The sequence below is a fragment of the Micromys minutus genome, assembly GCF_963924665.1.
Source record: "Micromys minutus genome assembly, chromosome: 5".
Classification (NCBI taxonomy): Eukaryota; Metazoa; Chordata; class Mammalia; order Rodentia; family Muridae; genus Micromys; species Micromys minutus.
The window spans coordinates 82,267,899-82,393,918 of NC_137974.1; the positions used below are offsets into that span (position 1 = coordinate 82,267,899).

At 43.8% G+C, this 126,020-nt stretch overlaps 2 protein-coding genes across 2 annotated transcripts; one reads left to right on the plus strand and one right to left on the minus strand.

The window, feature by feature from the left end:
• Nucleotides 1-10,907: 10,907 nt before the first annotated feature.
• SLC9A2 (solute carrier family 9 member A2) lies at nt 10,908-88,498 on the plus strand. Its single transcript, XM_080917363.1, has 12 exons — nt 10,908-11,461; nt 41,653-42,116; nt 49,063-49,313; nt 63,123-63,340; nt 64,849-65,051; nt 74,968-75,057; nt 75,498-75,568; nt 80,650-80,811; nt 82,740-82,836; nt 84,796-84,927; nt 85,459-85,549; nt 86,846-88,498. The coding sequence occupies exons 1-12, from the start codon at nt 11,170-11,172 to the stop codon at nt 87,217-87,219; spliced, it is 2,445 nt and encodes an 814-aa protein (XP_080773489.1). The 5' UTR covers nt 10,908-11,169; the 3' UTR covers nt 87,220-88,498.
• Nucleotides 88,499-96,320: 7,822 nt separating this feature from the next.
• MFSD9 (major facilitator superfamily domain containing 9) lies at nt 96,321-109,248 on the minus strand (the record flags this gene model as incomplete). Its single annotated transcript, XM_080917193.1, has 6 exons — nt 96,321-97,114; nt 100,926-101,135; nt 102,978-103,107; nt 104,960-105,003; nt 106,371-106,458; nt 109,114-109,248. 6 exons carry the CDS (start codon nt 109,246-109,248, stop codon nt 96,321-96,323), a joined length of 1,401 nt encoding a protein of 466 aa, XP_080773319.1.
• Between the last annotated feature and the right edge of the window lie 16,772 nt (nt 109,249-126,020).

Sequence of the window (126,020 nt, forward strand, 5' to 3'; positions counted from 1 at the left end):
GATGATGTGGCCTGTGCAGAGCAAGTGCTTTCAGAGAGAAAGAGAATTATTCCCTGGCCTTCAGACAATTTTTATGATATATTGGCAAAGAATGTAGCTTCCTTTCATCCTTGTCCTAAAACTTTGCTGAAGGATAAATTGGAGAGTTTTTGGATTAATATTACTGGCAGAGGACACTTCAAGACAACCTAGTATTGAGTCTGTCAGGTCATTACAAGTAACAGTGCTTATAGAGATCTACCATGAAAAAAGCAAGCAGGAAAACATTCAAAACAAAATGTATGGTTTTAGGGAAAGGCAGCACCAGGAAATGTAATGCTGGAGTCAAGTTCTGTGATCAAGGGGATAAAACATTTTTTAAAAGTCCTGATACATGATGGAACAAAGAGAGTAGTAAGTTCTGGGCAAAGCTCCATCCAGATAACCCTGTAGTCAATAAAAGAAAAGGGGCTGAGGGATTGACTAGGGAAAAACAAACAAAACAAGCAAACAAAACACATCAACAACAGAAAGTTTTTACAAAAGCAATTAAAGGAGAAGGCCAGCAAGCAGAAGGACTTGGCAGCCAACTTCCTGGCCCAGCAAGCAGAAGGACCTGGCAACTCCAGCCACATGGTTCTAATAGACAGTCAAGAAGAATACAGGAGTAAAAAAAAATTAGAATCTCCCCCCACTGTCAAGGGAAGTCACTGAAGCCAGAAGTATCTCGGGGTATTGGCTGCAAGGGGCCCAGAGAGGTCACTGTCTGAAGCTATGGATGTAAAGCCTGGATTTCATTGGAGACCCCAAGATGTTGTAGATGCTTGAGTCATAGGATACCTGCTTAGGGGAGCTGCAGATAGGATGTGAAACCAACCCAAGAGAGAGAAGTGTATTGCAGTCAGAAAATCTGGAAGGGAAGAGCCATCTAATGAACTCTTTCACATCAGACACGAAATCACAAGATTTTGGAGTTTGCCCTATTCAGTTTTAGACTTGCTTTGGTCCATAATTTTCTCACTTTGCCTAGTTTCTTTTTTTGTGGGCTAATAATGCATAGTCTGTGCCACAATATGTTGAAAAAATGTGATCTCCTTTTGCATTTTGATTTTGCAGGGATTATAGTTAAGAGATTGTCTTGAGTCTCAGAAGAGACTTTGAACTTTGAACTTGTAAACAGCATTGAGACTGAAGAACTGTGGGGATTCCTGAAGTTATACCAAATGCATATGCATTATGATAGAGTTACAAGATCTTGGAGGCCAGGAAATAGAATATGGTGGTTTGAATGGGAATAGCTCGCATAGGCTCCTATAAATTTCATGCTTAGTCCCCAGCTAGTGAACTGTTTAGTAAGGATTGGCAGGTATGGCCTGTTTGGAAGGGGGTGTGCCCTTGCAGGGAATGTGTTACTGGGGATAGGCTTTGAGGTTTCAAAAGTCTCTGTTAGGCTTAGTCTCTAGCCTCTGTCTCTCTCCCTCCCTCTCTCCCCCTTCCCTTCCCACTCCTAGCTCCTTCTTCTCTTCCCCTTCCCCCTCCCCCTTCTAATTTCCCTCCCCTTCCCACTCTCTTCTCCTCCCTCTCTCCTTTCCTCTCTTCCCCTCACCCTCTCTCTCTCTCTCACCCCTCCCTCTCTTCCCCTTCTCCCTCCCCCTTCCCATCTCCCTTCCCCTTCATATCATTTTCCCTCCCTCTCTTCCTTCCTCCCTCTCTCGCCCCTCCCTCTCTTTCTCTCCCTCTGCCTGCTGCCTGCATGAACAAGATCTAAAGCTCTCAGGTGTCTGCTTCTCACCATGTTGATCATGGACTAATCCTCTAAAACTGTAAGCAAGGCCCCAGTTAAAAGCTTTCTCTTATAAGAGTTGCTTTGGCCATGGTGCCTCTCCACAGCCACTGAACAATAACTGATACAGCCCCTGAATGACTATGTGAATCACAATGTATTTCTACCATCGTGGGTTGGACTTTAAAGGGATGAGACTCTCTACTCATTAAAGGCATGAAAGTTGAATTTTAACTCCCAGCTTGTCACTGGGGCCTAGGTTCCTTCGTCACCACACTGGCATTTTCTCCATACTTATTAATACACCAGGCTGCAGGCTGATGATGTAGAAACTCCTTAAACTCACCTGGACTCCAACCCTGACTATTCAATTGTTTTTGATACTTCTCCTTAGAGGTAGCAAACATCTTTACATACAAAACACATTATATCTTATAATTAATACCTCAAAGATTTCTCACAAGAATCTACATGACCTGCACCTGCCTTTCTACAGGAGATTGAAAGGAAGTTCCACTCTTTCAGTGAATGAGAGAAAAATCACAGTTGACCTGTCAGATGCTTGGGGGGATGGGGTAGAGAGGAGGTTCACCAGCTAAACACATCAACTGCTCTCAATTTGGTTCCCAGAACCCACATCAGGTGATGCATGTCCATCTGCAACTCCAGCTCAAACATCCAATACTCTCTTCAGGTCCCTACAACCCCCTCCCTAAACATCTAAACACGAGTAAACATAAAAATGTTTAAAAACTAAAAGAAAAAAAGAAAGAAAGAAAACAGATGAGATTAATTTCTCAGTCTGAAACTGACGTGTCTAGTAACACTATGAAACATTGTCTTCTAAATACACATAGAATTTAAATATCTCCCACGTCCAACCACTTCCTCGGGTCCTGATTACTTCACGTTCAGTCACTGGTGCCATTCCCGCCTGCATCACACAAGGCTGTAAGTGCATTTCTACCTTGGTTCTTGTTGCCTCTAGCACCCCCTATGTGAGAGAGTGGGAGGGATTCGTTTAAAACAGAAGACACATGATTATACTCCTCAAGTTTTCTGAATGTTTCCCTTGGTGTGGATGGATTCCTTGCTAGGGCCTCCAGGGTCCTTTGTGCTGAGGTATTTATTTCTTCCCGAGCTTTCTTTGATACACTTTGATGTGTTTGTATGTGTGTGGTGTGTGTCTGTATGTCTGTATCTGAATGTGTGTGTATGCAGTGTGTGTCTTTGTATGTGTGGTATGTGTGTGTGTATGTAGGCTGCATGTGTATTGTGTGGTATGTGTGTGTCTGTATGTATGTATGTGTGTGTGTGTGTGTGTGTGTGTGTCTTTGATCACATTAGATTCTAAGTGTTGTCACAGTCTTCTGTGTGTAGCTAGGAAGAGTAGAGTGGAACCTATCACTTGACCTATCAACTGATAGGAATTAAGCAACTTAGCCTTTTTGAGTCTCAGTTTTCTTATTTCCCAAGGCTCTGGAAATAATGCTTATCACATGGATGTCATGGGTAGATCGTCAATGTCCTACCAAAGGTGCATATTCTTTCTGATGTGAGTCTAGTGGGGGCTCACTGCAGGAGGAGAGGCCTTTGGTCCAGGGAGGACATGGTTTTCCAATGTAGGAGAGTGCCAAGGCACTGTGGTGGAGAGGGGGATTAGGAGAGAGTCCACCTTCTTGAAGACAAGTGGAGGGGGAGGGGGATGGGAATGGGTAAGGGGTTGGGAATGGGATGGGGGAAGGGGATAACATTTCAAATATAAATACAGAGGGTATCTAATGAAAACAAAGACTCCTGGGGCCTTGGCTGTTCTTCATTCCTTCTTTGCTTCATCTACTCATTCATTAATTCACTTCTTTTCTTCCCTCATTCTTCATTTCTTTTCTTTATCCACTTGTTCATTCATTCATTCTTCATCCCCTCTTTGCTTCTCACCCTCCTTCAGTCAATCCTATTTGTCTAGACAGATTTTCACAATGCCATGTCCCCATGGCAGACCCACTTCCCCCCAAAGCAGACTGAAGTCCCAGAAGCTGTGAGCTCAACAAACCTTTCCAATTTATAAGCTAAGAACAGGAAGCTCCAAATCCATGTCACCTTCATTTCCTTCTTCACCCCCATCACCACCACCATTACCACCATCATCATTACAGCCATTTGCCCACCATTTCTAAATCATTGTCATTTAATAGAAACATAGTATTAAAAAATAATTCTAGGCTCAAGTCACTGATTTAAGAGTTTGTCTACTTGTGTGGACTTGTGCAATGTATTTATAGTATTAAGGTAATGTATCTATAGTACTGATGTGTAAGCATCTAATGAGCTGGAAGAGACAATGCTTGAAAATTAGTCCACCTCAGGGTGTACACTCCTTAGATGTTAACTTTTCCTAGAATTCAATCATGTTTTGTAGTTGTCAAAGGCACGGTGCACCTGACACATCTTTATATTTCATACAGGAATGAATACTTTCAACACAGCAGGTCCTAAAAGTGTTAGATTTGGAGTTATATGACTAACTTGAGGGAAGGGTGGACAGATGCAAAGCACAGACAAATGGCAAACAAAACCCAGTGTGAAACATGGTAAGTTATGAATCAATACTGTTATTCTTTAAGCTTTAATGCTGATTATACGAAGAGTGTAAGTTCAGGTTTTATGCAGTCTCTCCTCTTCTCTAACCAGGAGCCATCAGAAACCTTCTTGTCTGAGCCATCTCAAGGTGATCTTTACTCAGTGTGATCAGCACAAAGTCATACTCAGAATGAACTTAAAGGACTCAAAATCATTTGAAGTTTAAGTTGAGGAGCAAGCAAGGAATCTAGAGAGTTAAAAAACAAATGAAGACTGGTCTGTGTGTGTGTGTGTACATATATGTGAGTGTGTGTAAATTTGTGTGTGCAGGTGCATTTGTTTTTATATTTGTGAGTATGTGTGTGAATGTGTGTATGTGTGTGTTTGTTTCTATGTGTGTGTGAATGTGTGTATATGTGTGTTTGCTTTTGTGTGTGTGCTTTTGTTTCTTTATATGTGTGTGTGAATGTGTGTGTACTTTTGTTTCTTTATGTGTGTGAATGTGTGTGTGAGAGTGTGCATGTGAATGTATGTATATGAGTCTATGTGTTTGTTCCTGAGGATTCAAAGATTGAACCCCAGCCTTGCTTGCACTAGGCAAGCATTCTGTCATTTACATCTCTAACACTCCCTTGTCCTTGCTCGCATTAGGCAAGCATTCTGTCATTGAGCTACATCTCTAACACTCCCTTGTAACTTTTTATTTCCAGACACCATCTCACTACATTGCTTAGAGTGGCCTTCAACTTGTCAACCCCCTGTCTCAGCCTCCCACAGCAGCAATTACTGTCTTCATCACCAGGACTGGCTTTAAAAACTGGTGTATTTTAAATTTTATAGTCTCTGTACTCTCTATTCGATTTCTAGGATTGTGTTTGTAAGGATCTTTGTTTTTGTTTTTGTTTTTTGTTTTTGGGTTTGGTTTGGTTGCTATAACACAAGGGCTCAGACAAGAATTGATAAAGAATGGGTTATTATTCTTGCAGCTTCAAAATATGGCACAGAGCAGCAATGATGACACAGAAGAATTGTGCCAGAAAATGCTCATTTCCCACAATGCCCACTCCTGAGCTAACCCGATGGTATCTTATTCTATGCACGGAAGAGCCTGTTAATGACAATGGGGCTTCTTGAGCTAATCACCTGCCCAGCCTCTCAGAGCTTCCCACCTGAGTCTGGAGTGTCTAAACCAGGAACTTCCAAGCGACACAAACCACAGCAGCTTGACCATGGTTCTGATGTGGTCACAGTTAGTTAAATTGTAGACCAGCAGGCAGGGTACCTATTTGTAAAGAAACACTTTTTTTTTTTCCCACTGCCTTTTCAGAAACATGTTTATCACGAGCCACGGAGGCTTCCTCATTTGTCCAGAGACATGGCGTGTTTTAATTGCACGTGACAGCCAAATAGAGAGAGACTAAATATTTGGTGAGTAGGTGAGGGGTGTGCCTTCATGTACTCACGTGGTACAGTCTGAAGACCCTCCGTGGTGCAGTCTCAAGACCCTATGTTGCATCTCTGAGTTCAGATGATGCATGCAGAGATAAGGAGCAGGAAGCATCCATTCTGTCACAGGGAACAAACACCTGGGAGATGAGGCACCGTGAACCTGTGTTTGCCTTTACATTGGTACTTTGTATATGCACATAGTTACAATGTAACATAGTTTACGGGTTACAGTCTTTCTCCAAGTTTCCCATCTTAGGAAGGATAAGTAACATTCTTACTTGTGAACTCAAGTCTGCAGAAAGCAGTTTCCATTAAGAAGTCATGTCTCTGTTGAGGGAAATACATAGCTTTGGACAAAAAGAGAGGTGTGCAGTTAATTTTATTCACGTTAATTAAAAGTTCACACAATGGGAAAACTTTAGATAAGGCTGAGTTTCTGCTGAATTGTTCTCCATCTATTTATTTATTGGCTGTTTTGTTATGTATTTCTTTGTTGACACAGGGTCTTACTGTGTAAATAAAGTTAGCCTGGACTTGACTTCCTTGTGCCTCAGTTTATAGGTATGCCCCAACATTCCTCAAACTAAGTTTCTTCCTGGAGGCCAAATGTGGTACTGCAAGCCTATTATTCCACCAGTCCTGAGCATGAGGGAACAAGTTCAAAGCCAGCCTAGGGTACATAGAACATACTGTCTTCAAAAACTAAAAAGGGATCACACACACACACACACACACACACACACACACACACCTGTTTATCGTTCAATTATGACCACAAAATCATCACCAGCCACAATTTGGGTATCAGCTTTTTGCAGATAAAGATTTTGAATTGAAAGCTCATTACACCTAAGGGTTACTAGTTAGATTATGTACATCTGAAAGAAAGGAGACTTTAAAATGTGACCATTTCACAAACGTGAATATTATGGTATCTTAATATGTCAAGATCATTTGGTTTTCTGGTGAGCATGATGGGACAGGTTGAACATCTGTTTAAAAATCAAAAAATGACAAAATCCGCAGTCTTTTGATTGCCAGCAAGAGCGTACAAATGGAAAACTGGCCTAGTGTCAAGGATCATAGTCTTCATAGTGACAGCACACATGTACTAAACAGCATATGCAAGTATGCCCAAATATTATGGAACGCAGACCCAGAGCCAGCATTGTCTAGTGTAGAGTCATTCTCAGGTCCCTGCCCAATAATCTCTCTCAGGCTGGGCTGGTTTGCTAGACTTACACTAGGCACCCTGCTGTAAGGAGAGCACTGGCGCCCTGCTGTGGCACCAGGGGGTCACTGCCACACACAAGTAATCTGTATCCCCTTCTTCTCAGTGGTAGTGATGACATACTCAGCCCTCTGGAATTCTTGCAAAGCCGGTAGGATATGGAGTCCTGTTATGGTGGTTAATCCTCCAGGGGTTGCTGAGGTAGAGGCTGGGGTATAAAACTAGTTTTTTGATTGTGTGTGTGTGTGCATGTGTGTGTGTGTGTGTGTGTGTGTGTGTGTGTGTGTGTCCAATAATGGCTCCAGAATTATCTCTTTTATTTAGATGGGTATCTTTTCTCGTGCTAATTTAGGATTATTTTCCTAGCTGCTTTCTCATGCATCTAGAAACAGTGCAAAATGCTTTGCCATTCTTCATCATAAAAGAGTCCTGGGACCCTGGCCCGCGTGAAGGCTGTGTTCAGGACTGATGCTTGTTGATGGCCTTTACTAACTGCTCTGAGGTTCTAACAGACCACTAGAGGGGAAAGGCTGATGGAGCCCGAGTATCCCGGAGAAGAACCGTAAGCACTTTGGTGTTATTTGAGGGAAAGAGTGTCAAACCTGTAATAATAATTCCTGGAAACGTCTAGTGCGATTGGATCCTCACAGCATCTCAGTCTGGAAGGATAGAGACACAAAGCCCTTCGTATGAGTCAGAAAGCATGAGATAGAAATGTGTCCTGGGGAACCAGAGGGGCCTTGTGTCTATCTGGTGTGTGAGGATGTCCGAGATGAGGAAGGACTGAGGCCCCCTGGCTTCTTGTCAAAACATACTTGTATTGATCCGGCATGGTCTTGGTAATCTCGTGTTCCTCGTGCTGTGGTTGGAGTCAAGAGTAAAGTGAATCCAACAGATTAGCCACCTGTCAACACTTTCACCAGAGCTGTGTAGTGTGGGCAAGTACAGTCATCAATCGCTGAGAAGTTACAAGAGATATATCTTAGGGCGTTAAAGCAGGTGCGAAGTGAGACTGCCAGGAGTTAGTTACCTTTGAGCTGGGTCCTCCAAAAAAGACTCAGCAAAGCGCAGGCGATGGTGTGCAGAAGCTCCTTTGTACGAGTCACAGAATGAGCAAAAGCCCTGTGGTAGGAGCCGTGAGACTATTCATAGGGCGGAGGTTAGAGAACGGGGGGGGGGGGGAGTGAAAGGAAGACCCTTTGAAGAAATGGCCAAGCCAATGATAACAAAGGTGACATGTTAACTTTCCTCTGTGTGGCAAACATCATAGCAAGAAAAGGATAAAGGTCAAACGACTTGTTTTAATCTTCCTTGAAGAGCATTCAGTCCATGGTTAGTTGATGCCATTGCTTTGTGGCCTGTGGGAAACAAAGCAACAGGGTGCAAGACAGAGAAAACTACATATCTCATGGTGGCCAGGAAGCACCAGGGAGATCTGCCAGGGTCCCAAAATGCCCTTCAAGGCTTTGCCCTCAATGACCTAACTTCCTATCCTTAGGCCTCACCTCCTAAGGGTCCACAACTTTATAACACCGTTCCACTTAGTGACCACACGTAATATGTGTGATGTGTGCGCGTGCACGCATAATGCATGATCGGAGTTCATAGGACAATCTCAGGGGTTTGCTGGTCCTCGCCTTGTCCCTTGTTTGAAAGGGGTCTCCTCTTCTCCACTGGTGTAGATGGCAGTCTCTCAGGCCTGGAAAAGCCTGGGGATTCTTCTCAGTTCTTTCTCTGTGGGAGCACAGGACTCACTGGTGCAATACTTAAGGTACCTGGCTCCACATGGATTCCAGGATTCAAACTCAGGTCTGCATGCAGGCTCTGCACGGGCTGAGCCATTTCCCCAGCCCCAGAAGGTAACCTGTTAACTCTCCGCCTTTCACCCACAGGACTGAATAAAAAGATTTGCCCAAGTTTTACAAAAGCCAATTAGTCTTTGGAGTAGCAGAGATTGATACAGTATAGTGACTCCAGTGTATCTGTGACCCATGTAGATACTCTAGACCGTGACATGGAATGTCATTCATCCAATGGTGCACCATTGTTCTCAACATCTCATGCCTAGGAATAGATGTCTGACTGTGTGCGTGCCCTCCTGTGATGTCACAGCATTTAAGAATAACTGTCTGACTGTGTGCTTGGTTCCTGTGGCATCACCACATCACAGAAACTGCTTACCCTCCGCAGAACTCCATTCTATTAAGAGATATACTTTTGAACAACCCCTAGAATATTCTTTATTGTTCTATTTGATAAATAATCTAGAATTGGTAGCGTGGGGGTGGAACCAGCTTTGGTAAGGTCAGGCTTAGAAGGGTGTGTGTGTGTGTGTGTGTGTGTGTGTGTGTGTGTGTGTGTGTGTGTGTGTGTCCCTCCCAACTTTGGTATTTGTAATAACAAAACAAAACAAACAAACAAACAAAAAAATCAAGTGAAAGTGCTTTCCCAGTGCCTCTTCTGGAGAGACAAGCAACCCTGAAAGGAAAGCTGGTTACTTTACAAAAGGGGGTGGGGGGGGAATGGTCTCTGATATGCAAATGCCCAGCAGGGAGGAAAAGGGTTGAGCTCTGCCTGTTTTGGTGAATCTTCACAGGAAAATAGAAATATCTCCTCAGCCAGCTCCACTTCAACTGAAAAACGGATACATCAACAGCGACATTCTGTGTCGATTCTGTATCCATTTCAGGCTAGAATGGACCCTGCCTTTCCGAGGCTTAACCACTCCCGGCTTGCCTCTACTCAGATGGCCTCTGCTGAGGGGACACCTCACAGATTCTGTTAGAACTATCTGTGTCCAACTGAAAGGTGTGTGAACAAGAGCAGGAGGCGTGTGGAAAAGATAAAAATTTTATTTCATACATTTAGGGGAAACCGTGTGGGTTAACTGGGACGCAGGTGGTTTGCTTTCGGTTCCTTTCTGTTTCTCACCGTGAGGACACCAGGACCGTGAGTGGGACCGCAGGCAGGGCACCTGGCAAGGCCCCTGCGGAAGGCTGGGCTCCGGAGAAGGGCCAGTTGGCGCTGGGAGAATCCCGCTTTTCCAAACCGCAGCCCGTCCTGCCTGTAATTAGCCAAACAAGTCTGTCTAAGCTAGGCAAATCACCGGTTTTCCATGAAATAGTTATGTTTCTGATGGCCTCGGACAGATTCACCTCGAAGCCTAAAAACAGAGCACTTTTTTTTTTTTTAAATCTTCCCCAAAGCTGGGGGAGGCAAGAAAAGTGGAGTCCACACTGTTACAAAGAGTGGAAAAGCGGAAAGACAAGGGTTCCGGGGGGAGCGTGGGAGCGCCGAGTTCTCAGCCGGGAGTTTCGCTGCGCAGGGAACAGGCTGTGTTCAATGTGCTTGTCTCCCGAAGGGAGCGAAGCGCAGCTCTTGTCATCTTCCCGAGGACCCAAGCGGCTCGGTGAGTCGGTCGCTGCTACACGGGGCAGTGGCGAAGGCTCCCCAGTTCCGCCGCGCCTGGCGTCGCCTCCCTGCCTGAGCCCGCGGCGCCTTCTCGCGTGCCAGCGCCCCGGGGTGTCTCCTTGCAGGAGCCTGCGGGGGGAGGGGGCAGGGCGCGACGCGTGGGTCGCGTCGGTCCCAGCCCTGATGGACGGCCGACGCTGCCTCCGGGGCGGGGACAGCTCAGGCCACCGTGCGCACCGCGCACCTAGTGCACCCACAGCTCCCGGGCTCCCGGGGGCAAGGCTCTTGGTCCGCGGTGCGCTCTAGAGAGCGGCGCGACCTTCGCCCCCGCGTTGACAGTGGGCTGCGGCAGGTGCGCGTCGCACCGGGTCCCCGCGTCCTCCCGCCCCGCCACCGGGGCGCCGCGCCCGCCCCGCCCCCGTCCCCGCCCGCCCTAGGGCCGCCCCGGGCAGGGCCTGTAGCTGCCAGGCATGGGAGGGCGGCCGGCGGCGGAGGGCGGCTGAGCGCGGCCGAGGGACCTCGCGGTGGCCTTCTGTCGCTGAGCGCTCCCCTCTGGGCCCTGCGAGTTTCATAGCCACTGAGCTTGCAAGCGGCAGGGCCCGGGCCCCGTGGAGGTGGTGGCGGCGCGGTACTCTCGCCGTCCCGTTGAGTTGGTAGCGCTGTCCCCCCGCGATGCGCTGAGGGTGCCCAGATCCCTACACTGGCGTCTTCTGCTGCGCCCAGAGCAGCCGACCCCATGGGCCCCTCGGGCCCCGCGCACAGCGTGCGGGCGCCACTGTCTTGGCTGCTGCTTCTGCTGCTGTCTCTGCAGGTGGCAGTGCCTGCGGGCGCGCTGGCCGAGACCCTGCTGGACTCACCCAGGGCCAGGGGTGCCAGCTCCAACCCGCCAAGCCCCGCCAGTGTGATGGCCCCAGGAACGACGCCGTTCGAGGAAAGTCGGTTGCCAGTGTTCACCCTGGATTACCCCCATGTGCAAATCCCTTTCGAGATCACTTTGTGGATCCTACTGGCCTCCTTGGCCAAGATTGGTAAGGATCGGCACCCGTGGGTGGGGGCGGGGACGATCGGGCTGGGGATCCTGGTGGGTAATCGGCCAAGTAGGCAAGTAGTTGGTCTCAGATAGTGGCCAGCTCCTCCTGCACCAAGGCAGCCTTGGACAGACAGATTAGCTCCCAGTGGTTGAAAGATTTCCTGTTCTTGATCCGACACTGGCCTTGGAAAGCCTGGGAAGACTGGCCCCATAGCATAGAGACCCACTGCAGACTTGTGCTTTGAAACGTCAAGTTTGACAGCTCTGTGCCAAAACTGAGGGAGACCTGTGTGCTGTGCACAGCTGGATTGCATTTCCGTCTACAAGTAGAGAGTGGAAATGGGCAAGATCTTGGATGGGAGAGTGTACATTGTGGGCGACACAGACCTCCTCATGTCCCTGACTGATGAGGTGCTTAGGCTGGGACCGTGGACACCTGAGTGCTTGCCACTACAATATCAGTGCCCTGTTCCTTCTCTCCGGCTCCTCACTCCCTAGAAAGCCTTTCCTTTAGAGGTAACTGGAGCCAGGGAGACCAGCTATTCACAAATAATTAAGCCATTTGCCCTACCATCCCCAAGCTCAGCCCGTTTTCTCCTGTTAGCCTGGCTGCTCCATCATAACGCTCGCTCACAGTTTTCCTCTATACGTAGTATTAAAGTACATTCACTATCGCTGTGCTGTTCAAAATGCATGAGGTCAGAAGAGCACGGTGTTTTCTATGTTTTATGCATTCACCTTGTGGGATGCAGATTTCTATACATCTCAGCCATTCTAAGGAACCTTTCTGAGGAGGAGGAAGAGGCGCCGGTGGCTACAACACAGGGAATACTCCTTGGACGGAGGAGTATAGCAAATGCAGTATGGCTGTGGAGAATGCAGGGGTTGCATCCTGGCCGGACATATACAGGCTGTTTTCAAGGATGCATGGAGTCTGGTCAGTGTGAGATGCTCACCAGAAACAGCATTCTAGAGAGAAACGAAAAGGATGACTGGAAAAGGGGTGGGTCTGAGCATGTGGCAGGGATGGTTTGTAGGAGTGCGAACTTGTAAGCTAAGCCTGGAATTGGCTTCCTAGGTTACGTTAAATCCATTAGCCTATAATGGCCGTAAGCAAAGGTGTCTTATGCTACCTAATGACTCTGCAGTCTGAAATTGCTGGCTTTGGTGTGACTGACTAGCTGTGTGCTTTAATTCCATCTGAGCAATGGTAGAAGGGACGTGGACCTCCCTATCAAGCAAACAGCCACATAAGCTCATGGCCTCTAATAATAGCCTGAGATGCTTTCTCTTCACATGTCCCTCACAGCATCCCTGCCCTGTGGGGATGTGCAGGTGTGAACACTCTCACCCGACAGAGGCGGAAGCAGAGCTGGAAAGTTCACACAATGACCGACAGGGTCCGGCCCACCAAATGTACACAGGTAGCTTGCTTGCCTCTGGGTCCCTCCCTATGCCCATGTCAGAGCCCCAGGAGGGCTGCATTTATAACCTTTTCCATGACTGCTTTCCTGCTCCAACACCCTCTTCTGTTCCTCACCCCTGATTATTTTAATCAGATTAATTACACTAATAACAGCCGCTAGTGGGCACTTAAGTTCATTATCCCTCATTTTCACAGCCTTCATCCTGCGGAGATGTGATGACCCTGCTTTGGGGAAGAGGAGGAAGCTTTGTTGGTGGGTGGAGAGACCCAGTTCCAGGCAGGAGGGCCTGGTGCCTCATCTTTGGTCCTCCCTGAAGGCTTGTTCCGGAGGAGGACTAGAGAAGAGTGGAGTGTCCATGAATCCAAACTGTCCAGGCAGGTGTGCTGCTGGTGACATGTTTAAGACAGGCTCTGTGTTAGCTGACACTCGTCTTGCCTTTTCGCTGCCTTATGCTGTCTCTGTGCTCCTTGCTTTCTGTCTTAATCCCTAAGTTCTAGTTCTCTTGGGTGGCCTTTGGGCATCCTCTCAACCCAGCTGTGGTATTCCATTCATCTTAATGGACATTGGCATCCTAACTGTGTGGAACTTGGTTAAGTGTCCGTGCTTGTGTGAGTCAAAGTCCACATGCAGGCACCTTCAGGTCTCGGGTAACCAGCTCTTAGCTCAGTGTCCTGAACTCTCTGGCCCTCTTCCATTTCACATGCCACTATGTCCCCACAGAGCCCTCACAGTTAACTACTGACCACAGTTACAATACCTGGCATGCACATCCTCCTGGTCCATCTGCCTTCCTTGGATTCTGGACTTCTCTGGCCACTGGGGCAGGGCAGAGATGACAACACACCGTTCTTGTCTCTTTCTCAGACAGAGGTTCAGGTGGTCAGGGGCTGGCTCCCTGGTAGAAAGGGAAAGAAACAGATCTCAGAACAGGAAGCAGAGTTTTCAAGTTAAAAAGGAAATCTGTCATTTGGAGCCTTTTTCTATTTTCTTCCTATTTTGCAACCCAGCCTTCTCTTGCCTCCTTTGCAAGTACCCAGATCTACTGAAGTCTCCTTTCCACATACCCTCAAGTCTTTCTCCAGCATCACCTCCACCTCACAAGACCCTCCACTCTCTAGCTTGGAGTAAGACAGGCACAGGTATTTCAGAACATTTTCAAGGGCCAGAAAAATAAGTTCTGAAACAGAAACCGTGGTGCTTTGTGTTAAATGTTTAAATTTTTTGTATCAAATATAGGTTATGCACTTACCTATCTGTGAGACCAGACTATTAGTGCAGAATTAGAACTAAAAAAACAAATCACGTTATAACTGCTCAGCTTCACCATCCAATGCCAATTCTCACTGCGTATAAGTTTATTAGGCTGTGTAGACTTTGGGTCTGTTTAATGTCAGCGAATGAAGTTTTTGTTTACTTGCAGAATTTGATTTTTAGTAGCAAGGTTTATTTTTAGAATTAAACAGGTTATGTTTTGAGCTTTTGTAGTTGGAAAACTCTTCTTTGGGGGTGGTTCACTTAAGTAGCTTAGGGTTGTGTACATTTGGGAAAGGTGATGGAGTTCAACACACATGGAGATATGAGGTTATAGGGAGACACAAATGCCAGCTCATATAGGAACCGTGGTTTCTGTTTGCGGCATTTTAATGGAAGTACCTGGTGTGCAGGATTACCTGCTCAGAGAACAGGGAGAAACATTCCCAGTGATTGATCTAAACAAGGATGAACAGGTTGCACCTAAGAACATTTGTAGGAGGTTTAAGTACCAGTGGTGAACTTCGCATAACTATCTAGACCGCAGGGCTTCTAGTCTTGGAAGTATTCTTAGAAATCAAAAAGCACGCTTGCTTGTCTTGTTTTACAAAAGCCATAAGTCAGCTTATCTTCTCCCCGCTATATCTGGCTATTGGGGGAAAAGTCAACGCCCTCATTATTTGGCTGGAGATGTGGTTCTGTGGTTATAAAATGCCCTGTAAGCCTGATCAGAGAACTGGTGAGAAGGGTGTGTAGAACACTTTAGGTGAAGGAAAAACAAAAAGAGTGCAGTGACTTTAGGCCACTAAAGCACTTCCTTGCTTTTCCCTCAGGACCTCATGTCTGTGCACTTTAGAATCTCCATGTGCACATGTTTCTGACCATGGGTTGATTCTTTTCCTTTTGCACAAAACACTCCACACAGGCTGCCCACGAAATCTTATGTGCAAGGATATAGTTAAGCTGACAGTAAGGGATCCGGAGGAAGAGACTGAGCACAGATCCTTCCCATGCTCACTGTATTTGCTCTAACCTCACTGAATATGGCTGTGCATTCTACTTCTGCTCAAGCTTCAGGGACAAAGCAGTGACTCTCCTCTTTAAAGTAACTGAATTCTGGTCTTTGTCCCAGGATTCTCTGTACACCCCTGTACAGCACTGGGGTGTTGCCAGGGTTGCTCTATTTGCTTTTCCTACCTGAGGTGGGGGTGTAGTTGGCACTGGCTACCCTTGTCTTTTTTTATTTTTTGGCCCCACAATTTGGGGTTAGGACATAGTATTTCTACTGCTCTTGATCTTGTTGACTGGAAAATACATCGTGTTTCTGTTGTTGTTGTTGTTGTTGTTGTTATTTGAAGGCAAATTGTTGTTGTTGTTATTGAAAGGCAAAACATTTGGCCCATAAAGATGTCCGTTCTGGGCTTCGGGCTACCTTGAGTCTAAAACATGAGTCTCAAAAGTTGTGTATGTTCCTGGCTTTAGAGATCTTCATCTCTGAAAAATGCCTCCTTGAACTTACTTGCCTTATTTTTTGTGTGGCTTGTCTCAAGCTTGTGTGCCACCTGGAGAGGGGTACGGGATGAAGTTCGTGTTCTTCGAATGTCATTTTGTGCATCCTGCGTGCCACCATGTGCCCTGACCTAAGAAAGCCAACAGAACAGGCCAGCTTCTTTTCTCTTCCAAGCACATATGTTCAGGGTCGTCCATACATTTCCAGTCTGAAAAAGGAAGGCGGTAGATTTTTTGTTTCTTTCTAAGATGAATTCCGGCATCATAAATATGATGTCAGGACATTGCTGTCACAGTGTTCTCATCTCTACAAGAGCAGCAGTGGTTTCTGTTTGTTTGTTTTCTGTTTATCAACTTTAACAAGAATAACTTTATTTACCATTAGTGTGGGCACTTAGTTTTTGTAGAATTTGTATGTGCTTTAAAACCCCCAAAACGTGTGCTCGACTGCACACACACACACACACACACACACACACACACAAATACACCACAAAAACTTTGTACGGCTATAAAAACTTACCTGTAAGTTTGGTGGTTTTGGTACAGATTAGATTTGGGATGATGGTTCCATTATTTTAGCATCTATAGTCATAGTGCTATTTGGTGTCTCTGTGTATTTTTTGAGTCGGTTTTGAGTCACTTTATGTTTATATCATTTGAACTTTTACTACTGCTTAAAGAAAGATTTTTGTTAGAGAACTTAAAGTTCTTCTGTATTCCTATATGCCTTTTATTCTTACTACTTTTATTCTTGCCTCTCACCATCTTGATCAAAATTACTTTTTCTCTTGTATTTAAAAAAAAAAAACATTCTTGCCTATTGGACTCCAGTTTAAAAGCCTTTGTTTATGCTATGGTGGCTTTTCTTACTCCTGTTTCCTTGGCTTATTTATTTACTTACTAGACTGAAAGCTTGGACCATTGGTTGTTTGGTTTATTTTTCAATATTATGGCAGTTTTCACCTCACTAGGGTAATGAATTCCCCCAAACCACTAGTAATGCTACGCACAATTACTGTTGTCTTAACTATGTATAAAACACATGCATTTTGTGACCATCCGATCTCCAGAATTATCACAGACTTGTGTTAAAATGATCCAATAAAGCAGACAAAATATTTTTTTTACTTTAGTTATTGGAACTCCTGAGTAGACCTTTTTTGTCTTCATTCTCTCTAAAATATGAGAGTTTTCTTGTGCTCGTCGAAGCTAGGACATGCTGTCCCTTTAAAACAATATCACAAGCAAGACTGATTCATGGTACTTTACGTTTATATGAACTAATCTTCATTACAAATAAAACATAGTACATAACATATTATGTCGCTGGATCATATCGCAGCATGCTTAGCCTCTAGAGTAAAAAAAAAAAAAAAAAAACCTTATAAAGTTAAATTATTAAATGCCAATCTCCCTGCCAACTGTTGTGATTCAGAGGGGTGTTTCCTAGCATGGCGGTGGTACCCCACATAAAGAGAAACGCTCCTTTCTGACCTACTTCAGGCTCACTATCATCTTTGATATACAGACATTTACTGTCCTCTTCCTACATTTAAAAAAAATCATATTGATAAACACATTGAGACTGTTTGATTTCCAAGATTTATTTCATCTTTATATTAGATCTGTTCATTTTATTTTCTGTGTGTCTTGTCTGCACCTATACACATATGCTAAATGAATACTTGGTGCCTGTGGAGGCCAGAAGAGGGGATTGGACCTCCTGGAACTCGGACCTCCTGGAATAGTCTGGCTGCTAATCTCTATGTGCATGCTTAGAATCAAACCCAGATCCTCTTCAAAAACAAAAACAAACAGCCAGCAAGCCCTCTCAACCACTGAGCCATCCCTCCAGCCCCACAACTGTGTTTTGTTTTGCCTTTTAATTTATACAGCACTGATGACCTTTCAATTGGAAAGGTGCGCTGATGACTTCTACCATAGTTTCTACTGTTGTGTTCTGTGTGAGTTAGTGTGGAGCTATTGGAAAGTCAGATTTTTCTATGTGCACCTGAGAAGAACATAGAAAGTAAAAGTATTGGTGCCAGATGCACATATCCAGGCATGTATGTGTACACGCATACACACACACAGTGCACCACATATACACACACTATATCAAGATTGTACTGTAGTATTAAGCACTTCAGTACTGTTACTGTGTTTTGGCTATGTTTTTAGTTCTGGCCTGTGTAGAAATGACCATTAAGAAGGGTATTTGTAATCCTGCTAAGCTTTACTATATCTGGCTTAACCCAGTATCTTAGGTGTACACTGATGTCGTATTGTTACATTTGGGTTTCTCCTTTATAGCTAAATTTGATTTTCTTTTATTTACTTTTTTTTTTTTTTTTTGGTATCATTGTTGTTACTCAGAATAGAATCAGTTTGGTAATCCTTTCCCCATAGTGGTGTTGACACATCCATATTGCTCACACGCATCTCCTATATGTTACTAGGAAATTAGCCACATGTGTTTTATTTAAACCCCTTGTAACTGGGCACCTCATTAAACCCCTCATAACTGGGTTTTCTGCAGTTGAAAACAGGAATGATCCTATGCGTATCGCAGCGACTTATTGGGGCCCTTTTTATTCTGTGCCTTCTACTTAATGTCTTTCTTCTCTTTTTGTTTTTATTGTTCCTATATTTTGACTTTTTATCGTCTTTCTTATTCATCAAATGCATTGCTGCCCTGGGCTTCCCCTCTTCTCCCCCCTCTGTCAAACACAGCATTTGACATTTTCATGGCTGTCATTAGCCTGTTCCCTAAGATGTTTGAGCTTCATATGTTTTTAAAATACTATCTCAAAGTTCAAATTATTTCAGAAGGGCTTCCTATAGGTAACATTTATTTAAATAGATAAATGTGTTCAGCATGTTTTCTTTATGGTCGCGTCTACCTCTTTCTTCTGTATAATTTCACTTGTCCATGTATGATTTTAAGTGAATACGCCATGGACAGCCTTGGTCTTTAGCCTGTTTAACCCATTTCTCATGGTGGCACAGGTTTAAGGCACAGTTTCATAGGTTCTAGACAAGTTCTCTGCCACTGAGCTCTGCCCTAGCCCTTTGAAAATGTCCTTAGTTTGGTTATAGTCTGCAGTGAAAATTAAAGTGAACACACGATTTTGAGTTATTTTCATCAGAAAAATATGATGTCATTGTTTTCTGCCTTCTCTCCTTTGGCCCATTGTGTTATCTGAACTTCTGCCTTTTGTGTGTCTATATGTGTGTGGGTGTGTATTTGAACATGTGCATTTTGTGTGTGTATGTGTGTGTGCATGAATGCATGTGTGTATGTGTGTGTGCATGCATGTATGTGTGTATGTGCATGTATGTATGTGTATATGTAGTGTGTGTGTGTGTATTTCTGATATTCAGCTGCTATCTCAATGTGGCCAGCAGGGTTTATGTGATATTTTTTTCCCATAGAATTTATTACATGCTTTAAAATTTTTTGTTTTCTGTTTTCCTTTCCCAGTCATTTAGTTTTGTATTTCATTCATCTATCTGTTTCTACTTTGCCACATGGCCTGAAGTACACTTCTAATTATTAGCTAGCCTACTCACTGGGCTTTTAATCTTAATTGCGTGTTCACTCCAACATTTCTGTGCCCTTTTCATGTCAGCCTGCCTGTGGTTCATGCTGGTTTAAAATCACTTGATTTTTATTCTTCCTGTTGATTTTATTTGTTTACATTCATGTTATAGTTCCCTTTAGCATTCAGGTTTTTTCATCCTGGTTTTGGGGTGCAAATCTAACATTGACCACATCTCCAGGCATTCCCTTTTGGATATTTATGTCTTACATTGGCTGTAGTTTTTTACTGTGAGTATTTCAGTGTGTGTTTCCCAACTGGCACTTTTGTACGAATGAAGTCTGTTCTCTGTCACAGCTAAAGTTCTTCCTGAGTCAGAGCCACAGAGAATTGTCTAGTTTCCTTTCCCTTTTCCCTGGCTACAGGCATTTTTTTTTTTTTTTTTTTACTTAGGACAAAGTAGTTCTTTGAGAGTCAGGAATCTATGCAAGAGCCCTTCCTCTACCTGTCTAAAGTCATATTATCTATTTTCATATAGGTGTTAAAATATCAGGTCCCAGGCAAGAAGACATGGATACAGCTCTGTCTGGAACTCCCCTGGCTCACTGTGGCATAAACACCCACTGACATCTCCTGCTTTGATTTCTGTCCTTTTTTTCTGGTCTCCTAGGCATTATCTTCTGTGTTGACCCAGGCATCAAGGAGGAGATATATCTTATGGATATATATATATAGGATAATATATAATATTATATATAGGATAATATATAATATATACATTATCCTATATATATATAATGATGATTGTGTGAGGTTTTTAAAAGAAGTAGTTTCTAAAAATGTAATTAACTGATTCACTAATGTGTGTGCTTAGTTTGTATGTGTTGTAACAAGGTGCATGGTACATGTGTGAGCTCAGAAGATGAGTTTGCGCAGTCTCTTCTCTCCACCCAAGTTTAGATAAGTTCCAAGCACACAAGGTAATTAGATTTCCATCTTCGGGGAGCAAGGGCCTTCACCCCTGAGACATTTTGCCTCCCCAGAGTGATTTTCATGCATAGTTTAAAGTTGAGGTCTAGACTGTGATGGCTCCTCTCTTTTAAGATTCCTGTTCTTTCCTCGATTAAAACACCTGGGCCTGCACAGTGTGGCCTGTTGCCTTGGTTTTAGTATCGTATGTCCTTGTTTGTGTTAGCTCAAGAGCTGAAGAGGGATGGGAGGAAAATGTACCCTGAAGTACATTAGAAATAGGGCTATTTCCGTGTTCCCGTTCTGGTCTTGGATCTCTGGTGAGTTTTTACCTCCTTGGGTCTCCCATTAGATTGGTCAAAGTTAGTCCATCTGTCTATCCCTCATGCTTACTAGGTCTATTTGGACAATGGGAAGATACTGTGGGTAACAAAGCTTTCACTTTTTAACAAATAGGAACTGAAGCCCAGAGAAGCGTGTGTGTCTGTTTTCTGAATGCGATGTGTGGCCATGGGTGGGTTGTCCTCCTGAATGGTGCCTGCTCATTTGCAGCTTACTCACTTGCCATTAAGTCTTTTCAAAGCAATGAGTCATAATTGAGGCACTTCCTGAAATAATTCCTCACGCTGTCCGTCACCTGTCACGGGCTTTCTCATCTCCGTATGAAGTTCACTCCTTGTTTGAAGGTGTCTTTATCTTCTTCCACCTCTCTACTCATCCTCCAGACAGAGACGGTGACTCTACCCAAGGTCTCCACATGACTGGGCCTGACTCACTTGACAGGTGGAGGCCATATTATTTCTTCATGTCAGCATAAAAATGTTTACATGAAAAAGAGAAGAAAGTAAAGAAAGGCAGGATTGTATTTGGAAACTTACACTGAAGGGTTCAGGGTATGTGGCTTGTTGGTAAATACTTTATTTACTCATTCATTCATTCATTCATTCATTCATTCATTCACTTACTCATTTGTCTAGCCATTAATAAGGACCAGGGTTGGATCTCTATAGAAAACAACTTTAGAGGTGTGTACAGGTTTTCTTTTGTTGTTGCTTTCAGGCCGCCCTTGACTTTTCTATAAAGACAAAGAACTCTCTCTTCTCCTGCCTCTGCCTCCAGCTGGGATTACAGACATGAGCTACCACACCTTGACAAGATTTACTTACCCATGTAAAGTACCTCAGGCAACCTCGGGGCCATGAAATGGCTCCATTTCCACATTTCTGTGTCTCAGTGACTGATAATTCTGCTACTCCCAGTTCCTGAACTGGTTTCCCAGGATCCCGAGTCTGGAAACCTGAGCACTACAGTGAGATCAGCCCTCTCTTTTCTTGCCCCATTGCAGGGAAGACATGGATGAGGTCTCGTAGTTTCTTTCATAAGATAATAATAGCTAATCAGGCTACAACGTTAGTTCCACCGGCTATTGGCTGCATGCTTACTTGAATGGTCACCATGTTACTCAGTTCTCATAATAATGCAAAAAAAAAAAAAAAAGGCATCCTAAGTTTTTAAAACACAGAAGAAACTCAGGGAGCTTAACTACATTGGCACAGACAGCCCAGCTGGCAAGTGTTGACCTGGGGCCACGATTAGTTCACCATCATCTGCCTACTTCTTGGAAGAAAAAGCATATTGAATACAAGTAGGGCTGTGTCTGCGGGTCCGGCTTCTGTGCAGACAGTGGACCAGAATCACTGCAGAAGAGTTAGATCTATATTAAACACTTGAAGATGAATGTTTTTTTTTCTTGTTATCATGACATGATGATATGATATAGTTTAAATAGCATTTACATTGCTCATGGGTTGTAAGTCATCTCCAGATCACTTCAAGTGTATAGGGAGGATATACCCATGGTCATGCATAGTTAGGGATGAATCATCGCTTTAATTTTAATGGTCTTATTTCTTTCAAGAGAGAATAACTGCATCAAACTAACTATTTAAGGAAATTTCTAGAGCTATTCTATTTCTCAGTAGCAGTTGTTGTTGGAATTATACATTGTTTAACTTAAAAGCCCACACTCATCATCAGCATAAATGTGCATGTGAAATATAATACACATATTGTGTTTTGTACTATTTCTGATTTCAGACATATCTGGGAATATGTCCCCATGGATCAGGGGGAGAATGCTGAACAAATGTAATACGTTAAGGAGTCAAAGTGAGAGGAACATGGGCTACTTACTATCTGGATTCTAATGGATATTTAATGTGGACAATTCTAAATGTTTATTTGTTGTTGCATGCATGCATCTGTGTGACAGACCATCACGCACATTCGGGCACATAAGCACATACAAGTGATGTGCATTAGAAGATGTGGTCATGATATAGAAAGGGACAGTGTCTATTTAACTCATAGTCTGGAACTGCATATGGTACATATTAAAGAGTCAATAAATAATTGTTAAGTAGGTGAATAATAATGAGAAAACCTTTCTGTTTCTCCACATGCACATTGTACAATAATTAAGGTAATAGTACACCCTGTATGACACCTGTGGTTTAAATTTATTGTCCTGCCACATATATTATTCATTTGGCCTTTCACTCTCGAATATCCACTTGCTCATGATGGACATCCTATTCTTAACTGTACCTGACTGGTCCTCTAACTCTGGTGTCCAGAGCCCCAGCCTTGCCACTCACTTAGCCATGAATCCGTCGTCACAGGATGACCCTCACTGCCTCTCTTATGTCACCTGTGAAGTGGGATGCTGATGATGACTGTTTCTTCACTCATCTGTGGTTACAGCAGAGTCACTACGCTTCGAACTTGCTGTCTTAGGGACCTCAGACACATGGCCAGCCTCGGGGAGAAGAGATGCTTTCCTTCCTTCCCAAAGCATAACAACACTCGTCAGAAATCTATCCTGTCCTCTCATTCCACGGGAAGCTGTTCGCTTATTTGGATGTTCTGGCCTCCTGCTGTTGGTGCTATGAATAAGGCTTCTATCCAAGTTAGACATGTTTCAGGTTCCAACGCTGCGTAAGAGAAAATACGGAAAATCATCTGTCTGCTTTTGCTTAGTTTGCCATGCAAAGGAACGGCAGAGAACACCTATCTGTGTCACTAGATTGTCCTTGGAAACTGAAGGCTGAGCAGCTGGGCTCTGCAAGTGAGGGCTATCACTGGCAAAGTGTGCCCTTTCCTGTGAGAGCAAGCTAGCTCTCTGACAGTGCTCTGGCACCTCCCTGGCAGCTCAGAGATGTCATGATATCCATGGATAAGTCAATAATGCATAGGAAGTACAAATACAACTATAACTATATAACTATATATATTATATATGAAACATAAATAACATATATATTCCATATGTGTGTGTTCTATATGCAATAATTTAAGAATTTCATGCATTTTACATATATATGTATGCATGTGTACACACACCTATATATATATATATATATATACACACACATACATATGTGTGTGTGTGTGTGTGTGTGTGTGTGTGTGTACTTTCACCATCCTATCTCTCACTGTCTTCTCTGATGCTCTCCACACCTCTGAGAGCTCATTCTGCTTCTCATTGTGTGTGCTTCACTGCATATGATTAGAGCTGCCAAGATGAGCAAGAACGGAGGATTGTTTCCTTAGAAAGAACAATTGCTATGCCACAAGTAATATAACCTGCCCCCTCTCAGCAGCTATTGGCTGCCAATAGGATGTGAGGGAGGGGCGGGGCCTCTTCATAAGCAAGATAGAATATTGATAGTCCCATGGGGGTGGGGAATATTCAGGCGAGAAGACTGAGTTTTAATGACTTTTTTAAGACAGGGTTTTGTATCTTAGGATAGTCTAGAACTCATAATCTTCCTGCTTCCGACTCCCAGTAGATGAGGCACCTGCTGTCCATCAGTGAACTCAGCTGTATCTTTCCCATGTGATTTTCACTCCTAGTCTTCATGGTTGGCAGGAAGGCATTGTTGTTACTAACCTTGGGCTATTACTTAGTAGAATAGCACCCACCTTCCAGTCTGGAAGGTGATGCTCACTGGAGTTCAAGGCACTCACGGTTTCCAACAAAATCAGAAAGCATCCTGCCTGTGTGGAGCAGCTCTGCCCCTTCCCCCCATAGCTGTATTCCTCTGCCCAGGCCAACCTTCTCAGCTTTTGGCACCCTTTCGTTGGTCATCTGTGTGTGACCGAGAGATAGTCGGCTGTCTCTGCGGAGCCTCCGCACACAGGCCTCTTGTTTTATTCTGGTTACAGTGTTACAGTTAAGACCAGAACTTCCTTTTTTGCTCCATTATTTTACAGCTGCAATCTTGTCTTGTGTTCCTGCTGATACTCATTCATGTACAAACACTCAAAGGCAAGGCTTCCCAACCCTTCCTAATGCCGTGGCCCTTTAATACAGTTCCTCATGTCGTGGTGACCCCAATCAGAAAACTATTTTCTTGCTTCTTCATTGCTGTTGTGTTGCTACTGCTACACATCATAATGTAAATATCTGATATGCAACCCCTGCAAAAGGGTGGTCCAACATTTCCAGTTTCACCAACTGGAGACCTAGAGTTCAAACATACTGTTCGCTGGGGCCATTCTCAAACCACTGCCTTCCACTCCCTAGCCTCCAAAGAGCCACTGGAGTACAAATATCTCCCCTACCCATGTGGTGGTTGCTGTCGAGTGCTTGCAACCACTTAATTGAGAAGTGAGATTCAACGGCAATTACTGGCAATTGCGGATTCCTTTCTGATCCTTCTTCCATCTATTTATTTTAAGTAACTGGTCACTTTGCTTAGCAGCCAGCCTCCTGGAGGAATAAAATCAACCATAAAATAAAGTTTCCACCCAGGGTGGTTGCAGGGGTGGGGTGGCCTCCTTGGGAAAACTTGTTTAACTCACAGGGACCTCAGGATACAAACATCAATCCTTTAGTTACACATGGTCTGAAAGAAAGGCAAGTCCTAGGTTTAACCCCAGAGCAGTAGCTTAAGAACTACTTTGAGCTGTTGGCCTGTGTGGAAGGTTTTGAATTCAGCTTAAAGCACACCCAAGTCGTTATCCCTACTGGTTGAGCTCCTTCCCTTGGCTAAACTGTGCCAAGGGTGGATTCAGAAAGAGTAGCTGAAACTGAAAGACATCAAAACTCCATCCAAAAAAAAAAAAAAAAAAAAAAAAAAAAGCCTCTGCACTGGCAAGTGTCACCTGGGAAGAATCTTCTCAGGTCAAACTGTCTTCTATTAAGCTCCTTTGTCAAAAGGCATTTCTAAAACCTGTGGAGTTAGGACGGGGATGCAAAATGCTCTGGGGGGGGGGTAGAATGGGGGGGGACTTTAGAGAATATAAAATGTCTCAACAGGTTCCCCACAAGTTAAGTGACCTCTATTCGGACTTCTCCCATGAAACACGAGACCGGTACTTTTCTAAGTAAGAATACTTAGCATGTCCAAAGGCAACACTCTTCGTTTTAACAACAGGATCTCATTTCCCACCTGGCTATATAAGAAATTCCCATGGCATCCACGGATTACTTCTCTCCCCTTGAAGAGGTGGTGCACATTTCACACCCAGAGAGGATATGTACAGAAAACTGCAAACTGTCTAGGGTCATTACTGTTCATTTCTGGATCCGAATTAGAGTATGACAGCACCCGGCCGGTTTTGAATTACCAGACTTTCTTAAAGGTGTCTCTCGTGTATTTCCCTTTCACTTTGGCTGTGTCCCCAGACAACTGTGCATACTTCCCAGGAAGGTAACAGAATCGGTGTTCTTCTGCTGAATGCTGAGGTCTGAGTATGCTAGTGGAAAATAAATTGGCCAACTTCCAAAGCAGAGGATGGACTTTAAATCCTTCCTCATCCCTGGCTCACAAGTAGATTAATTTGAGACAATGCCCATCAGCAGGAAGTGGCCACCCTGTCTAGGCACATAATTGGTTTGCATTTCATATAAAGTTCAGAACTATTAATTACCTTCGATCAAAAGTGAGTCCCATGGTGGAGGGAGAAGCCCAGTGCTCCTGTGTTTATAGGTTTCTGTGTGATACCTCCTCTGTCCTTCCGCAGAAAGCTAAGCTAGCTTTCTTATGTTTAACGGTAAGAAATCAGTTTGCTTTGTACAAGATCGAGATACAAAATAAATCAGTACCTGCGGAGAAATGTTTGTTAGCTGTTCCTTTAGATGTCTTCCTGAGAGCTGGGACAGACTCTTGACAAGAGGAACTTGATGAGGGAAACGCTTCTTTGGGCTCATTGTTTGGAGCAGAGGGCATAGCCTATGCTGGTGGCAAAAGGGAAGCAAAGCCATGGGATGGAGGTGGCCCGTCACAGTGTCCCCACTCTCAGGAAGGTTGGGCCGTGAACACACCTATGCAGCTAGCTTATTCCTTCTGCCTTCCACATTTTTACTTAGTTCGTGCCCCCAGCCCAGGAGATAGATGGTGTCACTCCTCTCCAGGGCGGGGTTTCCGCTTTGACTGATACCTCTCTGGAAATGTCCTCAAAGACATGCCTAGAACTGTGTCATCTAGGTGACTCCAAATCTGGCCTGTTTGGCAATAAAGATTTAATGCCAGATGTCTACTCTTTCTCAGCTTCACACACAAGCATGCCACTTCAAATCCCCAAACTCTCCAGCCAGTTCCTAAAGTCACATTATTTATCCTGTAATCCAAAATATGTTCAGTATACCTCTAAAAGTTCCCATAACCATGAACAACCCTGTTCAAAACCCCAGAGTCTATAATATAGTCTTGCCTGAAACTCAAGACAATCTCTTAACTGTAAGCCTCCACAAAACAAAACATCTAAGTATGCAATGGTACAAGGCTTATTTGGGGCCATGGTTTGTGGGCCTTGAAAGAGATAGAGAAGGTTTGGTAGCAAGATGGTTGGCCATAAAATGTCCACAGGAAGCAGAAAGAGATGAGTGGTCCTGAACTTGACTTCTCCCTTCTTTTTATTATCCTAAGACCTCAGCCCATGGGATACTGTTACCCCCATTCAGGATGGCTCTTTGCTTCCTGAGCTAATCTTCTTAAGTACTCGAATGCATCTCCTAGGTGATTTCAAACCCAGTCAAATTGATAATAAAGATTAACCATCATTCCTTCTCTCTCTCTCCCTGTCTCTCTGTCTGTCTCTGTCTCTGTCTCTGTCTCTCTCTCTCTCTCTCTCTCTCTCTCTCTCTCTCTCTCTCATGCCTAGAAATCAGCACTGTTGCTGCCTGGGAAAACTATAGTTGTCACCTCAGTGAAACATATTTAGGCTCGTACTTCAGGGCGATGCCTTGCCATTGTGATATACGAGAACTGTTCCTTGTATAGTGTGCTTTGTGTGGTCTCAGCACCCTTAACCCATAGGGAAGCTTCATCTGGAACTTCTTACCCAGAACTGACTGGGGCCGTAGGAGCCAGAAGGTGCCCTGTCCCTGGGGGCTCCTGCTTATGTTCCCTGTGAGCTGATATGTTCAGTATTAGGCATTGTACCCAGACCCCCTCTCGTGTTAATACTTAAAGCATAGTATTTTGAGAACATCTCAGTGTGTGAACAAGAGTTTCCTTTTATTTGAGGGCAAATGGAACATGTTTTTAATTTTTGTACATATCGAATCGTTGAAAGCAACATCTTTGCTTCCATGTATGTATGTGTATGTATAAGTACACATATGTATGTGTAAAACTGTGCATAGTTATCTTTATATGTTCCATATTCAAAAGATTTTGTGTCTGTGAAGAGAATTACCAAGTGTCTGTTTAAAACACTACATATAAAATTTCTATTTATAGATATTGGAGGAATCTACTGAAAAAAATTTTTCTGACTCATTTTATAGATGTTTAATCTATTGAACCAAGCTCTTTATAAATAAAAATATATCCTTCTAAGATTCGATCTAATTTTTTCTAATTACCTTGACTGCAAATACTAGTGAGGTTGAGGAAAGGATTAAATGCAGCCAATAATTAAACCGGGATATGAGTCAAACTGTTTGCAGCTCTGACTCTCTGTGATCAGATTAGGATTCTGCTTTTGTACATGGGGCAGGGGTTGCCAGGACGGCTTATCTCATGGATGTGAACTTCAGCAGCTCGGTGCTGTGCCCTGGACTTGCGATGGCCTTATCCATTGACAGAGGACAGTCAGCTAAGCATCCGACACGAGTCTGGGGAGAGGCACCTGGGCTTCTGAGCAGCAAACCTTCCCTTACATGTTCAAGGTGCTGAGGTGGAAGTCGTCAGATAAGACACCGAATGGCAGAGACTAAGCTTCCTTCCTGTTGAAATGAAGATTAGGATTCTATAAGGAAAGGAGAGGGAAAATGGAAGGATTTGCCCAACTCCTGTCATAGCAGTTTATGATGCTTGGCTTTTCTCAGACTTTAGTTTAGATACAAATCAGCCGTCAGGAGGCTCCTAGGTGTCGCTTTGTTCTCTTCAGGATGGGAGAGGGGAGAAAGAAGTGGGAGCGGATGACCTGTAAAACCAACTGAACCTAACATGGCTAAAGGGTTCCATTGCTCAGCTCTCAGAGGTTGGCATCCTGAGCATTGGGCGTGTGATAGAAGACAGGCCCAGTTCTGCCGTTTCTTCCCTCCTCCTTCCTTTTCCCTCTCCCTCTCCACCTCCTCTCCCCCTCCCCCTCTTCCTCCCTCTTCCCCTCTCCTCCTTCCACTTCCTCCCTCCCTCCTATCCCCTCCCCATCCCATTTCCTCCCTCCCCCTCCCACTTCCTTTTCCCCCTCCCCACCCCATCCCCTCCCACTTCCTCCCTTTCTCCCCCACCCCTCCCCATCCCCCTCCCACTTCCTTTCCCCCTCCCCTCCCCATCCCCCTCCCACTTCCTCCCTCCCTCCCCCCTACTTCCTTTTTTTTTCCTCCCCCTCCCTCCCTTTTTTTCCTCCTCCTCCTGCTCTCCCTTCTCCCCCTCTCTCTGCAGGGAAACATGTAGGAAATCCTCAGTAACAAATCTCTCCATCTCTAAAGATGAGTGCATTTGTGGAACTGCTTCGTAGACTAAGTAATGAGATCGAGCAGTCGGCTGTGGCATGTCAGGTTAGAAACTGGCCTAAGATGTGTCAAGTGACTTGAAATGTTGTTTTGATTGCAGATGCCCAACTTATAATGGATCAGTCCCCAATAAGTTAATGTTAAATTGAAAATATCATTAATTCAAAACACAATTAATAAACCTAACCTATGAACCAGCAGAGCTTAAGAACATAGCGACCAGAGCTGCGGCTCTCAACCTTCCTGATGCTGTGACCTTTAGATACAGTTCCTCATGTTGTGGTGACCCACAACCACAAAATTATTTCATCGCTACTTCATAACTGTAATTCTGATACTGCTATGAATCCGAATGTAAATATCTTTAGAGACAGAGTTTTCATGACCCACAGGTTGAGAACAATGAAGCTGGTGTCTTGGTTGTTCCCCCTGTGACCACACACCTGAGTACGAGCTGAACATCGGAGACTCAGAGAAAACTGGTCCATAGCGCGCAGAAAAAGATCAATATTTAAAGTCTGATTTCCATTGAATGTATAGCCTTTCATGGCCCCCTGAAGTGAAAATCCAAAACACAAGAACTTCATCGATTCTGCGGCTTTGCACACGGTTATATTTGAGGGGTCTAAGCCTGTTCTGTGGGATGTGGGTACCCTCAAAACGAGTGGGAATTTGACAGCCAAGTTAACACTAACTAAATATAGGGAATTTTCCTACATGCAATTAAAAAAATAAATATATTCAAAGGCTCTGGGTACAGGCTAAGCAAGAGTTCTAACACGGAGCCACATCCGCAGACCTCTGGCAGGAATTAATCACCTAAATGAAGCTGTTCCTTTACTTTTGCTACAAAGAGGAGGTTGCCTTTAGCTAGGGATAGACACCAATGAATTTTGTATTTATAAAATTTTGTATTTGTAAATATTTTTGTGTTTTTTCTCATTGAGCATTTTTATGAATTTAAGGAAGAGCGAGAGAATAAACATTCATGCTGTGGGAGGCGGGGCTATCATGGCAGCCTATCATGCTGTGGGAGGCGGGGCTATCATGGCAGCCTATCATGCTGTGGGAGGTGGGGCTATCGTGGCACTATATTATATTACAGGAGGCTGGGCTTTTAGGGCTTTATATTGCAATCTACTCAAACATTTCACCGTTTCTTCCCATTTTGTTCTGTGCATTTTTATGAAGTGTGTTTTCCTTTGAATTGCCAACGATTCTTATGTTTACTTTTTCCTTTTAAATAGCCCACGCAGCACACATTTCAAAACGGACTCCCAAGTGCCTTCAAGCGGCTCAGCTCACGCTCTTTGTCAGTAGATCAGTCAGAGTGACATTTTTTTTTTCAGTTTGCTGCTTACCTGCAAATACCCATCAGAGCAAAGCATTCTCTCTCCCATCTGCTTGTTTAGCAGTGTTTAAGCAATTAAATCAATATTTAATGTTGCGTTTACAACATTATTTTAAAACAATGGGACGGAAGGATACAAATGCACGTGAATATTATTTTCTTCACAACGATATACCATATGAAACTGGCTATCTTGATTTTAATGAAATAATTTGAGAGGAGGGTTAGCAGTGATACTACCATCTCTCCCAGGTGGGGGGTGGCGGTGTATCTTCCTTCCTTTTCTCTAGCAGGGGCTGAGAGTGGAGTATAATCGTGAAATTAATGTTCTCAGAATTGGCTTTTCTGACGGGGGAGGGTTCATTGCCCTGCAGGAGAATCGCATAGCCTGATTTTCTGATGCCACATTAACAGCTAGGCAGTCATTTCCAGAACTCCTGTGATGGTGAAGTGTAGATGACATGCTCAGACCTTGCTGGGTAAGACCACCACTTCTTCTGAGGTGTTTGGCTGGAGGAAAGCCGGTGTTATGTGAAACTTTTCTTTCCTGCTAAGCGGATTCTTTGTAGGTCTCTTGCCCAGACAAAGCAGATCTGTGTTAGGTCTTTGGCTGTTTCTATCCACTGGGATTTCCTGGCTGCTGGCTTCTTTAAATTTCTATTAAAATATCTATTTAAAAATTCTATAAGTGTAAAGGTATTAGAAGGGAAAAATAATAATACCAAAAATTCCACAAACAAACGTGAACTGGACTGGTCGCTCAGTAGGTAAGAACGCTGACGCTCTACAGGGAAGCCAGGTTCAGTTCACCAGGTTGGGAAGCACCTACAAAACCCCACAGTGGTCCACCTTGTCTAGACCTGGAGTTGGAGGCAGGATTCTTCTCATTATCCCCCCCGACACTCAGTTTTGCTTCGTGGTAAAGGTCTGAAGCGTTCAAGAGCGACAAAAGAGAGAGGAGAGATATGTATTCCATCTTACTGAGGATAGAAATCTGTTCATCTTCGTTTAACCCTAATTTTCTTACCCTTTATTTTCTTCAGACTTTTAGTAAGATGACTTTAAACATTACCATCATTTAAATTTTTTTATTTCCACGAATGTTTTTGTTTGTATTTATTTTAATTCTATTAGAGTTACATGAAGTTGTCTTCATGCACGTATGTAACGTACTTTGAATGTAGTCCTCAGGTACATTGACCTCCTTCCCCATCTCCCACGAATGCCCATTACTCCCTCTGTTCCCTTGTCATGGTTCTCCAACCTTCTGGGTTCTTTGGTATGTAGTCATCTGCAATGTCCATGAACACACGTCTGATTTACAAAAAAATAAACCTGGTAGTGTTTTAAATAACTTGAAGAATCCATCAGCCAAGGAATTCCAGTGGGTACAGACAGTGAAAGGGGCTGCTTTATCTGAACATGATAATTGTAAAGAGTCGGTCTAGCATATGTCCCATAAGTTAGTGTGGATCCTGACATATGATGCAAGAACACCCATGTGTACCTATAATGTGTTGACTTGAAATGCTTCAGGTACATGCATGGAAGTGGCATAAGCTGGGTCACATGAGACAGGTTTTGTCTTAGTGCTCTGAGGAACTTCCTTGCTGATTTTCATAGCGGCTGGGCTAGTTTACACCACTTCTGGTAGGATGTAGGGGTTTCTGTCAGTCATCCTCCTTGCCAGGCCAACATTGGAATATTATTTGTTCTCATGGTGACTGCCATTCTGACTGGGTGAGATTCAATCCTAATGCAGTTTTCCCTTGCATTCCTTTGATCGTTCAAGGACAGTCTATCCCGCTCCTTAGCCTATTTGTTGTGTTATCTGCTTCTTGGGTATTTAGAGTTTTCGGTTCTTCATGTGCTTCAGTTCTGCATCCTCTGTGAGAGGCTACCTCTTTGCTGGATTGCTTCCTTGTGTGAAGTTCCACCTCGCTCCTATTGGTTGTTGCTTGAGCAGCTGCCGCCCTGCTCAGACTATGATTGCCCATACCTGGGTGCTGAAGTGTTCTTCCTATGCTTCCTTAGCAGTTTGAGAGTATCAGGTCTTACATTAAGGTCTTTGACCCATTTTATGTGCAGGTCCATGAAGGGAGAGAGAGAGAGACTTGGACCTACTTCTATTCTTCAGTGTACAAATCTTCAGTTCCAGCATCATTTGTCAAGGAGGTTTTATTTTCTTCGTTATATAATTTCCATATCCTTGTCAAAAATGAGGTGGTTGGAACTGTGAAATGCTTACATCTGGGCCTCCAGTTCTAGTCTGCTGATCTACATATGTGCTGTGGAGCTAGTGCAAAGACCTAAACATCTACCTTAATATTTTTTTTTATTTTCTTCACGATGACAGTCTTCTTCCTCGTAAATTATGACCACTTGGGAGTTTTGTCATTTGCTATTTTGAGATCAATCTCATGTAGCCTAGGAGAGCCTTGAACTTTCTATGTGGCTGAGGTTGACCTGAAGATCCTGTTCCTCCTGCCTCCTCCTCCCAAGTGCTGTGATTACAGGTGTGGATAGCTGCACTCCACCCAGAGTCTTTCTTTTTACAGTTGAACTATAAAAGAAACGTCCCTGTGTATTTTTGTTAAGTCTTGCTATCTACACAATTCTGTAACACCAATTAAGTTATGCCATCTGTCCTCATTGGTATCTGGCCTCTTTCATTATGAGACATTCTTCTGTCTTTATGTACTACTATCTGGGTTTATGGTTTCGTTCTTATGATTCATTCACAGTGCAATAAAACCAGATGGCGGTGTGTATGGCAGTGATTCAGAACAAGTGTGACATCACATCTTTAAGAAGCCATGGCTCTTCCATAGCATTCTATACATTCTGCCTGTTATTTATTCTAGGTAACACTTTAAGCAGACTGAAGTTGTTCAAGGACGTTCTGGTTGGCATTTTCTGTCTCTCTTCCTGTTGTTCTCCATCTCAAGCATGACCCACTCAATATCCACTTGGTTGAACTAAAACCGTGGAGACCTCCTTGACCATCGCCCTCCCATTTGAGAACTCTACAGGCTGACATCATATGTTGGAGCAACAGTATCTAAACTTGTTGGTCTGACCCTCTTTCATGTGCATCTTTCCTTCTCATGAGAGCTGATTCCCAACTGTTCAAAAACATGCTGATGGCAGCTGGACAACCTTCTACAATCATGAATCCAGTCACAACTGCCTCGGTTCATGAGCCTCCTAGGTCTCCACATTATTCTCTGAACATATCCAAAGTCATTTCCTTTCCCCAGAATTGGCATGTTCAGGCATTTGCTTGTTCTTTTCTTTCTATTGTTTTCTCCTTCACTCTTTGAGCTCCTGCCAAATTGGCCTGGTTGACCAGAAGTCTCCCAGTCCGATGCTTCTGTTCTTGTTCTTTTCATTCATGTTTTGGAAAGAATTTGTTCCATGTTTAGACACCCTTACTTCATCTGGGGTTTTTGTCTCTCCCAGACCACACAGATGTGAAATATCCATGAAAAGAACACCCCCACCTTTCTCTTCCTTCCCTCATGTCCCCATTATCACTGGCTTTTGTGGATTCATTTAACTTTTGTGTCTTAACATTGGATGGCTACTATTTCCCTCATACCTGCTGTACTGACTAGTGTGTGGTCTCAAGAAATGCAGATTTGATGAAACAAAAAAAAAATTATGGGAAAATAATTTCTACTTCCTCCAGTTTCTTTCCATTACACACAAAACCATAGTAAATATCCCCTGTACAATGTTCTGTTGGTTTTCAATCCTATGGGCACAGTATATGAAGAAATAGAAATCTTTATTATCTGAAAGTTCCTTCTCATTACTAAATGCCCATTCTGTCATTAACTCCTTTTTGTGCTGAGACCATCTTCCACATGATTGTGGACAGGGCTGTATATGGTCCAGTCTATACTAAAGATCTCAGTATTGTGTTTATAGATCACTTTTTTCTTTATACTGGTGTTTGATCAGATTCATTTTTACTTCTTTGCATGTTTTGTCTTCTTATTTTTAAATTCTAATCTCTGGTTTCTTGAAAGTGACTTCTTTCTGGTTTTTCCATGTATGAACACAAGGCAATGCCAAGATCTCTTCGATGGTTTCCTCTGGCTGTGCTAGGGAGGTGGGTCAAGAGGTGTTGCTTATATTCTGAGCAGTGTGGATTCTTGCTGCTGGATTCCAGTTCCACTTCCCTCCAAACAGGTCGCAGCACATCTTTTTGGACCCAGTCTTTCCCTGAGCCTTCCTTTTTGCTTCATTTCTAGAAGAATTTAAAAAGTCTTCATTAATCTTAATGTCACCTTCAAACATGAAGTTTTCTTGCATGTCCTCAGCTGAGATTCTTCCCCCTCCTATTTCTCTGGCACTAGATCTCCTCTATGATGGCATTGATTATTGTCTTTCTTCCATTGTCAATTATTATGAGCACATTTTGTCTATGGGACTAGAGACAAGTTCACTGAATACAAGGTGTATTTGTGATCTAACACATCCAGCCCTCACTGACAGAGGATGCCCAATAAATCTATGATTAAGGGCCAGTTCTTGTCTTTGTACCTTTCCAAAGTCCATCCTGGGTAGGAATTCATTAGCTTTCCCTCTTCTTTAAGTGGCCAAGTCATCTGGAAAAGTTAAGTAGCATCTGAATTATTCTCTAGGTGATTTCAAAAATATTTGATGATTCATTTCTATTTTCAAAGTTTGCAATAATTTTATTAAGATCAGTGATTTTTAAACCCAATAGGTTTAACATTTAATAAGAAGAAAGTCTGTGTACATAGAGATAAAATATGTTTGAGGGTGATTGTTAAATTAATCTTTCAACCTTAGTTTATGACTAAGTGTTATGACAAGTCTATATGCCTAGTAGTAATTTTTAATGTATCTTTAATTAATTTTTATTACCTTTAATAAAAGTATCTTTATCTTAAATAAAAATATACATTTTAATAAAAATATATCTTTAATATATTTTAATTAATTCTTCATTTACTGAATTCTATTATTTTGTATATTAAGTATTTGTTTCATGTCTTACCTATTTGAATTAGTAGTTTACTTTATATATTTTACTTTCAGAAATACATTCTACTCAGCTTTTATTTGAATTATATTATAAGAATTCAATGGAATATCTGATTAAAAATAGCACTACTATTTTCTGTCTGTTGTATCTGGCCAATTTGCTTACTGCATTTCTGTTTCTGGAGGTATGCATTTAGTTTCTATGTAAGTGGAAATATTTCAAAAATAAACATGTTAGGTTTAGACAGCCTTGCTTATTCCTTTCAATACCCGAGAACAACCTTCCATAGCACTTACTCCATATTCTTCTCTTGCTTCGCCAGTCAGGCAGGTGTGACTTACACAGACCACTACTGAGTCTATGGATAGCCAGTCCCAGGCCTCAGCAATGAGCCAGGCAGCCATGATCACTGCAGAGTGCCACTTTGGTGCCCACATGTGATTGTGCTGTGCTTCTCTCAAGCTTGGTAAATATCTGTTCATCTTTAGATACTGTTGTATAGTTCTTCCAACTGCTTTAAAACATAGAACAAACATAAAATGGAATCAGGACATTTACATCTGTCTTTAGCTCATGCCAATATAGCTCCCCAAAGAGTCTCTAGTAGTCCTTTCCGCTAACCCCTGTCTCCCGTGAGCTGTGTGTGTGAGTGTGTATGTGTGTGTGTCCCATCTCTGCCTGCCTTGCCTGGTTGGTTGGTTTTTATTTTGTTGTTTTTAGGTTTATTTTCTATGGTTTTCTCTGATTTTGACTTTTACAATGTTGCCCTTTGCCCAATCCTGCTATCTGAAGCTTCCTGTATTTATTTCTGTGTTTTCTCCCTTCCCAGAATTTGAGAAAACAGGCTATTGTAGCTACTGTGAGAAAGTATAGTAAATTAATCTTAGCGATTTTATTTTTTATGCAGATGTTTAGTTTTAAAGCTGTTTATTTCTAGACTTGTCTGTCACTCTTGGCGAGCAGTATTGTACATTGTATTTTTATGTGAGTGCACTCTTGTTCTCCCACTGAGATTTGTTACAATAAAAATAAAACAATGAAAATTTAAAGCACTATCATTGCAGAGTTTTATATGCTGGTAATAAAAGTTGAATGAAAAGAAATACGATATCCCTCAAACAATAAACAGAAGTTTCTAGGAACTACAAATAGCTTCCACCTGGGTAGGTTAGCACACAGCAGCCTGCATCCCAAATATGATCCTTGCATTGGCTTTTGAAGGTCCATGGGCTGAAGATCATTTCTAAATGATCACAGCCAAACTTAAATAAGAACATGGTGGCATGTGGACCTGTACTGGAGTCTAGTTTCAAAGTTCTTAAATAAAGCTTCATTAAAACATGGGCACAGGCATTTACTCTGCTGCTACCCATAATGCATTGCTGCGTTAGCGCTATGAGGACAAACTAAAAGACAGTCTGCGCACTAAAACTGTTTATTCTCTGGCACTGTGCTGAAAATCTTGGTCACTCTCGGAACTTCACAGCATTTTCTCTGTAGTCGCTCATATCGGCCTCATAAAAAACCAGCCACAATTTCGTTTGGTTTTCCTCTCCAATGCCTGCTACGTTTCTTACTAATAGTAGGAGGGTTGAACATCCAGGCACCGTGACTTCTGTCTACTGAAGTTAACTTCACCTTCACAATATACCCAGAGAAACAAACATATGTGCATCGTGAATGTGATTATATGTGTGTGTGAGTGACTGATATTTAAGAAATCAGTTTTTAAAAAAAAACCCAAAACTGTAAAAACTCCCCATTTTGATGATCAGCTGATTCCAGATGCTCAGTGAAGCATGGACGTGGGAGCACAGGGTCTTGTGCACCAGGTTGTCACAGCAAGCCCTCCATGCCTCTGCTTCAGTTCCCTGAAGGGTACTAAGTTGAGGGTGCGACCGCCTTTCACTTAATCCCATCTTGGTCATGGAACAGTAGAGCAGATACAGTAGCTACTGTCCTATTTCAGGAAACAGTCTCTCAATCCATCTTGACAGACGGAGCATTTATGTAAAGTCCCAACTGACTTGCAGGTCTTTCCACCTGATGCTGCCCGCTCCTGATTTCACCTTTGGTTGATTTTCTTCTTGTGCATATATTTGCATATGCCCGCCCTCCTCCTTGGGCCTTCATCCATTGGTCTGGTGTTCTGATTGCCTCCTTCTTTTCTCTGCTCTGTTTGCTTTCCCCCTGTCCCCCCCCCCCCCGCTGTTTCCTATTTGCTGAGGTTTTGATGAGAACTTGGCACTTGTGTGGACTGGCAGGCATGCTTATCTGGGATACACACACACCATCTCTGTCTCTCTTGTCCCTTGCTTCAGCCCATGTGCCATTTCCCATCCTCCGCTCAGAGGCCTTAGGAGATGCTTTCCACACTAGGAGAACTGCCGTCCTGAGTGTGAGAGAGCGCTCTGTCCCCTAGAGGCTAAGTTAGGGATGGGAAAGGAAACCTAGGGAACAGGAGTGGGTGTCTTTGAAAGCAGGCCTTTTGCCTCCAGGGCTCAAGATGTTCATCTGCATATCATTACAAGTGTTTTCTCCAGCTTTGTCCTATGAAGTGACCACTACATAGTGTCCTATGAAGGCCGCTACAATTCTGGGCACTGGGGATGTTGCCTGGACAGTTGCCGTGCTGTGGGGTCTGTAACCCGCTTGTTGCTGAGGATTTTTACTTGGGTGGTGTATATTTCACTATCTCGCAGATTGAGAAGAGCCTGGGACACTAGTCACCTAACAACAGTCCTACATGAGAAAGTGGGGGAGCTGTGTCCCTAACTGGCACGGTAGTCCCCGTGTGCCAACTCGAAGGCCCATGGCTCTGCTCAGGGCTGAGTTCCAGGAGGCAATGGATTGTGTGTTTGGATCCTGGGTTCCCCAGGAGGCTGGTGCTGGCATGTTCTTATCATACAGGAAATACTGGCCGACAGAGGAGGCAGCGCGTGGGGACATGGGATTTTGGAGGACTTCTTATTCCGTTTCACAATGAGGTCAGTGGGCCAGAGGCCATGAGCAGGGGACAGCTGCACCCACTGGCTACATTAATTTCACTTAGTACTCTAGCCTGCAGGGCCCCAGTAAGCAAACAACCCACAGTAAGTTATTTGAATACCCCACATACAGATGTTCACTTTATTGTGTAGAAATTACTATTTTATTTTTATTTATTTTATTTTTAATTGGATTTTTTAAAATTTACATTTCAAACGTCATCCCCTTTCCTGGGTGCTCCTCCACCCACCCACCCACTCCCTCCCACTACTATTTTATATTCTTCCAGATTAAGTTGCTTCAGTTCACAGAGTCTCACGGCACAGTATGTCATGCTGTTTGTAAGAGAGTTTCTCTTATTAAAACCACATGGCAGTGGGGCTCTGGGATGTATTCCGGCACGCCCATACACCTTTCCTATAATTTTGATACCTTTCTGTCTTAGACCGTTCCTGGCTCTGCAATTCATACCATAGACTGGGCAATTAAAAAGAAAAGACATTTATTTTCTCATGGTTTCGAAAGCTGGGGGTCTAAGACCAAGGTTCCAAACCTTGGCCCCTAGTAGTAACAGTTTCATGTGGCAGAAAGGCACGGGAGGAAGCATGGCGTCTCCCAAACACTGAAAAAAGGCTTTTTTAAAATTTTTTAGCTCAGAGTGAGCACAGATCTGTAAGTCTGTCTCCAAACGGCTTGCTGTCTTATCCTTTTCTCCAATAAAATAAGCGGGTGAAGCGTGAGCAGAAGAGAGCCTTCTTTACATGAGGAAAGCAACTCGAGCGAGGTAGAGGTCACTGTGTGGGAGTGAGGATCTAAACAAAACACAACCAAGCAAAACTCTCAGATACGTGCAGGTCGGCATCTCAAAGACAAGAGATGTCTTCCTGTTTGAACAATTCTCGCTATGGAAGACACTGTAAGATATGGATGCAGGCAGACCATATTGACCGGGTGCGTGGAGTGGAATGAGGTACAGAGATGAGAATACTGAGGAAAGGAACGTCAGGCCTGAGAAGTGGTGCCGAAGTGCGGTGTTCTCATCACCTTGCCTGTCACTGCAGTGGCAGAGAGGCACACATGTGGTCCTCTGGAAGGCGCCTCAGATGTGCCTGACGTAGATACGTGCTCCTCCTCCCGAGTGCACCTCCGATTCACCTGACACATGTGGTCCTCAGGAGGGCACCTCAGTTGGGCGCCTGACAAACTTGGTCCTCGGGAGGGCGCCTCAGATGGACCTGTCATCTGGACCCCTTTTTCACTACTATGGTGACTTTCTGGTCATCTTTGCACCAGCACAGCCTTTGCCACAGTGTCTTGAAGTTCCCCGTTGTTGCCATGCTGGCTTCAACTGAGCATCATTGCTGAGACTGCGCAGTGTGTCTGGGTCCCAATCATCTATCAAAGCCCCCTCCTCTGCAGTCTGTTATGTTAAAATGGGTTCGGCTAGAGCTGCAGCCTTTTTGCATTCTGCTTTGATTCTAAAACACGAAGTGTTTGGGCGATGCATTGTTACCTTGCAATCATAGGATCTCTGGAAGCCCCTTCGACTGATCTCCAAGGGATAAGCCATGCTCAGTCCTCACAAGCTTTCACAGCAATCAGCATGCCCCTTCCATTTATTCGGTGACAGCCACTTCTCATGTGTTCGCTATGTCAAAGACACACTGGGCACCTGCATGGAGTAGGAGAGAGCTATTTCCTTCCCTTCTTTTCTAGCAAGACTCTTATGCCTGTCTAGGAGCTTCCACACAGCTCTGGCTCCTCGTGGGTGTTTTCCTTAGCTGATCCCTATATTCAGCTGGATTGCTTGTACTAGAATGGAATACTTCAGAGGTTTACGTGTGTCTCCACTTGTCCGGGAGCTCTTCTAGAGGTGGAGCTCACAGTGTGTGTATATTCTTCATAAAACAGTTACTTAACATACTTTAGGTGGGGGTTCCCAACAGTGTTTCTCTGTGTAACAGTCCTGGCTCTCCTGAGCGCAACTGTAGACCAGGCTGGTCTTGAACTCACAGAGCTCTGCTTGCCTCTGCCTCTCAAGTGCTGGGATTGAAGGTGTGTGCCACCATTCACACTTGGTTTTCTCTTAGGGATCACACATCTCAAAAACTAAACACATTCTCTATTAAAATGAGAGGACCTGAAATGAAGGATAAAGCAAACACTAACCTTTATCGATAGCAGAGAATGAAACCAGAACTCATCTCTAAGATAACTGCTGACACAACCACCATGGTGAGAAGCTGGAGGGCTTGGCACCTTGGTTGTCACTTCTGTTTTTAAAAGCACAAGAACAACTGGCTTGTCTACCTACTGGGGTTAAGGTAGGATGGAGGAAAATGTTATATCCGGAGATGTTCTGAATGGAATTGAATTGTTTTAAGTATAAAATTGCAACGTGGGGGCTGGGGACATAGCACCACTAAGAAAGTGGTTGCCGTCCAAACATGAGATTTGATGGAACCCAGGAAAACAAGCTGGGTGTGTTGGCAGGTGCTTGTAATCTCAGAGCTGGGGAAGCTGATTGGTCCCTGGTCAACTTAACAAGTCCTTGCTAGTTCAAGTCCCTGTCTCAGCCAAGCAAACAAACAAACATATTAAAACAACAACAGCAATGCCAACAAAATAAATGTGAACAGTTCACTCCTGAGAACCAACACCAGAGATGTCCTTGGGCCTTCTTCAGAGCCTCCCAGAAATGGGAAACAAATAGCTTCCTCCTTCTCCTGGTGTGCTTCTAACACAGAGGACACCTGAGCAAGAGGGCCGTGGTGAAGAGGGAGGGAAATGCTGAGTGCACACACATGGGCAAAGATGTACTGGTATTCTCACAAACAGGAGCACATGCACACACAGGGACACACACAACACATACACACAAACCGAGTTGCTGCAGTAATTTAGAAACACGTAATAAAGGTATAGAGACCCCCACATGGTGCCATGGAAACAACATGTGTTTGTAGAATTTGATTTATGGCTTAAAATTCAGATTGTGCCTCAGTAGTATATCCTGCATGTATGTAAACAGGTAAGTGTAACCTAGGTGGGCCATTTGCAATGTGGAAGCCAAGTATAGTGATCTTGGAAATTCTGAATTCTAATATTCCTTCTCTTTGAGTCCTGAATAACCCTGGCTCCGTGTTTCTCTTAACCAGGTTTTCATCTCTATCACAAGTTGCCCACGATTGTGCCAGAGAGCTGCCTTCTCATAATGGTTGGGCTTCTGCTGGGTGGGATTATCTTCGGTGTTGATGAGAAGTCTCCTCCGGCAATGAAGACAGATGTGTTTTTCCTATACCTCTTGCCACCCATTGTTCTGGATGCTGGCTACTTCATGCCCACTCGACCCTTCTTTGAGAACTTCGGCACCATTTTCTGGTATGCTGTGGTGGGTACACTGTGGAATTCCATTGGCATTGGGGTGTCTTTGTTTGGCATCTGCCAGATTGAAGCATTTGGCCTCAGCGACATTACCCTGCTCCAGAACCTTCTCTTCGGCAGCCTGATCTCGGCTGTGGACCCTGTGGCTGTGCTGGCTGTCTTTGAGAACATTCATGTCAACGAACAGCTCTACATCCTGGTTTTTGGCGAGTCTCTGCTCAACGATGCAGTCACAGTGGTGAGTGAACAGATCACAGAGTACATGGGAAACACCTACCACTTGCACCATAGAAGGCTCTCCAAGGATATAGAGGGAATAACCAACCACTGTCATTATCTCTGGCTGTATGCCTAGAATAGGGAAGTATCTCCCCACATGACAATGGAGCAATAGATTCTATAGCAGACATCAGCTGACTTCCCTCCAAATCAAATCATTTTTGAGATTACCTAGAGATGGCATCAGACACACAGGCTAAGAGCTTCGTCCCCCAGACTGTGTTTTGCTCATCCTCAGAGGGTAATTGCACCAATGGGCTCTACATTAGAGTTCCTGCATCTTCTTTCTGGAGTAGCTCTCAGAACTCACATATGTTGGCTTAATGTATCACTACTGCAAAAGATACAGATGAAGGGGTGTATCAGGCAAGACATGGGGGAAAAGACATGAAGCTTCCACACTTCCTCCAAACGTCAACCTCCCACATGCAAGCTATCTAAAAGGCCTCTGAACCTGCCTGTTTAGGTTCCTTTTACACAGGCATGGTTGATAACATCATTGGCCATAGGTGGATTACATCATTGGACATAGGTTATTAATTTCATCTTCCACCCTTACCCTTCCGTGAGTTGGAAGATGAGGAGGAAAGATTCAGCTGTTGAACTTTGCCTTGGTCTTTTCCGTGAGCAGATCCCATCTTGCTGAATCTGCAGCCACCAACCAATCACTGTCACTCAAAGATGCTGGCCACCGAGAAGAGTCTACAGACGGGATGTCGGGGAAGGGGTGGGAACACTGAGTACATATTTGATAATATTAGAGCCCTTTACTCTGGTTAATGAATGACCTTATGTCTTGAAACTCTTAACACACGTTTTAATTACCTATAGTTTATTTAGTAGGGTACTATTGACTCCCTGTTTTCATTTTGCTATGAGCCCCCCAAAGAGTGTGCAGCCGGCATCTTCATAAAACACAGAGCACAAGCCCCAAGTGACAGATCATAAACATGTTTGTGACCATTTTATCTCTGATGGCTTAGCACTGTGATTTTTTTTTTTATTAAGTAATGGTCTTTGGCAATAATCTAAGAGACCTCAAATCTCATACACACACACACACACACACACACACACACACACACACACACACACACACAAAGTGTTTGATACTTTTGAAGTGATGTTTACAAGGGAATGTCCTCTCCAGGAACACTTTGTCTGTCTGCTGTTGATGACTGTAGAGAAATCTTTTTTCACGTGTTCTTTCTTCTATTAAACCAGCTCGTCCCCAACCCTCATCACATTCCTTTAGGCAAAGAATACCCCTGGCTCTCATCATGTTTCCATAAGCAGATTTAAATATACATATATATATATGTGTGTGTGTGTGTGTGTGTGTGTGTGTAGAACTAATTATTTTAATTATCTCCTAATTGTCACACTCTGAGTCAAGAGTTGCCATTAACTTTCACAGAACTCACTTTTGCCTTGCCTTTGAACTCAGGCAGAGTGGGGTAGAGGAAGCAGACCCTTCCCTGATCCCAGGACCTTCAGAGAGCTCTCCCTTCAGTACTTACAGTCACATGACCCTGAACTGGGGGACTGGTTAGTCTGTACTAGTGATGTGAGAGGGAGGTCATTCTGAAAACGCAGCCATTGATTCCCAGTGAACAGTTCTCTCATGCCCAACTCCTTAGACAACCTAGGAAGGAAGTCTTACCACCTTGTCGATGAAACTGAGGTGGGCAGATTAAAGTGTGTGCACCTCAGATAACCTCTGTCCTCTCCTCAATACCTCTGCCTTTCACACCCACGACTCATTTGATGGTGCACATAGAAACAAGTACAGTTTCCTCTTAGTGATCTTTTACTGCAAAAGCCAATCCCTGAAATAAGGAAAAGCAATTTTTTTTTAAAATCTGAAAGGATGTGCATTAACTTTAGGTAAGCATTATTATGGAGAAAATAATTTGACAGTTAATAAGTCATATAATTTTAGAGTAGCTCCTAAGATGGATATTTTTTCTCAGACAGCCTGTTAACTTACTCAAATAACCGAACTCAATTCATACATTCTATTATTTATTAACAGTGATTGGTCATTAACTTTCCGTATTAAATTTTAACTAGGAACTGCCATAACAATAAAGACTTTTTATAACTCATTCTAATTTCCTCAGGCTCCAGGTTTTCCCCTAGGACTTATATTTATATGTAAATTTTACCCTTGCTAGAGGAGATTGTGGACCTGTGAATGTGGAATTGTTGGAGTGAGTCTGCTAAAGGCAAGAGAAAACATGCAAAAAAATAAGTACACCTTGCTGGCTTCCTTCGTAGGGAGAGCTGGGTGGTTTTCAGAATGATAGGCAGCTTATGTGGTCTCTCTACCACCCCGAAAATTTCTCATCAAGTTAGTTCTGTGGTCTACTCTTGAGTTTTTCCTGAGTCAGATTTCATGGCGGATCTGGATAACTCACAGTTCCAAGTGTGCAAGTGCACTGGGAGACACGGGGCGCCTCCTGTACTTGCTCTCAAGGAGGCACAGCCACGAGCTGTTTTGTGAGTGGACATGGATGGCGGCCCCAGGGAAGGCAAGAAGGGACAAAGAGAGCACGTAGGTATGTGTTAATGTGGACGCTCTTATCCATGGTCAGCACAACCTAATGGTTTTCCGTGGTAAACCATGTGTGGTTATTGCAAGCTCTCTCAAAACATACGCCAATGGAATATGAGAATAGTCTCCCAGGCTTGCTACCAGATGATGGTAAAGATAAAGACCCTGATATTTCTCTCACAGAACCGATTACATACGACACTGAACTGGATCCATGTTAGGAACAAGTCAAGTAAGAGTATAAACAGCTGTTTGTCTTCTTCCCAGAGGCCTTCAGAGAACAGAGGTGGAGACATTTTACTGATGACCCTTGGCTCAATTCCAGAGTTGTGCCACCAGGGAAGGTTTTACTAACCTGTGGAATATGAAAAGCTGTGAAAATCTGGGTTGTGATGCTCAGAGCCAAACATGTAGCATCGCCAGGAGTTGAAGATTGAGGAGTATCACTGAAACAGGGCAGAGCTGTGTTGCATCAAGCAACCCCTTCCTTGCCGTGACAAGCACATCCAGAAAGCTTAAAGAAATTCTAGCACCAAAGTATCCCAAAGCTCAAGCAATATTGAGTCTAAAAGATGCAGAACAAATTTACCATGCTATTATCAAAGGCTAAGGTAGACTAGAATCATGTAGAGGGATAGCACACAATTGGAAAATTAAAATTGCTTTCAGCTAGTATTTTTATATTAACCCTTTATGTTATATTTATGACAAATCCAAAGCTGGTCCTGATTCCCAGATATCAGACACATCCTCCTGTTTCCATGTAGCCTGTGACAAACTGACTTACTCTCACACAGTAATGCATCCCGTCACGCTGAGCATTCAGAGGGACCACTGAGTGTTCTGGTTTTCTACGAAGATTCATGGAACTTCCTAGAGTGTTGCTTTGTTATCTACCTGTAGCTAGGCTTGCTGTCTTTGAAGACAGAAGTTAGTGAAGCATCCTGCTGGTACCTTATTATGGGCTTTAGGTGGAATTTCACCGGAGGATGGGAAACAGGGAACACCGTACGATTGTACACTCAGTCTAGACCTCGCAAATCACGGAATTATCTGGAATTCATGATATGAAGTAATGATGCTTCGTGTTTCTTAACAAAATGATTTGCATGCTAGTTTCTGGAATAAACAACGGTATTTGCATAATTTGTTCTCTACACCTTCACTGAATCAGTGCACATTTAAGATCTGAGTGTCAATTGTTTGACTCACAATCTCACATACACATATATGCAGATAATTGTGACAAATGGGCCTTAGATCGTAGGACAAGCTGGGGAGCCCTCAGCCATCACATTGGCCTATTAGTAATTTATTGCAGAGGAGTCACTGGAATTTTAATTTCTTGAAATACATGTCAACTTTGGGTCAACGCCTGGGGTACTTATGTCACCCCCCCACACACAACATTATGATACACACATGCATTCATATGTGAATTAGAACTCCAAATGTTTCCAGTATATAGATAACCTCAGATAAAATTAGAGACTTTAACTGAAATCAACCATCTGTCCAGATATAATTAGTACCAAGAGATTTAATATAAAGCAAGCTGGAGCCTATAAAGGCTCTCTGATCGTAGATTATATTATCTTGCCATTTGCTTCAGCACAGTGGCACTGGTATCTTTACAGCAAACTGGTCAAACTGGACCTTTTGCCCATTGCCCCAAAAGAAAGGATCTGTGATTTATCTCCACTCTTTCAATATTTAGAGCAATATTTGAAGCAGAACACTGTTTGGTAAGTTGGATGGGTTGAGTAGCTAGAAAACAGGTTTGGAAGGGTCGTGACTGTTTGACACTGCTGACAATAGTTATTTCATGTACAAGCACATCCAAACTCCCCATCTTGTCAGTGTGATAGGTGGAAGAAGTATGGAGAAAAAGACCATCTCTGTCTCCCTCTGGGAAGAAGTTTCTCATCTTGTTGGGGGAAATATGGTACTCAATGGAAAGGCAGCCAGTATGAAATAACAAAGTGCCAACCGGTTTCAAGTCCTGTGTACTGCAGGTCAGAGTAAGGACAATTCCCAAAGGTTGTAGGAGTCTGGAAAGGCCCTTGGGGAGAATGGAAACTCCACCAATGATCGTTGGAAGACAGTTACAAGGCTTAGGAGATTTTCTTCAAGGAAAATGTCAGTAAAGAAAAGCACAAGGGGAAAATGAGGATATACATTATATTTTGTAGAATAGTAGGATGATTCTACCTTTGCCTTTTCAGGGTATTGTGGGAAGCAGAAAATAAGAAAGGAAGGAAGGAAGGAAGGAAGAAGGGAGGGAGGGAGGGAGGGAAGGAGAGAGGGAGGGAGGGAAGCAAAGAAGCAAGGAAGAATGGGAGGGAAGGCATGATCCATGTATTATAATTTCTCAAAGATGGGCAACAACCAAAGACTTTGAATCTTGGGGATAGAAAGTGATAGACCAAGGGAAAGTTGGGCTCTGTAGTGTAGGCTGGTAGAGTCTTGGATGGACCCACAGCATCTAAGTAGAACTAAAGGGAGGCTTTCTATGCAGAAACTGAACTGGCTTACCAAAGAACACTCTGGGAAAAGCCACTTCTTCTGAGACACCCGTTTCTGTTACCTTTGTCCTTGGCAATCTAGAGGCAAGAGATTTATGTGTCATCTCTTAAATCCTGTGAGGCAGCAGTGGTGGCCCAGAGTTTCTTGTGCCTTTGTTCTGCAGCAAACTGTGACTGAAAGTAAGAATTTGTGCACTCACCAAGCAATACAAAAGAAAGAAGTCGTGACAAGGTGATGACCCCAAGGATCTCATAACTCTGAGGAAAGAAAGAGACATTTATGTAACGTCTATGAGGCAGTAGACTTTGTCAATGACTAAGTTAGGGCCAGTGGTTCACAATGCATTGGGACATGGCTGCTTACCAGAAGGAGCCTGGTACATGAGTTCACATGGAGCCTTTAACACTTCATACAGGTCAGGAAACTTCTCCTCTGGCATTACCTCCCACATTTTGTGTCGTCTGATTTTCTGTTTTTAAGAACTTGATTGATTTTCACTTCCTGAGAGCCAAATGAGAGTACATCTCAGACCCTTGTCTCCCATGCCCTCACGAGCTGGCTTTTAAAAGTTCTGAATGTTAAGTTCTATGGTGAAAACAGTACAGAAGACTGGTTTGAGTTGAACATTTTTCTGATTCTGTGGGGAAAAGTGATAAGACTGAGAAGCCAGTCCTTCCCCTCCCATGTAGCGCTGGGGCTTCCACACACAGGCGAAAACACATCACCTTGCTCACACACAGGCGAAAACACATCACCTTGCTCACACACAGGCGAAAACACATCACCTTGCTCACTGAGCATGAAGTGAGTAGCGCTCTTGAAGTCTAATTCAATCAAAACTTCTAAAAAAAAAAAAAAAAAAAAAAAAAAAAACAAACAGGAGTGGTCTCATTATTTTAGAGGCATAAAGTGTGTGTGTGAAGCTACAGCATGTTTACACCATACATGATCTCATACCATGAATAGATGACCTCTTTAAGAAACATCCTCCGGACTTTACATGATGCTAGGCAAACTGCATGTGTGAGTGAAACAAGAAGGTGGGGTATGAAGTGAAGACAGACAACCTTCAGTGAGGTGCCCACCCTGAAGGACGTGCTCCCTCTCTGTTATGGTTCTATTATAGGACCCTGTGAAACAAATGTTTCCTTTGACATGGGGCGTCTGAGCAATGGCAATATGACCAGGTGTGGCAAAGAAGTATTTGAAAATATTTCTTCAGGTGATAGCTGAAAAATTAAAAAAAGAACATTTTAGGACTAATTTGAGTGATGACTTTGTAATATTTACTTCTCAAAATATTTATCTGAAAAGACACTTTTTGTCAAAGATTTTGTTCATTTAAGCCCAGAATATTATTATATGTGGCAAATAACTACACGATAATTTCCTCTGACATTGAGCAAATCTCCTTGAAAGATTTGTCTGTGCCCAGTGTGGTCCTAGAGAAAACTACGAGGAATATTTTTATTCTTTCTCGTGTGTGTGCATGTAATGTGTGTGTATGTGTGTGTGTGTGTGTGTGTGTGTGTGTGTGTGTGTGTGTGTGTGAACACTGGGAGTCTTCATTCTCCTCTCTCTTTTTTTTTTTTTTATTGAGGCAAGATCTCAAAGCTGAACCCAGAGCTGGATAATGGCAACTGCCTTCCGAGGTCCTCTTTCTCTTTCCCCTGAGTTTACAAGCAGAACTCCATGCCATCTCAGAATCTGCATGGTGCTGAAAATTCAAACCCTGGTCCACATGCTTGTGTGACCAACACTTTAACTGCTGACACGTCCCCAGCCCCAGAGGGATCGACAATGTGCTTTCTCGTCCCCCCAGGTCCTGTACAACTTGTTCAAGTCCTTCTGCCAGATGAAAACCATCCAGACCGTAGACGTGTTTGCAGGCATCGCTAACTTCTTCGTTGTGGGGATTGGCGGGGTGCTGATTGGCATCCTCCTGGGATTCATAGCAGCGTTCACCACCCGCTTCACACACAACATCCGGGTCATTGAGCCGCTCTTTGTCTTCCTGTACAGCTACTTGTCCTACATCACCGCTGAAATGTTTCACCTTTCAGGCATCATGGCGTAAGTGACTCCCCGCTAACAGCCCCTGATTCCTGCGTTCCATTGAACGTATACATTCTAAGATATTAAGTTATATGAAAGACTAGGTTTTCTTGAAAACTACTAGCGTTTGATTTCTTTCAAACCGTTTGTTACTCTGAAAGGAAAATATCTATTTTCCAAATTTATGCTAATGCAATCTGACATGCATGGAGCTGACGTAAAAAAAGGTGCTGAAATTAACTCTTGAGTTTCCTATGAAATATACTCATAAACTTGATTGCTGATCTGAATCAGATCCCAATATTTTGTAAGTCTGATCTCCACGCTCTTTGTGGAAGGATGCAAAATATTCTAGCAAGTTTGCATTATCTAAACTGCCCATGGTGTTCTACAGCTGTCTCTGTGTGTCTCACTGAATGATCTTACACACAGTAGGTTTGTTGGTAACAATTTAAATCTATCCAAGACAGGGTACAATGGATAAGGTCTTGTAATTTCAGGATACATTTAAATAGATTTTTAATACATAGGTTTTTACATAGATTATCTTAGATATGGAACTTAAATTTTTGATGAGGAGTTTAAATTATTTTTTGAAATAAATAATTTTATGAGTTAAATAAAGTTAGTTTTATTTAACTAACTTTATTTATAAATAAAGATTTATAAAATATCACACATATTCTGATATATTATTACATAACATTATACAATCTATAAGTGACAAATGAACAGTAATCACCATGTTAGTCACTAACTGAGAGGAAGGTTTTTAAAATCTTGTCCATGTAAGCTGTAGATTGGTAGTGTTTGGATCGCATTGGTCTTCATGGTGCTACACTGAAGGAAGCTAGTCAATGAAGACTGATACACTCACTGCATTCTCCCAAGGACCAGTGAAAAACACCGTAGTAAAAACAGTGGAGCCCTTACCTTAGTTTTGTTCTGACATTCAGTTGCACCCTGTAAACTGTAGTCTGTGTGTCAGTGTGTGGGCAATCTATTTAGAGTTTGCTCTGGGGTATAGGCTTAATTCCTTCTGCAGCTTTCCCCCTGACCTGCTGTAGGTGGGAATTTGATTAAAAGGTGTTTGGGGTCATGCCTCCTGGCAGTACATTCATTTCAGAAGCAGATAGAGTCTGTGGGGCAAAGAGGCAAAGGAAAGAGGCCGACCTCACCATCATAAAAGCCACGAGTTAAAGGTTGTGTGGTTTTCCCTTTCAAAGAGAGCCTAAATAAAGCAACGTATTAATCCAGTTTGACCCAGTAATGAAACGTTCCTGGTTGCTATTCATATCTCTCTGTGACTTCCAGTGTCCTCACTGTTGTGTGAGTGGCATCACTGACAACGTGTGATCAGCTGGTTACAAGGTCTGTAATGGAGTGTGGGCTGGGCCTGGTGTCTAGTTCTAGAAACAGGTTTATAGGAACCTTGGAGTTTAGAATCTATCTCTGGACCACGTATATAACATGTTTAGAATGCTTGAGGTGGCCATCTTATAATTAGTAGTCTTGTACAACGTGCAAGAGTGGAGCTGGGGAGCCCTGAAGATGCTGAATGATAGAGAATGGATAAGGGTGGAAGTGGGTGTGAGAGCAGTGTTAGGGAGGCCTGGAGTATAGTGGGCTTAATCCTCCCCAAATCACCACCAACTGGAGACCAAGTATTCAACCTCAAACTTATAGAGGACATCTCATTCAAACTCCCACATCTACATTGTGCCAAAAATACTAAAAGAACCATTAAAGACAAGAACCCTAGAGATTAAAACTTCCATGTACAGCCATTATCCTCTGATAGTGAATAGATTATGTTCAAACTTGCTCATGGTCACTCCCCTGGTGATGGGGATGTCACCTTTTTTTCTTGAGGGCTCTTACTGGTACTTTCATTCTCCCCCAAATGAGATCCATAAAAATAAATGACCTTTCATGGGAATTTGTTATCTCCCTTTGGATACCAGGTTCTGGTTCTCAGCTTGTACCCCATACAAACCCCTGGGGTCAGACCAACATGTGTTACTGAAGGGAGGTACTTGGCCTCTATTGTAGTTTATAGTGCACAGGCAAAGGATGACTCCCCCCACCCCACCCCCACACACAGACCCAGACTCCAGGAATTTCAAAGAAGAGAGTTGATGTTTGGTGCTTTCTTCATTTTTTTAAAGGATAAGTAATTCCATCGAGTTTCTCCACTGAAGGATACTTCATAAATATTTTCTATTTATTGTTCAATTATTGCACCCAAATTATTCCAAAGAAAGTAGGAAGTGGTCGCTTCTGAGCATCATTTAATGGATTTGAACATTGGGACAGTCTTTGGCCGAAAGATGTCTCGGTGGGTATTTATAGCTGTTTTCCGGTTCTTTAGCCCGACCCATGTTAAGAAAAATGGGGAAAGGAGAAGAAACACGAAAAAGAAGGAAAAAGGAAGTTCTATACTGCAGAAGTTTCTAGAATGTTTGCCTCAGAACTGGAGTCTCAGTGCAGGTCCTGCCTGTGGCTGGGGTGGTCATGGCTGAAGCGAGCATCCTCTTCTCTCTTCATGGTTTCCTTTGCAGGCCTGGCAATCACCCTTGGTCTAACACTTTGAGAGGAATGAGAAAGCTCATCTTATTTTCTGCATAGTACTGAGTCATTGACAAAGAGTACCATTCATTCAGAAAAGGGAGAAAACTGAGCAGATCACGGTCCAGAAGGGCCGTGGTAATGCGGGTTTTAGCTACTTTAACTTTAGGAGGGAATAACTGAGAGAAACGTGCAACTGGTCCATTTGCATCCGATGGTGGAAGTAGGACGGACCATGTTGGAGAAGGTTTGGGGTAATTGAAGCCTGTGCTGCCAGTTCAAAGGATGAGTTAGAGATGTCAGCCCTTGACTCACACTTCACCGTGCTTTTCAGCATCCAGGAGTTTATCACTTATTGACTCATGGGTACAAAATCATTTTTTTTTCCTCCAGGACAGAATGAGCTGGTCTTTTACTGACTCTGTCAAAGACAGAGCCCAAGATCTCTGATGTCACTGTCATGCACTTCTTCCTGGGTTGCTGTTCCTTGTAACACACAGGAAGCAGTGACTGTATTTTCAGTTGTAAATCATCCCTTCACTGGTATCTTATCTGGGCATGACCAAACTTTTTGAAATCAGATATGACTACCCAGATACAGTTAGGGATACAGTAGAAATTATGTCAAGCATCAGGCAGCAAATCAGGCAGACAGGAGCAAAGTACAAAGAAGAAATACTACAATCATCTGGGAACCTTTAGGGAAAAGAGGAAACAGAGAAACAAACAAAAAGCTTATTATCTTTTATGGGCCCAGCTTTGCTCCCACAGCAGGGCAAGAATCTTTTTTTTTTTTTTTTTTTTTTTTTAAAGAGGAAATTTGAAATGGGATAGCCCAGAATTATGTAGGTAAATTAAGAACTCTTTTGTATTTATTTCTGTGTTTTTAGTTGTTTACTTAGAGTCAGTGGATGAATGCCAGGATTTACATGGTATTAGTTTTCTCCTTCCTAGCCTGTCTAATTCGGTGGCCACCACCCACACATGGCTTTTGAACACCTGAAATGCAGTTAGCAAAAATCAAGCAGTGCCCTAAGAGGAAGTGTTTTTGTATTGGTAGGAAAAAGAAAACAATTATAGAAAATCTCATTAGTGACTTTTATTTTAATTGGATATTAAAAAATCGCAATATTTAGCAATTTGGGCTATGAAAATCAGCACCACCAACTTGTATGTATGTGAGCTAAGATGTGTGGGAATTCGGATCTTCAGTTGAAGAATTGCCTCTATCAGAGTGGCCTGTCTGCATATCCGTGGGACAGTTTCTTGATGATTGATGTATTTGATTAATATAGGAGGTCAAGACCACTGTGGGCAGTATTGTTCATAGCTTTTTTGTTTTTAATGAAATGGATTTGTAAAGTCCTATAACATTCAATATTAAAAATACATTGGGTTACCCCCCCCCCTTCTTAGAAAGAAAACAAAGTCAAAAAATATTATTTTCACCTGTTTCTGGATACAGGGCATGCGCCTCTTATCCTAGCATTTGGAAGGTGAGCATTCAAAGGGGGCACCATGAATTGGGGAACAGCCTCTGGGTTACAGAGTTGAGATCCTGTCACAAAAGTAAAAAACCAAGAAAATGCATTGCTCTTGTCCCCATCTTCTTGATAGATGCCTTGGAAACAATTAGTATGGCCCAGTGTTGAAGGTAATCAAGGCTGGGTTTTAGTGCTGATGGCCAGCCTTCCTTGCCTCTGAGCATACTTCTGATTCTGAGGCCAGGCCACTCTGGTGTGGGGATGACTGTACTAAATGCACAGTAGTTTCCCAGAATGCATCAGTGGGATGAATCAAATAAACAATAAACACCATGCCTGTCCAACTTAAAAAACACAGCACCTTCCCAAGGTGACATTTGCGTTAATCAGCAGGACACTGACACCATTTTCCAGGCAGGATCTGGTTACACTGCTGGGCTTCATTAATATCAACACTAGGGCAGATTTGCAATGATATTGGAAATTCTGCAAAGAAAAAAAAAATGTAGTGATATTTGCCTGCTAAGTTAAAATGACAAGACAGTTGAATAGAACAAACTGTCTCTGTTCAAGAACTGACTCAGCCTCGTATCCTTGAAGAACAAAGTCAGTGCTGCCATCTCTAATGTTGGATGGTTTTTTTCAAGGATCTTTACATCCCTTTAAGGAAATATTATATCACTGTTGACTTATGTTTCCAGAAGACCAAGTTAAATAATATCACATTGCTTTCTAGTAACATTTAGTCCAAACTGTAAAACAAGATAATGAAATTGTATGTAACATTTATTGATTTATTGCTAAGAAATAATTATCTTTTCTTTCCAAAATGTATTTTTTAATTGATAATGAAGTGACAGTCACTTTCTAACTAGAATGATGTTTGACTTTATGTCAGTGTTGATTACTTGACTCCAAGTGAACATTTAGAAAATGCAAACTATTTTATGATTTAGTTGTACAACATTAAACAACTTAGATAGAGTAAGAAATTCAAGTACAAGGGTGTCCTAGTTGGAATCTTTAAAGACTCCCTAAAACCCATAGGCTGAAGGCTTTGTTGCCAACCTATAGGAGATAGTAAGACCTTTTGTAGATGGGGCTGAGTGGAAGGGAATGATGTCACCTTGGATGTGCTCCTGAAGGGAATACTGGGGCATGTGCCTTCTTCCATAAGGCAGCTTCTCTGACATGTATTTATATACTTTCTCACAGGCCCAAAAGCAAGAGGGCCAGGTGACTACAGCCTAAATCCCTGAACCCAAATAAACATCTCTTTTTTTTAGGTTAAGTATCATGTGTTTCTGTTGATAGACATCCATCTAACACAGGGCCAAGGTGTGGCCTTCCATTGACCTATTGGGCACCTGAAGATGATTACCTCACCTTGATTCAAAAGACTTTAATTTGTTTCTCATTCGTCTTCTGCATGGGGAAGCCATGGCCTGGGTGACTCAGGATGAGCTGTGTTGCACAGTGAGCAGCCATGTGACATTCCTGATCACGCCAAAGCACACCTCTCTCTGTGCCGCTTTCTTTGTCTCAAAGAGTTTTCACTGTTCCCAAGAGAGCTGGCCAAGTGGCAGAGCCTGCCCTCCCACAAGTCCTCACACTTAATCCGAAGCTATTTGAGGTAACGGGAGTCATCTGGTGCTCATGTAGGCAGGTTCAAATAGGAGAGCAAAACTCTGTGAGAGAAGCAGAAACAGGCATGAAAAGTAAGGGTTGCTAGATTATGTGAACAAGTAAACTCCCAACAAGGACAGGTAGGGACCACTGGGAGCACCAAAGACTCCCTTGCTCACCAAACCACCCCTTTGTCCACACTACCCTTCTCTGTGTCATGGTTGGGTACCTTAGAAGCATTCAGTAATAATGCACATAGAAACTGGGTTTTATGTATCTGCAACCCAGATGCTTGGAGAGTGAGGGAGATATATCCAACCAGTTCCTCTTAGGAAACATTTCCAAGGAAGGACAGTGATTGGCTCAATGGTTTGGAGGTGTGATGGAATGAAACAGTTTACACAGCAAGCCTACTTCATGAAAGGTGAGAACTGTCACCAACGGAAGGCAGTGGTTTTACAACTGGCTTGGGCTGAGAGAGCCACCCCACACACTCCTACTATGTGCTATTGGGGGAGGGGAAATCACCTTTTAAAAATAGGATAAAGATGATGATGCCTTTGGGTGAGATCTCACTGATGAAAAGAAGAGCATTCTGAGAGGATGGGGAAGCAGGGTGGAGGGGCTTCAAGATGAGATGCTCTGGGGTCTCCAAGGAAATGAACTGAAACCCATCTGTGCTTTCCCACAGAATAGATACTCTGTTACAATGAAAACAGCAGCAAATGCTTCTGGGTCTCTTTTACACCAAGGTTTCCATTCCTGTGTAACTGACCATTGGAACTTTCTGTGGGATAAAACCCAAAAGTCATATCCCTAAGTGGACCAGCTGCCTCTAGAGCTAAGGAAAGCCCATCAGAAGAAGATGGACAGCTGGCAACAGGAGGAAGATGCCTGGTTGGAGTGTGACAAAGGGAGAATAGCTGGGAAACAGAATTAAAGCACAGCAGTCCCCAAATCCTGTGTTAGCCTTTGGGCCCACTTTCAAATAAAAGATTAAATGATGTGATTCATGCCATGCCCTATTCATCTTCCTTTTCTGAGCCCTCTGTGTCCCACTTGCTTTCTTAAAAACGATGGTCCGTTTACAAATCACTTAGAGGACCACTGCATACAGACATACCAATTCTCTTGGATGAAGCAAGGCATCTTCGTCTTTCCAAGTATTTCCACTAATTATGTGGTTCATGGGCATACTCTTCTAACACACACACACACACACACACACACACACACACACACACACACACATGTCATAAGAGACTCCAAGAAGCAACCACTTGAGCTCAGGACACATGAGCGACCTTGAAAATACTTGTACCTAACAGTGTTGCAAGGGTATTACATGGCAGCTCCCATGCCCAGTGTCACACGCAATCTATCTTCGCTGTACCCATGTGGAGGTCTCCATTTTAATTTCTGTGTTAAGGGCAAATCAAGTCTTTAAGGCTCTTTGAAAACCTTTCTCAACACTCTCCAGCTAGTTACTCAGCTCCACACTTCCTATGGCTCATTGACTTCCAGACAGACTTCTCATCCTTCCTCTGATCCCCCTGTACAAAGCCGCACTGATATGTCAGGTTCCAACAAGTGATGTGTGAGCACAGAGTTGAGTTAAAGTTGAAATAAGTTAAATTGAAAGCATTTACCAAAGGGAGAGGAAGCAATATGGAGTCTGTGGAAGAGGACAAGGTTACAGGAGGAACCCACCTTTTGCGGTAGTGAGGATGATTCACATTTTTCATATTTTACAGAAGATCATACAGTTTTTATGCTTCAGTCTTCCTCTGAAAGCAGTTTTTATTTGAATTTTGTAATAGGTCACATCCACTTTCTCTTGGTCGCTGGGTTTCCTGGAAGAGACAACTCATTCTATAGTAAATTCATGCTCTGGAATAATTAATTTACTTCACATGAGTAAATTCTTTGTCTGAGAGTGTACACTGTGCCCAGAGGCACTGTGAGACCTGGATTGAATCAGAACAGAAAAAGCTACTGAATAGGTTTCATCACTTCGAGTCTTGACTCTGAGGATGCTTTCATGTTGGCAAAGTTTTCATAGGAAATATAGGAATTTTTGTCTTATTCCTGAGACTTTATTCATGCAGTTTAGTATCACACGCATATATGTAGTGTGACCAAATTAACTGTTCCATGATCTGTCTCCCAGAAAACTCCAAAGCAGCACTAATTCTAGAAAGAACCTCATGATGTTAAGAACAAAATTAAAATTAGAAAATTGGTCACTCTTTAAATGAATTTATTCTTATAAACATCTAAATAATAGGTATGTCCCCTATAAAGACACACAGAAGCATGTTTGTGTGTTCTGCAAATCTGTACAGAAATGATGCATGCATTATCTTTATAAACATAGTTACACATTTATATGTATGTGTGTATATGTGTGTGTGTATGTGTGTGTGTACATGTACATATACATTACTTTTACAACCAGAAATTTGCCTCCATCCCCTGCTTTCAAATATGGATGCTCTGTCCCTTTGGTTTTAATGGTCATGACCATCTAGCCAAAGAATCTAAACTTGGTTGCAATTCAAGTACAGAGCCAAGCTAAGTAGAAATTAATACTAGTCGATACTTTCTCAGTGTGCACATAGAGAGAAGGAAAACACAGTCTATAGAAGGCTTCGTGAGCTGGTATAATGGGATCATAGCCTCCTACAGATGAAAGTAATCATTGGAGGAATTTTCTATTCACAGATAGTCAAATGACAGATTGTTTAAGTAGAAACTCTGTCTCACCCTTGAAGACCCTGTTGAGGTAGGATTAGCTAGCATGATTTTTGCCTATGCTATATTTTAAGTAATACCAGGATAAGGAAAACCTCAATTGCCAGTGAATGCAAAACCCACTAATTACAGTGATTTAACTTTTCCATCTCTAAATTGGTGATAATCACTGCACAGTTATGTTAAACTGAGGTAAGATAATCACAAAGCAGAACATATGACCTCTATGTGGTCTCTCTCGATGAAACCTAACACCTGTCAAAACATGTCCTGCTTTGCTGCGTTATATAGGCCAGGTACTGGAATGGGTTTGGAAGTGAGAAATGACAAGCTATTGAGGGAAACCAATTATCTGCATCCTTTTGGCTTGCACCCTTCCAAACCTGTCCTCTGCATATGTGCCACTCCTCCAGAAGGTCTTGTCCAGAGTATAATTCAGCTCATGTCAAAGTACCATTCCCACTGAGAACTCATCCATGTAGTAACTAAGTCAAAATGCATCAAAGATGCCTGACATATACCGAGTGGAGATGCTTTTCTTGTTCCTGTTGGACTTAGGAGACATTTGCAGGGACAGAGATGATGGAGATTGTTACATTCACAGATATAAATCGCAGTATCTCCTCCTGCCTACACAACAGGGTGGAAGCTCCTGATCGGTACGCATAGCTACCTCTTTCTGACCTAGGACTTCATCTCTGACCTTTCATGTTGTCACTGCACTCACGTCTGTCTACCAGGATTTTCCAGCCGCTCTCTGTTCACGCCAACCTCTTTCTTCCAAACTGTCGTGCTTTCCTTAAATTGCTCTTGTCCATCTGTGAGTTCCCCGTCTATGAATTGCACAGACTGTATATGGGAAATGTTTGTAAAGGAAGATTTCGTAGTGTTGGTTGGGTGAGGGTTGTGGCCCCTTACCCAGCGCTTACATTGTGTTAGACATTATAACTCGTCCAAGTATGGTTTATAACGTACAAGGGAGTATGTTTAGATTGTCTTCAAATACTGGCACTTTATGTAAGGGACTCAAGAACCATATCTCATTAACTGCAAGGACTCGTCAAATGGCACCGCTGCAGGCAAGGAAGGGGCACAATGCTTCTCTCCCATTTTTTTTCCCAATGGCTTAAAATTGCACAAATGTGCCCTCTTCTGTGGTGTAACCAACACTTTCCTTCCCCAAACGTCCAACACCTTCTTTCTTTTGATTTTACATTATTGTTTAGCCCTTGAGAATCTCATACATGTCCACTGTGTGTTCTAATCACATCTGCCATCACTTCCTTCTTTTAGTTCCTTCCAAAGCCCCCAACACCACATCCTTCTCCAAATGCCATGGCCTAGTCTCTAAATAAAAAAAAAAAAATTTAAAAAAATTTTAAAAAAAAGAAGAAAGAAAGAAAAGAAAAGAACAACCCCAAGTTCGTGTAATCTGGTCATTATGTCCATGGGTGTAAGGCCACCCACTGGGGCAAGAGCAACCCACCAGGGATTAAATCTCTGAAGAAAAACAACCTGTCTCCCTCAGAAGTTATCAACCACATTCTTATAATCAATTCAACTCAAATTTCCTAAAATATGAAGGCTCGAGTTAGATTGTTCTTTTGGTGTGGACGTTGTCATACTAAACCAGGGACACACACCTGAGTCAGATTTGTCCATGAAACTAAGGAGAGTTGGACAGGGCTCTAGACCAGCTTTGTATGTGTGCAGCAGTTCTCTAGGGAAGTGAGTGAAAGCACATTCACTGCAATGAGTAAAAACCATCCGTTCTATAATGTCACCAGCCACAAGGGGCTAAGGTTTTATTCTTCTGTTCACTTGACACTGGTTTCTTTTTACCTTAAGAAACCAGCTTCTTTGTTTTGTGTCCTTTGTGACATGGTTTTATCTACAGTCACACCAGAACCTCAACGTCTATGTGGTGGAGAAACGCCTTCCAGCCTCCGATTTGGTGGCCACGGGCATTACGTTTACATGCTTGAGCAGAATAGTGGTATTTAGAAACTGTGCTCCAAACCCTTCGATGCGTCACCACTCACCGCAGATGAACAGGAACTCCCCAAGCAGGTGCTCCTGGGGACCAGGACTATTGTCATCACCCAAGGCATTTGTTCCTCCTCCTGAAACAATGCTGGGGTCCAGCTAGCATGACGATTGCTCCCAGTGATGGAGCATTACAAAAGTCATCCACATTTCTATGCCCAGGCTACATCTTCAAACATATCTGATGATTGGTGTTTGTTAAATTGCTTCTCATCAGGAACCGAATATTCATTTCAGTCTTCACCATTTGCCTCTTGCTTTAAGTAATATGGTGTTTGTGATGGCAGAGGGGTGGGTGGCACTATTCTTCAAAAGCTGGGTGAAAACTTTGAAAGCAGAGAAGTGAAGATATTGAGTCGGGTCTGAAGAGCTTTAACTCAATAGCAGGTGGGGTTTTTTTTTGCATTTAAAAATAAAGGTAACAGAGGGAAATTAAGTAATGAGAACTCAGTAATCATTACTCTCCAGAGCTGTTTATTTATTAAAGGTCTCCCTGATGTTAAGGAATATTTAAAGAACTAATATGGCCATTATATGTTATAGCTATATTTTCTACTCTCAACACTGAAGCTCTGTTGTTCTTGTTGCTGAGCCTCTCCTTCCAATGAAAGGCGGCAATCCAGACAACTTAGAACTTTTAATTTTTGCATCGTTATTTTGTACTAGGGAATCCTAATTTCTAAACACTTGATTTTAAAAATTTAAGTAAGCTGAGCCTGGTGGTAGAGGGCTGTAAATCCAGCAACCTAGAGGAGGCTGAGGCAGGAGAATGGCAAGCTCAAGACTGGCTGATGCCAGAAACATCAAGACCAACCTAGGCAACCTGGTGAGACTTTGTCTGGAGATCACTGGTGAAGTGACTCGAGTAGGTGACCCTCATTGGGGACAATGTGCCTGGCATGCAGAAGCCTGTGATGTAATCCCAGCTCCCCTCGCCATATTATGCCAGACTGTGAACAAACAAAAGCTGGATTTCTGAGATATAGCTAACCAGGAGTCCCCGAAGACTCAGACATCCTAATTCATAGAACTTACTAATGCTATGCATTATAGGACAAATGGGATGTTACGGGCGAGATTCAATTAGGCTCTTGAGATGAAGAGGCAACAACAAGTAGCCCCGTGGCGTAGGTACAATCACAAGACCCCTATGAGAGGGAGTTAATTGTCAGTCAGAATCAGGGGAATGTTAGAGACAGACTGATGTGGCCACAAGCCAAAAATTGTGAGAAGCTTTGAGAAGTTAGAACAGAACGAAGTCTCTTTAGAAAGCTTCCAGAAGGTCCATCACCATCTTGGTTTCTGATTTTGACTTATGTAAATAAGACCAAATAGACCTTGGAGTGCTAATCCCTTACAGTAGACATAGGACGCAAATGCAGATTGCCTTTTTCTTGAGAGTGGAGTGGTCAGAGATTGGCAGGAAGTGGAAGCCATCTTCCCCATAAGCCCACTGGTCTCACTGAGAACTCCCAGGAGTGAGGGTCTGGCTTATAAGAGCAATGACTTCCTGGGTGAGCATCTGGGCACCGCCATTTACTAGCTGTGAAATTTTGAGTCCATCTTTGTTCTCCTGCTTCCAAAAGTGGGAGTGATAATAGAACTTGCCTTGTAAACATGTTATGAGGATTAGCTGGCACAACCCACACAGAGAGTTTACTCAGTCCCTGGCTCCAAGGAAAGGTTCTTCAAACACAAAACCGTATTGTATCAGCCCTCAGCTATGCAGAGGCATGGCCATGTTTGTGGCTACCCAGTTTTATTAGCTCATTTTAAAGGCTGCCCTTTCTTGTGGTAAGGGCATGAATTATACTGCCTTCACCCATATAAATCGAAAAGAAACACTTTCTTGTTCTGTTGTCTTAAACGAAGGGTCCTCACAAAGGTGGGGCATTTGTTTTGTTTTCGTATAAAAACGATATAGAAATGGGTCTGTTTGCTGCTAGGACATAGGTACATTGGCTCTCTGCTGCCTCTGCTCTCAGAACATTTCACTTTTGCATTTTTCAAGTGTCCCATGTCATAGGAGGAAGCTTTCCTTACAAACAAAAGTCTTGGGCTAAGGGAGAGCAGTGCACACGCAGCAGGCAGTGCAGGCAGCGTTGGTGGGACTCAGGGGCTGAACCAGATATGCTCACTGTACCTGTCAGTCCCTTTATGGCTTCCTTATGCTCAATGCCTCAAAGCTGAGTCTGCTCACCAAAATCCTGTCTCTGTTCACCCTGAGCTCATTTTGATAATGAAGTGCTTTGGCACTAAATGGGGACCATACCTTTTTATATAGGACTTGGTTGGTGTGTGCTGTCACATGCATAACACAACAACTCCATCCTTTGGCTGCATTTGACTTGGTTAGGGGTGATATCCTGGGAAGATATGACCTTGTGTTTCCACAAAGCAGGTGATATTCAAGACCATGACATGCTTGCAGGTGATGGGCAGTCGAGGTATGAGGTATGGGCTGGATGTGCCAGGGGAGTTAGGAAAGGATAGAGAATGTGTGGTCTAGTGAGGGACATGCACAGGAACTCGAGTGCCCGCCTTGCCAGTATGTGTTTGATCTGATCTTTCCCTGGGATATGCAAAGATGCCATGTCAGAACTGCTACCCCAAGAGTGGTAGAGCAAAATGGCCCCAGAGTTGTGAGGAACATGCTAGAGAAAAGACAAGGAAACTCCTTTAACTTAGGGAATAGTGGGTCCTACTTTGAGTTTCACAGAAACAGACCCAGTAGACTAGTTGAGATGAGGTCTAATATGCAGGTACTGTGTGGGAAGGGGATGGCTAAGTGGGTTCAAGGCATGTTCCTGAGGAAGAATCAAACATGGATGACACTCCATGTTCATGTTATGTGGAGAGGTGTTCAGTGAGGGAAAGTGACAGTGGAGGATTCCACTGCAACCCAAGTGTGCATAGGGTTTTATTTTGTGGTCAAGGTTTTCAAATAACATAGGGATAAAATATGTATGGGTGGGAAAGTTGCCCTTATGGGACAATAGTGGGCTTCAAGTTATTTTGGACTTTAAAATTTGGGATGCTCAAAAAAGAGTTAATGGTGATGGTGACCGTGGGCTGTTAAGAGAACACAGATGTAGAATAAGCCAGCTGAAGGGACTGGAAAGCTGGATAGAGCATAGTACTTCACCCCATGTGCATTAAAGAAGACCTTCAGAGACTCACATGCAAATCCTGTTCATTTATAAAACCCACAAATCATGAGCAGAAGGTAGAGGCCTTATTTAGAGGTCCACACAAGCAGGAGGCAGTGTAGTTGTTGAGGGTTTAGGAGCCAACTCTGGCTTTCTGATGTGGTAGAGGTGACTTAAATCGAAGCCACATCTTCCTCTAGGATTACAGCATGTGCCATGACAATGAATAAGTATGTGGAAGAGAACGTGTCTCAGAAGTCCTACACGACCATCAAGTACTTCATGAAGATGCTGAGCAGCGTGAGCGAGACCTTGATCTTCATCTTCATGGGCGTGTCCACCGTCGGAAAGAACCATGAGTGGAACTGGGCTTTTGTCTGCTTCACCCTGGCCTTCTGTCTGATCTGGAGAGCACTGGGTAATGGGCAATAGTTTGCTCCATGAACAATGGGTGACACTGGAGCGAGGGGGTGGAGGCTTGTTCTGCTTTTGTTGCCTACTTATTTTTATTTTTCCTTCTTCTTCTCCTCCTTCTCCTTCTTCTCCTTCTCCTTCTTCTCCTTCTTCTTCTCCTTCTCCTGCTCCTCCTCCTCCTCCTTCTTCTCCTCCCCCTCCTCCTTCTTCTCCTTCTCCTCCTTCTCCTGCTCCTCCTCCTCCTTCTTCTTCTCCTCCCCCTCCTCCTTTTTCTCCTTCTCCATCTTTTTCTCCTTCTCCTGCTCCTCCTCCTCCTCCTTTTTCTTCTTCTCCTTCTCCATCTCCTTCTCCTTCTTCTTCATCTTCTTCTCCTTCTCCTTCTTCTTCTCCTCCTCCTTCCCCTCCTCCTCCTTCTTCTCCTTCTTCTCCTTCTCCTTCTTCTTCTTCTCCTCCTCCTCCTCCTTCTCCTTCTTCTCCTTCTTCTTCTCCTTCTTCTCCTTCTCCTCCTTCTCCTGCTCCTCTTACTTATCCTCCTCCTCCTCCTCCTTCTTCTCCTTCTTCTCCTTCTCCTTCTCCTTCTTCTTCTTCTCCTCCTCCTCCTCCTTCTCCTTCTTCTCCTTCTTCTTCTCCTTCTTCTCCTTCTCCTCCTTCTCCTGCTCCTCCTACTTATCCTCCTCCTCCTCCTTCTTCTTCTCCTTCTCCATCTTATCCTTCTTCTCCTTCTTCTTCGTCTTCTTCTCCTTCTTCTCCTTCTCCTCCTTCTCCTCCTCCTCCTCCTTCTTCTTCTCCTTCTTCCTCTTTCTCCTCCTTCTTTTTCTCTCTTTATCTTTCTCTCCTTCTCCTCCTCCCCTCCTCTTCCTCTTCTTCCTCCCTTCTTCCTCCTCCTCCCACTCTTTATCTTCCTTCCCCTCCCTCTTCCTCTCTCTTCTCCTCTTTCCTCTTTCCTCTCCCTTTCCCTCACCCTTCCATCCTCTTTCCCTTCCCTCCCCTTTCTTCTCTCCCCCTTTCTGTTTCTTCTCCCCTTCTCTTCCTCCTCCTCTTTCTCCTCATTCTCCTTTCCTTTTCTTTCTCCTCCCACTTCTCCTTTTCCCTTTGCTCCCCTTCCCCCTCTTTCTCACCTACTCTCTGCTCCCCTCTTCTCCCTTTTCAATTCTTTTCCCACTGACTTTTTTTTACTGACTCCCCCCCACCTTGTTGTGTTTTCATCCCTCCTTTGATTTTATCTCTCTCTCCTTTTTTCTTTGTGCTTATTCACATTTTCCAGACTTTCGCTGTAAATAAAATTAGTCTCTCTTTCTGTCTGTAATCATGATCATGTAAGCAAGTTATCCTGACAAAATAAGAGCAAGGACCCAAGAGTCCCCAGTATTTGCAATTTAGGGAGCTGGGCTGGGGTGGGGGGGTTGTGGGGCTCCAGGGTCTTTTCTTAACACTTTCCACAGTCATAGAGACTCGGGATTCCCAATCTATATTCACGAAATCTGCTCTCTCTGGGTCTCTCTTTGTCCATAGGTGTCTTTGTCCTCACTCAGGTGATTAACTGGTTCCGGACCATCCCGCTCACCTTCAAGGACCAGTTCATCATTGCCTACGGAGGGCTCCGTGGTGCCATCTGCTTTGCACTGGTGTTTCTCCTCCCGGCTACTGTGTTTCCCCGAAAGAAGCTGTTCATCACAGCTGCCATTGTCGTTATATTCTTCACTGTCTTCATCCTGGTGAGTGTAGCTTTCTTCTAGCAAAGTCTCTGCCTTCCGTAGGCATCACACAGGTTCTGATTACCCGGATGAACACTGTCGGTGGACGCAAAGCGGCGTAAGTGCGCTGAAGCTTTGGGAGCCATGCGGACGGGGAACATGATATTTCCTGTCAGGGTTTGTGTGCTGGATTGCGTGGGACATTACAAGAGTCCAATTTGGTCACTTGGCCCCACAGAGGGAACGGTTATTTAAGGAAACTCAGCTCAGGGAGTAGAGTGCGCTACTGGAGACTGCACGCTCTAATCCGCGTCGTTTGCCTTGCTCTCCGTCCTAGTAAATGTGCTTGGTAAGTACGCCTTGTGAGCCCTGACCTTCCAACAGCTTCTTGACAGGAGCTGACTGCTGACGGTGCTTCCCCCGGAGCAGGGAAATGGTGAGTCCAGCATGTTGTGGGAGAAGCAGTAAGCGAGTCGACCAATATGTCAGTTCTCAGATTATGATCTTGCGCATATCCATCCGGCAAAGATGGATTTGTCGTGTGTTCTTGAAAACAGGCACTGCTTTCAGAATTTAGGATTCTTCCTGAGCAAAATGCTCTTCTCTTTGCAGAACCTTGTCTTATCAGAAGTTAGGGGAGAAACCTGATCATAATGTATGAAATACACTCGAAGAGGGCAGATACTGCACAGTAAATGAGAGAGGTTTCGGGGATGGAGAGGGTGCCATAGACACAGGGTAGGGTGCAACTCTAAATTGATATTCACAGAAGGGAAGGGAGCAGAGCCATTATCCATGCTGAGGAACATTCCAGGCACACATGTTGGGGAGGGGGGAGATCTTGTTTCCCAAGCAGAATGCTCTTGGCTGGAGCATAGGGTGGGCTAGAGTAACGTAGAGGACATGGCGGAAGCTTGTATTATAGGGGAGCTGTGAAGAACTTTGCTCTCCTCCAAGGGAAGGGGACACAAAGTTGGGGCCAAGGAAGACTGCATACACACCCTGATGGTGGCCAGAGAAGGGTTAAAACCCCAAAGTACGTTCTGATTGCAGAACCTACAGGGTCTCTCTACATGTGACATCTGTGTGTGTGAGGAAGAGGAAGGAGCACAGGCATTGCTGATTCTCAGGGCTGATGCCTGGGTGAGGAGGACAGACTTGCCCCCAGGTGAGGAGGGGAGGTTTGTGCTTGAAGGACACCAGAAGTGGGGGGTTGGCAGTTCAACTGCAAGCCTACGAGATGCAGGGTACCTGGGAGTCTGTTAAGTGCAGACTGCTGGACCAGGTATTGGGAACTCCGCTTCAGTAAAGAGGGCAGTCCTCTTTGTACGATGGCATTTGAAGCCACGATATGGAAGAGATTGTCCGGAGAGTGAAGTTCTACGGTGAAGAAGCAGAGGACACTAAGCCTTAAGGCCACCCGAACTTAAGGCCTCAGCCGAGAAGAAAACAGTCATGGAAACCAACTCAAGGGGGTTTCCATCATGTCTAAGCATCTGTAAACGCTTCCTACGTACCTTACCCAGAGCATCATCTGCAGTATTAGTTCCTGCAGCTCTCAGAACCATCCTTGTCACATAACTCCAAGAGCTTATTATTAGCTGCATGGTTTTAGATAAAAGAAGTGAGGCCCAGAGACTGGACGTAACTAGTTTTGTAAAGTTGATCAGCACCAGGCGGGTCTATCATCAGCACCACGAGAGGGTACTCTGCAAAAGAAGCCAGGTGTGAAAAGAGTCCTCAGCATTGTGGTACAAGCAGATTCTTCCAGTTTGTTTCCCACAAGGCAGCTCAGTTCTGCTTATGCTCAGTCCTCCAAAAATGAGGACAGTGGTCATTGTGGAGTCCTGGCTGTGGAAACTCAGGAGACCCCATTAGGTTCCGATACAGACTTTGCCATCCACACTTTTATAGGGGCAACCACAGGGTGGTGAGCATGTCAGGGGTCAAGCTAGAGCTTTCCCGTGTGTGTCATCTCATTTTGTCCACAAACCAATCCTATGAGATGAAGACCAGCATCCCCTCCCAGGAGCAAACTCATTCTCAGAGAAGAAAATGGCCCCAGGGTGAAGGACAGAGACTGAGGGTGACTGCAACCTCAAAAATACCAAGGTCTTTGTGCCCAGCACCCCCAATGCACTGAAAAGGGTAGCATTCGCTAGGTTACAGATCTGCGAGGGGTGGTGGGAATATGTTCAGGGAAAGTCACTGGAAATTTTGTTGCCATGTTAGCACCATCCGGTGTGTGCACACAAGCCCACATGCACCCCCTCAGGCAGCATGCTATGCTGAACAGCACCACCCTGGACTTTCATGCCCATGCCTTGGCATTGACAATGACACCACAGTAAACATGAAGGAATTCATACACCGAATCTACGGTTAGCAAGCTCTTTGTGGAAGTGATTATAAATGTAGATATGATGGATCTAGGGTATGAAGGATGGGGCACCAGCTAGCATCTGGGCAAAGACCACTCCGGGTGGAAGGAAGAGCTTACACAAAGATGCTACAGCAGAAAATGCAGGGAACAGCTTCGATGACCCAGACGGCCATACTGAAGAAGTCAGATGAAGGTAGACATTGCTGAGGTCAGAATGCCCAGGTGGAGTAAAGCCTTTATCTGAGGATAATTAAGAAGTGTTTGTAGCAAGAGATTCTTTTGACAGGCATCCCTTGCTCTTTGACAGGAGAGTGAAATGCTGGAGACAAAATATAGAAGCAGAGAAACTGCCTTGGGTGTTTGTGCATGACGGTAAGGTGTAAGGGTCCCCATGGAGAAGAAGGGACTCAGTCAATAGGCTGTAAGAGCCATGCATCAGCTACTTTGGCTTTGCTGAACATATCAAGCTTTACTAACCTGCCAGTGAAGGCGCATTTTAGGGGTCAGTATGTAGACCATGCAACTGCACACCAACCAGTCCTTCCCTTTATAACCTAGAGGGTCACCTGATGAAACTCATTCTGACAGCCGTAAGGAAGGAGTGGCCATCGTCCTCCACATTATACTAATGCACACACATGTCCATGCATGCACATGCAAATTTACACCAACGTCCTTCAAAAAAATAAGAGAATGGATCCGTGAAATAAATCTGGAGAGAAATATTAATTAGTTCTGAATAATGGAATAATGGTAAGAATGGCTAGTTATGAATCCATACAAACATAGCATATTTGTGTCTTTTAATTCAGACAACGGCAGACTCTTCCAAACAACAGCTTTTATGTTGCTGGACTTATTAACAAAATTTAAAAATTATTTATTTGCTTACAGCTGTTTTTATGTGTGGCCTCTCACGGGCCAGAAAATGCCATCAGGTATCCTAGAAATGGAGTTACAAATCATTGTGAGCAGGCATGTGGGTGCTGGGAACAAAATGTGGTTCCTCTGTGAGAGCAGCCGGTGCCCTTAGCAACTGAACTGTCTCTCCTGCAGCTCCCATTATCAAATCTTAAGATCTATTTCCCTCTCCTTACATCAGAATTTCCTGAAGGATAAATTCCCCCAACCTGATACATTGTTATGGCTCTCTTCAAAAATTGCTTATATGTGATATGAATTATTATTTATCACAACTTGTCATAATAAGTTAAACATTGCTTGAACCATGCTGCTGATTTGAATAACACTGCCATTAAAAATGCAGCATAAAGTATGGATCTAAAAATGAACAAACCATCTAGGTGTCTAGACATCTGAGTTCACTTTCTTTTCAACAAAGTAATATTTTAACCCATAGTATTATTTATATACAATATGGTCAACAGGTCTTGTTCTAAAATTGTATTAGAAACTGAGGTCTGTGAGGCACAGAGCACAAAATGAGACTTTGATAGGTCTAATCTGATCTGTTCCTTTGACCTTGTTCCATGTATCTTCTTTCAGCCTCGGTTTACCTAGCTATAGGATATAGATTGGGGGACTTTTCTCTCGAGTATTGTAAGGGAATATGTATATACAGTATAATACCTGTCACAGAGTTTTGATCTCATGATTTCATGTAAAATATTAGGCTAAAGAATAATAGAAGAGAAAAGCTGGCATCATTCAGTGTGCTTCGGTTTGGGCTGAAAGGTAGAGTACAGTAGTCATTACTCATTAATCCCTACAGTCATGCAGAAGATCCCAAGGATCCTATAAATCTGTCTAGAAGCTACCTGTAAATGAATGAACTAAATGTAAAAACAACAACCCATCAGCTCTCTGTCGCCATTGTACATCGATGACATAATTCACATCCTTGTGCAAATGGTGAGGCAAGCATGTGGGTACTGACACCAGTCTGGTGGTTCAAAGACAGAAGACATTATTATTTATGGCAGAAGCAATAGCCAGAATATTGTGTCAATTTCCCTTAGCTCTCAGTTCCATGGAAGTGTAATGGTCTGCTTTACAGGAAGGCTATGGAGCTTAGGAATTTATCACTGTCTGTGAAGACTGATGTTATTTTATTTCTCAAGATTGTTTTTTCGCTCACACCCTCAGGAATGCCCCTGACAAAAGATTCTTTGTGCATACAGGAACATGGGGATGCTTAGAGCTTAGTGATAAATATTTGATGGTGTTGCCTGACAAATTGAAGTGATGGTACTCAGTATCTAATAGACAACATGAGGCCCCTACCATGTGCTTTCTTTTGTTAAATAAACTACTATAATTAACTTCACATTAACAACTGGGTAGAATTCCACAGAAACCCTGATATTTAATATAGTCTGAGAAAAAATGCATAGAAAGATCCATTATTGAAAGAAAGAAAATTGTTTGAAAACAGTTTAGAATATAAAGAGAACACTGAAAGTTACCTCCCGGTGTCTTTAACTGAGCAATCAGAGTTAATTTCATGATAAACAACTGAAGGAGTATTGGATCTGTACAGAGCGATGTGATAATTTCTCTATAGCTATGTAGGGTTTGATGATCTGGAATTCATGATAGAGGCCTAGGGGATGGGAGACCCCAACTTCTGAGTCATCTGAAATAGATAGCTTTTAAAGAATGAGATGGGAAGAGATTACTCATAATGAGGGAAGAAAAAGAAGAAGAAGAAGAAGAAGAAAAGAAAAGAAGAGAGGAGGAAAAGAAAGAGAGGAAGAAAAACGAAGAGGAAGAACAAGAAGAATAGGAAAAAGAGGAAGAGGAAGAAGAAGAGAAAGAAGAGGTGGAGGAGGAGGAAGAAGAGGAAGAAGAAGAGGAGGAGGAGGTGGTTGAGGAGGAGGTGGTTGAGGAGTAGGTGGAGAAGGAGGAGGAAGAAAAGGAAGAGGAAGAAGAAGAAGAAGAAGAGGAGGAGGAGGAGGAGGAGGAGGAGGAGGAAGAGGAAGAGGAAGAGAAAGAGGAAGCTACTGATTCTGAGGGCAGCGCCTAGACACACAGTATTATTGGGGAGCTGATAAATTGTTGTGGAAGCTGGATAATCCCAGGAGAGTGAACAAGGTGGTTACTGATGAAAGAAGCATGGGGAAAGGGAGGCAGAAGCCAAGTGGTGAGAAAGGTTGCAGAGACTAGTCCATGACCTTAAAAAAAGGAACAGCACTCTGAATGAGAAGTGCCCATGCTCACAGAAGCTGTATGATGAAGGTAACCCTGTGACTAAGCAGATCCAATAAAGAGACACTAGGGGTGAACGATCTGCCAAGAGAAGGGTCACAAGCAAGGGAAACTTGACAAATGTGGCTCTCCTTCCAGTTATTGTAAGATGAGAACTTCAGCAGCACATTTAATTGTAGAAAGTGTTTCGTTTGGTCTGCTTACAGTCTAAAAGCAGACTTCTGGTATACCCCTCTATTACTTACAATGCATTATCACTTGAACTTGAAACAGAATCTGTTCTCTTACTGAACCTGGAACTCCTCTTGTTTTAAAGTTATCTGGAGGCCAGCGAGCCCAGTAGTCCTTCTGCCTCAGTTCCCACAAGCACAGAACTATGACTGATGTATGAGGCCATGCCTGACTGCTTCAATGGGGTCTGAAGATCTGAATTTATCTTTTTATGCTTGTATAACAAGCATTCTTACCCACTGAGCTATCTCCCCAGGCAAACAATGATAGTTTTAATACATACATTTCTTGCAAGTTTTCTAAGGAAATCCTTGCTAACTCGGCAAGGAAATATTAGAAGCCCCTCTTTGTCAGAATTAATTCTGTAAAAAAGAACTTATTTTCCCCCTGTGAATGGACCAAAAGGAGGCTTATTTTAAACCAAACAACCAAAAGGTTGGGTTTTTCTCTTCTTTTCTCTCTTTGGTGTAAGAGAGATAGCATGAAGCAGAGATAGAACGAGGTGGAAATATTGCTCCCAGTAATTCTCCATCCTTGGACTCTGAGGAGGACCCCAAGTTGTGGTGTTGTATTTCTTGTGGCAAACTTGAATGATAGGTGAGAATTTATTTGAACTTTGTGAATATTTTTTTTGTATTTTGTTACAAAACTCTGGATTACATCTTAAATGTTTAATCCTCCACAGATAGTGACAAGCTATCTTATTCTTAGAAGTCCTATCTAAGGGCTTCCTGTGTAACCCAAATTAGAAATTTTCCAAAGGCATAAAATAGGTGTCCCATTAGAGGTATCGTCTCTCTGACCTTCCAAATCAGAGGCTTTGGCTCACATAATAAAATATCCTGATTGGTCAGGCAAGGCATGCACCCACGCCACATGCTATACTTCCAAATAGATGCCTATGAAAGGAAGAAGAGAGCGAGAGGAACAGATTAGTGTCTCATAAACGATTTCTATTCAACATGTTAGGACAACTGAAAGCAGTTCCCAGAGATGAGCAGGTACTTAAAGGAATGTGATTTTCATTAGACACACAATCTTTCAGTTATTTATTGTGACATTAGATGTGTTATACTTTTACCAACTTGAGTTGATCTAGGGGTCTCCACACTTGCTTCAGTGTGGTTTATCCATTCAGTTCACTAACTTCCAGTCAATCAGGACAGTAGGAATCAACGTCAGGATTGGAGATACTCGTTCTTTCAAATACCATGGTTCCAAATATAGGATTTTCCCTTTAACTTACTGAATAAATGCTGAAAGGGGAAATAAACCCGTGTGATAGCAATTTGTGTCCTCAGAATATGTTAGGCGTTTTCAAGGTTAAGAGTTGCACCAGCTTTCTTGTTTTTAATTAATCTAGCATTCAGCCTGCAGATTTATGGGACTTGAAACTCCATGCGGTTACCAACTCTGAGGATCACAATTGTGCTCATTTTGGTTTTCATACATTAAAAAATTCCAGAATGTGATGACTGGAAAACTGTTAATCGCTCCTGTGTTATTACCAAGTAGCAGACCGGGACAGAAATACAACTCAAGAGATGTCTCATACCAAATTTAGTTGAAATCAGATTTCACCTAAGAAAGTAAAAAAAAAAAAAATTAAAATGAAACTTATGCTAGAAAAAAAATTCTTCTACTGGACTGAGGGAACAAAACTTTGGAAAGGGGTGTGTGCATATAGAGTTATTAGGTAACCAAACCATTCTTCTTTAATTAATAGTTTTATTTATTTAATTTACATCCCGATGATAGCTTCCCTTCCCCCATCTCCGCCCAGCTATTTCCCCTCTTCCTCTCCCTACATCTACTTCTTTTCTCTTCAGAAAAGGGGAGGATTCTCATGAATATCAATCAACCTTGGCATGTCAAGTTGCAATAAGACTAGGAGCATCTTCTCCTATTGAGGCCAGACAAGGCAGCCCAGCTGCAAGGGGAGGGGAAGCAGAGGCCGGCAACAGAGTCAGAGACAGCCCTTGCTCCTGATGTTAGGAATCCCACGTAAAGATCACTATATACAACTGTTACATATGTTTAGTCAGTCCCATGCATGCTCTTTGGTTGGTGGTTCAGTCTCTGTAAACTCCTATGAGTTCAAATTAGTTGATTCTGTGGATTTTTCTAGTGGTTCCCTTGACCCTTCTGGCTCCTACAATTCTTTCTCTCCCCTCTTCCATAGAATTTCCCCACGTTCTGGCTAATGTTTGGCTCTGGGTCTCTGCATCTGTTTCCATCAGTTGCTGGGTGAGGCCTCTCAGATGACAGTTGTTCTAGGCTCCTGACTGCAAGCACAGCAGAGTATCATTTACAGTGTCAGAGGTGGACTCCTCATGGCACGGGTCTCAAGCTGGACCAGTCATTGCTTGGCCATTCCCTCAATTTCTGTCAAAGCCATTCAAAAAGACTAAAAGGCAAGCTAAGAGCAACAGCTCGCAACCGCAGTTTTAGGAATTGAGAGGCTGAGGCAGGAGGATTGATAGCAATGTCAAAGCTTGCCTGGATTGCATAGTGAGTTCTAAGCTACCATGGGCTTGTCTTAACATCTAAATACAGAAAATGGTAGACAGTATAGTTCAACATAACCTCTTCTCTGGACAAGAAAACAGTGTAACTTATGCGTGCAGCTTCCATGGTGGTACCCCCAACCAAGAACGTGGCGCTCTTCCCCACACCATCTCTCCTGCCTCTTAAGGTGCCAATATGACACCTCAGGTATGTCCTACCTGGTAGATTGTGTTGTGACTGCAAATTCCCCTTTATTTTCCTTTCAAAAAAATCCTGATCGCCTTTACTGTTGTTCTTTAATTAAAGGTTGCTCAAGTTGTGTTTCACATCTGAACATTACATTAGCATGTTTGCATTGTGTGTAGAGTTAGTTAAGAAAAAAATGTCATTATAATCTATCCTATTTAATACTTTAAATGTAGCGTTAAACTTCAACTCTTTCTAATACCTTTCAGTTAATTCTTACTGTTCTCCATATGAGGGCTTTGTGCAACTGTCATGACGTTTCACATATATGAATATAAAAACATAGGATTACCTAATATGAATGTAATATGTACACAGTTTCTTCCAGTGTATGTGTCATATTATATAGCAGTATATATTAGTTACACAAGCATACCCTGTAGCCATAATATGATGTAATACATAATCAAACAAACATTGCTATTATGTGATTATTGTTTATTCTCTTTAAGGGATGGGTTGTGTGTGTTGGTTTTATACTAGTCACTTTCTTGCTGTTTCCATAGGGAAGGGATCCTCTTAAGTTTTAGAACAAAGATACAAACTGTTCATCAGCAACAAATTCTTGCCGTTTTCTTGTGGGCACTTCCTGCCTTTCCTCTGGGCTCTGGCAGGAGAGTAACACGTGAATCTGTGCGGGAGAGCAGAACTGAGCGCCCTTTGCCTTCTGTGCCTTTCATGGAGATGCTTTTAATGTTTGATTATTGAGTGAGATGTCTCCCTGTTGAGTGAGGTGCAGTTTTAGAGATCTTTGTTCAGAATGTGGAGTTTCCTTTATTCCCCAACTTTTACTCCGGAACTTGTAACTTTCTCCATTCTTCCAATTAATCCCTGAGTGTGCCCACTTCGCCCTTGCAATGTTTCCCACTGCTTCTCGGGGGCTCCCCCGACGTCCTCGGTTTGAAGCCTCCTTAGCTCTCTCCATCACTCCTTCAGCATCACTCCTTTGTAACCGTGTCGGGATAGAGATGACCTTTTAGACGCAGTCCTAGTCCTAAGGCTGCCCAACGTCTTTTACTGTCCATCTTTCTCTTCTCAAGCCCAAGCCCCACGACAGGCATGTAGAAGCAATTTAGCGAAAACTGTCTCTGTAGAATGCACAAGTGGGAAAATCACTGGAGAGTTTTCCTCTGGGCAACACAGAAAGTAGCCAATCCCTCCGAACCTCGTTGTTCCTTACAGTTATTTTCCAATGCTTTCCATGGCTGGTGTCCGTTTCATGTTGAAAATGGACTTATGAAAATCAGACATCTGTGGAAAAGGAAGATAAGAGCAGCCTATCTTAACCCTTAACAACAGTCAAGCTTGCGTTGGCGGTCGGCAATCCTTAGGAGATGATAGAAGATGGTTCAGCCTTTTTCTTGTGAGAAAACCTTTATTTATGTACATATTTTGGTGCAGGGAATAACCATCCGGCCACTGGTGGAGTTTCTGGATGTGAAGAGATCCAATAAAAAGCAACAAGCTGTCAGTGAGGAGATACACTGCCGGGTAGGTCTGGACTGGTGAACTGCTTAATAAGGAAAATGTGTAGTATTGAGAGAAACAGTGTTGCACTATTGTGGCTGCTGGAAAGGAAAGGGATGGGGGAGGGGGGCTTGAGCAGGTCTGAGATGGGAGGCGGACTCGTCACAACCCCATCATATCCAGTCCACGCCAGCTAAAGTCCTGAGCCAACAGAGGGAAACAAAAGCCTTCAACCTAAAAATGTTTCTACTAGCCGCTTCTTGTCATTTTGAAAATTACGATCAAACTTAGGATGGTCAAGGTAATGAAAATATTGCCTTGGGAATTGAAGATAAATGGCTGGCTGACTGCTTCAGGCAGAACCAAATGTGAGTGTCCCTGGAGTTAGGCATGATGTCAGTGGAGCAAAAAGGGCCACTTGTAAGCAAAAGCCAGTGATCAGCCCGTTTTTCCTTCTGTTTTAGTTTTTTGATCATGTGAAGACTGGGATTGAAGATGTTTGTGGACACTGGGGTCACAACTTCTGGAGAGACAAGTAAGAGGCCAAGTAACATTCTATCAAAATGACTCGGGTTATTACTGAAAACAAATTAGATGGGTCACCATTGGAAACAAAATACACCTAATTGTTCTGTTTCCACCTGAGAATCCTATGATGTGCCTTTGTGCCCTTTTACAGTTACTTCTAACTGTGGACAGGCTTGAGTGATACAAGCTTGAGATCCCAGAACCCTCCCATCTAAGGCAGGAGATCCCACATGAGTTCCAGGGCAGCTTAGACTGCTTAGTGACTACACCAACAATTACAACATCTTAGCTATAGCCAAGATATAAAATTATTATAAATGAGGCAGGACCTTATCTCCTTATGAATAATGTGAACAGGAGACCCGGGTTTAGCACATGAAAATGCCACTCCATGTTCCCTAGGGACAAGCCATTCACCCAGAGGCGCTTCCACACTTACCCTCGAGGAAGAATCTCTCCTTCAGTCCCATCCATTTCAGGTGCAAGATGGAAGAAAGACCATCTAAAGACAGGACATCTGTCATCATTAACCAGAGTCCTCAGAAATAGTCAAACATCTTTTCCGTGCAGATCCCATGCATGACTAGGGACCTCTGTGCCCATTCCTCACTGCAGAGGGACCAAGAGCCCCAGGCAACGAGGTAAAAGCCATTGGTTCCATTACTGTCTGCTCTGCCACATTAAGATGAGGGGACATCAGAGGCTGTGATGCTCAGTACCAGGGGATAATAGTAACCTGAAGGACGAAATGAACTTACATGGAGGGATTTATGTACCTGAATGTACCTGTACATTTATAGGAAACACACATATGCACTCACACACACACACACACAGAGAGAGAGAGAGAGAGAGAGTTATTTCTTGTTTTTGTTTTGCTGTTCTTATTTGCTTTGGTTTTAGTTTTGATTTTGTTTTTGTTTTTTGTTTCTTGTTTGTTTGTTTGTTTGAGACAGGCTTTTCTGTATAGCCCTGGCTGTCCTGGAACTCACTCTGTAGACCACACTGGCCTTGAACTCACAGAGATCCACGTGCCTAATTGATATATTTCCTCTTGCTTTTCTTTTTTAACTGGTTCATAGGCATTTTACTCCACTACTCACTCATTGATATAAACTTGGTCATGTTTGCTGATCTCTGTATCTAAGGTGGAAGCGTTTGGATGCTTCTGTTTGCTCACGCAATGTAATACAGTATTGGGCTATATATTATGTATATGCCATGACATCAAATTTTATAATACAGAAAACAAAGAAATTATATAGTAAAGAGGTGTGTTATTGGAAGTGGAGATATGGGAGACAGGGAGCCTTAAGGAATACACTGAGTTACAAAGACATTAGTGCCAGAGCAATTACAAAGCTTAAAGCATTTTTCATGTTCATGAATGTTAAAAGGTCCCTTGAGGGCTAGAGAGATGGCTCAGTGGTTAAGAGCACTGTCTGCTCTTCCAAAGATCCTGAGTTCAATTCCCAGCAACCACATGGTGGCTCACAACCATCTGTAATGGGATCCAATGCCCTCTTCTGGTGTGTCTGAAGATAGCTACAGTGTACTCATATAATAAATATTTTTTTAAAAAATTTAAAAACAGAAGGTCCCCTGAGCTTAGTCTTACTTCTTAAACCAAAGAGGGGGCTTTCGTACAGCAGGACACTCAGCTAAGCACCTGGGGGCACAAGGTCATGACTAGAACTCAACCTGCTCCGTAAAACTCTGCATAAATTGCCATTTCTCTCGGGAAGCACTCATTTCCCCCCTGGAGGTGGATTAAAACTAGCCTTGTTCTCTCTCCAACCCTGTTGTATGGTGTGGGGATTTCTTCACATAGATGAACCTGTTCATGTGCCAAACCAATACAACAGACATGATTCTTCTCTTTCTCTGTTCTTTTATCTTCTCCCTTTCAACTCTGTGACCTTTTCCTTGTCTAGACTCTTAGCAGCAGTCTCTCCCCATGGTGAGTGAGAGGCATACCGTACACTGGAGAGTTTCCTTTCAACGGTGAAGACTGGGTTTCCTGTTCCTCCCACCCTTGTGCATCCACATACAGAGAATACGGACATGTGTAGGCACTCCCTAGATCAGCAGCCCCTGGGCACAATTAGGAACAAGAGGTGACATCCTATTTGGCTTTCTATGGCTGTGATGGAGAGCAGGACTGGAAGCAACTTGTGTAGGAAAGGAAATAAGTCATTGTACAGCTTCAGTGGACTATGACGAGGAAGTCAAGGCAGGAGCTTACAGCACGAACAGGGACCTCGGAGGAGCATTGCTCCCTGGCTTGTTCCTAGTTCAGCCTGCTTTTCTATCCCACCCAGTAGAACATGCCTAGGAGTGTTCTACTCTGCCAATCAATAATCAGGAAAATGTCAGTCTTGTGAAGGTGCTTTCTCAGTTGATGTTCCTTCTTCCTAGACAGTGCTAGTTTGTGTCAAGCTAACAACAACAACAGAAACCTAACCAGCTCAGGGGGTGGTGAGGGTCCAATCATGTGGGTTTGAAGTGGAACCTGGGTGAAGGAAATCCATGTGTCCCTTGAGGTCCACGAATGGCTTGCAGGCAGAACTTTCACGGAAGCCATATCTGAACTACGAGCATGAACCAGAGGGACTCTGACATGTCTGTCTCGTGCCTGGAAGCAAATGTTGCTTTTCTATGATGTTGTTCATCAGCGACAAACAGTCTTAATTAATCCGCAGCATTCTGCAATCTCATGATCAGTTTCCACACAAACTTCAAAACATTTTCTTGATTGTCTACTGCACCGTTACCAGGAAAGTGGGTACGGGACACTGGGTGCTGACACAAGCTGTTCTCATATCAATTATGAATATCATCTCATGTGTGTACAGAGCCATCGATACCACTGGGAGTATCCAAAACGAAGTGGTGCTTTGAGAGCGTTGGCTGTCTTTATTTCAAAGCCCCCGTGTCACAGAACCTCATGGGCCCAGAAGAGAATTCTTGGGGTGCTCGATTTGATCAGCTAAGAACAGGATGAAAGGTGACACACTAGTGACATTGTCCTGGCCCAGCAACCGGGAGTCTGGTGATGTGAAAGGCAACACCCGGGCAGAGCTTAGTGGCAGAGCTTAGCAGAATGGGAGTGGGAGAAAGCAATAAGAAAACAGGTCCTCTCCCCTTGCAGGACAGAGCAGCTGCCCCGCCCATCCCTGTCACTCTTCCTGTAGTTTATCTCCGGTAAAAATCTAAAGCAATAAGAGTCACATGAGAAGCGCTAGAGGCCTTGTATTACTGTGGAGAATCCTGGCTCCGTGAGCCTGGCACCAAATTCAAAGCAAACATCGGAAAGAGTAGGCTCGGCCTTTGCATACTAGTGGGTTACTAGCACAGCGCCTTCAGGGTGGCTCCTTAATTATTCAGTGCCTTCCAGCACTCAGAACAAAGGAGCAGTGCCAAGAATGTGGGTGAACATCGGTTTCCCTCACGGCACAGGTGTGCCAGCCAATAAACCTCTTTGGGTCGATGGTGAATCAATGTTATAAACCGATTTCTTTCGCGGCAAATATTTATTGGCTATTGTTCCACTTGTACCCTGGCATGTGGTGTTGTGTAACCGCATCCACAAAAGCCAGCTGATCAAAATAGCAGTCATGTATTATTAACCCGTGTGAGTCTAGAAGCTCCGTGCGGGTTGGAGTGGACTGGGCTGGGCTCATCTGGGCTGGGCTTGTTCTTGCTCCAGCTGATCCTGCCAGAGCTTGTCTCATACGGCCGGGGTAAAATAAGGACATACGTCATCTACCTCCTCTTCACCTTGGATCATAGGCATGATGGTGTGCACCTGAGGTGGTGTGAGCGTGCAGGATCTGGGATTCCATGGCGAGTCTCTTCAGTCGCTGTACCAGTTTAAAACTCTTTGGTCATTAAGTCAGGAGTAGACTAGTCACCTAAACAAGGAACATTATTGATTGCCGTGACCAGGAAAATGCCAAGGTCATAAAGACTATGACAGAAAGCTATTGTTGGCCCTGGAGCCCACTGATATGTTTATAATACACAGGTTTAAACTGTGCCTGGGTTAGCAGTCTTCACTGGAGATAGAGAGATGGGGAGAATCTTTATAACACTAATTTTACCCCTGACTACAAGAGGTGGTACTGCCCAGGACAGAATCATGCTCTACCATGAAAGTATGGCTTCAGGAGGCATTTCCAGAGGCTCTAGTTTCTGTGTTGAGAATAAACTATGGGGGCAAGTAGACCTAGTAGGTGCCCAAATCAGTGTCAAAGTGCAGATCTGGGATCATAATGATGGCACTAGAGGTGCTGAAAAGTGACCATGCTTTGGTATATATTTTGGTGATGGAACTTAAAAGTGACTGTGGACTGAGTGGTATGGAATGCTGGTTAGCCAGGGCTGCATCTTGAAGCTGCACACAGTAGGAGGATTAAACAACAGATATGGGTTATCGCACATTTATGAGGAATATAAAGTCAAACACAGGACGTTAACAGGGACTATTGACCTTGGGGGCTGGAAGGAAAGGAGGTGTTGGTCTTTGCTTGCACTCTGAGGCTCCTGACACTCCTGCCTCCTTTAGTGTCCATGTCTAAGGATGCCTTTCTGTCTACTGTGGCAGTCACACTGAGGGGACCCCACTCTAATGACATCACGACAGCTTAGTCATGTTTGTGAAGACCACATCTCCAAATGGAGTCTCAGTCTGACGCACGAGGTATCAGGACTTGGACACAGGAACTTCATCCCATATTGTGGAATATAGAAGAGGAAGATCACATGGGATGTCAAAGAGCTTGACCTGGTGGAGGCCAGGGGAAGGGCAGGGAGGTCAGTTCCAATCTGAACACTCAGAGTTTGGATGCTCTTTAATTACATAATATAAAGGGTATATATACATGCACATATATATACACACACACACAAACACACACATACATACATATACATACACATATATACACATACAAAAAAGCATATATAAAAATACACATCTGGTTATACTAGTGCAATTTTACTAAGTTTTTACTTTGGAGCATTTTTCTTGTTCAGTGAGATATTCATTAATTTAAAAATTTAAACTCTGACTTTACTTATTTGCAGGTTTAAGAAATTTGATGACAAATACCTTCGGAAGCTTCTGATTAGGGAAAACCAACCCAAGTCTAGCATCGTGTCCTTGTATAAAAAGCTTGAGATAAAACATGCTATTGAGATGGCAGAGACAGGAATGATAAGCACTGTCCCCTCGTTTGCATCTCTCAAGTGAGTACCACATTGTCAAGGGAAGCAGACGTAATATAAGTATGACTGGTAGAGTTTTGAGGCCTGTGGTAGTAGTAGTACTATATAGTAACACTGTACTATATACATTATAGAATACATATGTATATACTGTATACATGGAGATATACTATATATGTGATATATTTAAATTTCAAATGATCTATAACATATATATTATACATATTGTATAATATATACATAATTGTATCACAAACATATATAACATATACATTAGAGTATATGGCATATAAATGTATGTATCTATATATAATATATGATATATGACATGTGGTGTATAATATATACATTATAGTATATAATATACGTATATATGATAAATAATGTATAATACATAATATAGTATTTAATATATATACATATAATGTACAATATATGTATATACAATACATAATACATGATACATGATATATGATATGTGATATATATAAAACATACAATATATGTACATAATATATGATATCTGATATCTGATATTTGATATATGATATATGATATATGATATCTGATATCTGATATCTGATATATGATATATGATATACGATATCTGATATATGATATCTGATATTTGATATATGATATGTAATATGTAGTATGTAATATATATAATATAACATGTAATATACAATATATACATTATAGTATATAACATGATATATGTATATAGTTTATATAGTATATACTATACAATATATATATGTGTTGTATATATACTTAATATATATATGATGTATATATTATACAATGTGTATCATATATGACATATGCTATTAAATATACATTGTAGCATATATAGTGTACATAGTATTACATATTATATACTGTATATATTATATATACTGTATATATTATAATAAAATATAATAACATATATAGTAATAGTATTATTGATGTAAATCCCAGGTTGATAGTTTAAGATTTCAAAACAGATTTAGATTCTGGTTAATCACCAGAGCCCTGGGTATATAGTATGTCTGTCATGTCTTAGGTTACATTATGCTGTATGTTGTGTTATATTGGAAATTGAAAGTCCAAAAATACTGTCATGTTTAGGGTGTCTGTGCTTTTGTCAAATTAGTTATGGGAGGTTCAGAACCGTTGAAAGTGAGTTATAGCTCTCTTAGCTTTGTCAAGTGGACTCTTTTCAAGGTGTGTTAGATTTGCCCCTATGACTATACCCAGAATGCATCTGTTTCCTTACTGAGCATTCATAGTAGTGTACTCACACTCAGGGAAGCACACATGGTTTCTGGATGCAGAGGTTCCCAGCCACGGCTGAACATTGGAGACACCTTGGGAGTATAAGAGACTGTAAAAGACTTGGGTGTCACTCTGCAAGAACTCAATCCAGAATCCGTGGATGGGGATAAATAAATTAAATTAGATTTATAATTGGACTTGTGCTAATTAAATTTCCACTGAAACTGAAGATTCTGCTTTACTTTCTGCTAGGGATGATGAATAGATAACGCTGTGGGTCATTTTTTTAAAAAAGCTAATCACATGAGAGGCTGTGGCAACATGTACCTGCAGTCACAGTGTCTGGAGCCAAGGTCTCAGGAGGGCGAGCTCTAGGCTAGCCTGGGCTACAATACAAGAGATTGGGTATGGGGGAAACATGATGTAATAGTTGACTCTGGAACCTCATGGACAGTTAAACTTAACAGAAATGATTTTATCACTGAGATAAGTTTTAGAAACGTAATGATTCTAAAACAGAATACTTTAGAAATACTCAGAATGTTTGGAAATATTGAGCAATTCCTAATCGCTCTTTTTAAACTAAAATCTTACTCTGAAGTAATGATTAAAATATAATGCTAAAGCAAGAATTAATGATTCTAAAATACTCCACAAGGTAAAACATACTTTTCCCTAACCATTTACAGTGACTGCCGTGAAGAGAAAATAAGGAAGCTCACGCCAGGCGAAATGGATGAAATTAGAGAGATATTATCAAGAAATCTCTATCAAATCCGTCAGCGGGTAGGAAAAATTTATGCATCCAAATGCTTAATTTTAGCTAAAAACATGCTTTCCAGATGGGCTTCACAGATAAACTTCTCCATAGATTATCTGTCCTGGTGAGTGTCATGTGGGTCATCTACCTTTGTTCTCCCAAAATCCCATCTCCCAGACACCTGAGCTGAGGAATCAAAGGCCCAGGGGTGCTGATGCTTTGGTTTTAGAGGTAAAGGCTATGTGCTGACCAGGTATCAACAAGTAAATTGATTGTTTTATATTAAAGTACTATAAAGTATGTGTGGGTCTGGGGGCATAGCAGCGGTAAAGAGGGTACCCTGCTCTTCGACTGTATTTCCAGCACTCATGCAGGGTGACCCACAATCGCCTGTGACTCCAGCTCCAGAGGGATCCAGCATCTCTTGGGCATCAGCACACAAGTACATACGCCCCCACACTGACACAGACACAGATAATAAAATAATATCTTAAGAAGAAAGTCTTATAGGGCTGGAGAGATGGCTCAGCGGTTAAGAGCACCTGCTGCTCTTCCAGAGGTCCTGAGTTCAATTCCCAGCAACCACACACGGTGGCTCAAAACCTTCTGGAATGGGATCTGATGCCCTCCTGTGGTGCATCTACAGACAGCGACAGCACACACATACAAATAAAAATACATTTAAAAAAAACTTATAGCTTAGACTGTAAATGTATCAAATCTTCATAAAGTGCTAAAACTTTGTGTCTTTTGAGCTCCTTTCACTGTATTTCCATTCTTAACACCCTATTCTAATAATATGCAAATGATATGTTAATAACACACCAATCATCCAGGAGTCTTGCCCTTTGCCAAGCATCATTTAGTACACAGCTTCTGTTAAGTCCTTGGAGCCCCTCACAGTGACCGGTGTGACTCCCATTATTGCTGACTCCTTTTTACAGAAGAAGAAACTGAGGCATGCTCAGCCTCCAAGAGATCGTCTTCATTTCTTCAGAATCTACACTTGTCTGTCACCTTTTCGTTCTCCTTTGCCCCTTTCTCCGTGGCTCTTTCACGGGCAGCAGCCTCCTGTTTAAAATGAAACAAAATAATGGCCGTTGTTTCCAGGATAATCTGGGGCCTCTACTGCCAAGCTCCACTTTATCCAACACCGTTCCATCCATCCACCCACTGCGCTCTCATGGAACAACAGACTCTGCTCAAGCCTTGCCCTGTGCAGGGTATACTATCTCTGTGCTTAGAGTCCCTGCGTCCTGTTATCTGATCCATAGCCTCCCAGGTTTAGGTTCTTGCCAAGAACCAAACTATCCCAGCCCAACTCTAGATCAGATAACACATGGGGCTTATGCAGTGCATCTGGCTGAGCGTGTGCTTCTGTGGTTTTATTAAACTCAAATGTCCAACTAGATAGTAAACTCCTTGAGACAGAGGTAGAAACTAAACCTCGTCACCTTTTTATTGGCCCGAGGGACCTAATGTGTTTCAGAACAGAGGTTACTTCCAAGATGTTCATTTCAACTCTATCAGGAAATGAACTTAAGCAGTAACCGTGCTGTGTGTGGGATCTGGAGAGGTAAAGATTTGTTTAGAGGTAAGAATTTCTGGTGGTGACTGACAGCCCTGAAGTTAGACAGAAGGGTTGGTGCCACCAAGTGTCACTACTACTCACACTTATGACCCTGATCTCTACTCAGGAGAGACAGTGTTTGAAAATGATTTTGTCTGGCTGTCAATCATGGCTAAAGCACACAAAACAGACAAGGTGTTTGTGAATTAAATTGCTTTTCTCTAATGTACAAAGCCTCCACCTTTCAGTAAAGCAAAGCAGACACACTGACTTACGGAAGAATTAATCCTTTCAAAATCCGGGAGCCAACTCTGAGACTCTGGCTTCCCACTTTGTCTTTGTCCTACTGGTGTAAAAGTCAAGGAGAACTGATGGGTTCTTTGGAAAAACGTCCCATATGCATTTGTCATTTCAGACCCTATCATATAACAGACACAACCTGACGACAGACACAAGCGAGAGGCAAGCCAAGGAGATCCTGATTCGCCGACGGCACAGTCTTCGGGAAAGTCTTAGGAAGGACAACAGCTCGAACCGCGAGCGCAGGGTAACTTTTGCCCCCCAGAGTCACAAGACTTCCAAGGGCAGAGCCCTCAGCTGTTCCTCTCACCAGCTGACAGGAAGAAGCTTTGGCACTGCTGGTTATATGACTGCCAAGGATCAATTCCCAGATAGCCTGAGATGAAACAAATAGGAGTCTTTTACCAAGTGTAGAGCCATGCTCTATAGCCCCAGCTACTTGGGGAGAACGGATAGGAGCTAGCCTGGGCAATATAATGTGAGACATACCTTAAGAAAAAAAAAAACAATAAGTCATTCCTTTTATAGTATTTCTTTCACTTCTATTCTGTTTTCTCACAATCTTATGTAACCCAGGCGGGTCTCAAACTCCCTACATAGCCAAGGATGCCTTTGAACTCCTGATCCTCCTACCTCAGATGGGCAGGGTCTATAGGCCTACCTGCATCCCTCTATGGGTTTTGTATTTAAAATCTAGTTTTGTCATGAAAATTCAGCTTCTAGAAGACAGTTTCTGGCATTTCTGTCACCTGAATACTATTTTCTATTTCTTTTATAGGCTTCCACCTCCACCTCCCGGTATTTATCCTTACCTAAAAACACAAAGCTTCCTGAGAAGCTGCAGAAGAAGAATAAGGGTTCAAATGCAGGTAATGATTTTGCCCGGAGCAGAAATGCTTCTGGTCTGTTTACAAATGCTTATAAAGTAAAACTGTCTAGTTCCTTCACCAAGGATGAGCCCAGTCACTTGTGAACCTCCACAGGCTGCCTTGTATTAGGCAGCTTTGCCTTGCTAATACCTTACTTGACTGATGTCTGTGCATATTATAAATAATCCAGTCCCATGTTTTCCAGAATGATCCTTTAATTATGGCAAAAAGCAAATCCTTTTACTGTGTGTGGACTTATTAAGCTGTAAATACAAAGTTGGAAACCAGAATATATATAACATTTACGCTCATACTATAATTCTAATGTATTTTCATGGAATGGACCATAGATTTTACATCCTTGTTTGATGATCATCTCATGTACACACAGAGCTCTTCTCTGTTAAACTCCAGCACTATGTTAGGATTCTGTTTTGCTAAAATATGGGAGGTAACAATTCAGACCCCTTTGCAACCACTTTTGCTTGTTTTTTGTTTGTTTTACTTTTGTTTTGTTTTGTTTTTTTTTTTGTATATTCATTTGAGTTCATTAAGAAGAGGTTACTTGTGGGAATGGAGGGAGGGGCAAGAAACAGGGAGCAGGGAAATGAAAGACAAGATAGTGACTCTTTGTAACAGTCTGTCTTATTACCACTGCGTTTTCCAGAGAAACATTTAATTCTAGTCATGTCAGCTGGTAAGCAAGGGGTAGTCCCTGTCAGTGGTCTTCCCATGAATTCCAACCTCCAGACAGGGCTCTAATTCACACTTCCTCCCTGGGCTTAGTAAGTATGCTGATGCTTGGGTCCTTCCGTGGGCATATAGCGCACAAAACGACATGTAAAATTATAGCTGAAAGGCTGAAAGGAAGAGTCTAAGTAGCAGAAAATTCTCTCAGGTTGCTCGTCAGCGGCAGAGACAGAGCTGAGCCCTTTTGAGAGGATCCTGGCAGCAGGCGAAGACAGAGCCATAACATTTCAGACCAGATTTCGACCCCAGTACTTACTTGCTAATATTTGTTGCACCTACAACCCCACTGTAAATGTTGCGGGGATGAAATGGTGTCTGTGGGGAAATGCATTTAGCAGTTCACGTGCTTCAGAATTAGCACGGTCAGGCTCTGCTCAGTGACACAGATATTCAAGGCCACTGAGCTGGAGGGAGAGTGAGCTTTCTGACTCCTCCCTTCCCCAACCCTCCACCCCAGGAGGGGTGGGACTCAGTGGGGTTTGCTGTGTGACTTGTGCTATCTCTTTTCTGCTTGCTTGCCCACACTGCTCTTCTATTCTGTGACAGATGGAAACAGCAGCGACTCAGACACAGATGCCGGAACCACTGTGCTCAATCTGCAGCCCAGGGCCAGACGCTTCTTGCCAGATCAGTTCTCAAAGAAAGCCTCCCAGGCCTACAAAATGGAATGGAAGAACGAGGTGGACGTGGGTTCTGCGCGAGTGCCCCCTAGCGTCCCGCCAGCACCTCGTAGTAAAGAGGGCGGCACCCAGACACCAGGGGTGCTGAGGCAGCCCCTGCTCTCCAAAGACCAACGGTTTGGCCGGGGTAGGGAAGACAGTTTGACTGAAGACGTTCCACCCAAACCCCCACCAAGGTTGGTGCGACGAGCATCAGAACCCGGGAACAGGAAAGGTCGCCTTGGCAACGAAAAGCCATGATATGAAGCCAAAGATGACTTGGGGTGAATGGTTGTGACTTGTTACTCAAACCTGATCCACCATGGAATCCATTTAAAATCCTCTAACTGGAGGCATTCTTTGGGAAGTAGAGTCAAGCCACCAATTCACAGGAGGAGCGCTGCTTATCTGTCCCAAGAAGAGGAAGGTCAAAGGAAGGAAGTTCCACAAAATGACTTTTGTGACTTTTGGCTAGTAAATGTATTCTTTCAAGGCCTGAAAGAAAAACAAATGTGTGCCTTTATTGAACTTGAATGACAGAACTTGAAAATTTTAACGTACCTTTGCTGGTGAAATTTTTAATATATTACAAATATGCCTCAGATTTATTTATGAAAAAATGTGTTTATCTGTAGTGATCTTTTTTTTTTTTAAGGGAATGATACTAAAAGTGGCAAGAACATTTTTCCAAGGGGCTGAAGGTCAGCTTCAGTGAAGGAGGTGGGTCCTAAGTTCCAGATCCCATCGTGGCTTGATAGACAACTTGGTAAAGAAGAATGTTGTCCCTAGCAGAGGCCTCAGCTGATGGTAATGGGGCACAGGTTGGAATATGTAGGCAGATGAAACGGCATGGCTCTCAGAGTGTGGGTGGGAAGTCCATGTACAATTTAGGACCAAGGAGGTTCAGACTGCTTTTGGTCCATTCCTGTGTTCTCCATGGCTTTGGAGTAACACGTAATCTCCATCCTCATCCCACCCTACACCACACCCTTTTTGTCTAGGTACAGAAAGATTCTCTTGGGCAAAATCAGCCCCTTTAGTGTTTATAGACTTGGTGGCAGCTTTCGAGAAGTCCTAGCAGTGGGGACCTATTGTGGCCAGTGTAGACAGGGCAGCCACTAGTGACCGCCTGGGTTTTATGTTGTGTGGTGTTGGGAGGAAAGAAAGGTGGTTCTTCATTAAGGATCTGTGGCCACATGCTTTAATGAAATTGTCCTGTAGTGCATTCGGAGCTGCAATCTGGCGAGGGTCAACGCTTCTAAAAACTGCCTTCCAGTGTTGAAGGAAATGTGGGTCTTCGGGTTTGACTTTGGATGAGGAAGCTCTTTGGAGAAAAATCCCCACTTTTGCACTCGTCTTTAATTGGTTACCTCTTCGCTTTTGATAATGTAGTGACCCAAATTTGTCATTAAAAATTAGATTCTCTTCTCTGGAGTACTTTTTAGGAGTATGGCAAAGAGAAACGGTGGGACGCAATCATTAAAGATTCATATTTAAACCAATGTCTCTTAAGCTGCAGATTTGTTAATAAAGATTCATATTTAAACCAATGTCTCTTTTTTTTTCTTATAAAGGACAATATTTAATTGGGGCTGGTTTCCAGGTTCAGCAATTCAGTCCACTATCAAGTCCAGACAGGCATGGTGCAGGAGCTGAGAGTTCTACATCTTCATCTGAAGGCTGTTAGCAGATACTGGCTTCCAGGCAGCGAGGATGAGGGTCTTAAAGCCCACACCCACAGTGATGAACCTACTCCAACAAGGCCACACCTTCTAATTGTGCCACAACCATCACAGTAAACCAATGCCTCTTAAGCTGAAGACTTGTTGACTTCTCCTGTGTTTTCTGAGTTCATTCTTTAACACTTTCCCAGGGTTACATTTTAAATGAAGGCAGCACTATAGTTGTTACCAGAGCCCCTTTGGCACCACAACAAAAGATACAAAGTAGCTTGGAAGGGCCCTTTGCTTTTTATTATTGGTGACTGCTGTGGGAAGCTCCAGCCCACTGTGACCCACACCATCCCAAGTAGGCTAGCCTGGGCTGTAAACAGAAACAAGCTAAGTATGAAGCTGAAAGCAAGCTGGTCACCTTCCCAGCTGGTTTTTGCTTCAGTTCTTGCCCGGACTACTCTTGGGGATGGACCGTGACCAGGAAGTATAAGATGAAATAACAGTCTTCTCAGACATGGCTGGCCACAGGCCAGTGTGATCCAGGCAATTCTTCAACTGAGATTCCTTCTTCCCAGGTGACTCTAGGGTGTGTCAAGGTGACAATGAACTTAAGTAGGGCAGAGGATGAAGACATGCCTAGGTGAGCCATAGGAGCAGTTCTGTGGCTCCTTCTCCACTACAATTAGTGTGACTTTTCTTGTGTTTCTGTCTTTGGAGGCTGCTAGGCTATCACATGAGCCTGAAACTAATTCACACTTAGAGCATGTCCTGCCCCAGAAGTCCAAGATGGATCCATGGGAAGCCACGTAAAACACAATTGGAAAGCTATACACTTAAAACTCTGCCAAAAACAATCTCTGTTTTAAATGACTATTTTTTTATAAGCCATGTATTCCTTCTGAGAAGAAATCTATACATTTATAGGTAATTTTTTACTATAGAAATAGAATTCATAAAATGCTATGATGTTTATTTTCCAAAACATACCATCACTATGCATATTAATAATTTATGAATTCTGGAAGGCAGAAGTTGGAAATAACCTACATATAATTTTACTGGTTTTCTATATTAATAAATATTATAAAAATAATAACTTTCTGAAACTGAAGTGAGAAATATGAAGTAGAATGTTGTGACATTTTGGGCTAAATAGACCCCAAATTCACTAAGGAAAATGTCATATTAAATATGATGCTATAAATTTTAGAAAATGACCCCCCAAGTAGTTTTAATCTTAATTATCAGTTTATTTTTTAATTTCAGGACAAAGTCAATAAAATACATTTGATGTTAGTCTTTTCTCTGTTGTTGCTTCTTTTGATTACTTGTATCCAGTCACATGAGACTCTTCAAGGGCAGTAACAATGTAAGCGTCTGAAGTGTAGAATTGAGGCTTAGTCCTTGGTGAAAGACTCCTCCTGCCCAAACCTCACCTGGCCCAGTGAGAGCTCTCTAGCTCGTGGAGAATTTTGAGAGCTCCTGTGTTCATTGTAAGACTCTGCGAACGGCCCTAGATGCAAGAACCACAGCTGATGCTCTCGAGATGTCAGCAAGTGAAAAAGACTTGGCACCAAATCCAATTATTCTGGAAGTGTGTGCTCTGTGTATATGCCTCCAAATGTCAGGGATGGGATTTCATTAATCCATTTCTGTGGACTGGGAGAGGTTGTTTATACAAAAAAAATGTAGCCAAGAATTCATTGTGCCTTCTCACATGCTGTGTGTGTGGGTTAAAACTGTCATCTCAACACTGGTCATAAGGACAGCATCATAGGTATCTGTTTGAAGTGCACATTGCTAATACTGCTTTGTCAAGAAGAAGTGACTGATGACACTCACTATGTGTGAGCCCTGAGCAGCACTAAGGCATGGGTTCTGGAACCCCTTGAGGACATGAAAATCTGCAGAGGCCCAAGTTCCTTGTATAAAATGCTGCAGTTTACACAGAACCCAAGCATGTCCTTGGTATACTTATTGATCTTGAGATGACCCCTAACACTTAAAATGAACATGCTCCTTCAGGAGTTTCCCCTCTGTGTTTAGGGGGAAATGACTGGATAAACAAATCTACATATGCTCAGCAGACATGCCTAGTGGGTTTTGGTTTTCCAAGATAGGGTTTCTCTGTGTAGTTCTGTTTGTCCTGGAACTCACAGAGATCTGCCTTTCCCTGTCTCTCAAGTGCTGGGATCAAGGGCATGGAACACCAACAGGAGGCTTGTTTGTTTTTTTTTTTTTACATCTTTCATAACATCTGTCTTAGAAATAAAGATGCAGAAACAGTAGGGCAAGGAGATATAAGAGATGGATGGTAGACAGCCCCAACCTTGCTGAAAAGGCAAACTTAGGACTCAGACTGGTGACCTGGGCTTTTGTTTTGTTTTTTCTTCTTGTTTGTAGTATCTTTGCTTTATTTGTTGAGAATTTTATACATGCATATAATAGTGATTATACACACCTCTCAATTTCCCACTGTAACGCCACATCCTCATCAATTAAATATTCCCTTAACAATTCCTCCTCCTCCCCCTGTTGTTAATTTTTTTTGATAACCCACTAGAACCAAATAGTGCTGACTGACCAGTCCAATGTGCATGGCTGTGTGGCCATTCACTGAAACATGGAACACATACTGATAGCCAGAGCCTCACAGTCTCTATCTCCCAGCAGCTATTACATGCCAGTAGCTCCTCAGAAAGGACTGAGGCCAGGAGAGCGCCTCCCATCCATGCTGGAATTTTCACTGGCTTTGCCTTGTACAGGTCTTGCACAGGTACCTACAGCAGCTGAGTCCTTGAGTGCTACATGTCCAGGTATAACTGTGTGTAGACAATGTAGACAGTCCCCAGTTGCTTTAGCTGCTAAGCACTTAACACATTAATGCAACTTCAATGTGTCCTGTTCTGTTTCCGTGACAACTTTGTATCTTATGTAAGTGGAGCACACCTGGAGCCAAGCAGGGCCACTATTTTAACACTCCACTTGGTCTACTTTCTTGCAGTATGACCGTCACTGATGGACCATGTACGGGAAGGTATCCACCTTTAAAGTACCTTCCTATGTGAATACAGAGACTCCCAGAGAGACTCTGTTTTGCCTTTTTGTTCAAGAAGACCATGGCTTTGGAAACCTTACTCTAAGCCAGTGGTTCTCCACCTTTGGATTGCAATCCCTTTGGGGCTTGACGGAACTTTGTTACAGGTACTACATACCAGATATTTGCATATTAAATACTGACACTGAGGTTCATAACAGTATCAAAATTACAGTTATGAAGAAACCATAAAAATAAGTTTATGGTTGGGGGGAGGGGTCACCACAACATGAGGAACTGCATTAAAGGGCCGCAGCATCAGGAAGACTGAGAACCTCTGTCCTAGGTTATCTCACGGTGGCTGTCCTTATTTACCGGGTTGCAACTCTTTACAGTTTTGCAATTTTAATTCATGTTGAACTGGCACATAAATCCTTTTTTTTCCCTCTAGTTTATGCAATACAAGGTCTTTGCATCTGGGTCAACTGCTTGCCAAACAGATCTTTTGTTCACGTGCACTTTTAAAGGAAAAAAAATTGTCTTTTGATGAAAAACGTCTCAACCATGTCTGCAGCAAACGATGCCCCAAGGAACCCAGAGCACCCCCAGAAACACCAGTTTTAAACCCAGAGCACCCTCAGAAACACCAGTTTTAAGCATGTCGAATTGACTCTTGTTTCTCCTGGACAAGTCGTGGTGACTGTGGTTTGTGAAAGAGAAGAATTTTAGAATAAGAAAACCCTTCGATTATATTCATATCCATTTATATATCATTTATAATTCATGCATTATTCATAATATCTCATCATAGGAATAACACCAGATTGCTTGATTTTATGTATAAAAAGACCCTCTTAAAGGATTCAGAGCTAGTGCCTGCTTCTGAATATGAAGCACTGCCTTCCCCTTCAGCCATCATTAATCTCCTGGAATGATTTGCCGAGTTTATAAAGTCTCCTATGAACCTACCAATGTGTATGCTTTCTTCATGGAATGGGACATGTGACTACCACACATGCAGGCAGTTGCCTCCTCCTTCATCTTGAGCATCTCTAAGTGCTTATGCTTGGCTAGAAAGTTACTTCCATGGCACACTGAGTATGCTGTTCATTGCAAAGAGAAGGTGCTGGGACAGTGACCGAAGAACACCTGCCCTGTCAGGGCCACCACTGACTGGTTGACTCTGAAGCAAGACCAACGTTCAGCCACAAAGAACAAACTGACATTAGAGACAAATGTTCATGGTGTCAGCAGAACCACAACCAGACATGGAAATACCACGGCCATCTTGAGCATTTCATACAAGTTTTATGTCAACAACCAAGTTTGGAACCGGCTCAGCTAGGTAAGCTATCACACCAAACAATTAATGTCCCCAAATGCCATCAATTCGGAATGGAATAGAGCAGTCCCCTCCTTAAATAACTGGTCTCTCTTTGTGGAATTTTAGTTATTTCTGGCTGAGGTATGAAATACGTTAGGTGAAGAGTCTGGAAACAACACATGAGTTTTAAATGTATACAACTCTGTACCGAGTGATGGACACTTGTTCTATTCTACTCTGTGCCTTGTCTCCATGGTAACCCAGGCTGTTCCTCATGTATTAGGACTTAGCCGCCATCTTGGCCTTCATATCAACTGTACACGCAGACATTGTCTGAGCTCCTCCAAGCCCTTTCTGCATGGGATGCAGTTTAGATCTGCCAAAGGGAAGCTAGGAAGTGCCAGCCTGTCAGGGTGAAGGTGAAAGTTCTCAGCTTGGGACAAAAGAATAAATTTGTTAGTAAAGTTGTGAGACAGGGTAAAGAAGTTCACCTCAAAATGGAAGCACTGTAGCCATGAAGATGGGAAAACCCGATGTCTGTTTAGGGGAAAATCAGGCCATGTAAGATTTGACACTAGCTATAGCTCCAGAAATACTTTCATCCTTAGAATAAACCTATGGCTTGTGGGCACACACTTAGCAGTGAGTCTTAGACAAGGCTGAGGGAGAAGTGAACCCTGACCCCTGACCCCTGACCCGACCCCACCCATGTCTCCAATTGCCACCTTTCATTTCACCTGTATTTGTTTTCCTCCAGTGTCTGCACTGAAGAGGGTATTCTTATTTATCAAGATGGAAGGGTATCAGTTGACTGATAAAAAAATAAAATTTTCCATTACTGCAATCTAGAATCACCTTCTATCACTGCTCCATGGTTTTGATTAAAAAAAAAAAAAAAAAAGCTATATTCTGTTTCAGATTTTATTTTATTATTCTTTGAAAATTTCAGTGCATCTGATTTCATCACATTCACCCCTCCCGTGACGTGACCCAGGTCCATCTCCACTTCCCTCCCCACCCAACTAACGGTTGTCTTGTTTGTACTGGCCAAGTACTCTTGGGTGTGGGACAGTCAGGAGATGGTGGACCTGCCAGTTAAGGAAAAAGACTCTCCTTTCCCATTGGCAGCAGCTCCTCAGCTAGGACTGTGGCTTCTTGCTTTACCCCAACCCTGCCTCGACTCTATCCAGTGATTCTCAACCCTGGGTGTCAGGTGTCTGGACCTCGGGGGTCAAGCCGTACATCCGGATAGAGAACAAACATTATCTTGCTCCTCCGGTGGCCGGCTACACTTAGGCACAACATCACACTTCATGTCACTTAGCTTATGGCTAAAGTCTTCCAAATATGGCTCCCTGGTCTCCATTTTTCTACTTTCTCTAGACTGAGCTGTGTGCCTTCTGCTCTGTGGGAAAGCCATGCCTTCTGGAACATGCAGGTCCGTGACAGGCCAGTCCCATAGTATCTATCCATGGCTGGAATGTTAGGAGTGGGTGGAAAGGCTCCCTTCACAAACGCTCCATGTCCAGGAATCTCCAAGTTAACCAATGTGGAGGTAATTTTCACTTATACAGGGACAAATGAATGTGTCTCAACCTGATGCTTCAGATAGGATTATGGACATCACGAAAAAGAATTTAAAGAACATGACACACAAGTTAACCAAACAGATTTAATTTCCCTGAGATTTTACCCCATAAAACAATGTAAACTCCACTCACCAGACCAGTGGCTGCCAAAGTTCTCTGTACAAACAAATCAGCCACATGGCTTCTCAAAGTGGTCCCTATTGGGAATATGCTGGGGCCTGAGCATGTATGTATCCCAGGACATGATGGTCTATGGACCACACTTTGAGCAAGACACCAGACAAGATGAAAGGCAAGCAACCATTTACCAATAAGACAGACGGAAAAACAACCACTGCATTAACAAAGTCCCAACGTCACTAATACAGGGAACAAGTGTTTCCTCTAGATACTGGTTGATTCGGGTCTTATGAATCTTAACACCTCACTAAGCTTGTGTCACTTAAAATAAAGTGCTATGGCTTTAAGAAAACAAACATGGCTTCCGTAAGCACTTGTAAGAAACACCCACTGTCTCTGAGAGTGCAGCGCTGGTAGAAACACCTCTGACACCTTACTTCATTATGTCATACTGACATTTTACTCACTGACCCTTTGAGCTCATGACATTCAAATGCTCCTTGAGGACATGGCCACCTGCTTCATGCTTTGGTCCCTTAGGGTTTCTTAGTACCTGTGTTAAAATTCACAGTGGAAATGGCTTAAAAGGGAATCACTTTTCTCAAAGACAGAGAGGAAAGGGACTGGCATTCAAGCTAAAATACACTTCCAATGGTCATAAATATTTGAGTTTATCCCACACACAACGTCTAAATCTATGAAAACACCCCTTTTCTGATTTATAAATAGTAAATCTTAGAGTTGTGAAAAATTAGTGCATTGAAGAACAGTTGTGTTAGGTTGAAAACTGGCATCACACACTAAAGGAATAGTCAAGAGGATTATATGGAATGTAGATTTTGGGTCTGTGATCCTAGAAGTTGGGGCTCTGGGGGCTGTGTCCAAAGTCCAAAGTAACTGAGTCCCAAAGAGGAGAGAAGGCAGCCCTGAAAGTTGCTTGTTCCTGGTGCAGTCTGACTCCTGAGAGGTGGGAAACGTGGTAAACCCCAGCAGTAATCAGTAGGTTTAGGGAGCATGCACAGTCAGCTATTAAAAACAGTGCAGTCTCCTTACTTTAATCAAAACTATCACATCTCAGTGTTCCTACCCTCTCCGTGAGAAATGGCCACTGGGGCTTAAAAGCCCACAGGTCTGACCTTAGTGAGGCCTATGTATCTAAATGTCTAGGGGGTAAGGGTTTAAATAAAGCAGCTGCGTAGGTCTCTGGGATTTGGGCAGAGAAGATGCTTTTGGCTTCTGGGTTTATGGGAGCTGCAATCTAGACAGGCAATGGGTCCATGATTAACACCGAGGCTTCCCTCCGTATTCCAGGTTGCTCTCGCTCCTCTTGTAGTATGCTGTCTTTCTCCAGAAGCAAACATTATCTATACTGTGCCCAGGTGGGAAGAGAAGCCTCTAGGGTAAGCGTCTGACATGGTCGCCGCCCCCTGCCGGGCTGTGCTCAGTCTAGACTTTCCTATCTACAGCTGACTTCTGTTGGCTCTGCTGGCACAGCTGTGCAGGTGAGGACAGGGCACAGCCATTGGGAACAACAGCATCTGGACCACCCACTATCTCTGAAATGCCCGTCATCCGCGAGTTGCCTGGTTCTAAATCTGCTTCTTCAAGTGGTCTCAATCCTACTCCCGTTTTAGTCTCTCACTCCCATCTCCACTGAAGGGAGGTCTGTTTAGAGTCATGATTAAAATAGTCACCAGGGCTAAAGCAGCACCCAGGCTTGGGGGGCCACAGGGACTGATCTCTTGGGCCACTCCGGAGAGAAGGGGGGCAAGGATGCGGCTCACCGCAGTCACAGACTGGCCCACACCTATAATGGTGCCGCTGGCCTGGGCTCCGCCCACACTCAGCTGGAGGTCCGTGATGCAGGTTCTCCCAATGGAGGTGGAGAAGGACAGGAGCGTAGAGGAGAAGACCACCATGGCCATGGAGCTGGTCGTGGAGTACAGCAGCAGGAGCAGGCAGGTGAGTGCGCTGGAGTGCAGGAGGACCTGGTGAGAGTTGTGCTTGTACAGCCGGAGAATGGGCCCCACAGCAAAGCCAGCCAGGGTACCCAGGGCGCTGGTATAGCTGATGAGGTACCCCGTGGTACTGGGCCGTACCCCAAAACGCTCCTCCAGGGCCAAGACGAAGTTACTATAGTACAGCATGACAGCTACCCCCATCAGCAAGCGCACGAGGAATATGTCCCAAAGGGCAGAAAAGATCAGGGTCTTCATGTCCTTCAAGGCCAACATGACTGCAACCCAGGGTGGCTGCACTTTCTTCTCGCTCCTCCTGGCTTTAGGGGTGGTGGCTGCTCCCTGTTGTGTACCTTCTGACTTTATGGGTACGGTAGAGTGCTTCCGGTCCAAGCTCCAACCATCGTCTGGGATGTTGAGGCTTGTTTCTCTCCAAGGTAACAGCCAGACTAGACCTATGGAAAGGACGAGAGACTCATTAAGGTGGCCAGTGTGCTGGATTCTCACAGTGGCTCCCACGGAGGAACAGTATGAAGCTAAGACCCAGGATTTGTTTTAGATCAATCACCCGAGCCAGTGTACTGAATTCCAGCAGTAGCTGCCTCTGGATGAACAAGTAATTTATTTGTGTTAGGTCAGTCACCTGTGTTTTATACCAGATTTACTCGGTTGTGTTGAGTCAAGCTTTTCCACCATTCCCAAGCTTCGGCCTCAGGATCCCAACAATGGGCCCTTGAGCTCTATAAAAGCTATTGAAACCACACAGGAAATAGTCATGGACTTCTCGTTCATGTGCTGGCTTCTCTCGTGGTGCCACTTCATAGCTTTTCTCAACAAACTTTCTAACTGACTCACTACCTGTCCACTCATCTGTCCATCTGTGTGAGCATACGTGGTTCCCAGAGTGCCTTTCCAATGTGCTAATGACACCAGAAATACACAAATAAACAAGTCAAATCCCAGTGAAAAAAAAAGCCTGTCCTACTAAAACCCAGACCTAAAAATAGGCTTAGAGATGACAGAGGCAGGAAATCCAAAGTCATCTTCAGCTACGTAAAAAGTTGGAGGCTAACCTGGGCTACAAGAGGCTAACCTGGGCTACAATGACACTTGAGTAAAATTGCTTTTGTGTAAAACTTCTCTGGTTCCTGTAGCCAGGCCCTCGAGCTTTGTTACGGCACACATTTAGTCTAGGAGAGAAGACAGAAGAGATATTCTCAAAGTTCACGGTGACAGCAAGGCAGGGAATGAGCTTGAGGCTGTGACACCAAAGTCTAATTTCTTAGTGGGAGCAACAGAGAGAGGAGGACACGAGGGAGCGCTGGGGTGAGAAAACCAGAGGCTGCTCATCCGTGCTGGCTACCTGGCTAAGGACCACCAGCAGCTATGTCCACTCCCAAGAGTTCATGACACACATGTATGCCTTCCAGCATGTGTGCCAATAGCAGTCAGAAAGGGGAGAGGGTATGAATTTGAGAGTAAACGTGGGAGCTGGGAGGGCTAGGAGGAAGGGTACAGTAGGGGCTGGAGAGAGGAGAGGGAAGGAGAAGTGATATATTTTAATTAAGGTTTGTTTTTAAATCATTTAAATTTTTTAAAGGAATAAATCGCCATGCAGATATTCCCTCATCGGAGGAACTTGAGATCCCAGGGCTCCTCCCAAACCATTTGTGTGTAGTTCTACCTTAATGACACAAGGCATGGAGAAGTGTCAAAGGAGGATATAGACCATGTAGGCTGGGGGGGAAGCTGATTAAGGGAGTCTGAATCTGTCACTGTTAGAGGGACACATCAGCCATGCCTACTGAAGACTTCCCAGTGTGGCTGGTCAGAATCACTTACGCACCCTTACCCAAGCTCTGTAGTAAGACAGACCTATAATCCACTGGCTTCCCAGACTCAGCTTTGGTGTAATTGAGCTTGGCTTCCTTCTTGGAACGTTTTAAGGAGGGGTAGGCAGCCTTTAGTCTTCCCTGAGAAAGAGGGCTGTCTACCACGAACCGCCACAGTCATGCTTCTAAAAAGATTAAACATTTACCTCTTCTTTTATTGTAAACCTGTGTTTATGATCTGGGCGGAGCGGAGGTGCGGGTTCAGATCCTGACAGAAATTATAAAGCAGTTCCCTCACAGCTGAAATGAAGCACACACAGACTCCACTTCCTGGATCTGAAATTAACCCATCATGGAGTGTCTTGCTCATTATCATGCCTCAAGGTCAAAGTTCAAACCCCAGAAGCAAAGTGGAATATAATTAAACAGACAGTCTGCGTGATTTTTCTCATTTGCAAAGTTCTTTATCGAGACCTGCCCATGCCATGGTCTCAGGCAAAGAAGAAGAGTCTCTGAGCACCTAGCTCACTAGAGGGTGCCAAGATCAGGAGGTGTTTTTTTTTATTCATCAAACACCCTGGGAAATGTCCAGGGACATATACAGTAGAGTGGTCACCCAGCATAATGCCAGCCCTTGTGCAGTATGTTGTAGAATGTAAGCATGATACTGAAATACCAACAGAAATACAAAGCTCAAGTCCAAGTGGATCAAAGACCTCCACATAAAACCAGGTTCACTGAAACTATTAGAAGAGAAAGTGTGGAAGAGCTTAGAACACATAGGCACAGGGGAAATTTTCCTGAACAGAACACCAATGGCTTATGTTCTAAGATCAAGAACCAACAATGGGACCTCATAAAATTGCAAAGTTTCTGTAAGGCAAAGGACACTATCAATAGCACAAAATGGCAAGCAACAGAATGGGTAAAGATCTTTGCCAATCCTACATCTGAGAGATGGATAATATCCAATATATACAAAGAACTCAAGAAGTTAGACTCCAGAGAATCAAATAATTCTATTATAAAATGGGGTACGGAGCTAAATAAAGAATTCTCAACTGAGGGATACTGAATGGCTGAGAGGCACCTAAAGAAATGTTCAACATCCTTAGTCATCAGGGAAATGCAAATCAAAACAACTGAGATTACATCTCACACCAGTCAGAATGGCTAAGATCAAAACCTCAGGGGACAGCAGAAGCTGGTGAGGATGCAGAGAAAGAGGAACACTCCTCCACTATTGGTGGGATTGGAAGCTGGTACAACCACTCTGGATATCAGTCTGGTGGTTCCTCAGAAAATTGGACATAGTACTTCCCCAAGACCTGGCTATACCACTCCTAGGAATAAACCCAAAAGATGCTCCAACATATAATAAGGACACATGTTCCACCATGTTCATAGCAGCCTTATTTATAATAGCCAGAAGATGGAAAGAACCCAGATGTCCTTCAACAGAGGAATGGATACAGAAATTGTTGGACATTTACACTATGGAGTACTACTCAGCTATTTAAAAAAAGACTTCATGAAATTCCTAGACAAATGAATGGAACTAGAAGCTGTCATCCTGAGTGAGGTAACACAGTCTCAAAAGAACAGTAATGGTATGTTCTCACTGATAAGCGGACACTAGCCCAAAAAGCTCTGAATAACCAAGAAACAATTCACAGACCTTATGAAGCTCAACAAGGAAGGCCAGATTTGGATGCCTCAGTTCTTCTTAGAAGGGAGAACAAAATACTCATGGGAAAAAATAGAGGGACAAATAGAGGAGCAGAGATTGAAGAAAAGATCATTCTGAGACTGTCTCACCTGGGAATCCACCCCATATGCAGCCACCAAACCCAAGTACTATTGCTGATGGCAAGAAGTACTCACTGTCAGGAACCTGATATGGGAGCCTCCTCGGAGGCTCTGCCAGAGTCATACTGATACAGAGGAGGATTCCTGAAGCTAACCATCAGACTGAACACAGGGACCTCAATGAAGGAGTTAGAGAAAGGACTGAAGGAGCTGAAAGGGTTTGCAACCCCATGGGAAGAACAACATTATCAACCAACCAAACCCTCCAGAGCTCCCAGAGACTAAAACACCAACCAATGAGCACACATGGAGAGACCCATGGCTCCAGTTGCATATGTAGCAGAGGATAGCATTGTCTGACATCAATGGGAAAAGAGGCCTTTGGTCCAGTGAAGGCTCATTTTCCCAATATAGCAGAATGCCAAGGTGCTGAGGTGGGAGAGGGTGGTTGGGAGAGGGAGCACCTTCAAGGAAACAAGGGGAGGGGAAGGGGGGATGGGAGGGAGAAGGGAATAACATTTGAAATGTAAATGTAGAGAATATTCAATAAAAGAAAGAAAGGGAGAAAGAAAAGAAGTGGGCAGACTTGTGCGTTTTAAGTGTAAGTGTCCAACAGTCAACTCACCAGCATTGAGGAAGAAGACAGAACAGCAAATGAAGGCTGTCATGTAGAATCCACCATCCAATTCAGTCAGATACCCACCAACCACGGGGCCCAAGATGAAGCCTACGCCCGAGGCTGTGTTGAACTGTCCCAGCACAATTGGTCGCTCCTTCTCTGTGACCAGGTCAGAAAGCAGGGCTCTGGAGATGGAGAGGGTGTGCTTAAAAACACCTGCAAAGGAGAAGATATGTGCTCTGTAGCCTTCAGAACTCCGGAGGAGCACACCCCTCTGCTCTTCATCCCTGAGCCACATGGAGTTCTTGTCTCCATTTCCTCTAACCCACCATGGCCAGCCTCCTTTCTCTCTCTGCTCTGGATATTTTCACTTTTTCTCTTACCCCCAATAAAAACAATAACCACACAGTAGGGCCATCATGTGGGAAGTCTCTTTACTGCACTCTTTGGCATACAGTGTCCAGTGTCTTTCTCACAGTTACTTGGTTAGCATGGTTTCTTTCCTTACTCACTATAAAATATTATGGCAGGTTAGTCCGCCACTGACCCACCCGTGGATAAAGCATTGAGCTAACCAATAATAACAACAACAATAATAATAATTATTATTATTAAAATTAAAAAAAATAAAACCAACCCACAAGTAGATAGCAAAATCCAACCTCATGGAATGTAGGTTTTTTGGGGGGTAAATTATATAGGATATATTACAAGGTATTGAGGGGTCTGGGCAGGAACAGTGGAGAAGAAACTTATGAGAAGAAACATAAGGCATCTTCATCTAACCAACACTGACTACCACACTCTAGGAAGACTAGTAACGATGACTGTGTCTTCATATGGTCAATGCCAACGGCTTCCTACTGATCAGAGACAAGTGAGGTTGTTTGCAGACTACCGGATGGCTTCAGCATGACTGTGGGCTCCTGGGGACTGTTTGACATCCATGGGAGGAATACTTAGGAATACAGATGAGCCCTGGGAAGGGTTGCCAGCCATTTCAGTCGACATTGACAAACTCCCTGCAGATCTCTGCATATCATTCCAAGCTGTAACAAGACACGGTGCTCCTGCTGGACTCCTAACAGGTACGGTGGAGTCTAGAGAGGCATGGCACCGAAGACACACCATCAACCAAACCATAATGTAATAAATGCAACACCAGGATGTACTTGAACAGCTATGAAGTGTAATCTAGCATGTACTGGTGCTGTTGGACTCTGGACCACACTTAAGGCAAGAACTTCTCAATGCACAGCCACCGATGTGTGGGGTGGTGACATCGATAACTTTCACGTCCACACACGTGTCAAGGAAGGTGTGACAATTTCAAATGAGCTGAACTGTGTGCCAGTGGCACAGTGCTCTTCTCTGTGGTATTAATGGACACTTAACTTGAAGAGGGCCGATGTGCTGAGTCTGGCCGTGCCGTGCTAGGAAAGAAGATTGCTACAATCTAGAGTTCTGGATGCTGAGAAAGGTAAAGAGGGATACAGTTTCCACAGCAGGTACACACCCACCCGACACCTATGGATGCAGTTTCCAAGAGTTGATAAAACGTCTCACTGGTGGTCCAAGATGAAAGCTATGTCAAGGTGTTATAAATAGTCTAAGAGTGTGGTCTTGAAGGAGAAGACCAACCCCAGGTTCTCCCACACAGTAGTCTGCAGTCAGATCTCCAGGGGGCTTCAGCAAAGCTTCTGAGCCACATCTCAGTGTGAATCACACTGTTAGCTGAACACATCTCACACGGTCTTAATTGTCTGACCATGGTGAGTCAGGGCGACAGAAGAGAGACAGATCAAGTGTAGTGGAACAATTCACTCTAACAGGTCTGAGAGGCTGTCTAGTTTGGGATAAAAGCTTTGAATAAGTTCCCATATGGGGCTGTCAATAGTAAATCCTCAATAAACATCAACGATAACCAAGTGATTGCTACCATCATTCCTACGGCCGTTGGTCTCTGTGGGTGAGCGCTCATTGAAGGGGCCTTGTCCAGCAGGCTCAGGTTCACATAGAACATACATGGAGAACACATCCTCTGGGATCCGAACTCACCTACGGGGACTCGAGCCAGGGTAAACAGGAACACATTGGTGGACATTCCAAGAAGGAGATAGCCCAGGGCACTGAGCAGAATGCACACCAGCAAGGAGCAGCGCCTTCCAACCACGTCACTCCAGCAGCCCTGAGAGGAACAAGCAGAGGCCTCCAATAGCAACGAGCACCACACAGATGCCAATATGCAACATGACCCCAGGAGATGTCAGGGGGTTGTAAATGGCTATGGTTGTATCATGCCCTGTGCCACGTGCTTTTTTTTTTTTTTTTTTGAGGATGCCCGATAAGCCAGCAGCCGAGAAGTTCACTGGTCAGTGAGATAAAAGGTCAAGTTCCAAAGCTTCATCTCTGCCTTTGCTTTTATTGTTTTATTGCAACTACGCTCCTCGGAAACCAGGGTGTTTCGGAATTAAAAAAATATTGAGAGAGAAAGTGAATGGGAAAAATAGTTCCTGTGGTTCCAAATCTATACAAACACAAGCCAGGGTAGAAGAAAGAGGCTCAGAAAAGGGTGGGGTCCTACCCGGTGTGGGGAGCGAGGAAGTTAGGGGACAGGCCAGCTCTCTGTTCTTATACTTTCTCTATCCCTTACGGCCATGCCCCAGCTAAAACACGTCAAGCCTTCTAGCCAGACAACAGAACTAGGCAGTGTCAGAGTCACTGCCTGCAGCTTCCTCAGCCTGTCTGCTCTTCTTTCTCTTCCTACAGTTTAGAGCATCCTCAGCTTGAATGTTAGGTAGATTTAACATTTTTAAAGGATGTATTATTATTTTGTGTGCCTGAGTGTTTTACATGTATGGACATCTGTGTCACACGTTCATGTTGAACCCCAGGACACTGGATCGGGCTGGGCAAAGTAGCCTATGCCCTCACACCCAGCACTTGAGAAACGAGCAAATCTCTGTAGGATCAAGGCCAGTCTTGTCTACCTGAGGACTTCCAGGATACAAATAGCTACACGGTGACAACCTGTCTCCAGTAAAATAAAATAAAATAAATAATAGAGGACGTTGTATTCCTTGGAAGTGAAGCCACAGGCAGTTGTGAGCTGTGCTGTGAAGCTAGGAACTGAACCTGGGTCCTTTGAAAGAGCGGGGGTGGGGGGTGGGGGGATCTCGACTGCTGAGCCCTCCCTTCAGTACACACCCATTTAGTTAGAGTCTTCACTTGAAAGAAAGATAAATCAGAAAGTGACTGTAACTGTTTACCCACTTGACAGTATTTGTAGATTCTCATTCCATGCCTTTGAAAGCTACTCCTGGATGAGGAAGCAGCTGGAAAAGCCAAATGTGAGGTTGCTCCTGGCAACCAGTGAGACTAGCTGATCACTGAACTTCCTGACTGCAGAGGGACACTAAGGCCTCCAGCCTCCAGGGGGCAGAAGCAACAGATGGGAGGTTCAATGACAGAAGTCTCTGGACTTCAGACTACCAAGTGGCCAGAAGAGGGAGAAAATCACTCCTGAATTCCTCTACTCAATCTTTATGGTTCCTAACCAATCAATTTTAAAGGTCTACCAAATGCTCTCATAAACAAGGAGAGAATTAGCTCACGGTGCACGCTTCTGTACAGAATCATAGGAATGCAGGATTTGACTGAAGTCAGTTAATCGAATCAAACAATGAGGGATAACTTCTGCTTACTTTCTTTTCTCAAAACTCAGCACTGAGTCACAGGGTTGTCGAGTTATGATGTAACACACTCTCCCACCAACATAGACTAGTGGCTCCGTGTGCCTTGCAGAAGATACCATCTGAGTGTTTGAAGTACACATCTTCCCTGAGGGTGTAGGGGGAGCAAAAAGAGCAGAGAACAGGATGCTACCTTACCTACAAAGCTGTGTTTTATAACCACCCGAACACCCACTGTTGAGTAACTCTGGGGCCTCTGTTGTGCATGGCAGAGGACCCACAGTGGTATGTGCCTAAGAGCTGGAGACTTGGATAGAGAATAACTTGACTTGACCTAGAATCGCTTACCACAAAGGTGCTGGAGAAGAACTGTAAAATGCCGTAGGAGGAGCCTGAAAAACAATAGGTAACAATAGGTTAGAAAAGGTGTGGATGTGGCTAAATGAACGAATATGCCAATAATCAGGTAGAAATCTGCAGAAAACTAAGGGAGAGGGCATCTTCAAGAAGTTGCTGGGAGAAAGAATTGCAAAATGCGCTTTGAGCAGCCTGAAAAACAATTAGAATAGGCATGGGTGTGGCCAAATGAACTTGACAACAATCAGGTAGAAATGGGCAGAAAGCTAAGGCAGGAACCTAAACTGTTCTATGTCTTCTCCAAAACAATTCAAAGGCCTTCAAAATCAAATGTGAGCAAGCAGAAGAGAAGGACAACAAGGACCAGTCTCGGGGACCCCAGAAGTAGCAGGGCTCTGTCTTAGAGAACAAACATCAGAATCCTGGAAAACCAGGGCCCAGCGCTGAATTTTTAACACCTAGGTAGCACAAGCATTTTAGAGGTGAGAGAATAAGAGGGTTCGGTATGTTCACGACTGGAAATATCATAGGCGACACGTGCTAATGACATTGACGACAATGACCAAGAGCAGCGTCAATACAATGAGCAAATTTTAAAAAGAAAAAACTCTAGTTACTTAAGGAACATAGAAGTTCCTTCCCTCCCTCATTAGTCAAGAGGTCCATTTGGCTTTTTAAAAAGTCTATAAGCAGAGCAGGGATCAGGATATATATGTGTATATACATACACACATGCACACACACACAACACATATACAACACACACACACACACACACACACACACACACAAAGGTGATGTGGAAAACTGCCTACCCTCTCCAACTTGTGAAGGATTCTAGGGCAGATAGCGTTTAAGGTTTTTCAGTGCTTAGCACGCACAGTTATAAGCCCTGGGACTCCTGTCTCTTTTAGAAATTGAAAATGTGGATGGAATATCATGCTGCATGGGCAGAAACTCCATGGGCTTCTAGGATGTGCTGGTGGGAGGAGAAGCTTGCAGCTAGTGTCCCAAAGTGGTCACCCAAACAAACCCTTTCCCATTAGGTGTTACTTTTATAGACTACCCCTTTAGATAAACATTAATTTCCAGAACTGTGTTTATGAACAGGAGGCCAGAGGCTGCCTTGTCTGCAACATACCCAGCCCAAACTACCGGAGGCCCAGGAAGCAGAGCGTCCATCAGTATGGGCTGTGGAAAAAACTCAAACCTCGGAAGCCTTCCTGAAGGCAGGTACTTGGGGGAAGACTCAGTCCATTTGCTTCATGGAAACATGCTATGAAGTCATTTTGTTTCCTGTTTCCTTTTGGGTGAGGTTTGGCTAAGGGCTGTGTTATTTTCAGAGCATTTGAGGAAAAAAAAAATCAGTGTTTTGCAAGCAAGCCGGTTTAAAAACACTCACCCACTAGTCCAGCAACTACAGGACTTACTCCAAGGGATCTGACATGAAGATTCAACAGTGGGACAACCATGCTGACACCAAACAGGTCCTGTGAAACCCAAGTGGGCTCGAGTTAGTACTGGAGCTCAGCACTCTTTAAACTGGTGACTCTAACACTATAATTCAATTTCAAACACAAAACCCCCATCTACATAGTAATAGTAGAGCACCAGAGCCAGGTTAAGCTATGATGGAACCCAGATAAGGCTGAATGTCTGACTGGTTTGCAGGCCAGGGTCAGTTTTCATCTCATCTTCTTTGTAACTGGCCTTTAACATCTGTGGGAGAATGCACAGCGCGAGTCCCCCACCTGAAGCAAAACAAGCATGATCTGAACCCCAGTGTCATGTGGATGATGAAGGGGGAGGCGGTCTGTGTTTATCTGTTAAGCTGCTTTTGCTTCGGTAAGAATCTCAGCTTACAGAAAAGAACCGACAGACCAGAGTCTGTCCTTTTTTGAGACATCCTCATTATGTAGCCCAGGAGAAAGACCTTGCGCCTCAGCCTCCCGAGAACTGATGTCACAAGCATGTTCCACCACACTAGGCTTCAAATCTGTCACACATCAATAACTGAGCCCAGGGAAGCATGCAGAAGGCGGAAGGCTGGGGAAATACTGATCTCCATAGACGAGGAGCCATGGAATATAGGCTCATGAGCAAGAGTTGGAAATAACAACTTAGCACCCGGTGACTCTAAAAATATTACTGTTTTCACTCAGGAAAGCCATCGACTGACTCTTTCTTCTCGGGAACATAACGTAAAATATAATCTTCTCTAATGTAAAAAAATCTCTCCTCCTTTACTGCAAGGAGTACCTCCTTCATGATCTACACTTCCTACAGAGCTGTCATTTTTCAGATAGTGACTCTGACAACAGCCCATGTGCTTGTACCTATTCATGAGGAAGGCACCATGATGGGGGTCCCCTAACCTTCCCCTGAGCATCTGCCTCTGCCAATGGAAACTGATGAATACATTTGGGCTTCACTGCCTTGTACAGGGAATGAAACTCGCTGTTTCTCTGATGCTGGCCTAGCCCGATGAAAATAAATTGTCAGGTGCTACAGAGGGCGGGAAAAGGGAAGTTGACCAGGTATCTGGAGAAAAGCAGATGAAATCATAGACCTCAGCACTATCTCAGTTTAACCAAAATGCACCAAACGAATGAGTTTAGTATTCCTAGTAATATCAAAAGGATCAAAAGCTAAAACTAGAACATTTGGCAAATGACTTCTCCAATCATGCCCTTCCTCTTCCAGTCAGAAACCATTTTCTGAAGCCTTTCTGGTCGTGGAGCATATGAAAATGGCAATTAAACTGTGTATAATATCAACTGATACTTTAAAAAGTCAGCATAAATTCCTTCAACAATACATCCAGTTGCATAATTTAAAACTCTTTTACAATATTTCTCACGAAAAAAAAAAAAATAAACCTTAACCTTTTAAAAAACTATTTGAAAATCACATGTATTTCCCTCAAGATATGCTCTTGGATATATTATCCTCTGAAATATATTATTACACTTCTCAAAATTTTACATCAGACTAGATTTACCATGTGCCCAGCATACAGGAAGCAGGAGAGGCTGTGAGTATCCAAGTCTGTATTGGAAGTCTGCACAGAATGAATGATGTATGAACAGCCTGATTTTATTGTAATTCCCACACTGTTCTGAACTCCAATTCTTGGTGGTTGCTGTTACCCCCCTGGTGAAGTCTGGATGTTCCAAGTGAGGGCCTGAGTCTTTTCTGCAAATAACCCAGGTGCCCTCTGTGGTAGGACCTCAGCAGGTTGGAGATATGCATCCCACCCCGGAGTGGATGGCAGTTTCCCAGAACAATCCACACTCACTAGCTTTGAATTCTGAATAACCAGACTACACAGTGGAAGTAAGCAATGTCTGCACCCCTAAAGCACCACCCAAAGGCAAGTATGTAGACTCTAAAGTCAAGGCTTGGTGCCTAAGAAGGGAAATTGTATATCTCGAGACCCGCAAAGTGCACCTTGGGTGGAGATGTCTCTCAGAAAAGACACTCAATACCGCCTAGCACTGTGAATACAGACATTTGGTGAAATCAACTTTCTTCCTTCATTGGCCATCCAACTAATTGGTCCCTTCTGCCTGATGAAGAAATCCTAAAGAATGACTCTTCCTGCTGCTTATAACCAAGCCTATTGAATTAAACCTAGATTTGAAAGAGGAGCCAGTGTGAATCAGGGTCCCTGCACGGAAAATGGTCCAAGACTAAGACTGTAAATTCGCTGGAAGCAGAAACTGCTTATGATGCTAATGTTCAAGGAAGCGCACCACGCATGGCAGGCATTCAGAAACTTCTTGGATATTTCTTAATAATGAAACTTCCTTAAAGCTTCTCATTCTACTAAGCAAAGGACTACTTGTGAACCAAACCAATACACACATGCAACATAAATTGTAACAAAACAAAAACACGTGCCATTTGGCCAACGGCAGTAGTTGTGTGCAGTTCACCGTGACTTCCAATTTCCAACGTCAAGGCCTCCAGTGTAGACTGGGTCAAGGAGCCACACCTGAGGTCGGTGGTGAAAGGGCAAGAGTAGGCACCTCACAGCACACTTCAGGCTCAGGACTGGAGCTGTGTAAATGCCCGGGAACTTGAAGTAAGCGCACATCTGCAGAGACCCTGTGCTTTTCCCCAGCCCAGGAGCGGGCACTCACCAAGAAGCCTACCAGGTAGAGCCAGAGCAGGAAGCGGCGGGAGCTCACAGCACTGGACGATGCTGTGGCCGTCACCGGGGTATCTGAGGCTGGACCCTGCCCCGAGGCCCCGCGCCCCCGGACCCCCAGCGCCATTACCCTGCAGGCTGGAGGTGCGGACAGCCAAGCCGCCTGCAGACCACGCCCCCGCCGTAGCCACGCCCAGGATTGACCACGCCCACAGCGGAAGCGGTTGGAGTGCGCCTGCGCAGGTCGCGCTGCTGAGCCGGCTGCCAGACTAATGGTGTCCCTCCTGGAGGTGTCTTGATTTAAGATCATTGACAAACACAAGTTCTGTTACAAGTGACTGGTGCCATCTTTCCTCGCTTTCTGTTCGTGTGAGGTAGGATGGAATTGTGGCTTTTCGTTAGTACTAGGTTTTCTTCAGTGATAGCCGTTCTGGCTTTAAGGATTACAGACTCAGGGCCCTACTTGGCTTGCCAGACCTGGAACAAGATAAGGGGACTGTGGAAGCTTTCCTGTGCATTTGAAAAACAATGGATAGTAATTTAGAGAGACTTCTAGATATCTGAGAAATCTATATAGTATTAATTAGCACTAAGTAGCGCCAGAAGGGAAACAGGACAGTAATGGGCTCAGAGTTGAGCCTCGGGATGTAACAGCAGCATACCAGTAAGACCGTGAAAAATTGTGAATAGTAAACGTACAATAGAGAAATACACAAAGTCATAGGACACGTGGCATAAGAAAATGTGGTGTGCTCACTGTGGGATCTGCTTACATCCAATGGCACTTAAAGTCCAGGTCAATGCAGGTGACAAAAATAGGAATCCAGACACTACTGATGGCTTAGGGCCACAGTTCAGGGGAGCTGAGCTGTGATCTCGAGGAGATGTTGTATAGCATATTTAAAGCATGACACCATGAAGAAAGGGGAGCCAGGAGGGATAAGGGGTTGAGCAAGGGAGTTTCCATCAGTCAGGAGAGGAGTTGGCTCCTGAACCTGAGATCATGTATTTTTTTTCACCCTGCCAGCAAGATGGAGACCTGGTCCCTGAGATATCTGGACTCAGACAACTGTTTCCTTACAACAGAAGGTGTTGAGCTGTTGGGACGTCCCCGGCTCTTTAGGGATCTTGAATTTCCTTTTTCCCTGTGATTAAATGGAGACTCCCTGAAAACAAAATGGTAGTATTTAGAATAGGTTTCTTTTGCTTGTTCCCAGTATGCTGACCAAAGAGGTAGTTAGGCTAGGTGTCAAAGCTGAGAGGAGAGCCTGCAAGACGGGTGTGACCCAAACATCCAAACATACAGATGTGGAATAAACACGGCCATCTGCAGCCTAAAATGTCTCCGCAGTACTTGGAGGTTTCATGCTGGGAGCAGTGGGCGAAAACTAAGTGGATGTGTGATATTTAATAGTATATCGTGGCAGGTATTGAACTACTAACCACTGTTGGTAGCCTCTCTTTCATTGTGTGAGCTCATGTGCACACGTGTGTGTGTGTGTGTGTGTGTGTGTGTGTGTGTGTGTGTGTGTGTGTGAGGTAAAATGCCTTGGCCTGCAAGAACTTTTGGCTGTGGCTGTTTGCCTATGGGATCTGGAGCAGAAGAGAGCCAACATCTACTTCAGCATTTCCTTAGTTTTGTCATGGAAGAGACTAGAATTAGTAGCTCAAAGTCTGACTTGATTCCCTGCAATTGAAAAGAGCCTGTGCCTGCACTCCCTCGAGCCATTCAAACCACAGACAGAGAGTATTTTGGGGGAAGACCCCATGCAGAATCTTGAGGCATTCATGTGGCTCCAGATCATAAACCTTCGCAGCTTCCTTTGGCAACCACAGCACTTGAGTAGTGTGGCTGTCCCATGTAGGTGGCTGTCCACAGCCCCATGTAGGTGGCTGTCCACAGCCCCATGTAGGTGACTGTCCACAGCCCCATGGTAGGTGGCTGTCCATAGCCCTATGGTAGGTGGCTGTCCACAGCCCTATGGTAGGTGGCTGTCCCATGGTAGGTGACTGTCCACAGCCCTATGGTAGGTGACTGTCCGGTTATTTCTCTATCATTAGAGCAAAGTGCCAGAGACATATCAAGGGAACTGCCTCCTTAGTCCCACAGCTTGGAACCTTCTAGTGTTATGACAGGGACCTGGGTTTAGAGGAAACTCAGTAAAGTGACCATATTCATTTGTCCCCGGACAAAGGATTGCAGAACGACACATAACTACAAATAGAAACGCAGAAGATTATTGAGAAAGGAAAAAACAGTCCCAGGAATAGGAGTGGTCTAGTGATAGGGGAAAGACCTGTCTATACTCAGAAGCACTGAGCCTGGAGGCAAGTGGACCCATGATCATCTATAAAATACATCCTTGGCCCTCACTGTATATTGTGTCTTTTCTCATTCACGATGTGTTTGTTACATTTAGCCTGGGCAAGGAAGAATTTCTAATGTTAACCCCCAAGGACATGTAAGGTCAGGAACGGGCATCAAGCAGTCCAGGGCACAGGTGACAGGCAGCTGTGAATGGGAAGTCCAAGAATCTAGTAGTTGCTCAGGCCCACAGGGCTACTTGTTGTATCTGGTCTTCTGTCTGAGCTGGAATCCTGAAGAAGTAGAACCCAAGTGCTGGCAGGTAAGTGCAAGCAGTCAAAGAAGAGTGAGTCTCCCTGTCCCCTTCTCCTTATGTAGGCCTCCAAAAGAAGGTGTGGCCCAGATTAAAGGTGTGTACCACCATGCCTGGATCTAAAACTTGCTTTGTCCCAGGCTGGCCTCAAACTCAGAGATCTGCTTGCCTCAGTCTCCTGGGATTAAAGACATGTACTACCTTTCCTGGGCCTAAGCTTTTCATGGCCACTGTGCCTCAAGTCTGGGATCACAAATATGCCCTCCATTTTGGACTGTTCATTTCTGATGTAGTCAGGTTGACAACTAGGGATAGTCATCACTGGTAGTTTATGAGCAGAAAGTGTAAGATAAAACAGACCTTTCCCTCCTCTGGTTGCTTACAGTTCCCTCATCTTCAACTGGAAGAGACGGTCCTCACTTAGACTAGGAATGGTTTACTAAAGGCTCTGTTCAATGGTAGACTAAGACAACCCTCTAAAGAAACAGAGTATATCTTATGTCTGGGGCATATAAAGTGTTCTCTGAGTTAGAGATCCTTTATGCTCTGTCTCCTACCTGCCCACAATCCATGAGTTTGGACAGAAAGGGGGTAAAAGGCAGCTTTACACCTAGTAACTCATCAACAGACCATTTCTTCCCAACTGGACTACAGGGAACCCTGCTGTTTTGACCCCAAGGTGTCAGAGCAGAGGTTGAGAGGAAAACAGCTCACTTTGGACACTGTGGATAAAGGTCACTCTATCAGCTGGAGCAGTCAGTTCTAACCACATTGTAATAAAGTGAACTCGAAGTATGCATTTGGGAAAAGGATGGAATCTGAGACGTAGGCCTGGGGGAAGCTGGGAAGGGGTAGTGCTGCCATATGCAGGTGCGGCATGAATATGGTCTCCGCATTTGGAACACCGAGACAAGAGGGTCAGGAGTTCAGATTATAGAAGACATGAATTAGGAACAGGCTCAATAGGTATGGGAAGGAGACAAGGGACAGTACCATGGAATGGATATGACCAAACTACACATGCACATAAAGAAATGACAGAACAAAACCAGCTCCTGCATATAATTAGCACACACTGAAAAGCACACTTAGAAGGCGTTCAGGGTAACTCTCAGATACACAGCAAGTATGAGTACAGCCTATGCTACGTGAGACCACATATTAAGAAAAAATAAAAAAGGATAACTAGAGAATGCATTTGGCAGCTCATTAGGCAAGAGATGGGCAAAGATGTCACCAGTTTTGTCCTTAGCTCCAATGAGGTTCCTTCACGCCCTGCTGTGGGATCCAGTTCTTTCACATTTATAGAGTAATGTGTGTTAAACTTGGCCAACAGATGGCGCTGTGGGCGGCTGCTTGAGCCAGGGGACTGCTTTGATGTGCATCTCTCTTCTCAAGTCTGGCAGCTAGAAAGAAGGCCTATTGTGGGCCTGAGTCTTCAGTGACTTTCACACGGAAACAACTAAGAGGCAAGCAACGCAAGAGTGTTCATGACAAACCCTCTTGTCTCTGACCCTGTGGTTTCATGTTTTTCTACTGGTAGTTGCATTGGGCTAATTTTAATTGTTTTCTGTTTATTTGTTTGCTTGTTTGTTTGGATTTTTTTTTGAGACAGGCCCACCTGTAGCCCAGGCTGACCATAAACTCACCATACCATAAACTCCTCCTATCTTTATTTCTCAGTTGTTGGGAAGGCAGGCACTACCAGACCAGTATTTCTTAGGTTTTAGTTATGTGATCAACTTAAAGAGGCACAACAGACACTTGTATATTGAACCCTGAAAGTACCAGAAAGAGAAAATTTAAAAGAAAACATTAATAAAGAGATGTAGAATAACCTTGACAGAACATTGACTATTATAATAGCTGTTCTTCATTTTCTAAAGATGAATTCTAATTATATGTGTGTGTGTGTATGTGTGTGTGTGTGTGTGTGTGCACATGAATGTAAGTGTCAGTGGATGCCATAAAAGGGTGTCAGATGCCCTGGAGCCGCAGTTATGTGCAGTTGAGAACCTCTGGACATCAGTGCAGGAAACAAATAAAACCTTCTCACGCCCTTAATGGCCAAACAATACCTTCAGTACCTACTGTAGCCTTGCTTATTTCAACCCTACCACACTGCCAACTTGCTTCTGTTGCGGTTTAAATGTTTGGTTTTTTATCTAAATTTCAGAGGAGATGAAATGGTACTGGTGGGGCAAAACCAGGTCAGGAAAGAAGTGTGAAATCTTTTAGAAGGTTAAGGTCAGACACACCATCCATGTGACTAGCTATTATCCCTCCAAATGCTTGCTCCAGAGACACAAGAACACACACGTAAACAAGGCTTTGTGTACTCAGATGTCCATACAAGCTTTGTCTGTGGTGGGCCTGTGCTGGAAGCAACCCAAATTCCCATCAACAAGACAATGGCTGGACAAAGGTGGCAGACTAATAAAATAAAGTGCTGTTAACAATACAGTTCATGAACTCTGAGTCCTTTGAGAGCACAGATGTGCCAACATAGGCTGAGCCAAGAAGCCAGATCCAAAGAAACACATATGGCATGCTTCAGTTGGGGTTCTCTAGAGTCACGGAACTTAAGGATACTCTATATAGTATGGGAATTTGTTATGGTGACCTACATAACAGCTGTCGTCCAGCTGACCCAACCATGGTCAGCTGTGAACGGGAAACTCCAAGAATCTAGTAGTTGCTCAGTCCCAGGAGGGTAGTTGTTTCAGCTGGTCGTCTATAGAAGTGGGTTCCAACAGATGTGCTGGCAAGTACATGTAAGCAGGTGAAGAGTGAATCTTCCTTCTTCTAATGTCCTTAAGTAGGTCTCCAGCAGAAGGTGTGGTCCAGATTAAAGGTGTGAACCACCATGCCTGGATCTGGGACTCCTTTTGTCCAAGGCTAACCTTAAACTCAGACATGTCCTTGCCTTGGTCTCCTGGGATTCATAGCCACTATGCCTCAAGATCTCCATGCCAATATCCAAATTAGAAACTTGTGTCTCCCAGCCTTAAGATGTGGATCACAATTGAGCCTTCCAATTCTGGATTGTAGTTCATTCCAGATACAGTCAAGTTGACAACCAGGAGTAGCCACTACAGAGGACTTTCTGGATTCTGCCCTAACACAGAGTTTAGAAGTTCCACTTTCCTTCCTGCAACAAAAGAAGGAAACAGATCCGGTGCAGACAGGCAGCCTCACATCGCTGTGTCAGAGAAGTGTAGCGATCGCCTATCTCGCCAGCAAGAAAGACGCGCCACAACAGGATCCTTCTACAGGCGTTTATTGCGGGTTTGATTGCAGTTTCGAAAGACCCCGAGCCCAGAAATCAACCCTCCTTATATATGCTTAGGAGGAATGTGTCGCTACCTGATTGGTGCATTCTGTGCGCCCTAATTAGCATACTTGGGACTAGAGAATGAGTCATCATGAGTCAGCAAAACAGGCATATTCGCATGCGCACTTAGGTTGTTTATCTCAAAACTGGCCAACCTCCCTTCGGGCTGGGTGCCATCTTGTATTGGCGAATGTGGTGGCTTCCCACAAAGTGTGCCATAGGGCAAGCCACCACCTGGAAATCCCGAGGAAGACTGCGGGGGTTGTTTGCAACCAAGCTCTGTGAGAGCAGAAGCTGCTGCAATTATTATGTTGAGTGGGTACTTCCATGGGTGTTTGGTGAAGAACTGGAGACTGAATGGGACCCACCTTATCATTAACCCTGCCAACGTCCTGGGCCTGGTTAGGCCAAGGATCTTAGGAGATCCTGCTGTACTGCTTTTCTTAGCCAGCATAATTCCTAAATGCATTCTGAATACTCATCCCTACACTCACAGGTAAATGTAGCTCCCCACCCTCACCAAAGAAGCTGCTTTTGCAACAGACCATTGGGGAAAACCATGACTGCTTAAAACACAGATACCAGCTGATGATGGGATTGCCCAGATTCAGTCACACAGAATCTGTAGCATAACTCCTCCTGAGAAGTCACTGAAGAAAAGGAGGTGGAAAGATAAGAGTCAGAAGATGATTGCAGCTAACCATCAGACTGAGCACGGGGACCACAATGGAGGAGTTAAAGGACTGAAGGAGCTTAAGGGTTTGCAACTTCACAGGAAGAACAACTAATTATCAACTAATCAGACCTCCCCCCCCCCCCCACAGAGCTCCCAGGGACTAAACACCAAAGCAATGAATACACAGGAGAAACCTATGGCTCCACTTGCATATGTAGCAGAGGATGGCATTGTCTGGCATCAATAAGAGAAGAGGCCTGTGAAGGCTCATTTCCTCAGTGTAGGGGAATGCCAGGGTATTGAGGAGGGAGTGGGTAAGTGGGAGGGAGAGCATCCTTACAGAAGCTTGGGCAGGGGGGATGGGCTAAGGGGGAACCAGGAAAGGGGATAACATTTGAAATGTAAATACATAAACTATGCAATAAAGGAAAAGGAGTCAGAAGACCAGTGTTGTGGGATCTTTGATCACATCATGAACCCCAAGATTGTGTTATTTACTGGAAAAACCCATTTCTACTTCTGGTGCGGATCGGCCCTAGAACACACATGTAATCCAAGAGCTTTCTCAACATTGTAAACAGGATTCAATAAAGTCAACCATGGGCCAAGTGGTGATTGAGTAACCAGTTGATAGGGAGTGAACACAGCGATAAAACAGAGGGTAAGAGGGAGTCACGGGGACAGACACACACACAGAAAGTAGAACAGCTTACAGGGGATGGGGCATTCAGCTTGAGTGGTTTCTTCCAGATGGGATAAGAAAGGGAAGCACGCTTTCTCTTTCTGAGATGTCAGTCAGCTAGGGCGGAAGGTCAGCTGGGTACTTCCTCTGCCTCTCTAAGCTGGCAGGCTTTCACCCCAGCATCGGGTTCCAGTGTCTTTATTGGTAAAAATAAAATGTTTGTGATTTTGTTCAAAAACCAAAAAACAGACCAGGAAATCTGCTGAGAGACTGTGTGCACTAGAAATGACAAGAAAGCTCCATGATACCTCACGATTATGGCTGCCCGAGCAAGAGCTGCACCAGGACAGTAACAGACATCTGAGCATGGAAGAGGGAGATGTCAGCCTTGAACAAGGGACTAAGGCAACTAAGGGATGCTGAGAGCAGGAGGCACAGACTTCCCCAGGATAGAAGCTCTGTAACAATATGAAATGCTCATCACTGAAAGCATACATGCAATCAACACTCAGTATGAGTGTGTGTGTGAGTGTGTGTATGTGTGTGAGTGTGTGTGTGAGTGTGTGTGTGTGAGTGTGTGTGTGAGTGTGTGTGTGAGTGGGTGTGAGTGTGTATGTGTGAGTGTGTGTGTGAGTGTGTGTGAGTGTGTGTGAGTGTGAGTGTGTGTGAGTGTGTGTGTAAGTGTGTGTGTGAGTGTGTGTGAGTGTGAGTGTGTGTGAGTGTGTGTGTAAGTGTGTGTGTGATTGTGTGTGTGAGAGTGTGTGTTTGTGTGAATGTATGTGTGTGAGTGTGTGTGTGTGAAAGTGTATGTGTGTGAGTGTGTGTGTGTGTGTGTGTGTGAGTGTGTGTGAGTGTGTGTGTGTATACATATAATGCATATATATGGAGGGAGAGAGAGCAACAGAGTTGAGGCAAATGGTGTAATATTTTGAGAAAAAGAAAAACTATCTTTTGGGCTAGAGCTATCTTGGGTAGCCTTAACTTTGCATAGGTTTTTACTTCTAAGCTCCACAAGATCCTTATGGTGAAAAGCTGAGAAAATTCTCATGTTACCTGCAAAATGAGGAGAGAAAGTTTAAAAACAAAGCTGGAGGCTGGAGAGATGTTTAAGAGTATTTGGGACTTTTGCTGAGTGTCTGGGTTTGCATCTCAGACCCATATTAGGATATTCAGAACCACCTGTAACTTCAGCTCCTAAGAGCTCATCATCCTTTCAATTCACTGTAGCACACATGCTACAGACATACACAGAAACAAGCAGACAGACAGATCCACACATACACACAATCTTTAAAATTGGGGTAAATTAACTATTTTAAATATGTCTGGAATACTCTTCATAACAAGGGTTACTCCCAGGGAGAGCCCAGGAAGAGGAACATCCCACAGTTTGAGCTCCCTCTAACCTTTCTGTTTCACATTACTGGAAGAAACCGTGCTAAGGAAAGATTCTAAGATGACACTGGGAAGACAGCTCAGCCACTAAAAATCTGCTCGGCAGGAGTGAGGATCTGAGTCCCAGTAGCCCAAGAACAAGTTTGGTGGTGAGCTCTCGCAATCAGTGCGGAGGAGACAGAGACGGGTAAGATCCCTGGGTTAGCTGTGCATCCAACCCAGCCTACTTAGTTCTGGGTTAATAATGGATTGTGTCTGAAAAGGTAAGGAATACAAAATCAAAGGGATGGCATCTCTGGTACTTATATACATGTGTGTGGGCACATGAGTACACACACATGATCACATGCACACACACACACACACACAGGCACACAAAGTGCTCCTCAACACAAAGCTCGGGGACTTTCATCCCCTGAAAATTAATCATGAGATGACAGACTATTTTCTTTCCTGAATGTCTTATGAAAATATCGGCAGGACTCCAGTGTATTAAGGATGAAAGAGTGAGAGAGACGTAAAGCAAGACTTTTCTTATGGAGGGGTTTCCAGAGAAAATAAGAATGTAGTGGGGTAAAGAAAACAAATGAAGAGAAGAAGAAACTAAAGTTTCTGGCATCTCCAAAGGCAGCATTAAGCACGGCCTGAATCTTTATAGAAACAAACCTCCCGAGGTTCAGTTGCCGTTTCACTCATCTTGTCCTCTACAGGATCCCGGTGCATGGTGACCGATAAGAGGAGCCACAGCAGAGAAGCATCAAGAACAAGAACTAGAATCAGGAATCACCACGGCTGTGGAATTTACAAGAGACGCTAGGGAAATTGTGAGGTGACACAGTTATGTGGCGACGCCGTGAGGACATGGACAGAAAGAACTGGCAGGTCTGACTCCACCAGTGAAAGCGCCTAGGGCTCTGAGAAAAGTAAGCAGGAAATTCCCAGACTGAAAAGTGAAGAGGATTTGATAGAAAAGAAAGGAACACTCATGAGTCAGGAGAGTTGGAAAAGATGTGAGATGTGCATATTAGAACACCCCAGCCTGAGGCACGGTCACCACCACCACCTCCTCCACCATCACTGCCACCTCTACCTCCATCACCACCATCACCACTTCCCTAATCAAAACCACCACCATGACTACCACCACCACCACCACCACCACCACCACTACCTCCATCACCACCACCACCACCACCACCACCACCACTACCTCCATCACCACCATCACCACCACACTACCTCCATCACCACCATCACCACCACCACCACCACCACCACCACTACCTCCATCACCACCACCACCACCACCACCACTACCTCCATCACCACCACCACCACCACCACCACCACTACCTCCATCACCACCACCACCACCACCACCACTACCTCCATCACCACCACCACCACCACCACCGCCACCACCACACTACCTCCATCACCACCACCACCACCACCACCGCCACCACCACACTACCTCCATCACCACCACCACCACCACCACTACCTCCATCACCACCATCACCACCACCACTACCTCCATCACCACCACCACCACCACCACCACCACTACCTCCATCACCACCACCATCACCACCACCACCGCCACCACCACACTACCTCCATCACCACCATCACCACCACCACCACCACTACCTCCATCACCACCATCACCACCACCACTACCTCCATCACCACCATCACCACCTCCACCGCCACCACCACACTACCTCCATCACCACCATCACCACCATCACCACCACCACCGCCACCACCACACTACCTCCATCACCACCATCACCACCACCACCATCACCACCACCACAATCACCACCACCACCATCACATCTACCACTACCACCATCACAATCACCACCACCCTAATCAAAACCACCACCACCACTACCATCAACACCACCATCACCACCACTACCATTATCACCACTACTCCAACCAAAACTACCACCACCATCACCTCTACCTCTATCACCATCACCACCACCACCACTACTACAACCATCACCACCACCCATCACCACCATTACCACCATCACCACCACCACCATTAAAACCACCATCACCAACCCCACAAAAACTACCACCACTACCAGCAGCATCACAATCACCACCACCACCACCACCAAACAGAAAGTTGTTGCAATAAGCCAGAAGAACAAAACCAGTAGTTATCTGCAGGTACAGACCTGTGGTTCTAGCTCTTGGGAAACTGAGATAAAACTGTAGGTTCCAAATCAGCCTTTGTTACACAGTAAAGACCTGTCTCAAAATCAAAAAGAAAACCCTGGAACTCAGTCATGTGTATAATTTTACTGTTATATAGAAGATGTGAAAGGTAAGTTAGGGCCTCCTGTAGTTGTGACAATCATTTTCATGGTGTTGTTGCTTTGCTTTCCTGACACTTCTGTGTCTTAAGGACGTGATGCCATTGGGTGTTCCTTGTAGCAAAGATGTCTTTTTTCCCCTGATATGTGGCATATTGTCCTGTCTACCTCATTCTTCTTTAGTTCAATCACATCTGCCCAGATGTCAAAAGTCAAACCTTATGATGTGGTAAATACTGGGTCTTTGTGCCCCTTACAAGGGTCACACCCAGTGCTGGGGAGGGTGCTGATCTCTGCAGCTCAGGTGTGAGCCACCTCCCTGTCAGACATGTTTCAGTGTGCCTCCATTCTCCCTGACATGGACTCAGGTGCTGCCATGAGTAAAGTCTTTTCTCAGATTCCTTGGTGATGATTCCTCTATCCCTCCATTAGAATCAGGGATCCGGGTAAGGAATTCTTTCCTAAGATAACACACGAACCCACACAAACAATGCTCTTAAAGAAACAGAACACATATCTCTGTAATGTTCCTGTTAGGACTGAAGATACTCTAAATAGAATCCCATGTCTCCCCATTTGCCTCCTTCAGCTGCCACACTATTGAAACCCTGGTCCCCAAGAATTGGTTTTTGCATTGCCTGGCTATTGTGAAAAAGGAATGAGCACAGACAGGCTGTCTTCGGGATGCAGAAGCCGTTGGGTTTGCCCAGGCGTGACAGCCAGGTCATACGGTAGACCAGTTCTAGATTTTGAGGAGACCCCACACTGATTTTCTCAGGACTGCACCACTTTGAATTCCCCCCAGATGAGAGTAAGTCCCCCCATACCCCCGAATACACACCAGACAGCATTCGTTTTCATGTGTTGCTGTTCTTAGCAGGTCTGACTGGGATAAAGTGAAATCTCGAAGCCGCTTTAGCCTGTGCTTCACTGGTGGCCTGAAGGCGCTGCACACTTAAAGAAAAATGGCCATTCGTATCTCAGCGTTTCAAAACTCTCTGTTTAATTCCTCGCCCTGCTTTTTTTTTTTTAATTGAGGAGTTTGTCTTGGCATTAGCCTTTTGAGTTTGAAGATGTCCCCAAGTCTGCAGGCTGCCTTTTCCTGGCATGGTGGTATCCTTTGCTATAGAGAAAACTTTGAGTTTCCTGTGGTCCCATTCATCAGTGGTTGGTCTTAATTCTTGTGCTGTCAGAGTCCTGGTCCAAAGTCCATTTTCCATGCCCAAAGTTCAAAAATATCCCTAGTTTCTCCTCTATTGGAATTAGGGATCTGGGTCTTATGTTGCAGTTCTTAAGACATTTGCAATTGGGCTTGATGTGCTGTGACTAATTAGGAATTTTATTTCTTTCTTCTGTGTGTAGCTATCCAGATTGACTAGCACCATTTGTTAAGGGTGTTGTCTTTTCTCGTGCTTGTCAAATATCAGGGGGGTCTGTAGAAATGCTGGTTTACTTGTGGGCCCTCCAATCTACTCCATCGATCAGTGTGTCTGTTCCATGCCATGTTAGTTTTATTACCAGAGCTTCATAGGACAATTTGAAACAACCCAGATGTCACCTGAAGAACTGACAACGAAAAGGTGTACATTTTACATAATGAACTATCTCTCTGCTCTTAAAAAAAACAAAACTATGAAATTTGCAGGTAAATCGATGATGGTTCTGAAAAGAGTCATCCTGGGCAAAGTGACCTTAGAAAGACAAATGTCACATATCTTCTCTCCCATACAAGGATGTTAGCTTTGAAACTTAAGATACTTGTGTTTCCTTTGGAATATTCTTTGAGATCAGGAAATTAGTGAAGGGCCATGGAGAGCCAGCACCTACTGGAGGGAGATTGAACAGAGTTCTATAAGATGAAGCAGAAGGGATTACGTTGGGAAGGAGATAGCAGATAGAATTCGGATATACATACACATAGAAAGAGTTTAAATGGAGCTACGCAACAGTTGTCCTACCGTATACACAACAAGCTAACTAATCAATAAAAAAATCACGGCAAGGAATGGGTCACCTCTATTGAAGTTATTAGCCAATAAGGTTTGTAGACCCCCCAATACTGAAAAAAAAATGCCAGTGCTCTTAGTTACTCTCGATATCTGCATAATATGATTCTCTTAGTTAGGGTTTTACTGCTGTGAACAGACACCATGACCAAGGCAAGTCTTATAAAGACAACATGTAATTGGGGCTGGCTGACAGGTTCAGATGTTCAGTCCAGGATCACCAAGGTGGAAACATGACAGCATCCAGGCAGGCATGGTGCAGGAGCGGAGAGTTCTCCATCTTCATCTGAAGGCTGCTAGCAGTATACTAGCAGCCTAGTATGGTCTAGGCCGCTAGGGTGAGGGTCTTAAAGCCTATGCCCAAAGTGACACACCTACTCCAACAAGGTCACACCCTCTAATGGTGCTACTCCCTGGCCCAAGCACAATGATCAAATACTCTTACTGAAGACAACAAACACTTAAGACATAGAACATGGAGAAAGAAGCCGGTTGCTCACCTGGAAGCTTTATCCCGAGAGTGTTTTGTTTTGTGTCTGTGTGTGTGTGTGTGTGTGTGTGTGTGTGTGTGTGTGTATGTATGTACACGCGCATGCACATACTTCGAGAACTTCATACAACATATTTTATTTTATTTACTGCCCCTTCAGTCTTTCCCATTTCTTCCCTCTTCTTTCTACTCAACCAACCTTGAGTTTTCTTTCTTTCATTCCTTTATTCCTTTCATTCCAGTTAAATCCAGTTTGTGTTACCCAACAACTCTTGGGAGTGGGGCCTACCCCAGAACCTGACTCACCAACCAGGAGTCACGTCATTAAAGAAAGCTGACTCGCCCTTTCCCTTCATCTATCAAATGCAGACAAGCCTCAGCTGGTAGGGATTTTGAGTCCATCTCCCTGATTCCACCCTAGGATTCGGCCTTGCTTGCTCTTTGCACAAGTCTTGAGCATGCTTTACAATCACAGTGAGTTCATATTCACAACCACCTTTCCGTGAAGATCTCTGAGCGCCAAGGGAGGGGTGTGTGATGTGTGTGTCCTCCTTAAGAATGAGCTCGCCACAGTCTCTCATTCACTTCCGGTTGGCTGGTTGCAGGTCTCTGTGCTGATTACCATCTACCGCATGGGGGCGCTTCTGCGGTGAGACCAGAGAGAGGCTGTTCTCTGGGGGTAGGGAAAGTGATTGGTAGTTGTTCTATTACATCCTTTATCAGAACAGTAGTATTAGGTTCTCCTCTACGACCTATTTATACATAGGTTCCTGGCTCTGTTCGCTGTGCCAGGAAAGGACCCCATTTCCTGTTATAGAGCATGGATCAGTTAGAATGCAGTGGGCTAAGGCCATCACATTCGTGAAACCAGCGGCTGGCATAGCCTGTCCGTCCCGTCATCGCTGTAGTATCCGGTAATGCTGATGATGACTTTTCTCTTGCGACAGAATGGCTATTAACTTTCAGCACCCTGAAAGTCCACGTTTTACAAAATCCTCAAGAAACTGATATAGAAGGGAGGGGGAGGCAGGGGGAGGGAGGGAGAGAGAGAGAAAGGGAGAGAAGGGAGAGAAACTGGATTTTCTCAGGGAATCACAGGAAACCACACCTTGAGAAGAGGAAAGGGTAGACACCCCATACGAGCCAGAGAAAGAACTTGTCTCCTAGAGATCTCCAATCACTCTGACACATTGCAGGACACTTTGCAGGAGAGACTGGATCTAAGATAGGACAAGGGGCTGGCCGTACTTTGGCCAGGATACTTCATGAGTATTTCTTGCCTTCTATTTGAGTTTAAACCTCCTGTCAGGGCTTGGAAGGTAGACTTAAGAATGTATTTATCCCTCTTCCCAGTGTGGCTGCATTGGATAAGCCTCCTCTTTCTCTTTCTGACAATTAGTTGCCTAATAGGCCTGTTGATGGGTGGCAGGGTCAAGTTCCTCAGGGCTGCCAGGGCCCAAGTTCAGCCCAAACATTCTTTCCTGTTCTGGTTGGGCAGCCAATCGTTTTTGAAAAGATGCATTTATTTTTGTAATGTAATTTCCTTTGTGTGAGGAATAACACCCCAGTAAAATAGAGAATAGTGTGAATTACTGAGATGAAGCCATCTCGAACCCTTGCTAGAGTTAATTCAAATATCAAAATCTCCGGGGAGCACAGCGTGCAATAGAATGCAGTTTTGCCTGTGACCAGCAGATGGCAGTGTTCAAACCAATTCTAGTCATCAGATTGGCTGTTGAGTTGAGCAATTTTTTACAGTTTCATTCCAGTTGCTAGAGATTTGGGGAGCCAACCCCAAAGCCACAAGTTGACCGTGTAAAGTTTATTTGTTATAATTTTTATCGTGTACAATGGAATGTCTATGGTATGTCTGTGGAAACCAATGTCGGTTTGCAAGTACCTAGTCCCATTAATAAAGGAATTCTAAAATGTACTCAGAAATAAACCCGAGGAGAGTTTTACTTAAATTTCAGAGGAAGTCAATAAAACACATAAGCTGAAATCTCCAGCATCTTCTGGAGGGGAGATGGACAAATGCCATTTGCGACAGGCCTGAGGTCAGGGAAGCTGGGGGAAGACCCAAAGCAGGCCAGAGATTTAGGATGGTGCTACGGGGTTCAGAGGACACCTGGCTCCCGCTAAAGGTGGATACAGAGTAATAGAGACAGTTTATTAAAAAATTAACACTGAAGAATGGAAGTGAGCCAGTGGGCTCTGGTAAGAGCTCAGAAAAGCACATGGCCATGATGCGTGCAGTCCCAACGGGACCTTTACACAGGGCCCACCTCTTCCATCTGCATTCTTCTGGCCTTTCTCATGCGGACTCTTTTCTTTTAATGGAGCCCTGGTGACAAAGGTCTTCCCATGCAAGCTACTTCCCACCAAACGGTTATCTCAGCTCTTAGACTGCTGCGCCCATTCTCCCACCACCACGGGGACCACGTGTTGTCGAGAACCATTAACTCCGGCACTGCTGCATCCCTGGGCGGTTATGACTCTAGTCTGCAGGCTTCAGGGCTGGGTACAGAGTAATAACTGCTTGCTGCTTGGATTTCAGGTCAGTGCCACTGGAGGAAACCATGCCCAGTGTCACAATTCTGGCCAAGAGCCCATGGCTAGCATGCTCACAGGCCCTCGAGTAGACATACTAAGTGAATCAAGCCATGCAGACCCACAGCCAGTTAATGTGCTGAGAATCAAGGACATCAGCGTGCTCAGCCCTAAGAGAGATGTTGGTGTCACAAACCCCTCCTCCCAAAGCGGGGGGGCCACTGAGGAAGGATGGGCTGAAAGACTGTAAGAGCCAGAAGTCGGGGGTGGCCGGATGGAAACAACGATTTCTGGGCACACCAGGCCAGTTGCACACAGAACTCCTGACAGTCGTGACTGCGAGAGTTAGGCCCCCTGTTCATGGGAGGATCCTGGTGATCAGACAGTCCAGCCTGGGGAATGAAGCATTTTGACAGCTGAGGCAAAAACCATGGTGTCCACGGTTATATTTAATTGCTTAAAGGAACAGGTCATTGGTTTAGAAAACCTAAGACTGTATTTGGGAGTGTGTGTGTGCGTGTACATGAGTGCCTACAAATTCCATCATCAGGATTTGTAATCAGAAGGGGTAGGAAGCTGGCAGTTCATGGAAGTCTCCTTAGGTGACTGGAAGGACTGTTGGGGTCTTACTGAGAAACAACGAGTCAGCAGACAGATAGACACAGTCTGATAATAAGCACACACAAATTCATCTTTAAAGCACACTGGCATTTTTAGCCATGTAAGCAAACAAATGAACTTCAAAGAGACAAGGGCAGGAGGAAACATGCAATTGTTTCTTCTGGGTGGTCCACGTGTACAGCATGCAT

Bases quoted from the DNA above. Each gene is read 5' to 3' on its own strand.
- SLC9A2 (XM_080917363.1), top strand. From the start codon at position 11,170: ATGGGCCCCTCGGGCCCCGCGCACAGCGTGCGGGCGCCACTGTCTTGG. The intron at 42,117-49,062 runs GTGAGTGAACAG...TCGTCCCCCCAG, and splicing joins TCAACGATGCAGTCACAGTG to GTCCTGTACAACTTGTTCAA. The intron at 65,052-74,967 runs GTGAGTGTAGCT...ATTTTGGTGCAG, and splicing joins TCTTCACTGTCTTCATCCTG to GGAATAACCATCCGGCCACT.